Consider the following 125274-nt stretch of genomic DNA (forward strand, 5'->3'; position numbering starts at 1 on the left):
CATCTTTACTGTCTCCATCATTTTGTCTTTCCCAGAATGTCATATAACTAGAGTAATGTAGCATTTTCAGACTGACTTCTTCACTTAATACGCATTTAAATTCCCTCCATGGCCTTTCAAGGATTGATAATCCATTTATTTTTATTGCTAAAAAATATTCCATTGTTTGGATGAACCACAGTTTAACATTTCACCTACCGAAGGACATCTTGGTTGCTTCCAAGTGAGGGTCCTCTTATTACTGGGTCCCCATGGGCCTCCGGGAATTTGTCTGTTGCAGTTCAGGTTTTCCTACCCTGGCACTGGTGTCCAAGGAGGCTTCTGCTTTGGGGTTTGTGCTCCAGTAAGTTGTTATTCTCTGTATCCACTTTCTGTCTCTCCAAATTGGGAGAGAGCAGTTTGCCCTGTAACCTCACTTCTCTAATGGATTTGAGAAGAATTGTTGATTTTTCCATTTGTTCAGTGTTTTAATTCTTATTAGGATAGAGTGGCAACTTCTGAATTCCTATGTGCCAGTCCAAAAATCAGTCTCTCAGTTATTTTTCAATTAAAGCCATCTAGTAGGTATACCTACTGATTGCAGCCTTTGTTTTTAGTGGTACATATTAATGATGTAATGCTTCCCAGATAGCACTGTGGTAAAGAAACCACCTGCCAATGCAAGAAGTGCAAGAGATGCAGGTTTGATCCCTGAGTTGGGAAGATCCCCTGGAGTAGAAAATGGCAACCCACTCCAGTATTCTTGCCTGGAAAATTCCATGGACAGAGGAGCCTGGTGGGCTACATTCCATAGGATTGCAAAGAATCAGACACGACTGAGCACACACACACAGATTACAGAATATAATGGTACATCTTACAATTTATGGTGTGATCTTCATTTTATAGATGAGAAAACTGAAGTATAGGGAAGTTAAGCCCCAGACCACATAGCTAGAAAGTGGGAGGGCAATTTTATTTACTTTTCTCTATTGAATTTTTTGGGGTCACACAGCAAGCAGGATCTTAGATCCCTGACCAGGGATCAAACCTGAACCCCCTCCACATAGTCTTAACCGCTGGACCGACAAGGAAATACCAGGAGGGCTAAATTTTGACTGAACCCAGGCAGTCTAACAATAGAGCTCATACTTTTTATGTTTTGCTTTTGACCAACTGGATAACTATGTGCATATTCATGGCTCAGTCATGTCTGATTCTTAACGGCTTCATGGATGGTAGTTGGCCAGGCTCCCCTGTCCATGGAATTCTCCAGGCAAGAATACTGGAGTGGGTTGCCATTTCCTTCTGCAGGGAATCATACCAACCCGGGAATCATACCAACCCAGGCATCAAACCCAGGGTCTTCTTATACACTGCAGACAGATTCTTTACCATATGAGCCACAAGGGAAGCCCAAGATAACTTTACAACTATAATAACTATACAAATGAGTATAACTTTGACATTCTACAAAATATTTTTTATTTCCCGATGTGTATCACATAGTTTTTAACCTTACACTTGCATATGTTTCAACTTAACACATTTTTAACACTGTTTCCTCTTTCTCCATTTTCATTCTGCTGGCCATTGATAGCTTATGGTGAACAATGTCAGATTCCTGATCTCTGAAGATTTAGCTTCGGGACCAGGGACCAGGCTTGATCACTCAAGAGCTTTTGTGTAGCAGAATTTATTAAAGTGAAAAAGGGACAGAGAAAGCTTCTGACATAGACAATAGAAGGGGGACGGAGAGTGCCCCCCTAGCTAGCCTTATCAAGGCCTTATATACTTTTTTCAGACCCACTCCCACAACATACATCTTAAATTAACAAGATTAGAATGAACAATAGAAAGATCTTGCCAGACCCACTCCCACAGTATACATTTTAAGATGACAGGATTAGTCAGAAAGTTCTTGTTAAGGAGAAACGTGTCCTCGAGCAAGATACATTGTTATATTGACTAAGACAAAGCAATGTAGAAAAGAACATTTGTCCTTTTCTCCTTGAGAGCCCCAGACCCCTTTCTCCTCCTCGGGAACCCTGAACTTCTTATCAACCTATCTAGGAATTGACTCTCTCACTATGTTGAAGTAACATTGTCTGGTATAAACTGTACCATTGAGTTGGCTTTACCTGAGTGAGTGCTTGTGAGCATTCATTACTCCTTGGAGGTATACATCTATCTATTAACACTTATTTGAATTTTCTGTCTGTCTCACTAGAATATAAGCTCCAGGAGGCTTGGACCTTGGCTTTCTGAAGAGCTGTATCACTGATGCCTAGAACAGTGACATTCAAAAAATATTTGTTAAAATCAATGTTCAAATGCAAAAAAAAAAAAACTGTAAAATGGATGTTATATCATTATTAGAGACACCATGGTTTTCAAACACTGATGGTGCATTGTGGTCTTTCAATGAAGTCTGTGCAATAAAATAACAGACTATCTTCAAAACTAGCCTTCAGTCTTCTAAAAGTATAAGCTATTAATTTTTTAAAATTTCATTTTTCTCTGCTGGCAATTCTAAAAAGTTGAGCTATAATTCTCATGCCATAAAAATCCATCTTTTAAAGTATATGATTCAATAGTTTTTATTATATTCACAAAGTTGCGTGACTATCAACATTATCTAATTCCAGAATATTTTCATTATTCCACAACATAAAACCTCATACCCATTAGTAGTCACTCTCCCCTTCACCCTCCTCCTGACCCTTTACAAACAATTGATTTTCTTCTCTGTGGATTTGCTTATTCTGGACTTTTCACATAGTAGTATCACAGTATGTAGCCTTTTGTGACTGGCCTCTTTTATTTAGCATGATGTTTTCAAGGTTTACCCATGTAATAGCATATACAAGTACTTCATTCTTTTTATGGCTGAAAGATATTCCATCATATAGATGTATATAATCTATTTTGTTTATCAATTCATCGCCCATACTCAACTTCTCTGCTGCAGTTTCTGTCAAAACACGGAGGGCACAGTCGTTCTACCATCTGATATTGAGAATACAGGAAGAAGACCAGGTTTGGGACAGAAAGACAATGAGTTCAGTTTTAGACACATTAAGTATGAGGTACCTCTCTGCAGATGTCCAGTTTATAGTTAAATATGCAGAGAAGGCAATGGCACCCCACTCCAGTACTCTTGCCTGGAAAATCCCGTGGACGGAGGAGCCTGGTAGGCTGCAGTCCATGGGGTCTCGAAGAGTCGGACACGACTGAGCGACTTCACTTTCACTTTTCACTTTCATGCATTGGAGAAGGAAATGGCAACCCACTCCAGTGTTCTTTCCTGGAGAATCCCAGGGACGGGGTAGCCTAGTGGGCTGCCATCTATGGGGTCGCACAGAGTCAGACACGACTGAAGCGACTTAGCAGCAGCAGCAGCTAGGTAAATTATTTATTCCTACTAGTTTAACAAAAATTTTTTTTAATTTTTTGCTGTGGACCATTTTTAAAGTCTTTATTGAATCTGTTATAACATTAATTCTGCTTTATGTTTTGGTGTTTTGAGATCTTAGCTCCCCAACCAGGGTTCAAACCCACAACTCCTGCATTGAAAGATGAAGTCTTAAACGCTGGACCACCAGGGAAGTCCTTAGTTTAAGTCCTTAGGAGTTCATTTCTACCTTACACTTTGGTTCTCCAGAGACATTCCCTCTGAGTGATAACTCAGAGATCCAGGCTGGCTCCGTCTTGTGACCTCACCATCCTAATTCATGACCACTATGTTTGCTGGGGAGTGCTAAGAGAGAGCTGGAGCGAAGGCAGGAGCCGTAAGAGCCTAAGCTGGGAAATGAAGAGTATCATTGCTGTTTACTACCCCCTAGCCAAAATAAGTCACGTTTGGACCTAACTAAGTGCTAACAGGTTTGGAAACATAGTATTGTGGGTAACCAGAAACGGGAGAAACAGGTAACGGTGAGTGCCAGCAATGTCTACCACACTTCCAATGGGCAGTAGTCTTCAACTCTCATTCCAATTCTCATTTCCACTAACATCAAAGAGGATGGAAAATGGGAAAGACTAAGAAGCATAAGATTCACTATGCCTACTGTTTGTGTCCGTTGCTCAGTTGTGCCTGCCTCTTGGCAACCCCATGGACTGTAACCCACCAGGCTCCTCTGTCCATGGGATTTTCCAGGCAAGAATACTGGAGTGGGTTTCCATTTCCTTCTCCAGGGGATCTTCGCAAACCAGGGATCAAACCCAGGTCTCCCACATGGCAGGCAGGCTCTTTACCGCCTGAGCCACCAGGGACCCTGGTGCAGGCTGAGATCAATTAAATATTTATACCTTAGGATAAATTACTATTGAAACACAGTTACAAAGTTGAAAAGTTTTTTAAAATCCATGAAATGTGATTTTTATTATAGCTTTCTGTGTCTTGCCTCACCTACTTTACCTTCCCCTGTTACATCCTAATGTTAATCAATTCTTACTTAATTTAATCTGGATTTACAGACAGTTTATTAGGAGACACCCTATAGACAGTAAGATACATGAGTCTGATATGCAGAGAAAACTTGGGCTGGAAGGAGATTTGAGAGTCATCAGCAAAAATACTGTAGTACTTGCCCCTCCTCCTTCAGTCCCATTTCAAATGGAATAGTGGGGTTGGAAGCCAGATTGCAGTGGATTGAAAAGCGAGAGGTGCAGAAGTGGAGACACTGACTTTTTCAAGAATTTCAGTTATAAAGGAAAAGAGAAGCAGAGAGCAATAGCTAGAGGAGAGGTTGAGATTGAGGAAGGACTTTTTTTTTTAAACATTCGACAGATTTGAACATGCTGAAATGCTATTAGACATAGCCATCCATTGGCAGGCCATTAGAAAGATCAATCAGGCTTCCTGTCTGAAATGTCTACCTCATCCTTTCTAATAGTCAACAATATTCTATATCAGACTAACAATTTTCCTCTTAGCTTAGACAGCTATATTATAACTAGGGTCTTCAACAGACACAACACTTAAAAATAAAAGGGGCAACACTGTCCAGGATCTTGTTATTATAAACAGTCTTTATTCTAAGCTCCTCTCTTTAGAAGCCATATTTTTAAAGCTTTCCTGTCATTATCACCACAAGCAACAATTTTATTATTCAAAGACACATTTTACGGCCTGGTATAAGCAATTAAAAGATAGCACTCAAAGACTTAGTCACTGGATACCATAGAGGTTCATAGACCATATGAAAGTTTTGAAGGGACAAGGAAAAATGGACAACTATCTCCCTTGGCATACAGAAATCTGGAGTTTTCCTGGCTGGTTTCCAGAGACTTAATGATTAAAGCCAGTATGTTAGAAATTTTGAAGTGGAATTGAGAAAAGGTCTGTGCCCTCTTAGAGTTTATTATAGCAACTACAAAATAGCAGTTTGCAAAAGGTGAGAATAAAGTGTGGAAGACTGAGATAAAGAATGAAACTTAGCGGGAGATAGGAAATATGACATAAAAAAGAATTGTTGAAAGCTCTGAAAGAAAAGACAAGGATGAACGATAAGCAGAAGAACAGGAAAACAACTGAGTGAATCCCAAAGGCTGACCTCATCATAGAGTATTTATGTAAGAGATATTGAGCTGCAAGATAAGTTTACTAAATACTTTCAGTAAGTTCACACTGTGACACCAAAATTTATGCAGGAGATGTCACTGTTATTTACAAGCTCATTTAAAAAGGGGGGAGCACTCTTTTGGAAAAAAATAGAAGCACATACTTAAAAGGACCCAAAAGATCATCAGTTTCTTGACAAAAAGTACAGCTGTCAGCCTTCAGCTCTTAGCACCTACAGGATGCCCCTCAGATTTCAAGCCAAGGTCATCCTCTTCCAGGGCACTCCCCAGCCAATTCCGAGCATGGCAGGAGTACCAAGGCCTGGCCGTGTGTGCCTAGTGCAGGACTGCTCTGTGCCCTTTGCTCTAGCGCCCCATCATGTTGGCTAAGACTTTGCCAGATCTACATACAATCCGAAGTTCTTTCTGCCCAATCCCACTTCCTCCCCCCTTCCTATCCCATCATAGGGATCAGGTAGGTACTCCTTTACATAGGCTTTTCCTGCCTAATCAGACTTCCTCCTTTTCTTATCTTTCACAGGCATACGCTTCCTCTCCCCACAAAACTTCATGAACTCCTAACTCTATCTTTATAACCATCTGATCGATACAACTAATGCAAAGAACATAATTACAATTCACGTATCTGACAAAAGACCTACACCCAGGATATATAAAAAAAACTTTAAAATACAATAATAAGACAACCAATTTTTTAAATGGCCAAAGACTTCATTTTTACAATATGCAAATGACATATAGGCACATGAAAAGATTTTCAACATCATAAATCATCTGGAAAATGAACATTAAAACCACAGTAAGATCACTACATACGTATCAGAAGAGTCAATATTAAAGACTGAAGTGGTCTATTTAATAATGGAATATTGCTGCTGCTGCTGCTAAGTCACTTCAGTCGTGTCCGACTCTGTGCGACCCCATAGACGGCAGCCCACGTCCCAGGCTCCCCCGTCCCTGGGATTCTCCAGGCAAGAACACTGGAGTGGGTTGCCATTTCCTTCTCCAATGCAGAAAAGTGAAAAGTGAAAGTGAAGTCGCTCAGTCGTGTCCTCAGGCATAAAAAAGAATGAGATAATGTGATCTGCAGCAACATGGATGGACTAGAGATCATTATACTAAATGAAGTAAGTCAGACAAGGCAAGACAAGCATCATACAACATCACTTATAAGGGAGATTTTAAAAATGATACAAAAAAATTTATATACAAAACAGAATAGACCCACAGACATAGAAAACAAGCCTATGGTTACCAAAAGGGAAAGCAGGGAAAGGGAAAAGTTGGGAGTTTGGGATTAAAACATATATGTATACACTCTACTAAATACAAAATGGGCTTCCTAGGTGGTTTAATGGTAAAGAATCTGCCTGCCAAGCAGGAGATGTGGCTTCTATCCTTGGGTCAGGAAGGTCCCCTGGAGAAGGAAAGGGCAACTCACTCCAGTGTTCTTGCCTGGGAAATCCCATGGACAGAGGAACCTAGCAGGCTACAGCCAATGGGGTCGCAAAGACTCAGACGTGACTCAGACACTAAACAACCACAGCAAATATATAATATAGGTGAACAACAAGTACCTGCTGTATAGCACTAGGAACTCTACTCAGTATTTTATAGTGAACTATAATGGAAAAGAATCTAAAAATGAATAGATTATATACATATGTATAACTGAATTATTTGCTTTACACCTAGCAGTAATAAAACATTGTAAATCAACAATTCTTCAATTAAAAATAATTTTAAGGTTTTTAAAGTTAGTTTTTAAAAGATGTTTTTAGAAGTCTGACAGTTCCATGTGAGGAACAGGATGTGGAGCAACTGACACTCGCATACAATGCTGGTGGGAACATAAAGTGGTACAATCACTTTGGAAAACAGTTTGGCAGTTTCTTATAAAGTTAAACTTATACTTACCATATGACTCAACAATTCCACTTCTGGATATTTACCCCACAGAAAACATGTATACACAAAAAGACCTCTACAAGAATGTCCATAGCAATTTTATTCACAATAGCCAAAACCTGCAAACAATCCAAATGTCCAACAAATGGACAAACCATGCTATATCCATACAATGAAGAGAGTACTTGGCAATAACAAAGAACAACCTACTGGTGCGTGCAGGGCTCTTCAAGTGGGGCCAGTGATAAAGAACCTGCCTGCCAGTGCAGAAGACATGAGACCTGGGTTTGATCCCTGGGTAGGTGGAGAAGGGAATGGCAACCCACTTCAGTATTCTTGCCTGGAGAATCCCATTGACAGAAGAGCCAGGCGGGCTACAGTCCATGGGGTCACAAAGAGTCAGACATGATTGAAGCGACTTAGTGTGCACACTGGTACATACAACCAAATAAAGGAATCTCAAAAACATTATATTGAGTCAAAAAATCAAAATACATAAAATGTCATATGTGATTCCATTTTTGTGAAGTTTTAAAACTGGCAAAACTATTCTTGAGTAATATATATTAGATTGGAGTTGCCTCTGTGAGGCACTAATGATTGACTGCAAAGAAGTATGAGGGAATTTTCTAGGATGACGGAAATTTCTATATCATAATTTTATTTTTGTTTTTGGCTGTGCTGGGTCTTTGTTGCTTAGCAGGCTTTTCTCTAGTTTCAGAGAGCAGGGGCTACTCTCTAGTTGCCGTACTTGGTCTTCACATTGCAGTGGCTTCCCTTGTTTCTGAGCACCAGCTCTAGGGCACATGGGCTTCAGTAGCTGTGGCTCCAGGGCTCTAGAGCACAGGCTCAGTACTTGTGGCACACAGACTTAGCTGCTCCACGAAGTGTGGGATCTTCTCAGATCAAGGATTGAACCTGCATTGGCAGTCTGATACTTTACCATTGAGCCACCGAGGAAGCCTAGAAATTTCTATATCTTGATTCAGTGATGGTTACACAGATATATATGTATTTGTCAAAACTCATCAAACTGCACCCTCAAAATGTTAATTAATGTAAATAGTTAATTAAGTTCAGTTCAGTCACTCAGTCGTGTTTGACTCTCTGCAACCCCATGAACTACAGCATGCCAGGCCTCCCTGTCCATCCCCAACTCCTGGAGTTTACTCAAACTCAAGTCCACTGAATTGGTGATAATGGTGATGATCCAACCATCTCATCATCTGTCGTCCCCTTCTCCTCCTGCCTTCAATCTTTCCTAACATCAGGGGCCTTTCAAATTAGTCAGTTCTTCACATCAGGTGGCCAAAGTATTAGAGTCTCAGGTTCAACATCACTCCTTCCAATGAATATTCAGGGCTGATTTCCTTTAGGATAGACTGGTTGGATCTCCTTGCAGTCCAAGGGACTCTCAAGAGTCTTCTCCAACACCACAGTTCAAAAGCATCAATTCTACAGCTCTCAGCTTTCTTTATAGTCCAACTCTCACATCCATACATGACTACTGGAAAAACCATAGCTTTGACTAGATAGACCTTTGTTGGCAAAGTAATGTGTCTGCTTTTCAATATGCTGTCTAGGTTGGTCATGACTGTCCTTCCAAGGAGTAAGCGTCTTTTAATTTCATGGCTGCAATCACACCTGCAGTGATTTTGGAGCACCAAAAAATAGTCTGCCACTGTTTCCATTGTTTCCCTATTTATTGGCCATGAAGTGATGGAACTGGATGCCATTATCTTAGTTTTCTGAATGTTGAGCTTTAAGCCAACTTTCTCACTCTCCACTTTCACTTCCATCAAGAGGCTCTTTAATTCTTCTTCACTTTCTTCCATAAGGGTGGTTTCATCTGAATACCTGAGGTTACTGATGCTTCTCCTGGCAATCTTGATTCCAGCTTGTGCTTCATCCAGCCCAGAATTTCTCATGAGGTACTCTTCGTATGTTAAATAAACAGGGTGACAATATACAGCCTTGACATACTCCTTTTCCTATTTGGAACCAGTCTGTTGTTCCATGTTCAGTTCAAACTGTTGCTTCTTGACCTGCATACAGATTTCTCAAGAGGCAGGTCAGGTGGTCTGGTATTCCCATTTCTTTCAGAATTTTCGAGTTTGTGGTGACCCACACAGTCAAAGGCTTTGGCATAGTCAATAAAGCAGAAATAGATGTTTTCCCAGAACTCTCTTGCTTTTTCAATGATCCAACGGCAGTTTGGCAATTTGCCAAATGTTGGCAATTTGATCTCTTGCTTTTTTGATGATCCAACAGCAATTTGGCAATTTACCAAATGATGGCAATTTGATCTCTGGTTCCTCTGCCTTTTCTAAATCCAGCTTGAACACCTGGAAGTTCATGGTTCACGTATTGCCAAAGCCTAGCTTGGAGAATTTTGAGCATTACTTTAGTAGCGTGTGAGATGAGTGCAATTGTGTGGTAGTTTGAGCATTCTTTGGCATTGCCTTTCTTTGGGATTGGAATGAAAACTGACCTTTTCCAGTCCTGTGGCCACTGTTGAGTTTTCCAAATTTGCTGGCATATTGAGTGCAGCACTTTCACAGCATTATTTTTTAGGATTTGAAATAGCTCCACTGGAATTCCATCATCTCCACTAGCTTTGTTCATAGTGATGCTCCCTAAGGCCCACTTGACTTCACATTCCAGGATGTCTGGCTCTAGGTGAGTGATCACAACATCATGATTATCTGTGTCGTGAAGATCTTTTTTGTACAGTACTCCTGTGTATTTTTGCCACCTCTTCTTAATATCTTCTGCTTCTGTTAGGTCCATACTATTTCTGTCCTTTATTGTGCCCATCTTTGCATGAAATGATCCCTTGGTATCTCTAATTTTCTTGAAGAGATCTCTAGTCTTTCACATTCTATTGTTTCCCTCTATTTCTTTGCATTGGTCACTGAGGAAGGCTTTCTTGTCTCTCCTTGCTATTCTTTGGAACTCTGCATTCAAATGGTTATGTCTTTCCTTTTCTCTTTTGCTTCTCTTCTTTTCACAGCTATTTGTAAGGCCTCTTCATACAGCCACTTTGCTTTTTGCATTTCTTTTTCTTGGGGATGGTCTTGATCCCTGTCACCTGTACAAAGTCATGAACCTCCGTCCATAGTTCTTCAGATACTCTGTCTATAAGATCTAGTCCTTAATTCTCTTTCTCACTTCCAATGTATAATCGTAAGGGGTTTAGGTCATACCTGAATGGTCAGAAGAAATATCAATAACCTCGGATATGCAGATGACACCACCCTTATGGCAGAAAGTGAAGAAGAACTAAAGAGCCTCTTGATGAAAGTGAAAGAAGAGAGTGAAAAAGTTGGCTTAAAGCTCAACATTCAGAAAACTAAGATCATGGCATCCAGTTCCATTACTTCATGGCAGATAGATGTGGAAACAGTGGCTGACTTTATTTTTCTGGGCTCCAAAATCACTGCAGATGGTGATTGCAGCCATGAAGTTAAAAGACGCTTACTCCTTTGAAGGAAATTATGACCAACCTAGACAGCATTTTGAAAAGCAGAGACATTACTTTGTCAACAAAGGTCCATCTAGTCAAGGCTATTGATTTTCCAGTGGTCATGTATGGATGTGAGAGTTGGACTATAAAGAAAGCTGAGAGCTGTAGAATTGATGCTTTTGAACTGTGGTGTTGGAGAAGACTCTTGAGAGTCCCTTGGCTGGCAAGGAGTCCAACCAGTCCATCCTAAAGGAAATCAGTCCTGAATATTCATTGGAAGGACTGTTGTTGAAGCTGAAACTCCAATACTTTGGCCACCTGATGCGAAGAGCTGGCTCATTTGAAAAGACCCTGATGCTAGGAAAGATTGAGGGCAGAAGGAGAAGGGGACAACAGATGATGAGATGATTCAATGGCATCAGAGACTTAATGGACGTGGGTTTGGGTAGATTCCAGAAGTTGGTGACGGATAGGGAGGCCTAGCATGCTGAGGATCATTGGGTCACAGAGAGTCAAACATGACTGAGAAACTGAATTGAACTGAATGGTCTAGTAGTTTTCCCTACTTTCTTCAAATTAAGTCTGAGTTTGGCAATAAGGAGTTCATGATCTGAGCCAAAGTGAGCTCCTAGTCTTGTTTTCACTGACTATATAGAGTTTCTCCACCTTTGGCTGCAAAGAGTGTAATCAATCTGATTTCAGTGTTGACCATCTGGTGATGTCCATGTGTAGAGTCTTCTCTTGTGTTGCTGGAAGAGGGTGTTTGCTATGACAAGTGTGTTCTCTTGGCATTAGCCTTTGCCCTACTTCATTCTGTACTCCAAGGCCAAATTTGCCTGTTACTTCAGATGTTTCTTGACTTCCTACTTTTGCATTCCAGTCCCCTACAATGAAAAGGACATATGTTTTAGGTGTTAGTTCTATAAGCTCTTGTAGGGCTTCATAGAACCATTCAACTTCAGCTTCTTCAGCATTATTGATTTGGGCACAGACTTGGATTACCGTGACATTGAATGGTTTCCCTTGGAAATGAACAGAGATCATTCTGTTGTTTTTGAGATTGCATCCAAGTACTGTATTTTGGACTCTTGTTTACTATGATGGCTACCTCATTTCTTCTAAGGCATTCTTGCCCACAGTAGTAGATATAACAGTCATCTGAGTTAAATTCACCCATTCCAGTCCATTTTAGTTCACTGATTCCTAAAATGATGATGTTCACTCTTGCCGTCTCCTGTTTGACCACTTCCAATTTGCCTTGATTCATGGACCTAACATTCCAGGTTCCTATGCAATATTGCTCTTCACGGCATCGGACCTTGCTTCCATCACCACTCACATCCACAACTGGGTGTTGCTTTTGCTTTGGCTGTGTCTCTTCATTCCTTCTGGAGTTATTTCTCCACTGATCTCCAGTAGCATATTGGGCACCTACCAACCTGGGGAGTTCATCTTTCAGTGTCCTATCTTTTTGCCTTTTCATACTGTTCATGGTGTTCTCAAGGCAAGAATACTGAAGTGGTTTGCCATTCCCTGCTCCAGTGGACCACATTCTGTCAGAACTCTCCTCCATGACCCTATGCATAGAACTGCATGTAAATTATACTTTAATAAAATTGACTTTTTAAAATGTATTCCCAGTGTTTATAAATACTATACTAATAAACACCAAATACTGAATATATAAACACTATATCTAATAGTATTCATTGGTATTGCAACTGGAATATTTATCTAATCTATGCTTTTAGATGGTTATTGCTAAAAAGTAAAGAGGCTATTATTGATCAATTTATTTTTCCTATATCCAGAGAACTTCTCGAATTCCTTTATTCATTTTGTTTTTAACTGAAGTCTTAGTCTTGGGCTTCCTTAATAGCTCAGTTGGTAAAGAATCTGCCTGAAATGCATGAGATCCTGGTTTGATTCCTGGGTCAAGGAAGATCCACTGGAGAAGGGATAGGCTCCCCACTCCAGTATTCTTGGGCTTCCTTTGTGGCTCAGATGGAGAAGAATCCAGGAGACCTGGGTTCCTGCAATGTGGGAGACCTTGGTTTGATCCTTGGGTTGGGAAGATACCCTGGAGAAGGGAACAAGTGCCCACTCCAGTATTCTGGCCTGGAGAATCCCATGGACTGTAGAGTCCACAGGGTCGCGAAGAGTCAGACATGACTGAGCAACTTTCACTCACTTCACTTAGGCATGCTATCACATAAACAGCAAAAAATTAAAATAACTTCATTTCTTATTATCCAACATTTATACAGATTACTTTGTTTACTTCTCTTTTGCATTCACTAATCTCCAAATGAATGCTGAATAATCATGGTGATCACCAGATGTTCTCTCTTTTCCCTACTTTAAGGGAAATAGCTTAACATCTGAATGTTTAGAATAGTACTTGCTATTGGACTTTCTTATAAAATCCTTATCAGTTTGTGTTTTCTATAATATTTTGTTAAGAATGATTCTTTTTTTTAAATTTTAAGTGTATGTGTGTGTTTGTGTGTGTGTGCGTGTGTGTGTGTGTGTGCTCAGTCATGTCTGACTCTTTTCGGCCCCGTGGACTGTAGCCCACCAGGCTCCTCTGTCCATGGAATTTTCCAGGCAAGAATACTGGGGTGGGTTGCCATTTCCTACTTCAGGGAATCTCCCCAACTCAGGGACTGAACCAGTGTCTCTTGAGTCTCCCACATTGGCAGGAGAATTTTTTACCACTGAGCCACCTGGGAAGCCCAACTGACTTTTTTGCTTTTATTAGTACAATACATGGTTTCTCTTTTAAATTGTTGATGCAGTGAAATATAGGTTTCCTAATATTGCAACAATTTGCTTTCATGAAATAAAACCTCTTGAATTATTATTTTGATAAGATACTGGATTCTCTTTTAAATACATATTCATAAGCCAACTTGAACTTTGGGAGTTCTTTCATATTAACTTTAGCAGATGAGAGTAAAGCTGGTTTCGTGAAATGATTTAGGGAGTTTCTTTTTCTGTGTCCTACAAGAGTGAAAAAATGATATTTATTTATCCATCATTCTTTAAAGATTAAAAAGGATTTAAAGCATTTAACTGTAAAATTCTCATCTCTGTGCTATTTTTATAGTAGATAGTTAATCTACAATTTTTCTATGATAATTAGTTTCTTCACGTTTTCTACTTGCTTGATAAATTTTATTTGGAAGTCATTCATATCACCTGTTTTCAAATGTGTCACAAGTTTTAGTTAGTAATTTATAATATTTGATTTTTTTTCCATATCATTACCTTCCTTCTCATTTTTATCTTGTGTAATTTTTTTTTAATCAGGGTCAGAAAAGGATTGTCTGTTTTATTGGTGTTTTCAAACAACCAGTTTTTGGAATTACTCATGCAAGTTTGGGTGTTCGTATTTTATTAATTTCAATTGTTTTCTTTACTGCTTCCCTTACTATCAGTTTGTTTCTAACTAAGATACATAGTAATTCTGTCTTGTTTTTCTTTCTTCTTTAATAATAAAAACATTAAAGCCTCCAGAATTGCCTAATAAGACAGCTTTCATTTGTTCTCAAGTTTTTTTGGTACGAATTATTCTGGTTTTTATTGTTTATTATGTTGTTTTAATTTTTATTTACATTTTGATTCAAATGTTATTTAGGAAGATGCTTATGTCCTATATTATATTTAAATTAAAATTATTGGAGTAACTTTTTATTTATTATCAATTATATTGAATTATGATTAGTTTACTAAGGTTTTTTGTTACAAAGTATACAATGATTGTATACATATTCCATGGACCTACCAAGTATTGTGTATATTTTTCATATATTAAATATATACAAAAAATTTTCTCTGAACATTTAAAATGATAACATATACTACCCAACTGCCCTCACTCACACACATACCCATAGCTCTCTTTACTTTGTTTTTAAACATTTTTTCATAGCATGTATCATAATCTTGTAACAAACGGTATAATTTACTTATATTTCCTCATGAATGTCAGAGCTGGGACTTCCGTGTGTTGTTCACTGATGTATCTCAAAAGCATATAACGGTGCCTGGCACGAGGCAAATGTTCAAGAAAATTTGTTGGCTAAGTAAATCATCATTACCACATGGGCTTCCCTGGTGGCTCAAACTGTAAAGAATCCGCCTGCAATGCAGGAGACCCTGGTTCCATCCCTGGGTAGGGGAGATCCCTTGGAAGAGGGAATGGCTACCCACTCCAGAATTCTTCCCTGGAGAATTCAATGCACAGAGGAAGGAGCCTGTAGAGCTACAGTCTGTGGGGTTGCAGAGTCACACAGGACTGAACTATGAACACACACTACCACATGAGCACGCAAAGGGCCAAACAGGAATACTGATGGTATCCATTCATTCATTAACTTTTGTTTCAACACCTACTACAGTTTGGAACAGTGCTGGTGCTGAGTTCTTATATAAAGACAAGTCTCCATCTTCACCAGTCTTTTCTGGCATTTCAGAAGGAACAGGAGTCAGAGAAGGATGCTGTGAATCAATGAGAAATACATTTCGTTTTATAAACGCTCTCTATATTTACTGATCTCAAAAGGGCTGCAATATCTTAACTTCTTTAATGTCCTTTGTTCCACGCTCTTAACAATTGAAACAGTCGGGCAGTCCAAACCTTTAATTGCATTGAAAGGGATTCTAAAATAACGGAGTGCCTCAAAAGAACTACCTCGAAGGGTTTTGCCAATGCACGCGTCTTCAAAACCCAGACCCCAGCAGACACCACGGTAGAAGTGCAGTGTTTCACTGAACGCTGGCGCTGCCTTCCGCAGTCAAGGTCAGAGTGGTTCCACGTGGGAGGAACCGGCCTCGCCCACAAGTGCACGGTGACATTTCCAGCTTAGTAATGGGTACTTCCAAATATCAGGGAACAAAAGCCTCAGGGGGAAACCAGGACCTTCCTGGGACCCGCGACCACCCTGTGAACCCGTCACGACGTTCAGACACCGTGCACATCTACGCGCACGCGCAGCAGTGCCGCGAGCCCGGCTGCCTGTCTTCGTCCCGCCCCTCGGACCGGAAGGAGTTGCCGACCCTTCCGGCGTCCGGCGGCCCTGTGGTTGCCTCAGTGATGTCGTGGGTTCAAGCTGCTTCTTTGGTCCAAGGTCCTGAAGAGGAGAGGGACGTGTTTGACGAGGAAGCTGATGAGTCGCTCCTGGTGCAGCGGGAATGGCGGAGCCACATGCAGAGACGAGTCAAAGTAAATCTGCGTGGAGGGGGCGGGGGTCCATTGCTGTACCGGGTTGTTAGCACTGGAGCTGGGAGTTGTGATAAGGTGGGGTCCCTGGATGAAGGCTGGAGTGGTCGCGGCCTGGCCTGGCGCTGCCCTCCCTCTCCCTTACCATTCAGTCTGGCCCATGTTCTGTTACGGTTTCCCAGTGGGTTACTTGAAACCGTGCGACACCACAGGATGCTTTCCTCGAGCGCCCGTGGATTGTGTTGGATGGACACCGGGGACCGAACAAAATAACCTTTGTCAAAGACTTTGAAGAGATTTCAGTTTGATGGGCATCAGAAGGAAAGGGGCGGACGAGAAACATTTACACTGTTCTAATTATGTCTGTCCAAGGACATGTAGGCAGTTGACATGGGTTGCTTGAATGAGTGGGGAGCCTAAAGTTAGGAGTAGTGTTAATCAGGACAGATGGAAAAAATGAACTTAAGAATGTTGTCAGAGGGCAATAAGAGAAAGCTAATAAGGAATGGAGTCACAGAGTCAGACAAGGCTGAGCGACTGAACAAAATAAGGTATGGTGGTGGCTACGTAAGGGAGTATTAATGTGTTTTTTTAATTTGTTGGGTGTGAATTATCCATCTCTAATTTGTCTTCCTATTCATTGAGTCTCAGCTTAATACCACACACCCAGTCTCCAGGTGGAGCTTTCAGAGCTTAGTTCAGGGTGAGGACCAAATGGTGAGATCTGTGCCTGCTAGTGTCCTTGCCAACCATTAAATTGCCATTAAATCTGCCCTTGTTTAATGTCTCAGTAAAATAATATTTGCTTAGCACAACAACAATGTTGTCAACTTCAGAAATGCCTTACGTGAAGCTGAGGCTAAACCAGTAAATATTGAGCACCTTTTGAGTGTTGTGGCAGGACAAAATCCTTGCGCACAGAGGATTTTCAGTTTACTTAAATTAAGGTAAATTTCTAACTCAAGCAAAATTTCTAAAACCAGACCTCTCATCTTCCTTTTACTACACCAATTTCCTCTTTCCCTACTCCAGTTCCAAGACCTTGGTAACCCTGCCCTGCCTTACCCACCCACACCAGACCAGTGTCTAAAGGACCAGACACCTAATTCTCCATGTTTCCTTTCTGTGGAGCTATTGCTACCACGGATTTTTTTTTTTAATATGTAGATTCAGTATTTTAAAATGTGTCCAATAAATCTAGACTACAAAAATGGGATAAACCAACAATAAACTTTTATGAGAAGCATAGTCTACTTTGGTTGTGTGATTATGCCATATGTTTAATATGCCATCATGGTTCTCCATGATGTTAAATAACACAATAGAGGCCTGTTTCATCACTTTCTAAATTGGTTCTGTGACTTTCTAGAAAAACCTACACTGGTTTACTTGGTGTTAAGTTACAGCTGTAATTCTTCATTACTTATTTTTAGGAAGGCTACAGAGATGGAATAGATGCTGGCAAAGCAGTTACTCTTCAACAAGGCTTCAATCAAGGTTATAAGGAAGGTGCAGAAGTCATCATAAACTATGGACAACTTAGAGGAACATTGAGGTAATTTTTAAAACTTAAATGCTGAATTATTTTAACCTTTGTACTACTGGAGGGTTTTGATGAAAGTAATATGTAAAAATAAAGTGTAAGCTGAAGTGTTTCCCCTCGTGTTAAATCCACAAAAGGGTACTGCAGAGCATAGACTAAAATTGCCTTCAAAAAGTCAGCAGTTATCCACTTTAATATGTAAGCCAGATGTTGTCTTTTATTGCAAAGAAATGATACAAAGGTGTCTTCTTTTTTGCTACCTGAACTACCACCAATCTGTATCTCAAAGTAATTGAAAAAATCTTCAGGTTTGGGGTAACGTTTTTATTCTTGCACATGTGACAGAACACAATAAAACAGATGTCTAGACTAGAAGTACCTGATGAAGAGTATAGCCAGTAACAGAAAAATTATTCCATTTACTTTATTCCTGAACTTTGAACACCTGTCAGGATTTCATAGGAATAATGGCATGTATTAGAACCAAGTGGTCCAAAGGCACATGGAGCTAGGAGCACGACAGGCTTGTCCTCTTTGATGCTTTGTACCTTTTAAACAGTCCTCTCTAGAGAAAAACATAAATGCTTCAAAGAACCACTGATTTTTACAAGGTATAAAATAAAAGTTATCAAAACAGGACAGAGACTTCCCTGGCAGTCTAGTAGTTAAGACTCTGCACTTCCAATGCAGGGTATGCAAGTTTGATCTCTTGTCAGGAGATGAAGATCCCACATGCCATAAGGTGGCACAGCCAAGAAAAAAATAAAAATTAAAAATAAAATTAGAAAAAAGTTATCAATACAAAAGTTCATTATATTTGAGGTTTTATAAAATTCAGCTGTCAGGAATCAGCATTTATAGTATACTATAGTAAGAAAATGATCATGTGTTCATCTTCACATCAAGTTAAATTAATTTTTTATAAGCTTAGAAAGCTTATTGCAGGGTATCTGCTGGCAATTCAGTGGATTTGGACCTCATGTTTTCATTTTCACGGTCTGCGTTCAGTCCCTGGTCTGGAACTAAGTTACCACAAGCTGTGTGACATGGCCAAAAAAAAAAAAAAAAAAGTTCTTGCTAACATTATTGCTTTTCACAACAACCATTATTTCGTGACATGAATAATATGAATGTAGGAAAGTAAAAGTACTTTCTATACTAAAAAAAAAGTAAAGAAAAATAATTATTAGGACTGGAAGAATTCTAACCTTCTTCAATAAAATTGTTAGTAAAGTATCTACTCTAACAAAGTTGGAAAAGTGAGTTGTCTCAAAACATTTTTTCCCCTCACCTTCAGTTTTGATGTCAAGCAGCTATACGGTTATAACAGTGATTTTTAACCTTGGTTACACCTTGTTATCAGCTGGGAAGCTTTTAAAAAATAACACCCCCAGAGATTCTGATTTAATTGGTCTCGGGTGTGACCTGGACCTTGATAAAGTTTAAAAGTTTTGCAGGTAATTCTGATGTGCGTCCAAGATTAAGAATCACTAGTTTAGAAGCTGGCTGCTGCCTTTAAAAGAAAAACTAATTTTTCAGGTTTTTTCTTTCTCTTGAGTTGTATCCATCTTCAACAGAAGCTATAAGGGGAAAATAAAATGAGGAAAAATAGATGAGGACCTGTGAAGGAGGGGTTATGAATTATAAACAGTTTATATGATTAACTCCAGTTGTTTAATTTCTGTTGAAAGATAATGTCCTTATATTTATAATCTTATTTTACCATCATTACTTTCCTGATTTTGACTCACATTGCTATTATTATTAATTTTTGCATGATTTTATCTAGAAGAGAAACGTAAGCCTTAGCTTCAAAAATTCTAAAAGCCTTTGATTGTTTAATTTTTTCCTCTTTAACTCTTATTTATATTTTCGTTCAGTGCTTTGCTCTCCTGGTGTCACCTTCATGATAATAGTTCGGCTTTGATCAGTAAAATAAATAATCTTCTGGATGCAGTTGGCCAGTGTGAAGAGTATGTGCTCAGACATCTGAAATCAATCACTTCACAGCCACATGTTGTAGATTTATTGGACTCCCTTCAGGATATGGACCTTTGTCATGTAGCTCCAGCTGAGGAAAAGATTGATGAAGTTAAAGATGAAAGATTCTGTGAAAATAATGCTGAGTTTAACAAAAACTGTAGTAAGAATCTTAGTCAGGTAGATTGTTCATCTTTAAAATGTTGTAGAGCCCAGGAGCATGCATGCCCTGAAAACCCAAGCCTCACTTGGATTTTAGAACAGACAGCCAGTTTGGTAAAACAGCTGGGAGTATCAGTAGACATATTACAACACCTCAAACAACTGTAAAAATTACCTTCCCTTTAATAATGGAGGCAATGTTCAGAACATTCTTAGAACATTTTGTTTCTGAACAAGCTAACCAAAATTTGCACTGGTTTCTACAGTTCACTTGTAAGGGTATCCCTTCATGTAATGTTGAAACATCTTCAAAATTAATATATTAAAGGTAATATAATCCTTCTTTTTTTGTCAATGGTAATTTTTATGTGGTTTAAGATATGCTCAAAAATTCCAGTTGTCTTCATTTTCAAATTTCTGGGGACTCATTACTATCAGAAATTAACAAGAATCAGACTACAGTTGACCCTTGAACAACACAGGTTTTAAAGGTACCCATCCACCATGCAGTAAAAAAATCTGCATACTACTTATAGCTGGCCCTCCATATCTGCAGTTATGAGTTTCAGATTCAACCAGCCTCAGATCATATAGTACTGTAATATTTACTATTGAAAAAGGTCCAAGTGGAAGTGGACCCTCAGGGTTCAAACCCATGTGTTCAAGCATCAACTGTTATTTTGTAAGGACTTAGCCCTGCTTTCTGCTCCTGTCACATTGTCTTGTGATTAGGACCTCATCAACTAATCAGACCAAAGTTACAAAAAATAACCTAAAGTTGTAAATAGACACATACATATATATATATATATAGATAGATAGATAGATAGATGTAGTATATTTGAAATTAAGAGGCTAATAAGTATAAAACTGAAGACATGTTTATACTGATAATTAAAAACAATTCTAAAGTTTGCTTTAGTTTTTAAGTATTACTGATTTTTTGTTGAAGTGTAATTTTTTAATAATGTTTCAGGTGCACAGCAAAGTGATTCAGTTATATATTTTTTTCCATTATAGGGTATTACAAAATATTGAATATAGTTTTGTGTGCTATACAGTAGATTCTTTTTATCTATTTTATATATAGTAGTATGTACATGTTAATTCAAAACTCCCAATTTATCCCCACCTCCTTTCTCTTTTTAGTAACTAAGTTTGTTTTCTATGTCTGTGAGTCTGTATCTATTTGTATAATTTTTTTAGATTCCACATATAAGTGATATCATGATATTTGTTAAAGTTTGTTTCAGTTTTGTGATGATTAGAAGTAAGGACACAATTCCAAGAAAATACAGAAAATCCATTCCATGCTCAAGTACTTACCTGGCTTTTCCAAGTTGTAACCAGTTAGTAGTATTGCTTGACAGTGCGCCACATTACTCCTAAACTGCAGTTTTCCTTTTATTTATTTAGTAATAAAACATTGAAGCCACTGACTTCTTTATTGTAGCAATATTCTTAGTCTAGCATAGACAAAATTAGATTCAAATTTTTGCTCTAGGACCTAAGCATGTAAGATCAGGAAAAAGTTTTTCATCACTTTTTTGCCTGAAACACAAATTTGTATAACAAATCCGACTTCGGAGACACCCAAATGATTGCCCCTCATTGATAGCCTTAACTTATATCTATCATCTACTCTAAAAGACAGTCTTATCTGATAAAAGAGGTATTTCAGGAGATCAAGAAAATGTACTACTGCAATTTTGAACTTCCTTAAAGTTCACCAAACATTATGAAATTGAGGCAACAAATTTGAAATTAGAAAACCACAAAGTGTTTAGAATTTACTAAAACATACTGAAGATAAGTGACATTTGATAGCTGGTTTTTAAAAAGTATTTGATTACATCTCTCTAGATGTAAATATTATTATTTCAGAGATTTAGTAATTTGCCTTGTTATACAGATACTACTACCATATGTATGAATGCAGCAAAAATCTCAAATCTACCTGGAATATTATAAGCAGCCTCTTAGATATGAAATGTACCCATCTTTAATAATATATCTCAAGAAAGTCACCCTGAATAAAAATTTCATGAGTGCAGCAAATCTAGAGATCTTATCTGGGTTCACCCTGACATTCCCTGAGGATAACAACTTTGGCGCCATTGAAAATAGGGTGTTTTGTGTAGATGTTCACAGAAAAGGGAGCCAAGAGAATTAGGTGAGTTAAATGAGGCTGTTTGATTGAAAACATCTCTTTAAGTTTACATTGCCTTTTGAAAAACAGAAGTTCCTTGCCGGGGTCCAGCCCCGGCTGATCCAGGGTATTCGAAGGAGAGACGGCGTAGGCGAAGATCAGGAAACAACTGCTTAATTAAACGTTAATTAAGGATATAAAGAGTAATAGAATAAGGATAGCTCAGTAGGAAAATTCAGTGGAGAAAAGAGGCTGAGTGGCTTGGTTTACGCGGGAGACCAATAAAACTTCAAGACAAAAAGTTGGCACCACTTACGTAGGCCGCAGGCGTCCTTCCGTTCTCCCGAAGGAGAGGAGACACTGAGGCCTCCCCAGTCGGATCTTAGAAGCCCAGGCATAATTAGTAAGCATGGTGGGTTCCGCGCTCCAGATGGAGACTCAGCCAGAGTGGGAGAGAGAGCGACATGGGGAGACCAGTATTTCGAGAAACTGATCCCAATTCTTTATTTTCCATGGTCTACTTTTATACACTGAGATGTTATGCAAAAGTCACGTGGGGTCAGCAGTCCTGACTTTTATCAAAGTCAGGTGCTTCATACAAATATATACAGAGGTCTTAGGGGTGTTACATCATCTTCTGGCCAGGGGGGCCTGCTGACAATTTATGACCCTCTCCTTATGACAACGGTCAGTCAACCAGGACACTTATTTCTCCAGGGGTGATTATTCTTAAAACAGACACCACCCAGATAAAGTTACATTCCTACAGGGTGAGGGTGTAGTGGGTTTTAGTTAAGGAAAGAATTTACTTAGCCTAAGGTCTGACGTGATTAATATCAAAGGTTAATACTTATTTCTTCTATATATTCATTAATGTGTGTAAGGGCAGGGGATGTGGAGACTTAGCAACAAACATTGGCTCAACAAATGAAAAACCCTTCACCAATACAATTTCTAATCAGCCCATTATACTTATACTAATAGTTTTCTAACTTTTCTAAGGAACCTGTTTTTAGAAGGTTTAAAGCATCTCGTGCCTCTCACGGTTGGGAGGCTGTGAGCAATCACATGTGGCCGGACAAGCCTGTCAGGCAGGCTAGAGAACCTTCAGAGGAGTTTGTAGGTTAAAACACTCTTATCACGCCCAGGAATTATTAACTGGAGCTCTAGGTTAACTCCTTCTCCGAAAGAGGTGGTGGGGGACAGCCCCCCATAAAGTCAGAGGTGTAGGTAAGAGCACAAAGTAGTAAAGTAGGCAGGCTCTGGTTATGGGGGTAGATGCTCGAGGATTTCCAGGGGGACTCCTGAGGCTCGATCCCGCCTTTGCGTATGTCGAGCCTCCTTCCTCATGACCTTTGCCATGGGCGGAGTACCTCACTCTGGCCCCCAACAGTTCCTGAAATGCAGAGAAAAAGTAATGGAATGCTCAGTTTATACCTGTGTTTCCTGAGCCTCTGTACTAAAACCAGCAAGAAACCTTGCCTTGTGTCTTTTACCCTGCCTTGTATATTGTAGGCTTACCAATTCTCGCCATGAAAAGACCCTAGATAAACATAAATACAAAGCAAGATTGCCCCAGAGCAGATATAGCCAAGAGTTTCAAGACCCAGGATCCAGACATTAGGCTTGGGTGATGTGGTTTCCTTAAAAACAGAATTTTCACCTTAAATAAGTAATTTCTAGATACTGACATACCTGGAGTTTTTTATTTGTTGGGTTTTTTAAAGCCCATAATACTATTCTTCTCTGACAGAGCTGTTGAAGCCACCAAAATCTTTGTGATACACAGACAAGTGGACAGTGGGCAGCTGAATTCACCTACCTCATCCTTACCTCATTTATATCCTTAGCACTGCTCATTAACTGCTTTTGTGGTACACCAAAATAAAAGCCTTGAACCAAGTCCAAGCTGTGATTTTCACCTATCTTCAAACTAATTAAAGCTTTGTGTTCCAGTCTAAGAGAAAGAGAAATAAATATATAGAGAGATTCTTTTTTCAAATTCTTTTCCATTATGGTTTATTTCAGGATATTGAGTATAGCTCCCTGTGCTATATAGTAGGGCCTTGTTATTTATCATTCTGTATATAATAGTTTGCCTCTGCTAATCCCAAACTTCATATCCATCCCTCCCCGACATCCCCTCCCTCGGCAACCACAGGTCCATTCTCTTATGTCTGTGAGTCTGTTTCTGTTTTGTAGATAAGTTCCTTTTGTCATATTTAAGATTCCACACGTAAGTAATGTCATATGATGCTTCTCTTTCTCCTTCTGACTTCACTTAGTCTGATAACCTCTATTTCCATCTATGTTGCTGCAAGTGGCATCATTTCATTTTTTAAATGGCTGAGTAGTATTCCATTGTATATTTGTACCACATCTTCTTCATCCATTCATCTGTCCAGGGACATTTAGTTGTTTCCATGTTTTGTCTATTGTGAACAGTGCTGCTATGAACATAGGGGTGCATGTATCTTTTTTAATTATAGTTCTGTGTACATATATGCCCAGGAGTAGGGCATTTACTGGATTGCTGGATCATACGATAGCTCCATTTTTAGGAACCTCCATACTGTTCTCCATAGTGGCTGCACTAATTTACATTCCCACCAACAGTGTGGGAGGACTCCCTTTTCTCCACACTCTTTCCCGCATTTGTTATCTGTAGACTTTTTAATGATGGTCCTTCTGACCGCTATGAGTTTTCACTTGTATTTTAGAGAGAGATTCTTAATTTCCGACCAGTAGATGAAGTGAATATCATATGTCATGTTAATAAACTACCATTCAGATTTCTTGCTGTACAGAAATTCTCAAGTCTCTGTCATTAATATATCAGTACTTCACCTCCATAATTACTTTTCTTTCTTTTGCCCTCATTTACTGCCTTTTCTCAACGAACCTGGAAGAAGAGTCTGCTGTCACTGTCTCAAATTATTTTTTCCCCACCCGCTCCTTATCTTGTTGCCGAGGTCTCTGGTGGCTGCTAGGTCATACAGCTGCCCTGACTGACTGGTTTCTAGTCTTCTCCCCTGTCTCCTCCATCACTGGCATCTACCTCTACATCCCCCTACCTGCCTTCTGCAGCAGCACTTTTCCTCTTTGTCCTGCTCATTACTACTTGCTTCTACTGGGTAAATTATAAACTTGAATTTCATTTCCAGACCCAAGCAGCACTGTCTTTCTCATCCTGCATCCTGCTCCACTATGCACACAGACACTCTGCACTTCTTTATATACTGCAGTTCTATGTGGACAATTCCCAACTTCTAAATTTACTCACTCTTGACTCCTCTACCTGGAAGAGTAGAAGACCATCATTCCTTCCCAACATTCCTTCCACATCATTCTCTCCCAACAAATTCCTATTTATCTGTCAATCCTAACTCAAATTTTACCTATCTTAGGCAGAGGTGGTTGCCCTTTCCAGTGTTCCCTCTGTATCAATTTGAGTACCTCTGACTTCAGATTTACAGGGAAGTACCGTATTCATCATTATATCCCCAGCACTTAACCATCCCACCCTGTTTATAGATGTATATGTGCTGCTTGATGAGAGGAAAAAATAACTATATCTGCTAGCCACAATGAAAATGTAATCAGGAATTTAGAATTCCAAAATACATCACATATTTTATTTTTAGACGAGAAAACAAACCTTTATGTTTGCCTTTTAAATTTTTTTTTCATTTTACATGTTAATAAGAATCCACATATACAAATTCTGTCTTTATCTTGTACTAAGCTAAATAGTGGCACTAAGACAATGTTATTTACCAATTGCTAAATGAATACTACTGTTGGGGGCCAGAGTGAGGTACTCCGCCCATGGCAAAGGTCATGAGGAAGGAGGCTCGACATACGCAAAGGCGGGATCGAGCCTCAGGAGTCCCCCTGGAAATCCTCGAGCATCTACCCCCATAACCAGAGCCTGCCTACTTTACTACTTTGTGCTCTTACCTACACCTCTTTCGGAGAGGCTGTCCCCCACCACCTCTTTCGGAGAAGGAGTTAACCTAGAGCTCCAGTCAATAAAAACTCTTGGGTGTGACAAGAGTGTTTTAACCTACGAACTCCTCTGAAGGTTCTCTAGCCTGCCTGACAGGCTCGTCGGGCCACATGTGATTGCTCACAGCCTCCCAACCGTGAGAGGCACGAGATGCTTTAAACCCTCTAAAAACAGGTTCTTTAGAGAAGTTAGAAAACTATAAGTATAGTGGGCTAATTAGAAATTGTGTTGGTGAAGGGTTTTTCATTTGTTGAGCCAATGTTTGTTGCTAAGTCTCCATATCCCCTGCCCTTACACACATTAATGAATATATAGAAGGAATAAGTATTAACCTTTGATATTAATCACGTTAGACCTTGGGCTAAGTAAATTCTTTCCTTAACTAAAACCCACTACACCCTCACCCTGTAGGAATGTAACTTTATTTGGGTGGCATCTGTTTTGAGAATAATCAGCCCTGGAGAAATAAGTGTCCTGATTGACTGACCGCTGTCACAAGGAGAGGGTCGTAAATTGTCAGCAGGCCCCCCTGGCCAGAAGATGATGTAACACCCCTAAGACCTCTGTATACATTTGTATGAAGCACCTGACTTTGATAAAAGTCAGGACTGCTGACCCCGCGTGACTTTTGCATAACATCTCAGTGTATAAAAGTAGACCATGGAAAATAAAGAATTGGGATCAGTTTCTCGAAATACTGGTCTCCCCATGTCGCTCTCTCTCTCACTCTGGTTGAGTCTCCATCTGGAGCGCGGAACCCACCATGCTTACTAATTATGCCTGGGCTTCTAATTTCCGACCGGGGAGGCCTCAGTGTCTCCTCTCCTTCGGGAGAACGGAAGGACGCCTGCGGCCTTCGTAAGTGGTGCAAACTTCTTGTCTTGAAGTTTTATTGGTCTCCCGCGTAAACCAAGCTACTCAGCCTCTTTTCTCCACTGAATTTTCCTACTGAGCTATCCTCATCCTATTACTCTGTATATCTTTGATAAAATATTTAAATAAATAGGTCGCCGACGCCGTCCCCGCTTCGAATACCCTGGATCAGCCGGGGCAGGACCCCGGCATACTACAGTATAATTTTTAGTGATAAAAATTTTATTTGAACAGTTTTAGTTATTAAGGACAGAAAGATACTACAAAAGAAAAAACTAGAAGGATATATAAATAGTTTCTGGCAGACTGCCTGGTACATGGTGTCTAACGACAATAGGAAGGAATTGGAGGAAATAGAGGAGTGGAAAGTTAAGAGCTAACGTGGTATACAGGATATACAGGCAGTGTCCTGAAAATTTCGCCTGTATTGTTTAATCCTCATAATGTCCCTAAGCATCAAGACTATTCATTATCCTCATCCTAAAGATGAAGAAACCAGAGCCCAAGAAGACTGGCTTATCCAATCACAGATATTAAACGGGCCAGTTGAGATTGAAAGCAAAGCAGTTGTACCTGCAGAGTTGGTGCTCTGGGTAAATGTGTATGAAATAATAACACGGCAGTAGTGACTGTTTTTATTGAAGGGACTATGAACTGTATTTCCCCCTTGCTGTTAATTTCTATGTTTCTGCATTTTTCCAGTCTTACCTAGTCAGCAAGTATTATTTCTATAACATGTATAGTAATCAGCATTTACAAGAAGAGAAAAATTTGTTTGCTATACATCTAAAACAAGAAATTAAATGCCATTTGCTACTGGGAGAATATCTAGAAAGTGTTAATGAAAGGTGTGTTCTGCATATACAGAAACTAAAGTCTCCATGGACTCAGACTTTCTAGAGTCCTCGTGGAGAGGATAATTTGTGTCACTTGTTGCCATAATGTTTCTTTCGCTTTCATAAATTTCCTACTTAACTTTCAAATACAGAGTGTGAGTTCATCACTGGCAAGAATATGTATTGCTACAGATCTGCCAAAAAGAGCCTAGAGTCCTTACCATACACCGAACTCCGTTTTCTTGCCCTATATTCTGCTCTTTCATGAAGATTAAAGTATAATAAGAACTACGCACAATGAATTCAGATCTGCAGAAGTTGAATCCTGTTTGTTTTGTAGACAGTTCACAATTGAGAGGCCGACCCTGAACTTCTGGATCTGGTTTATTTCCAAGAGTTGTTGAATTAGTTCAAGGCCACTGGGTGGTGCTGGTGCATCCTGATACCTATTGTGCTCTCAAGACAGGAAGCCAGTGATTATTCCTGAAGCTATCTGTGCCAAACAAATTGAGTCTTTTGTAAGACTGGAAGGATAGGGAGAGGTTTCTGGAGTATGTTAAAAAAAAAAACTCAGAAAGGTAAGGTGCACTCCCCCTGCTTTTTTAAAAAAAGGGAGACCCTGGTTCTGGATACTCCACTCCAGTATTCTTTCCTGGAGAATCCAATGGACAGAGAGGAGCCTGGTGGGCTACAGTCCATGGGGTTACAAAGAGTCAGACACGACTAAACAACTCACACTTCAGGCTGAGAATTTTTCTCAATCAAAATAACCAATCATAAGAAAACCTGGTGGCAGGAAAAAAGCACCATTTATTCTCCAAATCCCTGAGACCTAAAAATAAATGCCTAGAACTCAAAGCATATAACCTTCAATCAGAAGTGATGTAAGATTACAATTTTACATGCATGAAGCATTTCTACTTTGTCAGGACTGTGCCTAAACTGTTTCAAACATTAATCTCTCTCACGTACACAGATACAGACAACTCAGGATTTAGGGATAGGAAGACAGAGACAGCAACTTACTTTTTTAGCCTATCAAATAGATCACAACCCTCCTTTTTTAAGTCAACAAATACACAACTAGGTACATTTTCCTCACATTAAACACAACTCATTCCAGCTAATATTTAAGTCTATTTCCTTATGGATTGCAGAGTCACCATAATATCATACTGCTTTGTTATTTATAAAATAAGTGTAAGGTTTTACAAAGAATTTTTAACATAAAGCTAAAGTGATTTTTCAAGTCCCTTGTAATAATAATATGAATGATTTGACAGTAATCATACTGACAGCCCTTGCCAATAAAGTAAAGCTGGACTGGAATGAGGATATAACATAAATAACCTGAGAATAAAATCTTTCTTTTTCTTATTTGGAAACTATACTATAACACACCTTCCTTCAAATATCAGATCCTACAATATCCAGAAATTCTAATTTATGATGATAAACTACAGTGAAACATCAAATCATACTTTGAGAACCTTCAATGATGAAGTCTTTACTTTGTATAAACTAACCACAAATTTTTAATCTATCTGCTATATTAAAAATCAGGGCCTTCCCAGATGGCACAGTGGTAAAGAATCCACCTGCCAATGCAGGAGACACAGAAGACATGGGTTCAGTCCCTGGCTGGGGAAGATCCCCTGGAGGAGGAATGGCAACCTACTCCTGTATTCTTGCTGGGGAAAACTCATGGACAGAGGAGCCTGGCGGGCCTCAGCCCATGGGTTCGCAAAGAGCCGGATATGACTGAGTGACTGAGCACACACATCCTAGAAATCATTGCCATAGAGTTGATTATGATCCAAAACTCATTTAATGCATTTAGACATTTAAATCCAAGGTGGGAGCCAGTTAAACTACTTTCATTTGAAGTCACTTTGTTTTGCTATTCAAGATGCCAAATAACATATTATTAGTCTGTACTTTAACCTTATAGGCCTGTATGAGGTTCATTGGATGTCTAGAATATGGCATAGTATTGTGACCCCAGCTCAGAGACTGTTTTGCTTTCTGTCTGTGTGCTAGAACAAAGGACTGCCTTCATGAAGGTAGCAGCAGAGCTGGGGTCAGGGGTGTGAGCCAGGTTCACTCAGCTGCTCACAGGCCCCACCTCTTTAGTAAACATGAGGCTCCTGACCTCATCACAGGATACTGCTGTCACCAAGGAAGTAACCAAGGGACAACTTGAGAAAGTCAGGCCACTAACCAACTGAGTGATTCGTGATAGATCCTGTTCAATTAGTGGGAAGAATGAGCAGAGAGACAGACATGGGTGCTGAAGATCAGTATAGCTTCTGGTTTGATATAGCAGAGTATGAATCAAATCAGAAACACCCGTATCTAGGAATTTGATCTAAGAAAGTAATTAAACACGTAGAAGAAACTTCAGCAAAAAGATATTTATTGCCTATGCAAAGTAGATAATGATTAAAAACAACCTAAATGACCAACAGTAAAAGAATTGCTAAGGATATTTTGATATATCCACTCAGAAATGTGAATGCACTCATTACAGATGATCACTATGAGATCTATAGAAACAGGGAAAATAATTATGGTATTTCAAAAGTAAAAGTCACTGTAAAATGTTTCTTATGTATGTGTACAAATTATGTAAAAAATGTTTTTGCAGATAAAAACTAGAATATGAGTCTCAAATATACTAAGATACTAATACGGTAGGATTAGAGGGTTTTTTTTTTTCCTTTTTCAGAACTTACTTTAATGTCACTGTGCTGTTTTACAATAAGAAAAGAAAAATATTTGTAGAGGCATTGGTTTTTAAGAAAAAGAACAATATGTACTTTATCATGAAAATCAAAATCTGGGGAAAAGGTAGATACACTTAATTCAAAACAGTAGATCAGAAGAAGATCCCCAGACAACTATCTGGTAAGGAGGGGGAATACAAGAAATCAGAAGATTTTGCTTATATTTTTTTCCAACTATGTAAAAAAGAAAAACCATTCCTATTTGCCCTTAGTACATTTTTTGAGAGTCACTGTAAGGTTTTACTTCAGCTGATGCTAACAATTACACCAAACTGTAACTGAGGTGGTGCTCTGAGAATGTGGGTACATTCTTGGTAGCATGAGCAAACTAGCTTTCTTAAAAATCTGTGGGGCTGCTACTCTCTTAACAAAATAAAACAGATAAAATGAAGTCTTTATTGAATCTGTTACTATTGCTTCTGTGTTAAAAGAGAAAGATCAATCAGTTCATAAAATTGAGACTACTATTAGCCAGCTGAGTTATTTTGCACTCATTCTTGGGGGAAACTGATATCACACATGTAAATCAATTCTACACAAAATATAATATCCAATAATAAGACACTTCAGACCTCAGAAAGCTCAATGAGAAGTGACTGACTGCTAACTTAAATAGATTTGAAAGAGAATACATATTTACATAATTTATTTGGTTCTCGATATTGATTTGATTGTGGTAATAATTTTGGTTAAGTTTGCCATTATTTTGTATATGTTAATGAATTGTATGTGTATAAGCTGTCTACTTCACCAAAGAGATTTGAGCCTCTTAGTTTCCAAGTCTGTAAAATGGAGGTGATGATAGCAATCTCATTGTTTCTGTGAAGATCACATGCTATGAAATACATAAGAACAGTGCTTACTAGGTGTCAGGCACCCAGTGAGCACTCAGTAAGGGAGGGCATGTACCCTGTGGTGGCTCAGCGTGGCAGCCCTGAAGCCAGATTGTCTGCTTCAAAGCACAGCACCATCATTTGCAAGGCACTGCACCTTTCTGCAGCCCTCTCCAGTACTCTTGCCTGGAAAATCCCATGGACGGAGGAGCCTGGTGGGCTGCAGTCCATGGAGTCGCTAAGAGTCGGACGTGACTGAGCGACTTCACTTTCACTTTTCACTTTCATGCATTGGAGAAGGAAATGGCAACCCACTCCAGTGTTCTTGCCTGGAGAATCCCAGGGACGGGGGAGCCTGGTGGGCTGCCATCTATGGGGTCGCACAGAGTCGGACACGACTGAAGCGACTTAGCAGCAGCAGCAGCAGCACCTTACTGTGCCTCTTCCTTCATCTTTCAAATATTAGTGCCTATCATAGTTTTATTGTAAAAAAAAATGAATTTTATATATAAAGCATTAAAGACAGTGTCTGGCACATATTCAGTGCTCACAACACATTGTTGTTTAGTCGCCAAGTTGTGTCCGACTCTGTGACCCCGTGAACTGCATCATGCCAAGCTTCCCTGTCCTTCACTATCTCCCTGAGTTTGTTCAAACTTACGTCCATTGAGTCAGTGATACCATCCAACTATCTCATCCTCTGTTGCCCTCTTCTCCTTAATCTTTCCCAGCATCGGGGTCCTTTGCATCGAATTGGCTCTTCACAGCAGCAGCTTCAGCACGACACATTAGCTATTATTATATTTGCTCCTGAGCATCATGCCTATAATTTAGATAAAATGCAGCAAGAGATTTAACCATCTTTGGATACCTTTAGCTATCATGGTACTCTGCCATGACTGGGACACAGCCAGGCTTCCCACTGACATAGCTAAAGGTAATTAGTGTGATTTCTCCCTATGTTATCTTAAAAGAAAGGGGGAGATGGAGAGAAAGAAGAAAACACTTCCAAACATTTGCAAATGTTAGTATAAAATTACTTAAAGTGATGATGATCAGTGAAGTTTTTGGTTGCCAAAGTGATGGTGGAAGGATGCTCCTTGGCAGTACTTTGGGGAAGAGGATGCTGTGCATCGTGCCCTGCCAGGTTGGTCCTGCAACAAAGAATTGTCCAACAGCCCTCGAATTTCACACAGCCCAGGAGACATTCATGTAAATGAAGATGCAGTTTGTAATTATCTAAGCCTAGAATACAGCTATATTTTAATTATGAACACAAAGTATTTTTGCTTTATTCTAACCACTTTTTGAAGTTATAAAATAATTAGGTTCCTTGTACAGAAACATTGTAAAACAAAAATATATCGGGAAAAGTAAATCTTCCATATTGCTACCAGTTATGGACTGAATTGTGTTCCCCCAAAATTCATGTCAAAACCTTAGCCCCAAGAACCTCAGAATGTGACTATATGTGGAGAGAGGGCCTTTGAAGAGATGATGAAGTTATGTTGATATGTGCCAGAAACAAACACAGTATTGTAAACCAATTATCCTCCAATTAAAAATAAATTAAATTAAAAAAAGGGATGATGAAGTTAAAATGAGTCTATGAGGATGGGCCCTAATCCAATCTGACCTGTACCCTTCTAAGAAGAAGAAATTTTGACACACAAAAAGACATCAGACATGAGTGCACAGAGGAAAGACCATGTGAATACACAACAAGAAGGCAGCCATCTGCACTCCATCCGAGGGGTGAGGCCTTCGAAGGAATCACACCTGTTGCCATCAGATACCTAGTCTCCAGAATTATGAGAAAATAAATTTCTGCTGTTCATCGTCCAGTCTGTGGTGTCTTATTATGGCAGCCCTAGCAAACTAATAATGGAGAAGGCAATGGCACCCCACTCCAGTACTCTTGCCTGGAAAATCCCATGGACGGAGGATCCTGGTGGGCTGCAGTCCATGGGGTCGCTAAGAGTCGGACACAACTGAGCGACTTCACTTTCACTTTTCACTTTTATGCACTGGACAAGGAAATGGCAACCCACTCCAGTGTTCTTGCCTGGAGAATCCCAGGGACGGGGGAGCCTGGTGGGCTGCCATCTATGGGGTCACACAGAGTTGGACACGACTGAAGTGACTTAGCATAGCATAGCAAACTAATAAAACACCCCTCCAGATTCTTCCAGAATCTTTCTATACACATGTTAGCAAATGGGACAGTTTTATTTTCTAGAAATTCATTGTTTCATCAGAGCTTCAGAGAGGTTTCATTGGCATGCAAAACAAATCCCTACTGAAATGAGATCATACCAGATATACAAAAAGCAGCTTTATTTTTTCACTTAAAAATGTATCTGTGTCAGTAATGATAACCATAATTTATTAAAGGCTTTATAATCTCCAGGCACTGAGGGTAAATACTTTGCTTACAGTGTGTTAAAGTGCCCCTGTCTCTCCAAGCCAAATGAGATGATAGGCTTGAAAGCCTTTGGAAACTCTGAAGCTTAAGCTACATATAAAGGATGTACCCCTGACTGCAGCCTTCAGAGATTTACTGACTGATAAACATCAAGCCTAGAAGGAACCTTAATAAGTCAGGGCTTCTAATTACTGTGTATGTCAGGAAACGTGTCAGAGGCCCCGAGAAAACAGAACCTGTTGTGACCCTTAGATGGGATCATCAAATTGGCTCTCGACAGCAGAAGCCAAAAGAATAACTTCTTGCAGGACTTCGGGAACCAAGGGAGAACCAAGCCCAGAAAGTTAAAGGAGGGGGCAGTGCTTCCCCCAGACACTTCTAGCCACTTGGACTCTCAGCAACACCACTGCCACTGTGACTCCAAGATTTTGTTGAACCTCTTCCAATTCTAAGTCCCAGGGAAGATTGTCCAATTACTTGTTCTGCCAGAGAGGGGATATCTGGTACGTCACACTAGGAGGAAAAGTCCTGTCTCCCAACAAGCTTCACCCTGCAGAGGACCCCCAGATCAAGAAAGGACACTCAGATGCTGAGTACCCAAAAGTCCTGATGTCCACTATGGAGGGGAAAATTCAGGACTTGAAGTCAGGTGTCCTAACTTTTAGTTCTATCTTTTTTCAACAATCCTTTTTTTTTTTTAACCTTCCTTGTACGTGGTTTCTTTAAAATCATGAGATATTTTTATTTGAGTGGGAGTACAATTTAATACACACTGAATTTTCAGGGGCTGTGACTACTGCATTAATAGAGAATGTTGTACTGTGTTGTGTTTGGAACTGATAACTACACTGCTCCTGGTATCAAGTCACCAGTTCAACTCACCTGCCAGACTGCCCCCTTGTCTCCATCAGACTCCTCTGTTATGCCTTAGTGGAGTTGTGCCCAAGCATTACGTGTAGAAGTACAGATTCTTTTGATGATAATATTCTTCCTTTCATTTCTCCTTTAGGTTATAATTAGGGCCCTATCATAATTTTTTAAATAGGTGAATAGGAAAAGGCTGTTGTGTCTAAAAACCACTACTTTAAGGATAACAACTTAGAATAAAATATTCTAAAAGCACAAACTTCTGTCTGTCTCTCCCTCACTTTTTAAAATCACTATTTACTTTCAGGGTTTTTTTTTGTTTGTTTGTTTGTTTTCTTGGCTAAGTGGTTCCAATTTATCTTGGTTTCTGCATGGAGAATCCCATGGACAGAGGAGCTGCAGTTCATGGGGTAGCAGAGAGTTAGACACGACTCAGTGACTAACACTTCACTGCTGATTTCCAGGACTTTTTAAATGCTCCAAACCACTATACTTGTCTTTTAGAGGTATTAAAATTTCTCCAATCTTTCTTTATTCCAGCCTAGATTTAATTACTATGTTACTGTGGACTGCTTGGTTTTGAAAAGTTAGTGTTACTTAGTCCTTTGTACATGTAAGGAGCCTGTAAGCTTGACAAAGCTTGGAAGTAGGAAAAATTATAGCTACCCCACCTATTGCACAGCAGTGGCAGAAATTTCCACAGTGTTTCTTTTCTAATAATAATAGTCTCCTCTCAAAGGAGAAGGCTTTCCCACTTTTATTAAGTATGTGGCTATTTGGTTAGAATTTGTTCACTGATTATATCCACTTACTTGGTGTTATTAACAGATTAAACAAAGCTTCCTATTTATTCCCTTGCTGGCACATTCCTTTTTTAGAATTTACTTTAGAAATTTAAACATTATACAATTTTAGTTTTAGTTTAAAAGGCTTTTTAAGGATTTGAAAGTCCCTTGGACAGCAAGGAAATCAAACCAGTCAATCTTAAGGGAGATCAACCCTGAATATTCACAGGAAGAGACTGATGCTGAAGCTGAAGCTCCAGTATTTTGGTCATCTGATGAGAAAAGATGACTAATTGGAAAAGTCCCTGATGCTGGGATAGATTGAGGGCTGAAGGAGAAAAGGGTATCAGAGGATGAGACGGCTGGATGGCATCACCGATGCAATGAACGTGAATTTGGGCAAACTCCGGGAGATAGTGAGAGACAGCAAGGCCTGGCGTACTGTAGTCCATGGGGTCGAAAAGATTAGGACATGACGTGGTGACTGAACAACAACAACAACAAGGATTTCCCTGGTTGTCCAGTAGTTAAGACTCTGCCCTTCCAATGCAGGGGCATGGGTTCAATCCCTGGTCAGGAAACTGAGATTCCACATGCCACGAGGTGTGGCCAAAAATAAAGGAATTTTATAATAAAAAATAAGTCACTTGTAATCTTAGAAGAAATGGAAACTAATTTACCTTATAAACTGATGAATGTTGAAAAGTGATAGCTATAAAGTTCCCATGTAAGTCAAAAGCTTTGCTGAGAAAATGTGTATGACTATATTTGACAACATAAAATCTATTTTTCACCAAAAATTTTCTACATAGTTTTCTGTATAGCTAGTTTAATGACCTCAAGAGCACATGTAGTTTAGAATCTGAAATCCAAAATTGAAACTGTCAGTTGTTGATTTAATGGTTTATAGAGAACTGTTGGTTGTTCCAAATCTAAAATGTGTTCTTCAGCTGGGGTGTCAGTTTTGCAGTACCTGGGTTGCTTAATTAGAATATGCAGTGTCCTAACCTTTAAAAATACTTAAAGATAAATTATCTTCTTTTACATAATTGGGGACCCCAAATCCTATTGGGTGTTAGTAAAAAAAAAAAAAATCCCTCACATTCCTCAGCATATACAGCTCAAACCCAGTTTTTAGCTGTATAAGAAATCCTATTTTCTTCTCTGTTTAACCATGTTGGTTCAAATACCCCACCCATCTCATACCCCCTACTCCACCCTCACCTCCAGAATAATCCTCATGACCCCCAAACTCCTGAGGAATCCTGTTGTCACGAAAGGTTGGTTTCATACCTACCTAGTAAGGCGATTGTTAGACCTAAATACATAATAGGTAGTATTATTACTGTGTACTCTCTTAAAATCTTGTCATTGGTTTATTTAGATTTTCTCCTGAACTCCATGAAGAGACAGAGATCTAGTGTCTAATAAGAGACAAACGTGGAGTTAATTGTCTGCTTATTGTTTGGATGGCTTTGAGAAAAAGAATCAGTGCAGATATATTTGTTGGTGTGTAGCCAACACTGTCCTGGGGAGGGCAGGGAAGTTTCCTTTAGCTGAACACTCAGCATTGCCAGAAAGATCTTTCTAAAACACAAGTTTGATCTTACTGTTCTCTTGCATGTCTCCTCATGACTGAAACAACTGGTCCCAGCCTTCATTTCCAATGTCATCATCTGTCAGGTGACCTCACACATCAGTGATAACAACAAATGCTGTTTCCTAAAGCTCCATGTGCTTGTAAATTTGTTGCTGTTGCTGGAATGAATGTTTTCCACTGTCTCCTCCTTTCAATTCAACTAAAGTATCATCACTAGGAAAACCATTACTCATTCTCCCAAGGCTGAGATAATAACTGTGTTTCCCTGGTACCTCTTACCCACCACAGAGCTTGTTACAGGTACTCCTCAGTGTTGCCTCATTAGCTTGTGAGCTCTTTGAAGGGTTGAATAGATATTACCAAAATCTGGCTCCTCAGCATTTAGTAAAGTGCTGGACACACATTGAGTAAATGCTCAGTCAGTTCAGTTCAGTCGCTCAGTCATGTCGGACTGTTTGCAACCGCATGGACTGCAGTATGCCAGGCCTCCCTGTCCATCACCAACTCCCAGAGTTTACTCAAACTCATGTCCATTAAGTCCATGATGCCCTCCAATCTCAATAGACATGTAACAACATTCCACAGGATAATTGTTTTCATTTTCCCACAGTCTTAAGGAGATTTTCTTAAATTCATTGAAGTACCTTTTGTTCTGGGAAGGGTGTCTTGAATGTCTAGGGGGATTTTGTCCTCTGTAAAGATATTAACAAATAAAGTGACGCAATCAGTCTAGCTTGTTTATGTCTCTTGAATTTATATGACTCGATTTGCCAGAGCCTGATTCCTCTGACTGAATGAAGAAATAGAATTCCTGAACACACAGTAGGGGTATAACAAGTATCCAAGGGAACCCACCGGACATGTGAGAATATTCAGTAACAGTTACATTTTTCTCTTAACTTTTATTTGGTTCTATTCCTGGAATCTTATCTTATTGGAACAGATACATAATAAATTGGGATTGCTTGTTGGCATGTGGTTTAAAAGTTTTTAAATAGACACCATTCTTTCACTATTCTGTGAATAGTGCCTTAGTGGTTTTATTAGGATTTGTAATGTGGTTGTTTCTCTTTTTATGTTTTTTGTTTTTTGGTAAATCATTTTCCAAGTTGAAAATAATTAAGCTATCACTGACTCATCATTGAGGGTTTAACTGATTGTTTCTTTGACATTTGCTAACATAAGGGATTGTTTCTTGGTCATTACTCTTTCATAATTTTTTCTGAATGTGTTGTTTATTGACATTTCTTTCAAATGTAAGGGTGGTAATTTTTTCTTTCTTTTTTAGTGTTTTTTAGTTATGATTATAATACTTAGAGTAGTGCTTGGTAGTATTTACTGTTTAATAAATATCTGTTCAGTGAATGAATGAACATAAAATCAAATGCTTTTCTTTTTTTCGGCCGTGCCATGGCATGTGATCTTAGTTCCCCATTGAACCTGTGCCTCCTACAGTGGAAGCTCAGAGTCTTAACCATTGGACTGCCAGGGAAGTCCCTCCAATCCTTCCTTTTTTAATCTTCCTATTCCTACTACCAGTTATATATATAAATTGATTTTATCTTTTTTTGAAATCAATAAAATCATTAATAAAAATAAAACTATTAAAAAATGTGCTCTCAACAGGCCCTTAATAAAATTTTGAAGTAATTTGGGTTTTTCAGTCTCAGTTATATGATCTGAGTATTTTTAATGTGAAGATAAAATTTCTGTACTTAAAATTGTATACCTCTTTACTGCTAATAAAAAATTAACCTATTTTGATCACTAATTCTGAGTCTATGTATTTTTCATAATTAAAGGTAATTTACTTGAGTACCTGACATCTGTTACAAAATATTTTCCTGTTTGCCAGGAGGTCTATCAAGGGTAATTCCAGGAATGTGGCAGCGTCTACAGCAATAACAAAACCACTGCAACCAGTCAGCATTTAGGGAACTGTAGCCTTATTTCAGGAAGCCATGCTTGGAGGCACTAGGCAGACAATAAGGTCGCCTGTCACCACAAGACACCAAGATGATGACTCACCAAGAGTCCCCTTCCAAACCTTGGCACTTAGAGGAAGAAAGACCTGACAAGCATCACTAATACAATATGTATCTATTATACTTTACAGAATATGATTGTAGCAGCAGGAAACTCAGAACACAGAGAAATATAATTTCAGTATGGCTCAGTTACACTGACATGACAATCATGCATATATAAATGAATTATTATTGAATGTAATAAAGTATTTAATATGCTGAATATTTACTAAGACACTGTACCAAACACTATAAATCACTCACAATACTGTTCAGATTCCCAACATAACTTAAATTTTAATGATTTTTAATTACTGTAAATAAATTATCACATATACTAATCTCACAGTGTTGTCATGGAATCAAATGATAAAATAATGATACTAGTTGAGCACATAAAATATGTCAAATACTGGCTAAGGGTTTTAAGTGGACTGTGTTATTCTCATTAAGTGGTGATATCCTTATTTTATAGATAAGTAAAGAAGTGAGATTGAATCTATATCTGCCAGACTCCAAAAGCTTGTCCCCTTAATTACTTTGATCTTTAGCACCATTCCCTCAGACCTTAACAAAGGAGTACCCACAGAGCTTAATAATATACCTTTTACTGGCTGCCTTTCTCTTCCATCCCCACTTCTCTACCATGTTTCCTAGTATCCCCTAATACGTTAGTTTGCTAAAGTTGCCATAATAAAATATAATACAACCATCTGGATGGCTTAAACCACATACATGTATTTTTCATGGTTCTGGAGACTAGAAACCTGAGCTGAAGGTGTCAGCAGGTTTAGTTCCTTCTAAGGCCTCTCTCCTTGGCTTGTAGATGGCCTGCTTCTTTATGTGTCCTCATGTGGTCACTCCTGTGCACACACATTCCTGCTGTCTTTCCACATGCCCAGATGTCCTCATTTTATAAGGACATCCATCATTTTGGATTAGAGCCTACCCTGAACACCTAATTTTTACTTAATCAACACTATAAAGCCCTTACCTCCAAATAGGTTACATTCTGAGGTGCTGGGGATTAGGACTTCAACATATAAATCTGGCAGGGGGCAGGAGATATGGCACGTAATTCAGCACATAATATTACCCAATAAACTACTTCAATTGAAACTTTGTTCCAGGTTTGACTTCTTGGCAAACAAACTACTACTTAAAATATGAAGGTTTCTGTTTGGTACGTAGTATTAAATATTTCTTTAGCATTCTTGGTAGTGCTAGCTTACTGGCCATTAATTCTCTTAGTTTTCTTTCATATTAAAATGCCTTTATTTCACTTTCATTCTTAAAGAGTATTTTTTCTAGGTGTAAAATTCTAGATACTTCTACTAGGTATATAATAGGTATAGAGTTCTAGTGTTTTCTTTCTTTTGGAACTTTAAATGTACCATTCAGTTACCTTCTGACTTCTGATTAAAAGTCAGCTGTGATTGGAGAAGACAATGGCACCCCACTCCAGTACTCTTGCCTGGAAAATCCCATGGACAGAGGAGCCTGGTAGGCTGCAGTCCACGGAGTCGCTAAGAGTCGGATACAACTGAGCGTCTTCCCTTTCACTTTTCACTTTCATGCATTGGAGAAAGAAATGGCAACCCACTCCAGTGTTCTTGCCTGGAGAATCCCAGGGACGGGGGAGCCTCGTGGGCTGCGGTCTATGGGGTCGCACAGAGTTGGACATGATTGAAGCAACTTAGCAGCAGCATTACATATCATTGTTGCCTTGTTCACAATGTACTGACTCTCTGGTTGCTTTAAATATGTTGTCTCATTTTTAATTTCAGTAGTTTCAGTATGATGTGCCCTCATTACCCTGGTTGGTGTTTGCCAAGAATCTTGGATATTTCACCAAATTTGGAAATTCACTTTTTTGAAATTTTGAAATTTCAAATTTTTACTTTGGCCATTGATTCTTCAAATTTTTGATCAATTATTCTCTCTTTCTCTCTCTCTCTTGCCTTACAACACTCCACTTATAGAGTCTGCTTGATGTTGTTCAAAATCTCACTGGGGCTCTGCACATTTTTTTCCCAAGCTTTCCACTGTTTTTTTCAGATTGGATAATCTCTATTGACCTGTATTTAAGGGTACTAATTCTTTCTTCTGCTATCACCATCTGCAGTTAAACCCATTCAGTCAATTTTTTATATCAGATATTTTAACACCTAATTCTAGAATTTTCATTTGGTTATTTCTTTTTACTTTCTATTTCTGCTGAGATTTCCTATATATTTGCCCATTAAAATTAAATTTTCTTTTACATCCTTAAGTGCAGTCATAATAATTGCCTTAAAATCCTTGTTAGCTAACTACAACATGTGAAGCATCCTGGGATTGATCTCTTGATTGTCTTTTCCTTTGAGCACTGGTCATATTTTCCTGTTTCTTCTTTTGTGTAGTAATTTTGGATTGTATCCAAGACATGGTGAATAATACATTGCAGAGACTGTAAACTCTGTTATGTTCTTCTCAAGAATATTGATTTTTGTTTTAGCTGACCGCTTCGCAGAACTCAAACTCTAAACTTTACCTCTCCATGTTGGGCAGCAGCTGAAAACTGTCAGTTCTTTTAGCCTTGTATAAGCTGCTTGGATTCTGTCCTGTACAGAGTTGAGCCAGGTTTTCAGCCAGAGTTTGTACTCCTAAGTGGGGGCCTTGCTGTGGCTCTCTCCTTTCTGGAATATTCTCCATAACATTTCAGCTATGGTTGCTCCAAGCATTAACTTTGAATACTCAAGATTATAAGTTTCTGAGCCTTAGCTCTCTGTATGATGCTGCCTGGAGCCTGCCCTGAGGTAAAGAGTTATGAAAAGGGGAGAATTCACCCAATGTCCTTCCTTTCTTCCAATTGTTGACTCCCCTCCAATTTCTGCCTGCTTTGGTCACTTTTCAGTGCCTTCATATAGTTGCTTTCTTCTATTTTGTCCAGACTTTATTAAATGTTACCTATGGAATGGTTGATGTGATACAAGCTACTCACCATTAACAGAAGTAGAACTTCATTTTTCTTTACTCAAGAAAAATCTGCTCCATATCTAGACATCTGTATTGTATTTATTTATACCAACCCTATTATTCCCCATCAAAACATGCTTTAAATTTTTTTTTTACCTTTTAGAGATAAACCTTTTTAGAAAAAGGACTGCCTCCTTTATCCTCTTCTGGTGTACCTGTCTCAATTCTCTGTTGTAAAGAAGCTGCCACACTACTTTTCTCCAGACCTCCCTACCAGTAGGACTTTTATATTTGTCTTGACTTACCCTTCCAATTCTGTTTCTTTGGGTTCGTGAGTAGAAACATTATAGACTGGGGATTTTTTTTCCTGATGTTGAGGAAGTACCTTGGAACATTTCCAAGCATTCCATTCAACTGTTCTCTTTTTATTGACAAGGATATTTATATGGAATGTTTCTGGAGGGTTGCACAGGAAATTTCTGAATAAAGGAGATTTAAGTTCACATCCAATGGTATAACCAGGAAAGGAGGAACATGTCACCCTGGGACATGTTCCAGAGGAGATGAAGGACACTGCAAAGGGGCAGAGTCAGGCCACACGCTGAACTCAATGCAAGAAACAGTTATGTGCCAAACTCTGCTGGTCTCTGGGGGGAAAAGACATTGGAATACACTATAAATGTCTTTTCTTTAACAGCTTTATATACCAATTTATACACCAATTTATATACAATTTATATACCAAACTATAAAATTTTAAGAATGAATAATATCTGAATAAATAACTAGTTCCCAAATAATTGGTATAATATTACAGTAACTACTAATATATTTTCTTGAAGAGATCTTTAGTCTTTTCCATTCTATTGTTTTCTTGTTTCTTTGCACTGATCACTGAGGAAGGCTCTTATCTCTCCTTGCTATTCTTTGGAACTCTGCATTCAAATGGGTATATCTTTCCTTTTCTCTTTTGCTTTTCGCTTCCCTTCTTTTCACAGCTATTTGTAAGGCCTCCTCAGACAGCCATTTTGCTTTTTTGCATTTCTTTTTCTTGGGGATGGTCTTGATCCCTTGATGGTCTTGATGCCCTGTCTCCTGTACAATGTCATGAACCTCCATACATAGTTCATCCGGCACTCTGTCTATCAGATCTTGTCCCTTAAATCTATTTCTCACTTCCACTGTATAATCATTTAGGTCATACCTGAATGGTCTAGTGGTTTTCCCTACTTTCTTCAATTTGAGTCTGAATTTGATGATCTGAGCCACAGTCAGCTTCTGGTCTTGTTTTTGCTGACTGTATAGAGCTTCTCCATCTTTGGCTGCAAAGAATATAATCAATCTGATTTCGGTGTTGACCATCTGATGATGTCCATGTGTAGAGTCTTCTCTTGTGTTGTTGGAAGAGGCTGTTTGCTATGACCAGTGTGTTCTCTTGGCAAAACTCTATTAGCCTTTACCCTGCTTCATTCTGTACTCCAAAGCCAAAGTTGCCTGTTACTCCAGGTGTTTCTTGACTTCCTACTTTTGCATTGCAGTCCCCTATGATAAAAAGGACATCTTTCTTGGGTGTTAGTTATAAAAGATCTTGTAGGTCTTCATAGAACCATTCAACTTCAGCTTCTAGTCGGGGCATAGACTTGGATTACCATGATATTGAATGGTTTGCCTTGGAAACGAACAGAGATCATTGGGTCATTTTTGAGATTGCATCCAAATACTGCATTTTGGACTCTTTTGTTGACTATGATGGATACTCCATTTCTTCTAAGGGATTCTTGCCCACAATAGTAGATATAATGGTCATCTGAGTTAAATTCACCCATTCCAGTCCATTTTTAGTTCACTGATTCCTAAAATGTCAACATTCACTCTTGCCATCTCCTGTTTGACCACTTCCAATTTGCCTTGATTCATGGACCTAACATTCCAAGTTCCTATGCAATATTGCTGTTTACAGCATCAGACCTTGCTTCTATCACCAGTCACATCCACAACTGTTGTTTTTGCTTTGGCTCCATCTCTTCATTCTATCTGGAGTTATTTCTCCACTGATTTCCAGTAGCATATTGGGGACCTACCTACCTAGGGAGTTCATCTTTCACTGTCCTATCTTTTTGCCTTTTCATACTGTTCATGGGGTTCTGAAAGCAAGAATACTGAAGTGGTTTGCCATTCCCTTCTCCAGTGGACCACATTTTGTCAGAACTCTCCACCCATGACCCCTCCATCTTGGGTGGCCCTACACGTCATGGCTTAGTTTCATTGAGTTAGACAAGGCTGTGGTCCATGTGATTAGATTGGTTAGTTTTCTGTGATTGTGGCTTCACTCTGTATGCCCTCTGATGCCCTCTCTCAGTGCCTACTGTCTTATTGAGGTTTCTCTTACCTTGAATGTAAGTATCTCCTCACAGCCACCACTACTGACCTTGGATGTGGGGTATCACCTCTAAGCTGCTCCAGCGCCTGGCATGCAGCCGCCACTTGCCGCAGCCACTGCTCACCGCATAAATGCTATTGACCTAACAGAAGCATAACATTAAGAAGAGGTGGCAAGAATACACAGAAGAACTGTACAAAAAGGATCATCATGACCCAGATAATCACAATGGTGTGATCACTCACCTAGAGCCAGACATTCTGGAATGTGAAATCAAGTGGGCCTTAGGAAGCATCACTACAAACAAAGCCAGTGGAAGTGATGGAATTCCAGTGGAGTTATTTCAAATCCGAAAAGATGATGCTGTGAAAGCGCCACACTCACTATGTCAGCAAATTTGGAAAACTCAGCAGTGTCCACAGGACTGGAAATGGTCAGTTTTCATTCCAATCCCAAAGAAAGGCAATGCCAAAGAATGCTCAAACTACTGCACAATTGCACAATTTGCACATCTCTCACACCAGTAAAGTAACGCTCAAAATTCTCCAAGCCAGGCTTCGGCAATACATGAACCGTGAACTTTCAGATGTTCAAGCTGGTTTTAGAAAAGGCAGAGGAACCAGAGATAAAATTGCCAACATCTGCTAGATCATTGAAAAAGCAAGAGAGTTCCAGAAATATATCTATTTCTGCTTTATTGACTATGCCAAAGCCTTTGACTGTGTGGGCCACCACAAACTGTGGAAAATTCTGAAAGAGATGGGAATACCAGACCACCTGACCTGCCTCTTGAGAAATCTGTATGCAGGTCAGGAAGCAATAGTTAGAACTGGACATGGAGCAACAGACTGGTTCCAAATAGGAAAAGGAATATATCAAGGCTGTATATTGTCACCCTGCTTATTTAACTTATATGCAGAGTACATCATGAGAAAGGCTGGGTTGGATGAAACAGAAGCTGGAATCAAGATTGCCAGGAAGAATATCAATAACCTCAGATATGAAGATGACACCACCCTTATGGCAGAAAGTGAAGAAGAACTAAAGAACCTCTTGATGAAAGTGAAAGAGGAGAGTGAAAAAGTTGGCTTAAAGCTCAACATTCAGAAAACTAAGATCATGGCATCCGATCCCATCACTTCATGGCAAATAGATGGGGAAACAGTGGAAACAGTGGCTGACTTTATTTTTCTGGGCTCTGTAATCACTGCAGATGGTGACTGCAGCCATGAAATTAAAAGATGCTTACTCCTTAGAAGGAAAGTTATGACCAACCTAGATAGCATATTCAAAAGCAGAGACATTACTTTGCCAACAAAGGTCTGTCTAGTCAAGGCTATGGTTTTTCCAGTAGTCTTATATGGATGTGAGAGTTGGACTATAAAGAAAGCTGAGCGCTGTAGCATTGATGCTTCTGAACTGTGGTGTTGGAGAAGACTCTTGAGAGTCCCTTGAACTGCAAGGAGATCCAGCCAGTCCGTCCTAAAGGAGATCAATCCTGAGTGTTTTTGGAAGGACTGATGTTGAAGCTGAAACTCCAGTACTTTGGCCACCTGATGTGAAGAGCTGACTCATTTGAAAAGACCCTGATGCTGGGAAAGACTGAAGGCAGGAGGAGAAGTGGATGACAGAGGATGAGATGGTTGGATGGCATCACTGACTATGGACATGATTTTGGGTAAACTCCAGGAGTTGGTGATGGACAGGGAGGCCTGGCGTGCTGCAGTCCATGGGGTCGCAAAGAGTTGGACAATACTGAGCAACTTTACTGAACTACTGTATTACAGATGATACACATCCTTGTGTATCACAGAAAAGATAATGTTATTTAAAACTCAGAGTGACTGTAGCTGCTTCTTTTGTCTAAGGTGGGGTTGTAGAATCCATATCAGAGGGAAAATTACTCACTGTATTGCTTCCTTCCTTTTGCAAATTCTAATAGAATAGGAAGAATAGAGAGACTAAAACTTTTTAAAATGCCAATTTTTCTATAACCCCCCAAAATAAGACCCAACATAGACTGATATCTCTTAATTTAGCAGTGCCTGTGCTGAGTGGAGGTGATGGAATTCCAGTTGAGCTATTTCAAATCCTGAAAGATGATGCTGTGAAAGTGCTGCACTCAATATGCCAGCAAATTTGGAAAACTCAGCAGTGGCCACAGGACTGGAAAAGGTCAGTTTTCATTCCAATCCCAAAGAAAGGCAATGCCAAAGAATGCTCAAACTACCGCACAATTGCACTCATCTCACACGCTAGTAAAGTAATGCTCAAAATTCTCCAAGCCAGGCTTCAGAAATACATGAACCGTGAAGTTCCAGTTGTTCAAGCTGGTTTTAGAAAAGGCAGAGGAACCAGAGACCAAATTGCCAACATCTGCTGGATCATCAAAAAAGCAAAAGAGTTCCAGAAAAATATCTATTTCTGCTTTATTGACTATGCCAAAGCCTTTGACTGTGTGGATCACAATAAACTGTGGAAAATTCTGAAAGAGATGGGAATACCAGACCACCTGACCTGCCTCTTGAGAAATTTGTATGCAGGTCAGGAATCAACGGTTAGAACTGGACATGGAACAACAGACTGGTTCCAAACAGGAAAAGGAGTATGTCAAGGCTGTATATTGTCACCCTGCTTATTTAACATATGCAGAGTACATCATGAGAAACACTGGGCTGGAGGAAGCACAAGCTGGAATCAAGATTGCCGGGAGAAATATCAATAACCTCAGATATGCAGATGACACCACCCTTATGGCAGAAAGTGAAGAAGAACTTAAAAGCCTCTTGATGAAGGTGAAAGGGGAGAGTGAAAAAGTTGGCTTAAAGCTCAATATTCAGAAAACAAAGATCATGGCATCTGGTCCCATCACTTCATGGGAAATAGATGGGGAAACAGTGGAAACAGTGTCAGACTTTATTTTTGGGGGCCCCAAAATCACTGCAGTGGGTGACTGCAGCCATGAAATTAAAAGACTCTTACTCCTTGGAAGAAAAGTTATGACCAACCTAGATAGCATATTCAAAAGCAGAGACATTACTTTGCCAATAATGGTCCATCTAGTCAAGGCTATGGTTTTTCCAGTGGTCATGTATGGATGTGAGAGTTGGACTGTGAAGGCTGAGCGCCAAAGAATTGATGCTTTTGATCTGTGGTGTTGTAGAAGACTCTTGAGAGTCCCTTGGACTGCAAGGAGATCCAACCAGTCCATTCTGAAGGAGATCAGCCCTGGGATTTCTTTGGAAGGAATGATGCTAAAGCTAAAACTCCAGTACTTTGGCCACTTCATGTGAAGAGTTGACTCATTGGAAAAGACTCTGATGCTGGGAGGGACTGGGGGCAAGAGGAGAAGGGGACGACAGAGAATGAGATGGCTGGATGGCATCATTGACTCGATGGACGTGAGTCTGAGTGAACTTCGGGAGTTGGTGATGGACAGGAGGCCTGGTGTGCTGGGATTCATGGGGTCGCAAAGAGTCGGACAGGACTGAGGGACTGAACTGAACTGAACTGTGCTGAATTTTGATATGCAAAAGTAAACTGGAGTCCCTAAGTAGGTGGAAAACTAAACTGATCGGAAAACAAGCTCTGAGAATTTTGATGAAGTGCTTCTTCTTGAAGAGATTAGCCTGAAGAATGAAACCAGAGACCAGTGACTATGGAAGGCAACCAGTGAAATATTCCGATAGAATTGCTGAGAATGTTTAAAACAAGAATGTCTAATAATCCACGTTAAGATGTTTTACTTGAATAATGTAAACTCTATTCCATTACCCTAAACCTTCAGTAAAGTTTGGAACATGCACACACACGTACACACAACTTTATGTGTCTTATGCGAGTGGATTTTATTTTAATATTGAAGAAAAGTCATGTTTCATGGCTGCATAAGAAAACACTTTCCCAAAGGACATAAAAAGAGATGAGATGAGACAGCAAGCATTCAATAGAATCAAAACATTGGACTTGGAGAATGTCAGCCTGAAGAAATTCAAAGAGAAACTGGGAAGATATTGGATTTCCCACCAACTGTGAGTCAACGGTTAACTCAGTTTTTGAAGTGTTCAGGGACAGAATTTGTAAATTAAGATGACTTTGGCTGCAAGTAACAAAAAAACCCTCAGAGAAGGCAATGCACCCCACTCCAGTACTCTTGCCTGGAAACTCCCATGGACGGAGGAGCCTGGTAGCTGCAGTCCATGGGGTCGTGAAGAGTCGGACACGACTGAGCGACTTCACTTTCACTTTTCACTTTCATGCATTGGAGAAGGCAATGGCAACCCACTCCAGTGTTCTTGCCTGGAGAATCCCAGGGACGGGGGAGCCTGGTGGGCTGCCGTCTATGGGGTCGCACAGAGTCGGACACGACTGAAGCGACTTAGCAGCAGCAGCAGCAGCAACAACAACAAAAACCCTGGTTTAGTTTGACTTAAACAATAAGAGAATTCATTGTCTCGTATGATTGGAAGTACAGAGGAAGGGTGGCCTTCTCTTGTGGCTCAAGTGGTAAAGAATCTGCCAGTAATGTCGGAGACCTGGGTTTGATCCCTAGGTTGGGAAGATGCCCTGGAGAAGGGAAAGGCTACCCACTCCAGTATTCAGGCGTAGAGAACTCCATGGACTGTATAGTCCATGGGGTCACAAAGAGTTGGACACAACTGAGCAACTTTCACTTTCTTTTTTCACAGATTAAGGGCAGAAAATTTTAGAGGAGGGCTTTGGTGGTCTCAAGGACTCCAGTTCCTTCGATATCTTCACTCTGACATTTTCAGCTGATAGTAAAATGGCTATAGCAGTTCCTGGTAATACATCCAGTTATAACATCCAGAGGCAGGAAAGAGGCCATTTCTTGGGATCTCCTGTTTATAAATGAGAAAATTTTTCTAAGAAGCAACTCCAGCCAACTTTCCTACATGTCTAATTGGCCAGAACTGTATCACATGCCTGCCATTAAACAAATCTCCTTGGAAGGGGGATTGCTCCCATTTGGAAACATCCTAATTGGCTTAGACCAATCAGGATTTACTCCTGTGCTAGGAATGAGTCACAAGAGATGGGTAGACACCTAAGAAAATCAGGATGATTAGGTATTCGGTGTGACATCCACTGACTCTGAGTCTCAAGAAAAGTGATACATTGCAGGAAATGTGATGTATATATATTTCAGTCAAGAGATTCACATATATATGTGTGTGTGTGTATGTGAGGCTCATTTATGTAAACTACTTGGACAGCTTGTATTAAGGCTAGTTTCATTACTAGTATTATAGTAAAAAAAATGGTTTCAGTGATCCTCTCAACAAAAAATTCCTTTTATGGGAAGAATGTTAAGTGGGGACTCAAAGTTTTATTTTTCAGTATAAAGGAGTTAGAACACATTTAGAATAATGTGTTCAGGTTAAGGCATCACATTTTGTGAAAACTGAGAAAATGGCAGTGTGTCAGAGAAATCATATAACAGATTAGAAGAATAAGCTGGGAATATTTAACTTAGAAAAAAATCACTTGGGAGAATATAACAGGGGTCTTAATTTATTTGAAAGGCTAGCATAGCCTATACTATGGAACAGAGTACAGACTTATTCTGAGTAGTTCCACAGAAGTATGACAAATTGAAATTACAGTGAGACACTCTTCAAGTCAATGTAACATGGCCATCCAGCAACGATGTTGAGATTCTTGCTTTGGTGGGAAACCGGACCAGGTGAAAGTAACTCTGTAAGCATGAGTTGCAGCCTACTGCGAGCTGTCACCCTGCTTCCTGGGTTGTGATGCTTAATTTTATATGGTATCTTGACTGGACTGTGAGGTGCCATAATACTTGGTAAAAGATTATTCTGAGTGTATCTGTGAGAGTGTTTTTGGATGAGATGAACCTTTCAATCAATAGACTGAGTAAAGCAGATTGCCCTCCCTAATGTGGATGGCTCTCATCCAATCAGATGAAGATCTAAATAGAATAAAAAGGCTGATGCTCCTGCAAATCAGAGAGAACTCCTCCTGCCTGACTGCCTTTGAGCTGAGACATCAGCCCTTTTCCTGCCTTCAGAGTCAAACTGAGACACTGGCTCTTCTTGAGTCTCTGCTCTGCTGGCTTTCAGACTTAACTTACATCATTAGCTCTTTTGGTACTTTGGACTTTGACTGGAACTGCACCATTGGCTCCCATGGGTCCCCAGAAAGCAACACCTGTCTTCAGTTCTCATAGGTGAGTGTAGATTATCTGTAGATTATCCTTTTGACTAGCTGGTTTGAGGATGACTAGAATTCTGGTTCTACTTCAGTTTCTATGGATGCATTTACCAGCCCTGATCTCTTTTCATTAGAAAATGGAAACTGGTGGGCTTCAGGACCATTGCCCTTCCTCCACAGATCATGGGCTTCCCTGATGGCTCAGTGGTAAAGAATCAGCCTGCAGTGAAGGAGACACAGGAGACACGGGTTCAATCCCTGGGTCAGGATGGTTCCCTGGAGGAGGAAATGGCAACCCACTCCCAGTATTCTTGCACTCTTGGAGACTGCCATGGGCAGCAACCCTGGTGGGCTACAGTCCATAGGGTCGCAAAGAGTCAGATGTGACTGAAGTGACTTATGACACAGCACATACACCATGGATTATAGTAAAACCATTTTTAAAGAGACTCTCTAGTTTAGACCACTTCCGAAGTCTTCTACAACTTTAAAATTCCATTATTATATTAATTTATTTCTTCCATGTTTATTTCTTTGGGACATCTAGATTTTTTGTGCTCAGAAAAAAGAAAATATAAGCACAGTGAGTCAGAAACAGAAGAGAGGAGAGCCATAGATTGTAGTTTTTAAATGGCCGTTTCAAAAATACACAGAAACTAAAGATTTAGACTTTTTCATTTAATAGGTTTTTAGCGACTAAAAGGGAGAAGGCGATGGCACCCCACTCCAGTACTCTTGCCTGGAGAATCCCATGGACAGAGGAGCCTGGTGGGCTGCAGTCCATGGGGTCGCTAAGAGTCAGACACAACTGAGCGACTTCACTTTCACTTTTCACTTTCCACTTTCATGCATTGGAGAAGGAAATGGCAACCCACTCCAGTATTCTTGCCTGGAGAATCCCAGGGACAGAGGAGCCTACTGGACTGCCGTCTATGGGGTCGCTCAGAGTCGGACACGACTGACTCGACTTAGCAGCAGCAGTGGCAGCAACTAAAAGAAGGCTAGTGTATTACATTCCACCTGTAGTTAGGTTTTTCACATTAGAAAACCTCAGGCAAATACTAAAGGAACAGATACTTTTAATCTCACTGTCTGATAATGATAATTTTGTGGCCCAGCAAGAATGAGAGGAAAAAGTGAAACTGTTATTCTGTGCTACATAAATCTACTCCACCCTCATGGCCTTTTCTGAGCATGGAGGAAGAATGGGGTAAGTGGTGGGAACAAGAACCCCCCAGTTTCTGTGTTTGTGCATACACAAAGACAGGCCCAGGGTTTTCTCTCTAGGTTTAGAAGCAGACTAGAAGATCCCAGACAGAATATCAAAATAGAACTAAAATATTAAGCTCCAAGAGTACACTATCTAGGAGTTATAAGAAGACGTATAAAATTGTTTAGCACTTTACAATACAAAATTCATCAAATTGTGTAATTGTGGAGTAAAATCCTTTTTGTAATTTTTATTAAACTTCAGAGAAACAGGCTTTGTTTGAGTGACTTGCATATAGTTGCCCAAGGTCATTATTTTTGAGTCTTTCAAGAGCTAAGTGGTACACTTTGAATTCTTTCCTGAAATTTTAATATTTTATGCCAGTACAAATTGACTTTGGTGTTATTTTCTGTGACAATTACATGACATATCCAAGTTCTTTCCTCCAATCTATGAAAATGTTATTTCCACTGTCATGAACTGTCCTGTCTTTAGCACTTCTTTGTTGCCATCTATTCCTCCAAAGTATGATGTTTACTTAAAGCCATAATTTGTCCCTTTTTTAAGGACTGCCTGGATCCTCTCCTTTGTTGTAGATGGAATAACACCCCTCTCTCTAACTCAACTGTGAAAGTGTTAGTTGCTCAGTCATGTCTGACTCTTTGGGACCCCCATGGAATGTAGCCTGCCAGGTTCTGTCCATGGATTTCTCCACGGAAGAATACTGGAGTGGGTCACCATTTTCTTCTCCAGGGCATCTTCCCTTCCCAAGGATCAAACCTGGGTTTCCTGCATTGCAGGCAGATTCTTTATTGCCTGAGGCACCAAAATAAGTAAATACATAAAAAACAATAATACCCATTTCCCCAAAGACGTCTATATTCTAATCCCTGGAATCTCTGATTAGGTTAGGTTACATAGCAAAGGCACATTAAGGTCCCAGATGGAATTAATCAGCTGATTTTAAGGTAGGGAAGCTATCCTTGATTATCCAGATGGGCTCAATGTAATCACCAGAGTCCTTAGAAGTAGAAAAAAGAATTGTGAGAAGCAGAGAGATGGCAGGCCCACGATGCTCCTGGCCTTGAGGGTGAAGGAAGCCATGAGACAAGGGAAACAAGCAGACTCTAGAATGTACCTGGCCAACAGATGGATTGTAGTCCAGTGAACACTGGGTGGAAGTGGAAGTGAGAAATAGATTTAAGGGCCTAGATCTGATAGACAGAGTGCCTGATGAACTATGGACGGAGGTTTGTGACATTGTACAGGAGACAGGGATAAAAGCAAATTGGCTGTCTGGGGAGGCCTTACAAATAGCTGTGAAAAGAAGTGAAGCGAAAAGCAAAGGAGAAAAGGAAAGATATAAGCATCTGAATGCAGAGTTCCAAAGAATAGCAAGAAGAGATAAGAAAGCCTTCCTCAGTGATCAATGCAAAGAAATAGAGGAAAACAACAGAATGGGAAAGACTAGAGATCTTTTCAAGAAAATTAGAGATACCAAGGGAACATTTCATGCAAAAATGGGCTCGATAAAGGACAGAAATGGTATGGACCTAACAGAAGCAGAAGATATTAAGAAGAGGTGGCAAGAATACACAGAAGAACTGTACAAAAAAGATCTTCACGACCCAGATAATCACGATGGTGTGATCACTGACCTAGAGCCAGACATCCTGGAATGTAAAGTCAAGTGGGCCTTAGAAAGCATCACGACGAACAAAGCTAGTGGAGGTGATAGAATTCCAGTGGAGCTATTTCAAATCCTGAAAGATGATGCTGTGAAAGTGCTGCACTCAATATGCCAGCAAATTTGGAAAACTCAGCAGTGGCCACAGGACTGGAAAAGGTCAGTTTTCATTCCAATCCCAAAGAAAGGCAATGCCAAAGAATGCTCAAACTACCGCACAATTGCACTCATCTCACACGCTAGTAAAGTAATGCTCAAAATTCTCCAAGCCAGGCTTCAGAAATACATGAACTGTGAACTTCCAGATGTTCAAGCTGGTTTTAGAAAAGGCAGAGGAATCAGAGATCAAATTGCCAACATACACTGGATCATCGAAAAAGCAAGAGAGTTCCAGAAATACATCTATTTCTGCTTTATTGACTATGCCAAAGCCTTTGACTGTGTGGATCACAATAAACTGTGGAAAATTCTGAAAGAGATGGGAATACCAGACCACCTGACCTGCCTCTTGAGAAATCTGTATGCAGATCAAGAAGCAACAGTTAGAACCGGACATGGAGCAACAGACTGGTTCCAAATAGGAAAAGGAGTATGTCAAGGCTGTATATTGTCACCCTGCTTATTTAACTTATATGCAGAGTACATCATGAGAAACGCTGGGCTGGAAGAAGCACAAGCTGGAATCAAGATTGTGGGAGAAATATCAATAACCTCAGATATGCAGATGACACCACCCTTATGGCAGAAAGTGAAGAGGAACTAAAAAGGCTCTTGATGAAAGTGAAAGTGGAGAGTGAAAAAGTTGGCTTAAAACTCAACATTCAGAAAACGAAGATCATGGCATCCAGTGCCATCACTTCATGGGAAATAGATGGGGAAACAGTGGAAACAGTGACAGACTTTATTTTTGGGGGCTCCAAAATCACTGCAGTGGGTGACTGCAGCCATGAAATTAAAAGACACTTACTCCTTGGAAGAAAAGTTATGATCAACCTAGATAGCATATTCAAAAGCAGAGACATTACTTTGCCAACAAGGTCCATCTAGTCAAGGCTATGGTTTTTCCTGTGGTCATGTATGGATGCGAGAGTTGGACTGTGAAGGCTGAGCGCCAAAGAATTGATGCTTTTGATCTGTGGTGTTGTAGAAGACTCTTGAGAGTCCCTTGGACTGCAAGGAGATCCAACCAGTCCATTCTGAAGGAGATTAGCCCTGGGATTTCTTTGGAGGGAATGATGCTAAAGCTGAAACTCCAATACTTTGGCCACCTCATGTGAAGAGCTGACTCATTGGAAAAGACTCTGATGCTGGGAGGGATTGGGGGCAGGAGGAGAAGGGGAAGACAGAGGATGAGATGGCTGGATGGCATCACCGACTCGATGGACGTGAGTCTGAGCGAATTCCGGGAGTTGGTGATGGACAGGGAGGCCTGGCGTGCTGCGATTCATGGGGTCGAAAAGAGTCGGACACGACTAAGCGACTGAGCTGAACTGAACACTGGGTAGGATTTCTGATCTGCAGAACTGTAAGATTATAAGTGTGTTTTGTTTTAAGCCACTAAGTTTATGATAACTGTCACAGCAGCATTAGAAAACTAATTCATCTGTTTTGTTTTAGGCCTTTCCTCTGCATGGATTCCATTTTCATTGAAATCCTTAATAACCTTCAGGCCAAACCCAAAGATCATAGTATCTATTCATCCTCCGTTGATTTCTTTCTGTCAGAAAATTAATGAAACTATGGAATAATCCTGAAGTCAACGAAAATGCCTATTAAGAGTATAAAGATATGCAGTTTTTCACTTGACTAAGATCCCAGGATATAAGTGAAATGCCATTTGCTTATACTTATAAAATATTTTCATAGCCAATAATCTCTTGAATGTCTATAAAATATCCAGCACAGTAGTCTAGGTAAGTTAAAAATTGGGCTGATACATGTAGCAAAGTTCTTGAGCAAATGACTTGAGAGAAGAGGTAAAGATGGAGAGACAGGAAGTGAAGAATAGATGGAATGGGAAGTAGAGGAAGTTTAATGGGTGATTTTTTAAATGGAGAAAAAGAGAAAGAAAACAAAGAAAGGATAATGTGGCAAAAATAAGAACACTCAGGCGATTTGTGTCTTGACCGTAATATGTACCCCACTAACCTTTACAGGAGGACTGACTTGTATAGTGTAATTCTTTCTCAGTGGAAAACCAGGAAAGAGATTTATGCCTCTTTCTGATTCCCCAAGACTCAAACCATCCAGATTCATGGGACATAGCCAGACATCCCTTCTTTTGTAAGGTGCCTGGTACAATGTTTCAAATATAGTAAATATTCAATAAATGGTAATCTAATTCCCTTTCCTTGGCTGACTCTGGACTCAGATAGTCAACTGCTTCCCAATGGATGGCATCTAATTCTTTCTTTTGGTTTCTTAGATCTGTATCTTCTGGTGTAATCCCTGCTACCTACCAGATTCCTCCTGATTTTATAAATACCTTTTTGTTCTAGTCTATCCCCACCTTTACTCTTTTCCAGGACAAATCAATTTGTTTATAATACAATAATTCATTTTAATGAAGTATATTAAAGACTAGATTTGTATTCTACAGGAAGATATGAAAGTATTCTGTGTATTTGTATACCCACACACTCACCCGCACACCCAAACACACACAGACACACAAGAATATATTAATAGAAGCCATTGAAGCCCAAGAATTGTGGCTCAGATGATGAAGAATCTGCCTACAATGCAGGAGACCCGGGTTTGATCCCTAGGTCAGGAAGACCCCCTAGACAAGGGAATGGCAACCCATCCCAGTATTCTTGCCTGGAGAATTCCATGGACAGAGGAGCCTGGTGGGCTACAGTTCATGGGGTCACAGAGTTGGACACAACTGAGCAACTCACACTTTCACTTTCACTAGATATTGATGACAGGTATGCAGTGATTCTTCTGAAAAATAATACAACTTATAAAACTGAACAAAACTAAAGTGGGTATTTATTTTCACAATGATAGATTCTGACCAGAGGTACATTTTCACAGACTCTGTCAAAATGTAATCAAGAGCTCTTTAAAATATCAAAATAGATTCTTCATTTACTGGTGAGAAAAATGCACAATTTTATTTATAGTTAAAAAGTATAAAAACTTATTCAAGGTTGAAAGATTATGAAAGAAACCTGAAGAGGACAGACATTAAATAGAACTAAGCATATCTATTCCCTAATTCAAGGGAAATATTTCATTTGCAAGATCAATCCAAGCAGACAATGGCTTCTAAAAAATGAATACTTGATTTCACAATAGTAAAAATCAATTTTAGAGCTAATTCAGTGATAGAAGGACAGTATAAAATACATCATGCTCTGCTGTGCTGTGCTTAGTCACTTAGTTGTGTCTGAGTCTTTGTAACCCCATGGACTGTATCCCACCAGGTTCCTCTGGCCTTGGGGATTCTCCAGGCAAGAATACTAAAGTGGGTTGCCATGCCCTGCTCCAGGGGATCTTTCCAACCCAGGTCTCCCGCATTGCAGGTAGAATCTTTACCGTCTGAGACACCAGGGAAGCCCAAAATACATCATCCAATGCACTTTAACTGTAATTACATCTTAAATGAAAGAATATAAAAATACTACACAGCTGCAAATCCCAAAGTTCATTCAATAATTACTAACATTTCTCTTAATGTGTCAGAAAAGATGAAAAGCAGCAGCATAGAGATATTTTCAGCTATACAAATTCAGGGTTTCCAAAACATACATACACAAAAGCGGAGGATGCCACTGTTATACACATTTTTTTCTACATAGAAAATGTTTATATCTAATTCAATTTTACCTTATTAACCCTGAGCAAAGTAAATGCTCTAATTAGACAACAGCATTCATTTAACATTTAACCTACTCATTTAACATTTCACCTACATGTACTAGACATGTGCCAGATACTGTTCTAAGTACTCTACAGATATTAACTCATTTAATCCAAAAACCATGGAACAGAATATGGTAGGAAAAAATTTTAAACTGAAATTGCTATTTTTTCCTTCACTTCTCCATTCCACCCCATCATACATAGTCAGTGAAAGGACAGAAAAAGTCCAGTGAAAAGTGCTTAACTCAGATTCATAAAATTTGAGTCCATTTCTAGCTCTATTTAGGGTTCTGGGTGACACTGGGTAAGTTAGTAAACCAGAACTTCCCAACCCTAACTGATTAGAATTTGAAGGAGGGTGTTATAGCTATAAACAGAACTATTTATATTTGTTATATATTTAAATTTATATAAATATACATATAAGGTTTTACCCAAGACTTACTTTGTTTAGAATGGGACTCAAGAATCTAAATTTGCTTTAAAGCTAACCATATCTTCCTCAACTTATGATGGGGTTATATCTCAATAAATCCATCATAAATTGAAAATAACATAAGTCAAAAATCTAACCTATTGAACATCATAACTGAGCTCAGTCTACTTTAAATATGCTCAGAACACTTACATTAGCCTACAGTTGGGAAAAATCAGCTAACATGAATACCTATTTTATAATAAATCTATTTTATAAATTTCATGTAATTTATTGACCACTGTAGTTAAGATGAAAAACTGAATGGTTGTCTGGGCACAGGATGGTTGGAGATAAAGCAGTTATTTACCCTCGTGTTCACGCAGCTGACTGGAAGCTGCCTCATGAGAGAGAGTATTGTACCCATATGGCTAGCCCAGGAAAAGCTCAAACTTCGAAACTCCAAGTATGGTTTCCACTGAACATGTATTGCTTCCACACCATCATAAAATCAGGGACTGTCTGTACAGGTGGTTCTGAAGGTTAGCAGTCACACTTGGGAACCATTCATCTAGTGGTCTTAGCCTTTAATCCCAACAGAACAAGTATGGAAATATGTGGTCCACAAAAGTGGAAATGAAGGGCAGGATTATAAAGTCTAAATGTCAGACCTCCATTCTTCATGCATTCTCACTAGAGTGGCCACAACATTAGGGCAGAAACATTATACAAGTGACTGTCATGGTACCTATATAAACCTACCCCTTTAGGCCTAATGTCAGCAAAAGTGAAGCAGGAAACAGAGTCTCATAAACTTATGAGTCTCATAAACTTAAGCTAAAAAACAAATCAAAACAAAATTTTACCTAAATGTGCTAAAAATCGACACACACACCTAAAAGCTTCTAAGGTGATCACATATTTTTCATATTCAACTAATCATCACAATATACTTTTTATTTTTATCCCTAAAATATTTTAATTACTTACGCCTGACACCATGAAGATGAATAAAACAAAATGTCTGTCTTCAAGGTGGTAAAGGCATTTCTATAAACATAAGAATAGCAGTTGAAGTTTTAAAAATTTAAGTTTGGCTAGATTTCTGAGATTCTAACAGGCAATCAATCATAAGCCAGAAATGCAAATAACTGCCATATCAAGCTGGTAGCAATCTATGAAGTCCTAGAAAGAAGGCTAATTTGAGAGTCTCAGGATAAGAGATTGAGTTTGACTTGGCTACATGACAATTTATGGCGAGTCTTTCAGCTCTTAGGCAAATCTTCAAACCCTTTGAGCCTATTTTTTTTTTTTAACAATGCATGTCTTACAAAGTTGTTATGAAAACAAAACGAAATACAAATGTTAATATACCACGGGTATTACAGATAATATTTAGAACTCTACTAATAATAAAACGTGTATTTTGAGTTCTTTTTCCACCAATAGGGACAAACTGCTAGTAACGAACAACTTTCTCACCTTACTCCCAATACATCTAGGCGGCTTTTGTCATTACTATATGTATAGCTATTGTACATTAATATATTTTTTATAAATTGATATATAAGCAGGTATATAAAAATAAATATGCACATTATATAGCCATGAATATATGTAAATGAATGTTTATATACACATACACCTTTCGAAAGAGAAATACTGAGGGCAGCAATCTAAGGGGCAAAATTTCATCTACTGTGGAAATAGATGCTGGACAAGACCTTCTGATTAAACAATGATGAAAATGACAGATTTATGCACTTACCTTCATACTTCAAACATGTAACTACATGTAAATTACTATTCTATGGGGATGTGAGTAATGCTTTAGTAGAAAATTCCAGTTAAACGACTGCAGTAAACTGATCATTAATTCTAAAATGTAATTCTGACAAAAGCATACATACCTTATACTTCTCCCAAAAGCATAATTAGCTACAAGCAAATGTAAGAATTATAGTTACTAAAACTTACCTTTTTTCCTCATAAATAAGGTAGGTTTATAAACAATAAAAATTAAACGAACAAGTCAAGAAGAAATCCAAGTATATTTTAAAACAGAATCCTTCCTGTTCTTTGAGTTGTTCAGGCAGCAAATTTTGAAATGCTCATGCATTCTACTGGATATTAGTGCTGATTATTAATAACATATACTTACCATTATGCCCTTTCATCCAAGTACCTCAAAGAGCTTTTAAAGCAATATATGTTATTTCTTGTAATATCTCTGAGAGGCAGACTGGTAGAAAGTTATTATTAACTCTATTTTATAGTCAAAGAAGCTAGGGCACTGAGAGGTTAAATGACTTTGCTGGGGTCATATGGTGAAAAGAACTTTGGACCTCAAGATCATTGTTCTCATTTAGAGTTAAGTATATTATCCATTACATGGTTGTTTACTACACCTAAATGTAATTCTATTCCAGGAAAATTGAGAATAATGTATTTGAATAATCTAAGAACTAAAGGTGAGAGTTTATTTTTGTGTGTATTTAAAAAATGCTGTTATACAGGAATATAGAATAACTAATAATTAGTCTTTGGTTTGTTGCTGTAGCTATTATTTATAGGGCTTTTGCTATTTGTGGCTTTCTGAAGCCTCTGCTCAAAAATGATCCATTCTATTTCTGACTGTTTTAAGCTAGGTTAGCATAGCTGTAAACAACCAAGAAGCAGCTGAGACAGGCTGACTAACTTGAAGTTGTCTTTCATTGTGTTTCCATTGCTCACTCTTCTGAAAGTCATCCTCCTTCTAGTTCTCCATTCAACAGGTATCTCTGCAGTCTACCATCCTCAATCCTCCATCTATGGCCAGTTTAACTAATGCCTTGTCAATTATTAAATTTTTAAAATTTAATTAAAGTAAGATAGGGATTTCCCTGGCAGTTCAGTGGTTAAGACTCTGCACTCCTAAAGCAGAGGACGTAGGTTTGATCCCTGGTCAGGGCACTATGATCCCCCATGGTGTACCATGAGGCCAAATAAATAAATACTCATCTGCTTTTAATAAAAATCAAAGACTCTTAAAAATACTATGCTATCCTAGTTATAATTGTCATATTCAGCTTTTGCAAACCTAACTTTTATAGGCTTCCCAGATAGCTCAGTGGTAAAGAATCTGCCTGCAATGCAGTGACACAGGAGATGTGGGTTCGATCCCGGGTCAGAAAGATCCCCTGGAGAAGGAAATGTCAACCCACTTCAGTAGTCTTGCCTTGAGACCCCCATGGACAGAGGAGCCTGGTGGACAACAGTCCATGGGATCTCAGAGTCAGACATGACTGAAGCAATTTAGCAACTGGCACAAGCCTAACTTTTATTGTCCTTAGAAGGCCATTAGGCATATATCACCACATGGGGATTTTTTAAATGTAATATTTCACCATTTTTCCCAAGAAAAAGTAGGGAGAAAGGAGAAGTGGTTTTAAATCTGTGCTCAATGAAGTGAGACTGCACAGTTGGCTTGAATGTGGTAATACAAGCCTGTGGTGTTTGTTACTTCATACCACATCCTACCCAGAGCTCTAGATATATATAGCAACTGCCATTAGACAGCACCATCCATGCTTAAAGTCCACCAGGTCCAAAATGGCACTTATTTTCTGCACCCTACCCCATCCCAATCCTTCCCTATTTGTAAAATACACCTTTATCCTTCCCCCAAAAGCAGGACAAGGCATACTTATAGTCATTTCTATTCTTTTACCCAGCAAGCACCTGCCCCCCATGAATCAATTATCATAACCAGTTCACTTGGCATCCTGTACTTTAGGAATTCATCTTTGGATTTTCACTGCCACGCACATTATGGTTCTTTTCTCTTGGTTTCTGTAATGGCCCCTGGTCTACAAGCTCTCTGCTTGCCCTGCTCCTCCCCTCAGCTAATCTATCCACCAACTTAAATTGTATTATCAATCTGTCCAAGGTCATTCCTCTATGCATTGCCTCAGCACAGCATAAGACGGTTCATGTTTGGCTCCTGTCTACTACTTCAGATTCATCTTTTTCAGCAGCCCAGGCTTGAAATCGAATTACTTCTCAGACTTTTCAATACTATTTGTTCCTTTGCTGCACGTCAGGATCTGGATTTGCCACTCCACCCCTTTTTGGTGCTGTAAAATCCCCACATTAAAAGCTTAAAGCAGTTTCAGTAAACTCACCCATTCTTTTCTCTCTACATCTTGATATACTACACTTCCAACCATAATTATTTGTTTTCATTAGACTGGGCATCCTTTGAATGGACTGTGTCAAGCGCAGAGTTGATACTCAGTTGGAGGGTGGGGAGGCTGGAGAAGGGAGTTAAGTATCAAGAGACAAGACTGTAGCTGCTAACGGATGTTAGTCTAACGATCTTATTTCGAACCTGTGGATGGATTAAATAAAACAAACGATTTAGTGGAACTACTTCCAATTTAGGTTCCCAAATTACACGATGAAGCTACGGGTTGATCTCAATGCCACACCAAGACATCAGAGCCGCAGTGTCGTAGGAGGCTCAGGAATCCTCAGGAAAGGATCCCAGGCTATCCGCCGATGAAGAGTTCTCTAGGGATCAGCAGGAGAATAGGAGGCCCAGGGCGGCCACCAGACCCTCCAGGCAGAGCAGGCGACTGACTCATCTCCCGGGATTCGGCCCGCGACGAGCCACGTCGCCGGCTCCATTCGGGAAACCCCGGTCACATTAGAGTTGCCTCCACCCTAGGACGCCCCGGGAGAAGGGGCTGCCCTCTAGAAGCAAGATGGCGGCCTCCGCTCTCCCCCTCCTTCCAAAAACCCCCTCCTGGTCCCCAGAAGACAGACAAGGACGTCGTGGCGCCGAGATCCGGGAAACTCAGCGAGGCCCGCGGCCACTCCCGGGCCCCCGGGAGGTGACTTCACCTCGCCGGCGCAGAGAGCCGGGGGTGGAGCCGCCCTAAAGGCCGTGAAGCCCGCCCTCAACACTCAGAGAGTGGACACAGGAGAGCCCGCGCCCTCCGGCCATTGTTCTCCAGCCCCGGCCCCCCACCCTCCTCTCAGCTCGCAGACAGGAAGTTGCTTCCCAGCCGGCTCCGCCCCACTCCCCAGCGCCCCGGAAGTGATCGGCGGCAGCTGCTGCAGAGCGGCCAGGAGGAGGGTGGATCTCCCGAGAGCGGAGCGCCCGGAGTCCTCCTCCACCTCCTCCTGCCGCCCAGGCTCCACCGCCGCCTGTCGGACTCTTCCTTTTGCCGCTCCCGGCGCGGAGCCTCCTAGACTACAAGAGCGGAGCACTGTCCGGCTGGAGCCAGCTCAGCCGCGGCTTCCGGAGCCCACGGGGCGGCTGACCGGCTTGCGGTGCAGGTGAGCGGTGCCCACCCGGGCCGGCCCGGGAGGGGTTGGGGCCGCCCGCCCGGGCGGCGGGGGTGTGTCTGGGCGGCGGCGATCCGAGGCCCAGGCGCAGGGCCCGGACGCCGAGATTGCACCTCCCGCGTTCTGCCCGGGAACCAGCTGCGGGACGAGCCCGAGCTGGAATCCGGGGCGCCGTGTTCGCCGCTGTGCGGACTATTGCACCTCTCGAGAGCGGGCGGTTGCGGCGGGGTCCCCCGAGCCCGGCACCCCTTTGAGTTGGCCTCGTCGGAAGGTCACCCTGCATCTCTGGCCCGCCGCGCCGAGGTCCCCGCCTGGGCGGTGCCCGCGACCTGGGGGACCCGTCGCCGCAGTCCCCGCGCCTCACTCCGCCCCTCTCCCCTCCCCTTTCTTCCACTCCTTGTCTGTTTGCGGGCAGTTGCTTTTTAAACATCTCTGGTAGGGTTTTGTGCCAGTTAAAGGAACGGGTTTTACAGGTTGAAGTCATTAGATGGTCCGCACTGAACTAAATAGCTGGTCCAGAGCTCTTGCACAGGTTTAGCCAATAGTCAGGAATCAAGCCTCTGAAGCGAGGACGCGATAAGGGTGTTTTGAGCAAGGGGGTGTTTCCTCCGTGGTTCGTTCTAAAGGTTTTCCAAAAGTGAAAGATGTGATGTGTGTGCTCCAGGCTGGGTATCTGTGTGTAAGTGGGCGGAGGTGAGGGCGCAGAGAGGTGGCAGTGTTGTTTCAAGGTTTAGGGAGAATCAGGGAGTTGACTGGCCTTTTCTTGGGAACCTGAATGTCCAGACTTGTGAGAGCTCATCCAAGTGTCATTGACGTTGTTTGAGAACTCCAGGACCACGCCCTACCTGTCAAGCTAAAAAGCACCTAATTTACGAATTGTGTCGGGAGCGGGGAGGCGGGGGGGGGGGAGGATCGTTATAAAATATGTGTCATGAGTTAATTCTTGTCCTGGAAATAAATTCCGACTTTAATCATGCTCCACATATTGAATAACACATTTCATTAGTAAACTCATTTCCACTAAAGGAAAGGTATTCCTCTTAGCTTATGTTTATTAGTGTATTTCAGTGTGTCTTATTAGCTTACGTTTTTGTCTCTATTAATGCAATATTATAAAATGACTTGTGATTCTTAAAACATTATTTTTAGTTTTTTAATTTCTTCAGGGTCAGAGTCATGTCTTTCTCATCCCTGTGCTTACATGGCATGTGCCCAGAATATAGAAGTTATTCACACAATTCTTCACCGAGTGAATGAATGTGTAGGTGATCTCACAGTTGCCTTCTAGTAGTCATTTATTTTGTTGGGCTAAGGTGTTTTTTTGTGTGTTTTTGTTTCAGTTTGGGGGCACATGCAGATTTTGCTTTGTCTTTCCGTTCTTTAGCATGGTCAAAGGACAAATCAAGAAGAATCCTTTGCCATCCTTCCAAAACTATCCTACCATGAAAGATTAAAATTATATTTGGGGTGTTGTGATTGAGTATTATAATAACTTGTATTCAGTGGGAAATGTTTACACTTGAGCTTTTTTTGCCCAGGATTATCAGGATTTCCTGGTGATAGTAAATTGCATTTGGAGTTTGTAACCATACCCTATCTTAATCAAACAGAGAGAATTGGGAGTTACCACTGTGGGATAGTGTGGTACATTGCAAAATTGCTTATAATGGCTCATTTTTTTTTTCCCCATGGGTGCATGAAGTCTGACATAACAAGTTCTCTTGTTATGACCTTGACATGACTTACCGATTAGCCACTTTCACACGATTTTTCAGCGATCCAGATGCTGTTCTCCAGTGTGTCTGCTGAGTGTGCAGTCATCTGTATCAATTATTTTGAAGTAATTCTTCATACAACACTTTCTTTGCGGGGCTTTCAGTGAAAGGGGGCTAATTATAGGAAAGAATGTTGTCTACCATTTTTGCAGGGAGATAATTTTTGCCTGTGGATGGTTGGATTATTTTCACTGTAGTGAGGTTCAGATAAAAAAGCGCTGATACCTTCTTTTCTCTCCATGTCTGGTCCTGCACTGGTTTTCCAAGCTTAGCTTCTGCAGAACAGAAATAAATATATCAGTATCACTTCTCGTATCTGTGTGTACCAGTGTAATATGCACATGTACATGGATTGCAAAGACAGTTACTTTTAAAATATTGGATTAAGAGGCTGTGAGTATTCATGGGGAAAAGATTGTGATTTTGAAGAATTAGGGAGACGGTTCATGGTTTTCATTGTTTTATGAAATTTTTCATTTTAGACACTAAGGAGACCGAAGCCTGCAGTTTCTTATCTCAGTGACATAACCACTATACAGAGGTCAGATTTCCCTTATTTTAACAACCCTAGCAGTCCTCCTACATTGATTGCCTGCCAAGCACTGTGATAAGAACTTTACTTGTATTATTTTTAATCTCTACACTACAGGAGGTAACTTTTCCATAGTTTACTAAGGCTAAATGAAGTTAATTGCTGGAAGCTGGGCCACTAGTGAGTAATATCATCTGGATTTTGAAGTAATGATTGCTGAGAGCATTGGCTATTGCAATTAATCCTAAAAGACTGGGGGAAAAAAATTCAATTTTTGATTTAGCTGAGCTTTAAGAAAGCAAAGATACTGATCTCCTCAGTATTCTTGCCCATCAGATGGGGCCTGGGGTAACCACTGACCCTGGCCAGGTGGCTTCAGACAGCAGCCAGTCATCTGTTTATGGTATTTCATATGTCATCCCCTTCTGCATGTGCCATGATGAAAAAATGGTTGGGTGTTGTTCATGTAAATGTCCTGGGAGAGTAAACTATTAGGAACTCAACTTTAGTGTTTGATGATTACTTTTTACCTTTCAAGTAGCTGAATAGTCCCTATTTGAGAAGACTATTGGAGGCTTGTTTGTGGTGACCTTTCCTGAAATCTTGTTTTTTAGCTCTTTCTTGGACCGAAGGAGATACGGGAACTTATCCTCCAGCCCCCATTAGTGACAGTTATTCGTTTTGTTTTCTTTAGCTCTGAAACATCTTTCTTACTACTTTATTGCACTCATAAGGATTTGGTTAAAATATAGAAAAAACGAAATTAAAGCTTTGAGTTCTTAAAGATGTTTGAATAAATTATAGAAAAGAATTTGCATCTTTGACTTATTACATCTGCAGGTGAAAACTTAATTTCTCAACATCAGAGGGTATTCTCTCTGACCCAAAAAGCAGGCTTCCATAAAATACATGAGTATTCTTAAATACACCACAACTAGAGTCCTGTATCAGATTGAGTAGACGGACATAATGCTTGACACACATAATCTCTTTGAAGTCTGGGATCCAGTTTCATTGCAGAATTCACTTATTGAAACTACATATCGGGGTTTGTCAATGTCATCTTGGAGAATAAAACACAGCAGGATTATGAAATGACTTCTACCCCCAAATACACTGTGAAGGTGGGGCAAAGATCCCCAGTTTCTAAATAGATCATAATTGTAGTCTTTAAACCACAGGATCTCTGCTTTCTTGTGCAGTTGAGAAGCTAGCATAGTAATCCATTGAAAATGAGGCTGCCCCACTACTGAGTGGTTGCAGATGCTTTAGTTCTGCTGCCCTATCTGGATCTATTCTGGATTCTTGTAGCAGCCTTTCAGCCTCTGATTGGGGTCTCCCCGCCCAGTCTTTTCGCCACAGTTTGGGGGTTAGAGCAGTCTTGATATTCCCATGCTTAAAACCCTTTGACACCTCCTTCTTGCTAATTAAAAAAATCCAAATTCCTTTTATCCTTAATTTCATATATAAGTTTAACTTATACCTCTCCAAAAATTGTATCTTGATTCGATTTTTTTTCTCTCAACTCCATCCCTCAAAACAACACGCAAAAAAACAGCTTTCAAGACTGGGCTAGTTACTCCCCTTGTGATCTGCCATAAAATCTACCTTATACTACTATGGACAGTGCCTTCATTAGCCTATTATAAATTTTGTTGACCACAGTCTATAGTATACCCATGCATTCTTAAAAGCCTACACAGGACTTTGTCAGAAGTTCCCACATTTCCTCAGTTCTTAATGACATCTTTATTCCTGGTGGCTCAGATGGTAAAGAATCTACTTGGAATGCAGGAGACCAGGGCTTGATCCCGGGGTTGGGAATGGCAACCCACTCCATTCTTGCCTGGAGAATTCCGAGGACAGAGGAGCCTGAGGGGCTACAGTCCATTGGGTCACAAAGATGTGAACAGGACTGAGTACTAACACACTACACTACAAGTAATATCTGAAGTGAAGTGAAGTCGCTCAGTTGTGTCCGACTCTGCGACCCTGTGGACTGTGGCCTACCAGGCTCCTCCGTCCATGGGATTCTCCAAGCAAGAATACTGGAGTGGGTTGCCATTTCCTCCTCCAGGGGATCTTCCCAACCCAGGGATAGAACCCAGGTGTCCTGTATTGGAGGCAGACGCTTTAACCTCTGAGCCACCAGGGAAACCCCAAGTAATATCTAGTATCTTTCAATTACAGATGATGTTATAATGCTAATCTTTGTTTCTTTGTACTGTGAAAGCATATCTTCAGAGTAAATGCATGTGTAAGATTTGTTAGATTTGCCAAATTTTTCTTCTATAGGATTGTAGTATTTTGAATTCCTACCTGTGGTATATGAGTACTGCAGCTTCTGCTAATCTGAAAGATGAGAAATGGTATCTCAGTGTAGTTTTAATTTGTATTTCTCATATTACAAGTGAATTGAACATTTTTTCATATGTTTAAGGGCCATTTCTTTGTATGTTTAAAGTTGTTCACGTTATTTGCTCACTTTCTAAATAAATTTTGGTCTTTTCTCCTCAGAGTTTAAAAGTTCTTTATATTTATGAATATTAGTCATTTAGCTTTGCCACATATTGCAGATACTTTACCCAGTTATCTTTTGGCATTGCTAGTGGTACGTGTGTTTGTTTTTTTTTTCTTTTGACTTGCAAAAATTTGTTTCTGTGTAATAAAATATATTAAATTTATTGCATCTAGATTTTTAGTCATAGAGAGCCTTTTTGGTACCCACAGGTTAGAGAGGAATTTAGCCATGCTTTCTTCAGTACTAAAACAGTTTTATTTATAATATAGAGAGCATTCAGTTCTGTGATCCATTTGGAGTATTTCTGTTTTGATGTAAGGAATGGATCTAATTTTATCTTTTCCACATGACTTTCTAGTTGTTCTAATGCTACTTCTAAGAAAAAACTTTGCTCCCTTTATCATGTGCTAGATTTCCATATGTAATTGGGTGTGTTTCATTCTTTTGTATGTCTGACTATTCCTGTACCAGTAAGTACTTCACTGTTTTAATCATAAAGGCTTTGTATATGATTCAGTATCTGGTAGGGCTTTACTAGTCTTGCATGTCTTATTTTTTTTATTTGAACTCTAGCATCAGTTTGTCTAGTCCATTGAAAAGCTCACTATTTTTATTGAGATCTCATTAAACTTACTATTTAACTTAGAACTGATCTCTTGATGATGTTGGAACACCTTAATCTTAAATAAGCGAAATCTTTTCATTTTCTTACATCCACTATTTTGTCTCTGCAGAATGATTTATATTTACTTTACAAAAGTTTTGAACATTTCATGTTTATTCCTACATATTTTTTATTTTGTCTTTTGTTGTTACTATTATAAACAGAATTTTCTTATCCATTGTATTTTATCATTGCTTCTCTTTGGCCCAGATATACAGTTACTTGTTGTTCAGTAACTCAGTTGTGTCTGACTCTTTGCAATATATAGTTATATCACCTATAAATAAAGGTTTTATCCTTTTCTTTTCCAGTGTTTATATTTCTGTTTGTCATATCTAATTGCATTGATTACTATCTCCAGAACTATGTTAAATAGTAGTGTTAAGAGTGTCTTTGATAGAGATGCTGATTGTTCATTGTATTATCTTCCCTGTGCATGTACAAAGATAAACATTACACTGGATATTAATTTAACTGGAAATTCCTTGCCATGACTACAGTCCTTCACTATTTCTGCGATACTAATGTCGATAGATACAAGAGGCAGGAAGCTTGACTTACCTAGTGGGCAGCAGCAAAGTGTAATGACAGTCGAGATGAGGTACTGATCCTTAGTTTCCCAGTTCATACAACCATTCCTGAGTTCTGTTCCTGCCTCTCCATATAATTCTTCCAAACCCCACTGTAATCTTCACTCAGTGAGTCATGGGTGCCACAGGTTAAAAGCAGCCATAGGTCTATGAAAATCTAAGAGCTTCCTTCTAGGCTTTCATGGTCTTTAAGTGGTTTCTGTGCCTAGCAGATGAATTAGGCTCACCTTGTATTGATGTGATTATGGCTTAAGTCCTTAGTCAATAAGGCAAGTCAGATTTGTAATTAGATGAGTAATCCATGGGGTGGCCCATGGTACACAGATACGGGGTAATTGTAGGCAAGTTTGTAGGGCCTGGGTCCATTTGGCCTCCAGAATTCATTTGTAAATGCTCTAGGCCTCTGGCTGGAGGTATATGTTGGTGTGGAATCAGATGCTGGGATCCTGGGCACATTGCATTCCCATGGCAGCGATGGACACACACCAGTGCTCAGTCTCCCATGTTCTGGAGAACACGTTCATTTCACTGCTATCTACTTCACCCAGAAAGTTCAAGTAGCATATTTTCTGTAGATTCTTATAATTTCAAGATTGTGTAGGTCCTTTTTGTGAACTTGCAGTCCACATCTCATTTTCTGTTTTAGTCATTCTATTTCCTTTCCCAGGAGTGCAGGGTGATGGGATATTTATTAATTTCTTGTCCCTTGTGCTTCCCTAGAAGTCCCCTCAAATCCCAGTCTGTGGCCTGTAAGTCCATCTTCGTTGTCCCAGAAACGCTGGTAGGTCTCTAGGTTGAGGAGCTCTCGCCCCCCAGCTGAGTACTCTTGGTCTGTGGCCAGTCATCTGTCTCCACTTTTTCCTGGGATCTATGTTGCCTTTTTATCTGTGGGTCTTGTTGCCTCCTAATCCACAGTTCTACCTTGGGCAGGTGGTGGTTGGGGGCTCTCCTGCCCCGAGGATCCTCAGGTCTCATCCTCTGCTACATGCTGCTACCCTGATATCTGGGCTTGCAGTTGGCTGATCTTTTCTGTTTTCTGTTTTCTGCCTTACTTCCCCTGCCCCCATCTTTTTAGTCTGAGGACATTTCGTCTTCCTTCATCTTTCTGCCTAAAACACTTTCCTGTGACAGAAACTCCCTGTCCTCTGAGATCCTAAGTTTCTGGGACACCAGCCCTAGTCTCTTAGCGCTTGGACTATCCGTAACTTTACTACTACCCTGTCAGTCTCTAAGCTCTCCTATTTCATGTGTCTACACTGCAACTAAAATAATTCTCTATGTCTCTTACTTCATTTATTCTTATTTGCTGAGCTTTCTTGATCCCTCAGAATAAAATAAAGCTTGACCATTTGCTCTGTCTTTTCTTGTCCTTTGCTTTGGCCAGATTATCAAACCCACCCTTGTTCTTATGTTTTGTTAAAGTTTATATATATACATATATTTGGTTACAACTGTTTGAACTTTTTGCACATTCATTAGTCATTGATTTTTTTTAATCCTGTCAACTGTCTTTTTATGTCCTTTGCTTATTGGGGTGGGGATGGGGAGGCTGGTTTGTTTTTTTTTTTTAATGAATTTGTCAATTTTATGTGGTATAATTCACATACCAATAAATTTACTTTTAAAGTGTTTAATTCAGTGCTTTTTGTTTGAACTTCCCAGGTGAACAGTCCTTTTGATTCATAACAGGATCCCTGTCTTACATTACTGTGTCTGAATTTAAGCCATTAAAACTCTAAATTGTTTAAAAGTACACTGTTAACAGATTGTGGTATAGTGAGTAGAAAGACAAAATACCCAAATTAGAGTGGTGAAAGGGAATTATTCATATTGAACACTGACAGTGCTTTGAAGAATTGTTTGTACAGTGTTGACTACAAAATTGAGGAACTCTAGTTGTAGACAGGAGTGATCAAATGTGATGCTAGATTTAATTGTGTGTTTCTGTTCTAGGAAGGCACAAAGTGTAAGTGACTAAATTTTTTAAAATTGACACTTAGCACTTTTGTGTATGTGATTTCATTTGATCTTTGTATCAGCCAAAGAGATGACAGTATACCTCATCTCTGCCTCTTTCTGAAATGCACAGTGAACTATATTGGTGAGTCCTATTACATTTGCATTTTAAAATGAGTGCTCCACGAAAAGATGTTCAGTGTCACCAGTTACTAGGGACATGCAGATCAAAACACAGTGAGATATCACCTCACACCTGCTGCTAAGTTGCTTCAGTCGTGTCCGACTCTGTGCAACCCCAGAGACGGCAGCCCACCAGGCTCCGCCATCCCTGGGATTCTCCAGGCAAGAACACTGGAGTGGGTTGCCATTGCCTTCTCCATTGCGTGAAAGTGAAGTCACTTGGTCGTGTCCGACTCTTCGCAACCCCATAGACTGCAGCCTACCAGGCTCCTCCGTCCGTTGGATTTTCCAGGCAAGAGTACTGGAGTGGGGTGCCATTGCCTTCTCCATCACACCTGCTAGAATGACTTTTATCAAAAAGGCAAGAAACCACAAGTGTTGGCAAGGATGCGGGGAAAAAAGGGGATCCTTACACATTGTTGGTTGTTGTTTAGTCACTAAGTCGAGTCTGACTCTTTGCGACCTGTGGACTGCAGCACTCCAGGCTTCTCTGTCCTTCAGCATCTCCCAGAGTTTGCCAAACTTCATGTCCATCAAGTCAGTAAGGCCATCCAACCATCTCATCCTCTTTCATCCCTTCTCCTCTTGCTTTCAATCTTTACCAGCATCAGGGTCTTTTCCAATGAGTTGACCCTTTGCATGAGGTGGCCAAAGTATTGGAGCTTCAGCATCAGTCTTTCCAAATGAGTATTCAAGGTTGATTTCTTTTAGGATTGACTGGTTTGATCTCCTTGCTGTCCAAGGGACCCTCAAGAGTCTTTTCCAGCACCACAGCTTGAAAGCATCAGTTCTTTGGCTCTCAGCCTTCTTTATGATCCAACTCTTACATCCATACTTGACTACGGGAAAAACCATAGCTTTGACTATATGGACCTTTGTTAGCAAAGGTTTGTTGGCAACAGATTTCTCTGTTTTTTAATATGCTTTCTAGGTTTGTCATAGCTTTTCTTCCAAGGAACAAGCGTCTTTTGGTGCTGCTACTGCTGCTGTTAAGTCGCTTCAGTCGGGTCCAACTCTGGGTGACCCCATAGACAGCAGCCCACTAGGCTCCTCTGTCCCTGGGATTCTCCAGGCAAGAATACTGGAGTGGGTTGCCATTTTCTTCTCCAGTGCATGAAAGTGAGAAGTCAAAGTGAAGTTGCTCAATCGTGTCTGACTCTTAGCCACCTCATGGACCGCAGCCTACCAGGCTCCTCCGTCCATGGGATTTTCCAGGCAAGAGTACTGGAATGGGGTGCCATTGCCTTCTCCGGTCTTTTGGTGCAGCCACTATCAAAAATAGTATGGACACTCCTCAAAAAGTCTAGAATAGAGCTACCATATAATCTAGGTGTTCCACTTCTGGGTATTTATCGAAACAATGTGAAAACACGAATTCAAAAACATGTATGCACTGCTAGGTTCATCACAGCCTCATTTATGATTGTCAAGATTTAGAAACAGCTTCAGTGCCTATCAGCAGATGAATGGGTAAAGAAGATGTGGTGTACACAGACACACACACACATGCAGTCACACACACATACACCACAAGATAATACTCAGCCATGAAAAAGATGAAATCTTGCCATCTGTAACAACATTAAAGTCAGAGAAAGATAAATACCTTTTGATTTTACTCTTGTGGAATATAAAAAGAAAAAAAAAGTGAAGAAACCAAACTAAAGCGAATTCAGAGAACAGAGTACTAGTTATCAGAAGGGAAGGGGCAGGGGTGAGGGCAAAATAGATAAAGGGGATAAGCTGTATGGTGACAGATGAAAAGTAAATTCTTGGTGAGCACATTGTAGGATATATAAGTAGAAACATGTTGTACAGATGAAATTTATATAATGTTGTAAACCAGTATTACCTCAATAAAAACAATGTTTAAAGAGAGAATATAAAATGAGTAATCTTTTCCCCCAACTTTGTGCTTTGAAAGATTTCTTTTTTTTAATTGAAGTGTAGTTGATTTTCAATGTTGTGTTAATTTCTGCTGTACAGCAAAATAATTCATATATATATACACACACACACAGACACTTTCTTTTTTTATATTCTTTTCCATTATGGTTTATCCCAGGACAATGACTATAGCTCCCTGGGCTATACAGTAGGTCTTTGCTGCCTTGAAAAGTTTACAAAAAAGTTAATAAGAGTACAGGGTTGAAAGCCAGTAGTTACTAATCACTTTATATTCACCAGTTATTGTTTTGCTACATTTGCTTTACCTTTTTAAGTGTAGATGGTTTTATTTTTCTGAGTTGTTTGAAAGAAGGTTGGAGACATGAAATTTCACCTCTATGTACTTGAGTTTACGTCTCCTGAAGATGAAGACATTCTCCTGTATTACCGTAATACTGTTGTAATATTTAAGAAAATTGGCAATAATTTCGTTACATCATCTAATATCTAGTCCAAGTTCAGATTTCATTAATTGTCTCCTATCATCTTAAATGGCTGTTTTTCTCCTTCTGAACCAGGACCCAGTCAAGGTTCATAATTTCTGCTTGCTTGCTTTGACTTCTCTAGCCTCTTTTCACTTTTTCTAAGTAACTTTTGAGACATAGTTTACATACCATAAATTCACCCATTTTAGATTTACAGTGATTTTTTAGTAACTTTACTGAGTTGTATAAATCATTACCATAATCCAGTTTTAAAACATATTCATCTCTTTAGTATAAAATCTCTTATACCCCTTTGTAGTTAATTCCCATTCTATGAATATACTACATTTTGCTTATCCTTTTACTGGTTGATGGACATTTGGATTGTTTACCGTTTTTGGTTATTGTGAATAATCCTGCTATGAACATTCATGTAGAAGTCTTTAATGGACATACGTTTTCATTTCTCATTGGTAATGTAGAGTGAAACCTCTAGGTTGTGTGGTAGCCATATGTTTAATACATCATTTTGCATTCCCACCAGCAGTATTTGAGAATTCTTGTTTCTCTGCATCTTCATGAACAATTGTTAATCATGTTTTAAAAAAATGTATTGCCATTCTGTTGGGTATAAATAAGTATCTTGTTGAGAATTTAATTTGCATTTCTCTAGTGAATGATAGTGTATCTTTGCATGTGCTTATTATTAGTCTTCCACCTGTTTTCTTTAGTGAAGTGTCTACTGAAATCTTTTGCCCAGTTTTTAAAAATTGGATTATTTTTCTCATTGTGTCTTAAGAGTTCTTTGTGAGTTCTGGATACAGGTCCTTAAGATCTGTGATTTTCAAAGATTTTCTCCTAGAGTGTAATGAAGTTAACCACAAGCCTTGCTTAATTTTTCTAATTTGCCATGGGGCTTTTTGGAGAGTTGGAATAAAAGCTAAATCTTCTGTTTATAATTCTTCCACATGTCTAGTACTGAAGTACTAGATTAATTAAAGACTAATCAAAGACAGCGTAGACCCCTTTATCTTCATTCTGCCATTAAGCAGTGAGAAACTCTTCCTTTCTAAGCTGTAAGAAGCAAATAGAGACCCTATAAACCGTTAGCATTCATTCAGTTGTCAGAGTCAGAAATCTGGTTTAGGCTACCTTAAGCACAACAGAAGTGTGCAGGCTTTGTCTCCTTCCCCAGCTCTGCTTCTTTCTTTTTTCGTACTGGCAGACTGTGTGGTAGCCACATTCATCTCCAGATTCATCAAAGAGCCTGTCTCTCTCACTCGTTTAAGGAGTAGAGTACTCTGGCCGGCCTGTGTCTCTTGTCCTGCTTTGTAGTCCTGCCCGTATATATAGTCCCATTGTAACTGTAATAGGAGAGAATGGTTCCCACAAGAAGAGGGCGTGCTGGCAGACAAACTGTGTTTAATGCCTCTTTAGGGGCAACGGGTCATTTTTTGCTCACTTTTATGAAATTAAACCAAAAGTAATGAATAGGATATTAATATCTGAAGTTTAAGGGGGAAATCACATTTGTTAGCTGATTAAAGTAGCCTTTACTAGTAGCACTTTTTCTTACCTAACCAAACACAGGTGATATTTGGTTTAAGCTAAAACATTCCAGGTATCTCTCCCATGGAAGTGAGGGGAGGACCTACATTAACAGTGATAACTTGATAATTGTGGCTGATTTTTCTGTACTTCTCTTGCGTGTTTTTTTATGTAGTTTTCTTTAGCTGTCTGAGTGGGGGTTATAGCCAACTCTCTTGGAGTTCCTGCATTCCTACAGATTGCTGAAACGCATTTTTATAATTAGTTTCCTTCCTCTCTTCTTTCATTTACTTGGATTCTCAAGCTCTGTCTGTGTCCATATGTTACGTGATTCATCTTCAAAGCGGTTTTTTTTTTTTTTCCCTAAAGTAAGGCTTGTTCCCAGTTCCTTTTCATGACATTGAGTGTATGGTGATGGTGACGATGCTATTGATGCAGTTGTGATTTCCCTGCTCAAAAAAGAATACTTTTCATCACTCGGAGCATTTCTAATCTAAACTCTTGAGTAGTCATACAGCTGATATGTAAGTACTATCATGAAGTCAAACAAATAATTTTGGACACTGTGGCTCTTGTGTTGCGTCTATACTTTGCCAGTATTCTTTAGGAGTTATTTTTAGTGTGAAAATAAATGCAGAAACAAGAGCTTCTGATTTTGGACTGTATAAAATGTATCATCTCTTACAGAGTTAGAACAGGTCTTCAAAGGGCAGCTAATACATTCTTCCACTGTTTACAAAAATCTCCTCAAAAACTCCTTAGCCACTAGCCATTGCTTAACCACTTGTAGTGGTATTGTGGAAATACGTGTTATTTCTGGATGTCTTAATTTAAAAATCCATCCTTGTTTTGAACTGTAGTCTATTACCTTATGGCTTCTCTTTATTCCTCTTTTCTCTGGAGAAGCACTTAGCACACAAATATGTTTTTGAGCCCCTGTTAAACAGTGCATCTGTTGACAGAATCAAGAATAGTCATTTTCACATGTACCTGTCTTCAAATAATTGAAGATGGCAGCCATGCAACTCCCTTGCCAGCTTCCCAAGCATCTGCCTGTTCAGACACATCCTTCATGTATTTAGTTAGTTCCCTAACCATCTTGGTCACACTTTTCTAAAAATAATACAGCAACATTCACTTATCTGGGGTCAAACTTTACAACTTGAAATATGAAATGTACTTAGGGAGAAGGAAGTAACTGGAATTTGTAGTTTTCCTTCCATGGCCAGGCCCTCACCCAAACACTTCAGATTCATTATTTCCATTTAATCTTCCAAACACAACCCTATGAGGTAGAAGATGCTCCCCATTGAGAATTAGAAAGTAAGGTTTCAAAACATACAGGGTGGGGGGTGGAGATACCTTTGAACATCCAAAGTAGAAAGGTAAGGTCCTAATGCTAAAGGCTATTATGTGTCCGGTGCTCAAGAGCATAGTAATAAGTCTTTCAGAACCTACTTACTCTCGTTTTATATCTAGTGCAATAAGCCTGGTAATTTACTTCCAGACAGTTTTTGGGGATGGAGAGGTGCTCTGAAGGCACGTAGGCAGTTAGTGATCAGTGAGGGACAACTGTGAAAGGATGAGGCAGAAAGACTACAGCGTGACATTAGAATTTAGAGTTCCATCTTCCAGAGCTATTGAATCTAGGGAAAACTGCCCTAAATTCGTAGTCACCTCTGAGAACAGGGTAATAGTTGATCATTATGATTCTGGGTTATCAAGAAAAAAAATTTTAACTGTTCAGTTAAGTTGAAGAATTTGTTTGACATGAAATTCTGAACTCAATTTTTGTCAAATACAACTCAGAAATTAAAATATCGTCCTATCCAAATACTGCTTCTGATGGCTCAGTTGCTTATTTTGATTACTGGCTTGTTGAGAAATTCTCATGGTTATTACTATTATTTTTTGATGTGCGTATACATATGTGTGTGTGTGCTTAGTTATGTCCGACTCTTTGCAATCCTGTGGACTGTAGCCCACCAGGCTCCTCTCTCCATGGGATTTTCCAGGCAAGAATACTGGAGTGGGTTGCCATTTTCCTACTCCAGGGGATCTTGCCAACCCAGGGACTAAACCCATGTCTCTCGCATCGCCTGCATTGGCAGACAGGTTCTTTACCACTACACCAGGTGTGTGTATATTGAGTGTTAAGTATACTTGGTAAACAGGAGATATGGCTCTTTGATGATTTGGGGAGCTGAACTTTATCTTTTATAGCTTTGATTGAATTCCCAGGGTTTTCCCATCATGGATGTGTTAAGGTTTATCACAACTTGACTGGTCCACGTCCCGTGCTGTCAGTTACTAAGTATTTAGAGAATGCTGTTACTAGACTAAGTGAAACATAACTTAAAGTTTTAAATAAAAATATATGTGAATACTTTTAAGATTATCTAGTTAACAGTTGCTTGCTTTTTTCTTAAATTAGGAAGTAAAGGAAGAAGATTGTATTACTCCAGAAATACTTTAGTTTCAGCCTTCATCTCATTTTCCTCCAAATCCTAGCTGTCCATTTGGTTGTTCTTTCAATGTAAGTAGTGAAATAACTACTCTTTGTTATTCTTATGAGTTTAAAATGTATCTAATTTTATTACATCTTTAAAGCTTTGATACAAATATCGACAATGTGTTCTTCAATCAAAAAAGACTAGTTAAAATGTACAGTCCAGAATATTTATAGGGTCTTTTTTTGGTTGTTTAAAACTCAGAAGTAATCCTTATCAGAGCATTACTGCCGTAGAGAACTGTAAGATAGTAAGCTTTTCTGTGTTCTTAGTGAAATTTTAGTAACATCTTAAGAACAGTGTTGTGCAGTGTAGAATGTATGTCATTATCTGACAGATTTGTGCAAAATGTAAGAAACTGTTTCTGCTTATGGATTGCCTTTTGCTGTTTCTTTACTGATAAATCAAGAAGTATGATATGACCAGGTTTCCTTAAATCTTAAAAACATGAAGTGCTTTTTTGATTATAATTGTAACATCATTTGGGTCAGAATTCGTTTTCAACTTAATGTCAGTATAAAGTATTATCAGTTACAATAAAGCTCTTAGGCCAAGGATAAATAGAAGATAAATTCCTTTTTGTAGGTTATTTTTGTTATATTAGTCAATAAACTTCTGTTTGAAATCTGTGTCACAGTGTCACAATCGAGGAGATGGGTTCAAAAAGAAACATTCCCTTTTAAGGCAGTCATATGAAAGTAATTTTGAGATGAAATTTGTTACTAATGTGTGTTTTCTTCATTCCAAAACTGGGACATGATGGCAAAAATGGTCTCATAAATGAAGTGAAAAAGAGAAGAAAGACAGTAATTGAGAGTTTTTTTTCTTTAGAAATTATAGTTGTTTTTTTTTTTTTTAATATTTGAAGCTCATAGACATCCATTTATTCTCACTACAGTGTAAAGTTTGGAATAGAAGTATAGAACATTTTGGGGGAGACAGGTATATTGAATATTGAACATAAGTTTTGTTTAATAAAATATTTATTGAGTGAAAAGCACTGTTGTGTGCCAGGCACTGTGCTAGACACACATGAGGGAAGGCACTTAACCCCCACTGAAGTGACAGGGAGCACTCCCCAGAAGTGACCACAGGAGGATGAACAGGACTTTGATAAAGGAGATGAATCACATTGAGTTGGACATCGAGTGTTCAGAACTAGGGAATAAAATTCATGCCGTGCACTTTAGAGCGAGTGTGGTGTATTCCTGAGGGGTGTTCCAGAAAGGGCCCAGGGCAGAGAGGACTGGGAGAGTTGTGGGCAGATCTTAAAGCCCCTCATTTCAGGCCTCTGGGGAGCCATTGGAAAAATTTAGGAAGCATCATGATCAAGTTTACCTTTTGAGTGTTCTCTGCAGCAGTGCTTCTGAAATAATCTCTGATAAAGGTCTATTTTTTAAGTTTTCTGTATACAGCAGACTGATACTTTTGTAAAATATAGTAAAAAATAAAATACTAGAAAAATGAAAATTTAAGAAGACAGAAAACAAGCCCATTTTAAAAATTAAGTTGAACAAACATAAAATTACTGTCAAGTTCCTCTTTGAGTTTCTAAATGTATACTCTAAAATTGGTTCTTTCCTATTCTTGAACTAGTTATGCTTTGAGTACCTCTCCTGCAGAGGAGTAATCTCTTTTTGATCGTGTACCTCCATCGGTACAGAGTTCTGGAAACTCTCATGTGTATATTTACTTTCAAATCATGTACATGTGTTACTGTGCAATTATATGATGTGTGCCATAAACTGTAAATACAAATTGAAAAATAACAGATTTTATTAACTATTTTAAATGAAAATGTTTTATTCTTTGTAGTTAAAAAAATACTTTGCACTAAAATATTGTTTAGTGAGAGCAGTATAATTGAATATTTCATTACAGCTTTTAAAAGACTTGGTTCATTCATAAAAGTAATCAGTGTATTAAATGATCATATTGTATACTTTGTATATAAGTCTACTGTCAATTATATTTCAATAAAGCTGGAAAAATTAAGTAAGAAATAAATTGTCTCAGCTCTCTTCCAGATGATGCCAGACCATAGTATATACAAGAACCCCTACACACATGGGGTCTTCTTTCTGGTGGAGGTTATTAACACTTCGTGATTCAAAGGCCTGGTTTTAGGGTTGAGTTTGTTTTGTATTTGTTGTAATGGCTGTCATAGTTGAAATCAATGCTTTATAAAGTATATAGATTAGAATGGGAGAACTGTGTTGTTGGATGGGTTTCCTTGGTAATGCGCCTCAGTTTTCAGTTTCATCCAGCAGTTAATGACAGATTTTTAATGAAGTTTGTCTTGCTTATTTTCTTTTCCCCTGATGTCAGTTCTTACAAACCCATCAGAATGTCTTCCCTTTGTGTGTGTGTGTGTGTGTGTGTGTGTGTGTGTGTGTGTTTAATCAGTGTATTCAAAATCCAGTGAAACTGTAGATTTAAACAGGTTAGGAATTTTCAAATTGGTATTCAGGTGAGATGTAAAGTGGGCATATTACAAGCTTATCAACTCTTCCTGTATCCATTCACTAATACCACACTGTCTTTATAGCTTTCTAATAAGTCTTCTTAGTCAATATAATAAGAGTCAGCAATATTTTCATAAGGCGCCAAGTGTTAAATGTTGTAGGCTTTGCAGGCCAAATGGTCCGTTATAGTACACACCTTAGCCACTGTAAATAGAAGGCAGCCATAGATAATACATAAATAATTTGGAATTACTATGTCCCAGTACAAGTTTATATACAAAGAAGCATTTTGCTGTGAACCTGAACTGTTCTAAAAAAATGAAACCTATTAAAAAGAAATGAAGGCAGAAAAAAAACAGCATCACTTTTTTGTTCTTCCTGCCAGAGATGCATAACCTGAATCTGATCATCATACAATTCACTTAAGGGACATTCTGTGAAAAAATTGGTCAGTAATCTTTAAAATTCCCAACTTAATGAAAGTCAGAGAAAATATTAGGAATTCTTCTAAACTGAAGGTGACCAAAGAGATATGACTATTAAATGCAGTGCATGATTCTAATCCAGTGCAGAATCTTGGGTAAGGTCTGAGGAGTCTCTGGTAGAAATGTGTTCATGCTGATTTCCCAGTTATGGTGGCTGCATTATGATTTGTAGATGCTTGTCCTCATTTATTGAAAATAAATGCAGAGGTGTTCAAGTGATATAGAGTGAGCAACTTACTATCAGATAGCACAGGGAAAAAGTCGTTTTGGGTTATAGTTGCAACTTTTCTATAAATTTGAGATTATTTTGACATCTTAAATGTATATATCATTAAAAGTAAAATAGATTTATTGGCAGGACAGTCTAGTTTGACAACCTTCTACATACTTTGGTGCTGTTTTGGATATTCTTGATGTTTCTGTTTCCATACAAATTTTAAAATCAGTTTGTTGGTTTCCACCAAAAAGAAAAACCCTGCCAGGATTTTTATTGAGATCGAGTTGAGTCTGTAGATAAATTTGGGGAGGATTGATACTTTTGCAATAATGTGGGTTCCAGTCCATAAACATGACTTAGAGCAGTATTTAGATGGTGTTTACATTTTCTTAGCAGTGTTTTATAGTTTTCTGTGTAGTTTTTTGTTGTTGCTATCCTTTAAACCACAAAAAACTTTACACTAGCTAAGCTGCTCAAACTCTAAGATAATAGGTGTTTGTTATTCTAAGCCACTAAATTTTAGATTAATTTATTATGGAGCAATAGATAACTAGTAATGTACTTGTTTTTTAATTTTTAAATTCTGTGTAATTATTTTTTTGTTTCTACCTTTTTTGTAGTAAAATACAGTAACGTAACATTTAGCATCTTAACTATTTTTAAGTGTACAGTTTCATGGTATTAATACAGTCACATTGTTCTACAGCCATCACCACCATTTATCCCCATAACTCTTTTCATTGTAAAACTGAAACTCTGCATTCATTAAACAATAACTCTCCAGTCTTCCCTCCCTGTAGCCCATGGTAGCCACTGTCTACCTTTTGTCTATGATTTTGACTACGCTAAGTACCATAGCTAAATGGCATCATACACTATTTGTCTTTTTGTGATTAGTTCATTTCACTTAGCCCAGTGTCCCAAGATTCATCCATTCTGTAGCAGACTGCAGAATTTCCTTGCTTTTCATGTTGAGTATTATTCCATTGTATGTTTATACCACATTTTGCTTATCTCTTCATCCATTGAACTTGAGTTTCTTCCATACTTTAGCTGTTATGATGAATGCTCTGTGAATGAGTGTACAGATATCTCTTTGAGACCCTACCTTGTTTTTCTTTCTTTCTTCTCTTTTCTTATGAAGGTTTCAATTATTTTGGGTATATATACTCAAGAAGTAGAATTGCTGTATCATATGGTAATTCTGTTTTTAACTTTTTGAGGAACCACCATACGGTTTTCCACAGTAGCTGTACCATTTTGTGTTCCCAATAAGAGTGCAGAAGGGTTCCAGTCTTTCCACATCCTCACCAGCACTTGTTATTTTCTGTTTTGTGTTTGTTTTGTTTTGTTTGTAGTAGCAGCCATCCTAATAGCCATGAAGTTAGTTATTCTTGAGCCCAAGTGGGTGATGATGTCATTCACTGAAATGAGGAACAGAGGAGAAAGAACAGGCTATTTTAATCATTTTCAGCTTGAGTTCTCTGAATATCCATGTCATTATAAGCAGTAACAGTTGGAAGCATCAGATGGACTCTCTTCAGTTCTCCGTTAATTAATATTGAAGATGCATAATCCCTTGTACAGTCTTGTCTTGTTTTTTATTCATCTGTTTGATGCGTATCTTATAGAATCATTTTGACAAATATCATAAAATGTTAGAATATTGTAAGCATTCATCCATAAATTTTAGCATCTTTTCCTTTAAAAATAAGCAGGAACTTATTTAAGGTTCTATTATTTAAACTAATATAAGCTATTAGTTTATATTCAGAAATATAACTGAGTATATTCCTATTAGTTTATAAGCAGGTTGTTTTTGGTACTAAATCTGCATAGCCTCTGCTCTTATGGGACTTACCCATGAATTTTGGAAATATCTTCATAGTGACCTATAACTCAGCTATAAAAATGATTTTTGTAAATATACTAGAGGTAGAATCCAACTAATTGTGTGTCTAATCAGAATTCCATCAGTGTGTGCGACTATCTCAGATATACTGTGTCCTTGAACTTAATCTTATGGTATATAGTACATTGGAAATAGTGTAGATTTGGGGTTTCATAGGCCTATATTTGAGTTCTTGCACAGCCATTTATTAGCTGTGTGACCTCACACATCTTACATAACTTTAGGGACTCATTTACATGGTTTTCTACTGAAATCTGAAAAAATGAAAATTTCTACCAACTTGCCATTGTTATTGTTGGAAACCAGAAGACAGTTTTTTCCATATCTAACCTAACACCTTGGACATTTTAAGCCCTTAAGTAAGTATTAAGTATATTCTCATTGTTGTACAACCATCACCACCATACATCCCCACTGCTCTTTTCATCTTGTAAAAGTGAAACTTGTTTCACTTCTGTGTCACCAGGTTATATCAGCTGGTATGATACTTCTCCTATATAGCATGTCATTTTTTCCAGGAAGTCAGAATTGTACTTCCCTATCAACACACCTTTATAGAAGCTGTGGTCTGCTCCCTGTGGGTTTGGAAGCATCTGTCATCACACAAGCCTAAAGTTATATGTCAACTTTTGGAAGTTTGTAGATTTTAAAGGAGTCCAAGGCTCCTGGGTTAGTCCTCATTTTACAGATCTGAAAACCATGGTCGTCAGAAGTTAGGTAAGTGTCGGAAAAACTAGTCTTTGCAGGCTAATGTGTGGCAAAATCTCAGTGTGTTGACTCATATTCCATCCTTTTTGCTATAAGTTATCAGGGGCTCTGGTTATGTTTTACAAACACTATGAGAATGTAAATTGAGGACAACGTTAATATACACAATTTATTTTGCTAATAAGTTTTCCATCAACTTTGTAAGTGATCTGGGTTTTGGTTTGGGGGATTTTTTGCAGGGGGAGTCTCTTCACAGTTAACTCATTCAACAAATATTTCTTAAGGACTTAGTATGTGTCAGGTACTGCTGAGGTAATGGAGATGCAACAATAAACAAAAACTCCCTGCGCTCATGGATCTTACATTCTACAGACCAGAATCCTGAAGGATATGAGGACGTGGGCCATATGTTTATCTTCTAGTAGAAGGAATGGCAAGAAAAGTTAGAACCATAGTAAGAAAAAAAAAAAAGAACCATAGTAAGGATTTTATTCTGAGTATCATGGGAGGTCTTCTGAGGAGTGGATATATTCTCAGGATGGAGCCTCTAAATTTGCCAGCAGATCAGGTGTGGCCTAAGAAAGAGGAGTCAAAAATGATTCCAGTAGTTTTGCTCTGAGAAAGAATGAATTGCCATTTACTGATAAAGAGATAACTAAGAGAGGTAGTTTGGGGTAGGTAAATTAGATAGGAGTAGAGTCTGGACAGTTTGGAGTTTGGGCAGTTGAGTTTGGACTACCTGTTAAGACAACCAGTTGAAGATATTGAATTGGTAGTTGAATATGAGCCAGGTGTTCAGAGGAGAAATGAAATCTGAAGATATAAATTTGTGTGTCTTTCCATGTAAAAAAGTATTCTGAGTGAGAGCATGAAAGGAAAGACTATAGCTAGCCAAAAGGGGTCCAAGATGAACCCTAAGATAACACGAGAATTTAAAATGATGGTAATGGAAGAGTAATAGCTAAAGAGATTCGAGGGGGGGAAAAAACCAATGTGATTAAGGTATCTTGGAAGTCAAAGAAAAAATGTATTTTAAGAAAGAGTGATTATCTCGGCCGCTGCTGCTAAGCAACGTGTGTTGAAGACTGAGAATTTCTGGTTGGGTTTGGGCTTCCCTGGTGGCTCAGTGAAGAATCTGCAATGTGGGATATCTGGGTTCAGTCCCTGGGTTGGGAAAAACACCTGGAGAAGGGAATGGTATCCACTCCAGTGTTCTTGCCTAGAGAATTTGTGGACAGGAGAAGCCTGGCAGGCTATAGTCCATGTGGTCACAGAGTCAAGGCATGACTGAGTGACTAACACTTTCACCTTTTCACTTGGTGATTTGAAGATCATTGATGATCTTAACAAAAGCTTGGGTAAGAGCAGGCTTAGGGAGAGGAAAGAAGCAGAATTTGATACAGTGAGTTTAAGAAATGGAAGTAGGGTTGAGAATTTTTTAAGATAGGAGAAGAACATGTTTGCATCCGGTACAGAGGGGCAAATTGGGAGGGTGGGGGATTTCTGGAACAGTATCTGTTGAATCAACAGAGGAAATGGGATGCGCTGCATGAGCAGAAGCATTAGTCTTGTAGGATCTTGATCAGTTTCATTTGTAGCAAGGGTTGACAAGCCACAATTCTGCAGCCAAATTCCATCTACTGCCTGCTTTTAACTTTTATTGGAACAAGGCCATGCCCAATTATTTAGATATTGTCCATGGTTACTTTCCAACTACAGCAGCAGGCTTGAGTAGTTGCTCCAGAGAAGCCTAAAATATTTACTATCTGGCTCTTTACAGGAGTCTGGTGACCCTAGATTTATAGTAACTAAAGGAGAAGATGGGATGAAATAGGAGTGGGGGAAGGAAGGAAGTAGAAGTCAAATCTAAGGAGCTGAACCTTTTGCAAAGGTATTCAAATATCTTTTCTGATTTGGGTCAGACCAAGAGAAAAATCAGAACCATGAATTTGAGCAAAATGAGCTATAGCCTAGGTGCTTTATCCTGAGATGAGTTCTTAGGACTCTATAGTCTCCAAAGCTGTAAGCTAACTGTATATAGTCAGCTCTCCTGCATTACAAATGACTGCAATCTTATCAGCTTAAAACAACAAACTCCTAACTATCTCACAGTTTCTGTGGGGGAAGAATCGGAAGTAGCTTTAGCTGTATAGTTCTGACTCAGGCTCGTAGGAGGCTGTAATCAAAGTGGCAGCCAGGACTGCGAGCACCTAAGCTTGTCTAAGTCCAGAGGGTCGGCTTCCTATCCTGCTCACAGGGTTGTTGGCAGGAGACCTCCGTTCCTTGCCACTTGGGCTTCTCACATATGACTGCTCACACATGGTTTCCCATGTAGAGAATTACAAGAGAGTCCAGGATGGAGGCTTCCAGTCTTTTATTACCAGTTCTAGGAAGTGACATGCCTTCATTTCTGCTGTATTACATTGATCACACAGATCAAGGCTGGTATAGTATAGGAAGAGACTACATGAGGGTGTGAATACCGGGAAGTGGGAGTTGTTGGGACTCCTCCTGGAGGCTGCCTACCACAGACCCACTTAACTGTCTACAGAGTTCAGTGCATTGTGTACTTGCAGCTTTGCTGTGTGTGTCCCTCTCCTCACAGTTGCCCAAAGCAGCCTGTGATGGTTTGAGTCTCTTAAAGCCCAATCAGACACTGTTTTAAATATTTTTTCTGTTTTTTTAATAAGCTTTTTTATTCCTGGTTGTAAAAGCAGTATTCATGGTATTAAAAAAAAAAAAAAAAACCTGGCATAGAAATAAATGAAAAGCTCTGGAAATTAAACATTTTTCATGTTCCCCTGTTTAGATTATTCTTGCATGCTTGTTCAGTCACTCAGTCATGTCTGACTCTTTACAATCCCTTGGATTGTAATCCACCAGGCTCCTCTGTCCATGGAATTTTCCTGGCAAGAAAACTGGAGCAAGTTGCCATTTCCTCCTGCAAGGGATGTTCCCAACTCAGGGATCGAACCCTCATCTTGATTGCGTTGCAGGCGGATTCTTAGCTGCTGATCCACTGGGGAAGCCCTCAGATTACTCGTACCAGATTTTCATTTTGCTATCTAATGTTTTTCCTGTCTGTACTAGTACATACCTGTTTTAAAAGTTTATACATAAATCCTATTTGTAAGCTACTTTCACATATTTTGTGAACATTTTTCAGTGTCAGTGTCACTTTTTAATAATTGTTTTATAATTCTGTTTTACAGCTATTCTTCATTTTTTGTTACGCATAATGTTACAGTAAATATCCTCTTTACCAATTCTCTATGCCAGCCATATTTCTTTAAAGCAGTTATTGCTGATAATCCACTAAAAATTCAGCAAAAGCAGTAACTAGGTATAAGCTTTATAGCATTTAGATTAATTTTTAACTAGAATCATAGTGGGTCTTCTGTGTTGAGGTTCCATGAACTTTATTGGGTTCTCAAAGGGGAATGGGATATTTACATGTCAGGTTAATTTGTGAAAATAATTCAGTTACTGTAAACATAGCTTACATAAGTAAAACTATTGGATTGGATATAGGAACAGAACACGGGTCTAATCCATATATAACCTTGTAATCCATGTATAAGGTAAGAAGCACAAAAATTTTGTAGAGATTTGCAATTTGCTATAGTGATTTTAGTAAATCACTATCGTCAGAAGACTGAATTTCTTTGTAATCAAATGTTGTATAACATTGACATGGTTGTATTTATTAAGAAAACTGCGTGACAGCTCAGCTCAGCTCAGCAGAATTATCTCTGACAGTTCCATTTTCTCTTTTTTAGGGTTTTTTTTAAACATTAGCCTCATAAAAGCTAACTTAGCCTCTGAGACCAGTGTTCAGCTTGTCCATACTGCATAATGCATTGTAATTCCAGGTAATACAACAAGGCGTTATCAGATATGGGAGCAGTCTGCCTTTCTCTGTGGCTGGTTTCTCCATCACCTCAGTCAGTTCTTAACTAGTGCCAGCCTTCCAAGGGGAATGAATGTCTCAGAATTTTACCAGTACTGATTACCTGTTCTCCAAGGTCATTTTCAAGAGTTTAATTTCTTTTTCAACTGTATATGTATATACTAGTTATTTGCTAGATACTGTGCTAAATTTGAGATTACAAAATTGGAGGTGGGGTGCTCTTTGCTATCGAAAAACTCCCAATAATTAATGTGGTGGGAAGAACTAGAAGAAGTTTTGTCCAAAATACTCTGGACTACTGAGCAGTGAGGAGTTACCCACCTAGGCCTGGAGAGAAGGCCAGGAATGCTTCACTAAGAGGTTCCGTTTAGATAGAACCTCTAAGGGATTCCCTGGTGGCTCAGATGGTAAAGAATCTTTATCTTTACTTACACATTTATTTACATCACCCTATTAGGCAAAAAATGTTCTAACTGAAAACATTTTTATCAGGTTTTATGGATCAAGAACTTCTTTCACCATTGATTTAATATGATATCAAATATGCATTAAGTTGGTCATCTTATAAATAGCTAAAATGTATATTTATAGAGTAAGAAGGAATTTAAATTTAATCAGCTCAGTCTCCTCTATTTCCCTTTCTTTCTTTGCTTGAATTCTTTGATGGTAGCTTATATACAGTTCAGTTCATTTTTGAGTTCCTGCCAGTAAGCCAAAGTCTGCCTTTCTCTTTACCCAGTAATTTTAGTTTTAAATTCTAAAAATTTTCTCCTGGTCTGTGGCTTACCTTCCCTTTTTTGTTGTTGTTGTTGGACAGGGAATTTTTTTTTAATTAGCTTAATCCATTTAATATATTTCAGAAGGTGCAGTACTGTCCTTCACTTATCAATGAAAGAAGTTAGAAATTTTAAAAAGATCGTCCAGTGGCAAACAAATTTCCTTGAAAGTCACATATATAGCGCATCCTAGAAAAGAGGCAAGTCAAGTTTCACCTACTTTCATGAAATTCATCAAATACTGGACACACTCGGGGGTGGGGGAAAGAGGCAGCTTCACAAAGGACAGAGTTACATACCGTGTCTCCTGCACTCCTTCCCAGGAGCACCAGGTGGGGAACGCATTTTCTAAACTAGATACACGAATTGGAATACAGTATCAATCTGCCTTCCTGTTAAAGATTGTTCAGTATTTTATTTTTTAATAAAAGGACTGATAACAAAAATCCTCCCTCCTCTCAAAAATAAAAGAAAAGGAGAAAAAACACCACTATTCTCGAGCGGAATCAGCTTCAGGAATCCAAATTAGTCTGTTACAGTCATTACAAGCATGCCTTGCTTCTAAACACAAGAAAAAGAATTTAAATAACAGAACAAAAGCTAGTAGTGATACAGATGACCCAGTCAGAGAAAAAAACAGAACCTCATACTTGATATAGTTTAGTTTAGTACTAGTTCTTCTGTGGGTTTTACTTTTGGTATTATATATAAGAAATTTGCCTAACTCAAGACCACATACCTATTTAACCCTATGCTTTCTTCTTGAAGTGTTGTAGTTAGTTTTAGGTTTTATATATGGGAATGGGTACATTTTGACTTAATTTCTGTGTGTGGTGGAAGATATGGATCTAAGTCCTTGTTTTGGTATATGGATATCTAATTTGTTCTGTGGTTATCATTGTTGATGCTTTTTTTTTTTTAACCACACTTCCTTTTTCACCTTTGTCAGGGGGTGTCAAAAACTAAATTCAAATGTAAATCAACAGGTGAGTGGATAAATAAATTGTGGTGTACCCATACTGGTGGCATACTGTGCAGAAATGAGTTATTGATACAGCAACAACAGGGATGCGTCTCAAAATTACACTGAGCGAAAGAAGCCAGATTGAGTACATATTACGTAATTCTAGAAATTCTAGAAAATGCTAATTTATTTATAGTTACAGAAAGCAGATTGATGTATTGGTGGGGGAGTGGGAAGGAGGGAATTATAATAAGGCAAATTTTTGAATATGTACAGTTTATTATGTTATACCTCAAAGCTGTTAAAAATAAACTTTTTAAAATGATACAGGCTAACACAGTAGTTGGATAAAGTTTTGATAGCCACAATTTTTCTACCCCTATTCCTCAATCGTTTCTTCATACTGGAACTCCAGATTATTACTGCTGTTTAAAAAACAGATATGTGAGTCTGAACATAACATCCAGAAAATGTTGTGATGATTATAAACTCACTTCAACCATGCTTTTTATTTCTTTATTCAAGACAGTAGTATGTCATGCCAGTCCCTGTAGGATCTGTTAACTTTCCTTGGTACCATGTTGTTCAACTACCTACAAATCCACTTTACTCGTTATCACTTAATTCAAACTTCCCCAAATTGTCCATACATATTTCACTCGTAGAAATTGAAAAATGCATCAGGATTCAGGTATATGAGGTTTAGTAGAGAAGAGTAGAAAAGGGACAGATAATATAGGTAAAACAGTATTAAGAAATTTAAATTTTAACCCAGAAGCAGCATGGAGTCTGGAGAATTTTAAGTAAGCCATGTCAAATTAATTTTACTTTTTATTGTGGTAGGTGGTGCTTATATAAAAGGCAGACAGTATTAATAATAAGAGTATTTGTGTCAGTCCCTTTGGTATTTTAGTATGTATATAGCTTTTGGGGGTGACAGGATCACCCTATTCTTATATCTTAAATTAATTGTTCCCGTGCTTTGTACGTTATAGTTGTAGCCCGTCAACTGAAACATAACTAGCAATTCAAAGTTCAGAACTATTTGAATTTTCTCGCTTCTGACTACTTCTTGATTTTATGAGAATGACAACTATATTTAGGCCTAAGAATTTAGTCTGCTAGAACTGGAACAAATGCAGGTCTCATCTGTTCATGCTGGCTGGTTCCCAATATGAAATCTTATAAAATAACATGTAAGAGCCTTAAAATGTTTCTCCTTTCAAACCTTTAGAGTTAAGGTTCAATAATTTGGTTAGTTATGGTTCTCTGTGAGGCCACTACTGATTCTTAACTACAGCAAGAACCCAAAAAGGAAAAAGGGTAATTTATGAGCAGCAGCCACTTTGGCAACCAGAATGCTTTGTTGTTACAGAGTCTATTGTAGTAAGTCTCTTTGTCATCATTCAACACCTGTCACAGTGTAACCAAGACCATGTTTTTGAACACCTGGCATAGCATAAAACCACTATATCACTTTGAAGCCAGTCCCTCAGGTGAGTTAAATTTCTCCATTAGTTTTAACTCAACCCTCCAGTATGGTGGATTGGTGAACGTGGAGACCTGTAAGTGGGTACCAGTTACTCAGTGGAACAAACGTGCTCAACCCACACCTTGAACTGAACCCCAGATTTGGGGATAGAGTAAAAGAATGAGAGTGGATAAGGGATATTTGCTTCAAATGTCATTTTAGAGAACACAGTGATTTCACATCTGATCTAACTACACTGGCACAGATACATAGAATCTGCTGGATCATGCCATCCTGGGTGAGTGCCATTTTTAACTCTGTCGCAGGTTTCTGCTGAGTTTCTTGCAAGTGACTTAACTCTTCTCAAGCCCTGTTTCCTCATATGAAAAAATGAGGGGATTATTTTAAGAATTCATCTGTGGTTCAGTTACATTTTATTTACCTGACTTTAAAAAATATCTTGTGGTAAAACTTTTAGGCAAAAATGAAAGTAACTTGTTAAAATCATATCACATGTAAAATTGGAAAAAGTAGATTACTATACCAAAAGATATTGTATTGAATGAGATCTCCAGGAAAAATCTCACTTTCTCTGGAGCATGGACCTTCCAAATGTTATCTCTTGGATCATTGTCCTCTGTATTAATTGAAGCCTTTTCTTGCCTAGGGAATCCCATGGACAGAGGAGCCTAACCACTGGACCACCAGGGAACTCCCACCCCAGTGTTGTTTATCCCAATCATAACAGTAATTTGCCCTGTGGCCTCATCTCTAACTCAGTTCATCTTCTGTCTCAGCTCCCCCTCTGTCCCTCTTACCTTGTCATGTGAAGTTTGGGTTTATTTTTGCTCATGTGTTGACTGGTGTTACCAGACTTTCAGCAACAAGTATAAAGAACTTTGTGCCTGGTACAAAGTCATACACTGTTGGCTGTTTTTAATCCTTGGCCACTTGACCACTTTCTATCAGATGAATCATGAAATTGCTATTTTTGTATGTAAAAAGGGAAACCTTATGTTGGCAGTGTCATGCAGTTCAACTTTATCGATAGACATAGAGAGCAATGATTCTTAGCCATCACTAGGATGCAACTGGAATTACCGAGGCAGCTTTTTACAAAATACGTATACACTGTCCCCGTCTTAGACCAGTGAATGAGAAGCTTCATGCATGAGTCCTGGGTAAATAACATTTTTATGAAGCTCCCCAGATGATTCTAATTCATATTCCATCTTAAAACCACCTATGAGAGAATGTTTCCTTCAGGTGATTTTTCTTTTAATGTAGAAGTTTCTTTTTAATACAGACCTGTATGTTTTTTATATAGTCAGTTGTCTGATCATTAACTGAAACTTTAATTTTATGGCTCTACAAATTATGGTCATTTTTTTACTTTGAGATATGATCAAACCTCAGGTTAAGATTTATCAATACTCAATCTTGGGAAGAAAAATCTAAGCGCTACAAGACACTTTCATGATTTTCAGGGAATTCCAAAATCTTTTTTTCCTCCTAGTTTGTAGCACCACATTATCTTTCATATAACTTAGAATTTTGTACTTTTCAAATGCACTTTTACCTTTTCATGGAAAAGAGCATGAACAGCAGTAAGCAGGCTACAGTTGAGTAGTAACTTATCCTGACTCACGTGACTTACAGTGTAGCATACCTACATGATTCATAATTTTAATGTAACCAAGAAAAAATGGAAGCAGCTTCATTTGAAAGTATCTGTCTTTGTTCACGGATGGTAATTTGTGTGTTGTACTCTTATGATTGACCAGCGTTTTGAAATCTGGGTAAGTGGGCTCTAGGTAAGTCCAAAATGATGAACAAAATTTTTTACTTTGTTCCTTGGTGGCTGTAGACAAGAATATTAAAACCCAGAAAAGAGAATTACGAATCATTTTTCTACCTCCCCCTATCATGTTCTCTGCACATGAGATGAGCTTGCTCTAGTGGCAAATACACTTTATATATTAAAAAAGAGAGAAGTATATTGTATAAAAATGAATTCTGTATAAAAATGGCTCTTAAAGCTGTGTATGAAGCATTTCATTAGAAATACATATGTGCACCAACAGTGGGTAACCTCTGGTGTTGAACTCATAAATATTTTATCAACAAGTCCTGAATTTTTCTGATGCCTTTTTCTTTTCTTTTTTTTTTTTTTTGGTAATTATATGGCTTTTCTCATTGGGCCTAATCATGTGACTGTTATTTTATAGCTTTCTTAGTATCAAGCTATTATTGTATTCCTAGGATAAAACACATTTGACTCAACTGAATTATTCTTTTATTTAGAGGTAAAATTCAAATGTTCATGTTTTATAAAATTTCTGTGTTCATAAATGCAATTGTAATATGGCTTTTTTGGGTACAGTTTCTGCTCTTTTGTTACTACTATTATTACCCAAATAAAATGATTTGGCTACCTTTTCTGTGCCACCCATGAAAATTATCTTTTTATGTTTAAAAGAAATTGCATCTTAACCTGTCTGTGCCCCAAACCTTGTACAAAAATCATTCTTACATTTTCTTCCATAGTGGTAGTAAACTGTAGATGGTAAACACTTAGGATCTGGATTTTTTAAAAAATCCTGGCTCCATATCAGCAATGAGATTTGGGGTTTGTTAATTTGAAACTCTATGTGTGTGGTTAGTTTGAAACTCTGTGAATTTTCTCACAGAAATAATGATTATAAAGCCTTTTGAGAGTTCCATGAGATAATCAGGTAATTGAAAAAGTGTCTCACTAAGTGAAACTATTCATTCTCCTCCAATGTTTATTGTACCATTTCCAGGTATTATGAGTCTTTTAATCTCCTTTTTTTTTTCTTCTTTTCTGTTCCTCTTAGAATATTCCTCCTAGTTTCTTGACTGGTTGAATGCTTTTTGTAAGATAGACCTGTAAGATAAAAATTGAGAAATACTAACCCTGGATGACAGGAGCACAGAAGTGACCTTTCCCCTCTTCTCTTTTCTCTCCACATTAAATATGATGACCACATGTTATTTTTATGATCGTGAGAACTTGATGAGGCAGCTTAAGTCTATTCGTCCATGCCTGTGTACTTCGTACATTCGTGGCAAGGTGATCAACACTAAGGGTAAGATGAGGAGTATTCAACAGCATTCAGGATAGATAGCCCTTGGAAGTGAACCTGTGGTAAACGAGTTTAATATTCAGGTTGTCATTAAATGAGTTCAGATAATATATTCATTGTCAAAGGAGGTTTTTATTTGAAAAAGTGGTATTTCCTGTATATTTGTTAGGCCACACTTAACAGTGAGCATCTTACAGAACATACCAAGATGTTAACCTGTCTGGAGAGGTGGGTGGTACCATGCGTAGCAAGTCAGAATTTCAAAGGTGAGTAGTTTATACTTTCTTTCTTTCTTTCTTTCTGTTTTTTCAGCAGCTCCTTGTTATTCCTTTGAAAGAATTAGCTGCTGCTGCTGCTAAGTCGCTTCAGTTGTGTCCGACTGATTGCCCACAATTCCACAAAAACAGAAACTCAGCAGGTGGTCTCTGAAAGAGCTGTTGTTGTTTTTCAGTAGCTAAGTCACGTCCAAGTCTTGGCAACCCCTGAACTGCAGCACGCCAGACCTCCCTGTCCTTCACTATCACCTGGAGTTTGTTCAAACTCCTGTCCATTGATGCCATCCAACCATCTCATCGTCTGTCACCCCCTTTTTCTCCTGCCCTCAATCTTTCCAAGCGTCAGGGTTTTTTCCAGTGGATGGGTTCTTTGCATTAGGTGGCCAAAGTATTGGAGCTTCAGCTTCAGCAACAGTTCCAGTGAACATTTTAGTGACTGGTTTGATCTCCTTGCTGTCCAGGGGACTCTCAGGAATCTTTTCTAGCACCACAGCTCAAAAGCATCTGTTCTTTGGCACTCACCCTCTTTATGGTCCAACTCTCAAATCCATACGTGACTAGTGGAAAAATCATAGTTTTGACTATATGGACTTTTGTTAGCAAAGTGATGTCTCTGCTTTTTTATACACTGCCTAGGTTTGTTATAGCTTTTCTTCTGAGAATCAAGCATCTTTTAACTTCCTGGCTACAGTTACCATCCATGGTGATTTCGGAGCTCAAGGAAATAAAGTCTGCCACTTTCGACTTTTTCCCCTTCTGTTTGCCATGAAGCGATGGGACCAGATGCCATGATCTTAGTTTTTCTTTCTGCCATTAGAGTGGTATCATCTGCATGTCTGAGGTTGTTGTTTCTCCCAGGAATCTTGATTCCAGCTTGTGAGTCATCCAGCCTGGCATTTCTCATTAGGTACTCTGCATATAAGTTAAATAAGCAGGGTGACAATGTAGTGGAGCTTTGATGTACTCCTTTCCCAATTTTGAACCAGTCTGTTGTTCCATGTCTGATTTAACTGTTACTTCTTGTCCTGCATACAGGTTTCTCAGGAGACAGATAAGGTGGTATGGTATTCCCATCTCTTTAAGAATTTTCCACAGTTTGTTGTGATCTACACAGTCAAGAATCTGCCTCCAGTGCAGGAGACCTGGGTTCGATTCCTGGGTCAGGAAGATTCCCCTGGAGAAGGAAATGGCGACCCACTCCAGTAGTCTTGCCTGTAGAATCCCATGCACAGAGCAGCCTGGCAGGCTACAGTCCATGGGGTAAAAGAGGCAGACAACTTAGTGACTAAACCACCACCACCAATCTGCAGCCTGTATCTTTGGGGTTTCCCTGGTGGCTCAGTCAGTAAAGAATCCACCTACAGGGCTGGAGACCCAGGTTCAATCCCTGGGTTGGGAAGATCCCCTGGAGGAGGGCATGGCAACCCACTACATTACTCTTGCCAGGAGAATCCCCATGGACACAGGAGCCTGGTGGGCTGCAGCCTGTGGTGTCGCAAAGAGTTGGACATGACTGAGTGACTACTACACACAGTCAAAGGCTGTAGCATAGTCAATGAAGCAAAAGTAGATATTTTTCTGGAATTCCCTTTTTCTATGATCCAATAGATGTTGACGATTTTATCTCTGATTCCTCTGCCTTTCCTAAACCCAACTAGTATGTCTAAAAGTTCTTGGTTCATGTACTTTTGAAGCCTAGCTTGAAGTACCTTGAGCATGAGCTTGCTAGTGTGTGAAATGAGCGTAATTGTAGGGTAGTATGAACATTCTTATAATTCTTATAATTAGATGTCTTTAATACAGCTTTTCATAATTTTAAAATTTGGAATATTTGAGGATTCCAAGTCAAGTCAACTCTGAGTTTTAAGTCATTTACAGGGAAGGCCAGCAGACTAAACTAATGTGTCCTACTCCACTATAGCCCTAACTCCCTATGAAATGACAGAGGGGAAAAATTTACAGGCAGAAATTTGTAAATCCATAACTGAGAGTGGGAACAGATGGAATGACCATCAGCAAAGCAGACACTTTCCAGGTTCCAGAAGACAGAAGACAGATGGTACTGGTGGATGAACCAGAGTGGAGAAAGCCCCAGTGAAGCATAGCCATGAGGGAAGCTGCCAATGCAGTCTCTCTTTCCCCACAGACTCCTGAAGAGACTTCCAACTTGAGTCTGTAGCAGCAGAGAGCAGAAGAGATGCTGGGACATGGTAGTAAGTAAAAGAGGATATATTAAGAGCTAATTGGATATGCTGCCTACTCATCCAATCCATGCAAAGATTGTGCAACATTGTTTACCACGCTGATTTTGGAAATCTGCTTTCAAAAAACCTTGTTTTTAAACTCTCAACCTGAGGAGGACTAGGAGTTCTGATGCACGAGCTAGTGCCCCAGATAATACCCTCCTTATTTTGATATCTGGAAAATGATCCTACCTGTCAACCTGTTCCTTGCCCATGAACCCTGAAGTAAGTCATTTCCACTAAAATGCCAGTGATAATAGAGTCTATTACTTCTGCTGATCTGTCATGGTAGCAGATCTACCCAGCTACAGAAGAAACCTGCTACAGTGAACTGGGAAATAAGAGGAAAGAAAGCCTAGCCAGGGGAGACGTGAAAGAATAAGAAGTGTAATATGAGATACTATTGCCTGATGAGTAAAGGATATGATTCACAGAGTTCATAAGAACATGGAAAAAATGATTACCCTCATCATGTAATCAAAGGTGTAATTAGAAACAGTGAGATCATTCCCCCATTATATAATTAGCAGATTTTTTTAAAAGAATGTTCATTCCTAATAGGAATGTTGTGAATGACTGTATAGCACTTTTGAAAAGCATTGGCCAGTATATCTAATAAACCTTAAACAATCCATTAACTCATTACAGTTCCTTAAAATATGCCTCATGGAAAGTATTTTAAATGTAGAAATAGATGGTTATCCATTTAGAAGAACTCTAAACAGCCATAATGTCTTATATAAGAGTTTTAAAGTAGACTTTCTATATCTATAGGATGATGGGATTAAATTAAATTCAAAAATAAAAATGGCAGCTATAAAGTTAACCAAAAGAACATAGAAAAAGCAGGTGGAAAGGGATGCAGAGGGCAAACTTATGTGTTGCAACTTAATAACATCCTCCCCCACATCTGTCACTTATTGTAAGATCTTGAAGTCAGGGATTCTGACTTGCTCATCTGTATAGGCACCCACCAGCACCCCCCCCCCCAATGCCTAGCACAGTATCTGGTCCTTAATAAATATATGTTGACTCAGAAAATGGACATAAGAAGAAGAGACAGAAAGAAAATCCAAAAGCAAACCAAAAGATCAGGGAAGCCACTGTACAAAGAGAGAGCTAATAACTTAATGAAACATGAATCGCAAAGTGGGCACTGACAGATGTCTTCATGTAAACCAGAGGCCATACTTAGATTCTTCTAAAGTATTTCATTTGCTAACAGCTGTTTACGGTTAAAACTTTTTGTCAGTATTTCTTCTAGTATGTAGTTTGATATGGGGCTCAGACAGTAAAGAGTCTGCCTGCAATGTAGGAGACCTCGGTTCGATCCCTGGGTTGGAAAGATCCCCTGGAGAAGGGAATGTCTGCCCACTCCAGCATTGTAGTCTGAAGAATTCCATGGACACAACAGCCTGGCAGACTACATCCATGGGGTTGCAAAGAGTCGGACATGACTGAGCAACTTACACTTTAATGTCATTCAGTTAATCAAATGCCCTATTTTTAAGTTGGATCCTTAAGACATGGGTAATTCAGTTATTTTTATCTGGTTCCACTTTTTTAATTAGAGTTTTCATAGCCAATATCAGGTTTATAAATATATCAGAGAAATTCAAAATAGCAGTAGTTATACACCTAATTTATAGCTCAGATGCAGTAGAATTTAAAGCAGGTATAAATTACATAAATCATACTTTTTTATTCTATTAAATTTAGGCTTTGACTATTCATCTAATTTTGTAGTTGTTAAGTTCAGTAAATAATATGTATTGAATTTTCAAATAGGTAAAATACTCAACCTGGTTCAGAACTCAAGATTATTGTTATGTATCTTGCCATAGTTAGCATAGGAATGCAGAAGCAAAACATATATTCTTTATAATTAATAATTATTAAATGTTTCTACATAATCTTATTTTTAAAACACATTTAGGGGTTCAAAGACAAATGTTAAAATAGCTGTAAATAATAGTTGGTCAGTGTTTCTCTTCCACCTTTCAGGTTCCACCCTGTTATTTATTTCTCAGCGTTGCTGAAATCAAGTCATAGCATGGTAGCGAAACCTCTGGGACTGGAGTGAGAAAATTGCTTATACTTAGACTATACTTAGTATAAGACTAAACTGCTTATACTATACTATACTATACTTACATTCTTCTTTTAAAATATTTTGATCTAGTAAAAGATCAGTATCGATTTCCATCATTTCCTAGCACCAACTCTTTTCACACACCCCCACTCCCCTAAAAAGGCCGCTTGTTTCTCTTCCTTTCCTTACCCCGATCAACTCTAGCCTTAAAAGGGAAGTTGGGTACTTTGGATTGAATTGTCCCTTCACCCCTCGCATTTAATCTGTCCCCAGATTTGATTGATGTTTTTTATCTTAACATCTCAAATCCATCACCCTCTTCTCCCTAGTCCACACTCAAGTCACAGTTGCTGTGGAGCCTTGCAACTGTTCTTCCTGCCTTCTGAGTCGTACTCTTAGACTTAAAAACTCCTGGTGGTTCTCTTTGAGTGCGTTCGTGCTCAGTCGCTTCAGTCGTGTCTTGACTCTCTGTGACCATATGGACTGTAGCCCACCAGGCTCCTTCGTCCATGGGATTCTCCAGGCAAGAATACTGGAGTGGGTTGCCATTTCCTTCTCCAGGGGATCTTCCCGATCCAGGGATCAAACCCTGGATTTCAGACAGATTCTTTATCACTGAGGAAAAAAACGAAATTCCTGGCATGTAAACTTCTGTTTTTAGTCAGTTTTACTTACAGCTTCATCTCTCACCACCATCCCCAAAGTTCACCTCATCTGCTGATGCTTTGTCTTTCAAATGTCAGCTTAGTCATGACTTTCTCCTGAGCTCTAGACATTTTTTGTTAGTCTTAACTGTGGTGAGGGCTTTACCTTTGTGCTGCTGGTAGTAACTTAATACTGATGGGGCCTGAATATACCTGGCATATAAAGGTAGGGCCTTCTAAAAAGATGCCTGAATGTTCACATTACCCATACTTAAATGATGTGTATTTAGACATCTTACAGGTGCCATTCATCTTAACCTTAGTTTTACAAACAAACTGAGATCGAAGGAAATAAAGCAATTTTGAGCCTTCCCTGAATGTGAGTCTATGCTTTGATGTCTGACAACGTGTCTGGCAAGTCAGATAAATAAATTTTATTGTGCAGACAAGGCAAATTGTTAAGTCATCTTAACCCTTAAAACAGAATGTAATTTTTTTTTTAGTTCAGTCTTTGTTATAATTTTGTGTTCTCCTTATTCATTGCAGTTTGGATTGTTGGAAAATACTAAGTTATTACATTTCAGAAGTAAAACATTGCCTCAGGGACTTGCTGACTTTGTTGCTTCTTTTGAGCTGATCAAATACCTTAAAATAAAGAAGGACCTTCTAAGAGTTCAGGGTATCAGTTACTACTTATATTATGTTTCACTTGGATGTGCTTCCATTTTCTCTTTTTAATAATAACTAAGTAATAAGATTTTATTTATAAATATTCAAATTATAGTAGCTTCTTTGCCATTTAAAAATTATCAAAGATTAGGACTCCCAAAATATGAAACACAGAAAATTGATAAATTGGACTTCATCAAAATTAAAAGCTTCTTACTCTCCAGAAAACATATTAAGAAAATGTAAAGATAAGCCACAGGCTGGGAGAAATACTTTCAAGATAATGTTTCTGGTAAAAGATTCGATTCCAGAATATCCAACGAACTCTTATGAATCACTTAAAAAAAAAAAGACCAATTTTAAAAAATGGGCCAAAGATTTTAACTCCAAGGACATAAAATGGCAAGTAACCACATTAAAAGATGCCAAACATGATTAGTCATTAGGAAAATGCAAATTAAAAACCACAATGTAATTATGACTACACATCCAATAGACCACTTAACATGAAAAGCCTGAGGCTGTGACTGTACCAGGACGGGGAGCAACTGGAAGTCTCATTCATTTACGTACCATACAGTTTAGCAATCCCACTCCAAGGTATTCCGAGAGAAATGAAAGCAGATAGGTATACAAAGACCGGTACACCTCTGTTTATAGCTTCTTTATTCATAAAATTTTAAAAATGGAAATGCCCTGAATAAATGTGAATAGATAAATTATGCTACTTCCAGACAATGGAATACTGTCCAACAGTTAAAAAAAAAATAGGGCACATCCTACTGATACGTATAACAATATGAATATCTCAAAAGCCTTAGCTGGGTGAAAGAAACAGGCACAAAAGGCTATGCACAGTATGGTCCATTTATATATAACATGCTGGAAAATAGGAACTAAGGTCAGTAGCTGCCACAGTGGCTGCCATGGGATGGAGTGGTCATAGGAAACTGACTGCAAAGAGGCAAGAGAAAACCTTCTGGGGTGATAGAACTGTTGTGTGGCTTAGATTGTGGTGGTGGTACATGACTGTATACATTTATCAAAGCTCAGAAAAAGGGCAATATTATTGTATGTAATCAGCTTGCTTTAAAAGAAAATGTTAAAGTCGGCTTTTAACATCAGAAATTATCTTCACCAATTTAAGGGTGAAGAAAGCTAGGAAATAGTTCAGATGACTCCTAAGTCAGGTCCTTTGTGTCTCGACTCAATGGTCAAAATTTTTTTTCATTGTGAAGTAATTTTTATATATTAGAAATTAATCATCTTTCCTATTAGAGTTTTGTCCCTTTACCAATATACAGTCTTGTCCCAAGAACAGGATCTATTTTCATTTAGTCCCCTTTTCTGTTACCTAAGTATTGTTATTAAATTGTCTTCATGAATATCTTACAGTCTGTTCATTTTATTCTTAGTTATGTGTTCTTTTGTGAGTCTTGGTGTAAATTGAGCCTTCCATTTATATTCTAACTGCTTATTTGGAAAGAAATTTATTTTTCACATAATGTATTGATTATATAACCATTTACCTTTGAAATCTCTCATTTGTAGTAATTTTTCAGTTGATTTTTTTGGCCTCACTGTGAAAGCATCATTGGTATAAGCAGTGGACTTTGAATTTTATCAGATATCATTCCAGATCGTATAATCTGTGACTTTTCTATTAATGTAAAGAATTAGATTGATTTTCTAAAATGTAAAGATATCCTGTGTATCTGGTTGAATGCGGTTGAATCCCACCTGGTTACTTTTATTCTTTTAATGTGCTGAATTCTAACATTTTTTATTTAGAATTTTTGCATCATATTTACATTATAGATCACCAGTCTGCTTTTTCTTTAGTCTCTGTTTATTAGGAACTTTACATCAATGTTTAGCTCTCAAAAAAGAATTTGGAGGCTTTCTGTATGCTGAGAAATATTAAATTGTATTATAAGAGATGTTCTTTAAATGGTTGGAAAAATGCGCCAGTGATACTATCTGTATCTGAGCCTGGTAATAAACCTGAATAGATTCAAATCCCTTTCAAATTAGAATTGTGTATCTTGCTTTCTTGGTCAAGTATATTTTAACTCAATTGTTTATTTTCTACTAAATTTCTTTATTGAGCAGGTATTCTTAATGCAGATAGGGATCGTCATTTGGGAGTTGTCTGTATGAACCAGTTTTCACTTGGAGGATGAGTCACTAACTTGGCCTCTACCTACTTGTGCTTAGTAATGGTTTGTAATGATTCGCTCGGAACTGAACTTCCATGATCATAGCCTTTTATGGGCTATTCAAATTGGAGGGGAAAGAGATGTTTCATTTAATCTCTTTTTAACAAGGAATCTCTCAGTAAGAATTTCTGCCAGCTAATGGTTTTATTAAACTAAAGTCTAATGATAAGTGTCTCTATTTTGAAAGTCTAAAAAAGGTAGTGATGAACTCTGGAAATAAAAAGATCATTGAGTTTATTGTTTTTAGTGGACAAGGAGTATTGTTTGAGACCTTACTTGGTAGAGTATTCCTTATTGGAGAACTAGATTGATCACTTCTTAGAAATTTTCATAAAGTTTAAAATAGAGACCTTAGAGTTTCGGTTGGAGATCTATGGTCTAAAGCACTGTGACCAACTTCCTACTGGTGTGGCAAGGTGAATCATGACCCAACTACAAGATATCCATGGTTCCCATAACCTTTGACTATTAACTCCTGTGGCAAAGGGTACAGGTGTGATGAAGTTAAGGATTTGGGGATGATTTTCTGGATTATCCTTGTGGGCCTTAAATGTAATCACAAGTCTCCTCATCATGAGTCTGCCTGTAAGAGGGAGGCAGAGGAAGGTTTGAGTGCAGTGAAGGAGAAGGCTGCATGACCACAGAAGCAGAGGTGGTGGTGATACAGCCAGGAGCCAAGGAAAGCCAGTCCCTAGAAGTGGAAGCGGTAGGGAACAGATTCGCCTCTGGAGGCTCCAGAAGGAACCTGCCCTACTGACACCTTGAATTTAGCCTCTGAAAATTCATTTCGGACTTCTGACAACAGGAGCTCTTAAGACGATATATTTTGTGTTGTTTTCAGTTCAGTTGTTTAGTCGTGTCTGACTCTTTGCAGTCCTTTGGACTGCAGTGTGCCAGGCTTCCCTGTCCATCACCAACTCCTGGGGCTTACTCAAACTCATGTCCATTGAGTCGGCGATGCCATCCAACTCTCTTCCTCTGTCATCCCCTTCACCTCCTGCCTTCAATCTTTCCCAGCATCAGGGTCTTCCAGTGAGTCGGTTCTTCACACCAGGTGGCCAAAGTATTGGAGTTTCAGCTTCAGCATCAGTCCTCCAAGTGAATATTCAGGACCAGTTTCCTTTAGAATTGATTGGTTGGGTCTCATTGCTCTCTGAGGGATTCTCAAGAGTCTTCTCCAACACCACAGTTCAAAAGCATCAATTCTTCAGCACTCAGCTTTCTTTATAGTCCAGCTCTCACATCCATATGACTACTGGAAAAACCATAGCCCTGACTAGACAGACCTTTGTTGGCAAAGTAATGTCTCTGCTTGTTAATATGCTGTCTCGGTTGGTCATAACTTTTCTTCCAAGGAGCAAGCGTCTTAATTTCATGGCTGCAGTCATCATCTGCAGTGATTTTGGAGCCCCCCAAAAAACCCCTATAAATTTGTGGTATTTGTTACAGTGACAGGAAACTTAATTCGGTAAATGTGTGTGCGCTCAATTGCTCAGTCCTTTCCAACTCTTTGCAACCCCATGGACTGTAGCCCACCAGGCTCCTCTGTCCATGGAATTTCCCGGGCAAGAATACTAGAGTTAGTAGCCATCTCCTATGCCAGGGGATTTTCCCGGCCCAGGGATCAAACCCACATCTCTTGTGTCTCCTTCAGTGGAAGGTGGATTCTTCACCACCACGTACCTGGGAAGTCCCTTAAGACAATATGGGTACCTGTTAACTAAACACAGGAGGGCAGGGACCTGGGCCTGTGGAATTCAGCTTCACATCCTCAGACCCTAGAACTGTGCCTTATGTATTTTAATAAGGCAAGCACTGAGTGTATTTGTTAATGGAGGATGGGAGGAAGATAGGGAGGGAAAAAATCATGTAATTGATCATTTAAATCAACATTGTGAGCATGGTGTAGGTATCTAGCTTCTGGGTGAAGCAGAGATATGCAGTAAGGTTGAGAACTTGAAGGCCACCCATAACCATAGATGTTACAGTATTGTTCTGGGACATCACTTTTTAAAAATAGAACTGCTGTCAGTTCAGTTGTTCAGTAGTGTCTGACTCTTTGTGACCCCATGGACTGCAGCACGCCAGGCTTCCCTGTCCATCACCAGCTCCCAGAGCTTGCTCAAACTCATGTCAATCAAGCTGGTGATGCCATCTGACCAACTCAAACTGCCATATGATCCAGCAATTCCACTTCTGGGTATTTCTCCAAACGAAATGAAAATACTTAGAAGATATATGCAGCCCCTCGTTCACTGCAGCATTACTGACAGTAGCCAAGACGTGGAAGCAACCTTAGCATTTATCAGCGTATTAATGGTTGAAGAAAATGTGGCATATATGTACAATGTAATCTCTTACTCAGCCATTAAAAAAAGTGAAATCTTGGCATTTGTGACATGGCTGGACCTTGAGGGCATTATGCTAATAAGTCAGAGAAAGATGAATACTATAGGATTTCACTTGTATGTGGAATCTAAAAAAAAAAACAAAACGAAGCTTATCGATACAGAGAACAGACTGGTGGTTGCCAGGCTGGGGGTGAGGGAACAAACAGTGAAGGGATTAACAGGTACACACTTGCAGGAAAAAAGTAAGTCATGGGGATGAAATGTTACCCAGAGGTGACAGGGAGGAGGCAGTTGTGTAATTAAAAAATAATTTTTCTTAAACAGTAAGAGGTAGAAAGTAATTGAGGAACCAAATCAAGCAATTTGAAGTTCAGGGATCCCTAACTCTTTAATTGCAGAGGGAAAGCACAAATGCATACACATACATGGAGAAGTCGTATTTCTCCATGAGAAGTCTAACTTCTCCAAGAAGTTAAAATTCAGGTACAGTTCTCTAATTCCTAGTTTGTTTAATGTGCCAGGAAAGTAGTTAATAATATTTTTACCAAGTGGACGTGGGAAATAAGCAGATTTACGTTATTAGTTTATTGTATGACTAATTTTGATTTTAAAAACAAGTTGTATGTTCACATTATACAAAAATCAAAATGGTGGTTAGCCAAATGCCGTTATCCTAGGTCTGTTCACCAGTGACTTAGTTTCCATTCTCACAGGCAACCCTGGGTTACCATTTTTTATATTCTTTCAGGTAGATAAACAAGTGAACTTCTAAATCCCCTTTTTCTCATCTTTTTATGCAGTTCATAGCTTACAAGGTGTATTGTTCTGTATCTTATATTTTTTCACTTTACCAGTATATTTTGGCTCCCTCTGTATCAGTGGGTAAAGAGCATCTGTTTTTCTGTGTGGGCTTCCCTGGAGACTCAGTGGTAAACAGCTTGCCTGCCAATGCAGGAGACACAGGTTCAATCCCTGGGTCAGAAAGTTCCCCTGGAGGAAGAAATGGCAGCCCACTGCAGTACTCTTGCCTGGGAAATCCCATGGACAGAGGAGCTGGCAAGCTGCAGTCCACGAGGTCACAGAAGAGTTGAACACGACTTAGCAACTAAACAACAGCAACACAAACTTTTCCTGTGGTTACTAATTAGCTCGTGTTTCCCGTTTATACTTCCACTGCAGAGAAGGAATGTGCCTGTTTGTCTGCCAGGAAGGAACAAGCTTTTTCTGTAGATGAGAGGAAAGAAGAGATTATTTAGACTTGCTGTCCACGTTCTCTGTTGCATATTCTTCTTAGTTTTCTTTTGTTTACAACCCTTTAAAAACGTAAAGCCATTCTTAGCCACAGACCATATAAAAAGTAGACCAAGGAGGCAATAGTTTACTGGTCCTTGCAAACATATTAATAGCAATCTGATGGGTAAAACAATTGAGTCTCCATTGATTAGATTATTATTAAGATTATTATTTGTATTTCTTTTATAAACAAGGTTGAACCTACTAGAGCCATTTGTATCTTACTGTTGATTTTATTTGTAGTAACTTTTTATATCGAGAAATTACCTCTTTGAAATAGATCACAAAGTATTTGCCTCCGTTTATCTTTTTATTCTGCTTATAGACGTTTTTGCCACATAGAAATTGTTCTAAGTAGTAAAACTTATCAAAGTTATTTTATGACTTGGGTTTTAGATAGTACTTTATGCCTTTCCCATTCTAAGATTATAAAACGGAAATTTTGTGGGATTTTTTTTTTTCTGGTGCTTTCGTGATTTCATTGTGTCATTTAAACCTCTGATACACTTAACAGTTTTTTTTTTTCCCCAGAGCTCACCAGTTGTCCCATTACCATGTGAATTATCCTCCATGCTTCCTTCCCCCACTCCCCCACTCTCCACTTGAAACGCCACCTTTATTACACACTAAACTGTAGTCTGTACTTGGATCTATTTCTGTATATCCTGATCAATGTTCCATTGATCTTATCTAGACAGGCTTACTTTTGAATTCCAACTCCCTCACTAAATTGCTCTGTGAGTCATATTTCATTGAGGAAATACAGATGCAGTTAAATAAATAGCCAGATCTACCTGCAGTCTGTATGTCTTGCTTTACCACCACACCTGGTACGAAGGAGGCAGTGTCCCTGCTCTTGTGTGCCCTGGGCCCCTACTCCTCTGGTCTGCAACTAATGGTCACTTTGCTCCTAGAGGCACTGTCTCTTCTTCATCATTAATTTCTGCCTCTTCTAAATGGTTGTCATATCCCTTAAGAATATTTAAGAAGCAACCTACACTAAAATGTGTTCATCTATGGCCCAGTTTCTCCATTTGTCTTCAAAGTTTGTTTCTGCACCTTCTGTTTTCTCCTCAACCCAACCCATTCAGCTGTGGTTTCTATCTCATTGATGAAATGACTTTTCCCAAGGTCACTGGCAGCCTCCATCTGCCAAACTTAGTCATGGCCTGTGGGAGAGATTCCTGTGCTTTCAGCCCTTGCACCTCTTCCATTCATTCTCTACACACCAGCCATGGTAATCTTTAAAAATAGATGAAATTATGTCACAGTCTTGCTTACACCCTCTCCAGAGGCTTCCCATTACAGTTATAATCAAACTCAAACACTTTTCCATGGCCTTCACGGCTTTTTATGAGTTAGTCTCTGCTCTCTCTCTGTCTCACCTCCTGTTTACGCTCCCTGATACTCATAGACTCCATCTACTCTGGCCTTCGTCTGGCCCCGAGAATGTGGCACACCCTCTCCTGTCTTGGACCTCTTTCCCTGTGTCTAGAGTGCTCTTCCCTCAGAGCTGGCTGGTGTCTTTATAAAATTCAGATCTCAGCTCAAATGCTGCCTCATCACAGGAGTCACCCTTGGGCGTCCTGGTTAAAGCAGCCCGTCCCCACTGTCTGTCCCGGTGCCCCTGTGTTCTCCGTTGCACGTACCACCAGTGGAAGAGTCTGTTTCTGTGTGTATTGTCTTCGGTTCCAACATCTAGACCAGGGACTGGGACCTGAGCTGTGGAAAGCCAGGTTTGTTTCATTGGGGCTGAGGAGTGTCTCCTTGGTGGGATCTTTTCCTGGATAGCCTTTTAAAAGTAAGGGATCTGCACCTCATAGTTACTGAGGAATGTTTGCACTTTGGGAAAATGTCTTTGGGAATCTCTGCATTTTTTAAGTCACAGACTGAATTGTAAATTTTTCTGAAAGGGAAAGTGTTTTAACCCAGTTGGTCTAACTGCTAACTAATTTTTTGCTTTAAAAGCATACATACTCAACTCTTAGAATATTAATTGATACAGTAACACCCTCAGCTCTTGTGGTATAACTGTTTTAAAAATAAAATGGTAGTTATGTAGCCATGAAGTGATTACAGCTTCCAGCAAGTGAAGATCATAAGAGTGAGAAGTAAGTCATTTCCTGCCTTCATTAGGAATGCCAGCAACAGCATGCTCCATAAGCTTTCTTAGATGAGGTGTCTTTTAGACTTCTACTTATCTGAAGTACACTATTAATGTTCACTGTTTCTGAGCAGTGGTAATCATTTAGAATCCAATGATTTTGTCCTCGGTGTCCAGGAAAAAGAGAGACTCAATCCTTGTTTATTGAGTTAAATTGAACTGTTAGCCTCCAAATGTGGATTCCTTATCATACGCGTCACAGTTCAGGTTGCCTCTACTAAAAAATGTTTATGACATAAGAATAATAGGATCAAAAATTGCGTATATAGTGTGATCTCAGTTATGCTCACAAGTTACAGCTTGTGAAAGGTATGCTGTGACTCAAATATGTCTCAACTTATTCCTGTTATATGGATAGCAAGATTTGGGTTTTGTTTTTTTTTTTCCTTAAGACTTTTCTATATTGGGCAGATAGGAATATGGGCATGATTTCTGGGGCGGCCTGAGCAGCACCCAGCTCTTGGGTGCCCTGCACAACCAGTGTGTGGAGCACAAACCCAAAGCAGACTGTCCTCACCTGAACTTGTGATGGAATCTCTAGTAGCAGTAACTGCTTTATACCAGTACCATCCAAAGCACTCCCCAGGTTAAGTCAGACTCCGACATTTGTTTGTTCATTTGACACACATGTACTGATGTTGCCAAGTAAACCAGCAGACATAGCGCCCATACTCAAGTTGCTTCCAATATTTTAGGAAGAAGACCTCTATTAGGAAGAGCACACTTGAGCAGTTCCAGCTCGTGGTAATGGTCATGAAGGAAAGGTATCATGTACCATGTGAGCACAGAGCAGGGAAGAGCCTAGTTTAGGTTGAGAGTTTCGGGTAAGCCAAAACCTCAAAACTGAGAGGAGTTAGCCAAGAATATGCCAAATGGAGGAAACGGCATGATGAAGGCCAGGAGGCAGAGGAGAGCACATGAAGAATCAAGGGAGACCAGTGTGGGTCTGATGCAGCCAGACTGGGCGAGATGAATGAGCATGAGATGGAGAAGTGGGCAGCGTGAGGGGTGTTCCTGCGAGTTGCAGCTTGTGAAAGGTGTGCTGTGACCGAAACAAGTCAGAGATGCTGAGAAGGTACCTCTAAAGAAGGAGCCCCCCTCCAGCCTCTAAACACAAAAAGTCTCTTTGCATGGGCCTCCACACAGACTCAGTGTTTGCTCTGACGTCACCGCCTCTTTTTCTAAGGACTGGTAACCATGACCGAAGGTAACTGGGTACCATTGGTGTGCATCACCACTCCAGCTTCTGGGGGAACCTGGTCTTTCTGCACTGAGCACACAAATGTGGTAAACAAATGCATGTGCTAAGGAAAGTGAGGGCACGCTGATTCATGTATTTAAGTTAGGTTACCCATCCCATCACAGTATATGCAAGTGTTCCAGCAACACGATCCTCAGGAATTGGGTGCACAGTGTTAGATTCTACTTATACTTCAACTTCCAAGTTGTCAGGATGTGGTTTCTTTTCTGAAGTTAGAAGAAACGTCTCTTTAGTTATTGCCAACAGAGATTAATGTGGAAACAAAGTGGTCGTTCAGCCTGCTTTGTAATCTGCGTGGCCATATTCTCGTACAGCTAATACTCCATTACTGTCAGCATGTGGTTGTCCTGGGAAGTTTTCGCTTTCGGTCAGCAAACTCATGACTGAGAACTATTATAAGAGAAATGCCCTTGAGTCATATACTTGTCTTATTGCCATGGTGTTTTCTGATAAGTGGTTCTTCCCACAAATGAGCATACTTCATTTGCCATCTGTTTAAAATCCTAGCAGAATGGGAACTAGTAACTTGAAGCCTAAGGACTTCATATCTCTTTCATACACTGGAATTCTGACAAAGAATGTATTGAGCATTACTTGTTCTTTCATTCTTTTTAGATTCTTCTTAATCCTTTGGTGAAAACTCTGTGACACAAGATGGCTGCAAATAAGCCCAAGGGTCAGAATTCTTTGGCCTTACACAAAGTCATCATGGTGGGCAGTGGTGGTGTGGGCAAGTCTGCTCTGACTCTGCAGTTCATGTATGATGAGGTAAGTGCTGATTGTATCATGGATGTCAAAGTTTGGGCTTTCAGAGAGTATTTCTCTAGCTTAGCTTTGGTTGTGTTTGAGTCTTTGAAAGCTACTGATCATTTTTTTCCTGGTTTTAAATTCAGAGCCAACATTTGTATGCAGCTTGATTTACCAAGTTGAGAATTCAAGGTCCTTAAAAACGTATGCTTTTAAAAAACAGAACAAAAGTGAAAACAGTACCTTTCTCTGAGCAATATGTGCCTTTTTTTAATTTTAATTTTTAGTGTCTTAATAGTGAGACCCACCTTGAATTAATAGAACTGGTAGATATAGTACCTAGTTGAGACTTGAGGTCAACATATATAATATATATATATATAACATATATATATCCTTTAATAACTCAATGAAAATAATCAGTAATTTATTATATATTTGGCCTGGTACTACAGTCACCACTAAGCAGGTGAAGGCTGTGTCCCTGAAATAAAATTACTTAACAGGTTATAGATTTGTGTGCATGTATTTGTATTAGACTTTATGGCCCCAAAGTTAAGGTCTCAGCGTATATACAGCAATGTATTTTTTCCATAGAGCATTGTTATTAAAGCTAAATGATTTGAGTTGCTAATCAAATTTTAGCATTTATCCTCAATTCTTCTGCCTCCCAAATAGAAGTAAGGATTTATGGTTACTCTTTCTTACCTGGTCCTCACAACAGTCTTGTGTGGTAGGTAGTGGTATCCTCATTTTACAGATGAGAAAGCAGAAGTTACCCAACCTGCCCATGTAGAGTGACCTCTGATGAGTAACTCAGTGTTAAACCTAGTCTTCTGAGAAAAATATCCTGCAGATTTTTTATCACCCAATGTCTCTTTTCATTGCCTGCTCATCAGCATTTCTTTCATACACACAGAAATTTTTTAAAAAATTTTATTGTTGATTTACAATATTGTATTAATTTCTTCTCACACAGAACACTTAAATCCTCCAGTTGTCCTGCTTAAACAATTTGGAGGGGGAAAATTGAAATGGTATTTTAAATGGAATTGCTAATTTATCTATTCAGTTCTGTTCTTCATACTAGTCACCTGAATAGCTGCTTTTCTTTAAATTAATCCTGAAGTCAGTACCCTTCTTGACAGTAAGGCAGTCAAAAGTAAGAATGTTCATATGTCTGATGTTTGATGAATGGTTAAGCTTTCATTTAATAGTCATAATATTATCAGATACAATAACTGAATATATCCATTAAATATTCATAAATGTTTATAAATATTTTATATTTGTGAAATAATAGCATGTAATTATGGTAGAATGTTCTATATCTTTTACAGTTACAAATACACTGTGTTTGATTTTTCAGTAAATATTTGTTGAGTGTCTCCATATACCAGACACTCTTCTAGGCTTTGAGGAGACATTGATGAATAGACTGGTCAAGGTCCCTGCCCCCAGGGGTTAAATTCTAGTATGGGGATTTAGACATTGAGCAAATAAATAAGATATCAGATAAATATTTATAGGAACTAATTCAAAGCCCACAAAAGTATGTGTGTATATCTATATACACACACACCAACAATGATACACTGATCAAAAATATCAAGGTGAGATTTAGAGAGTAAAAGTTAGAAGTACAATTGTAAAGTTGTTTAATTGTGCTATTTTTAAAAATGGGAAGACTGGGGGAAAATCTCAAAGTTCAAGATTTGACATTCTACAGAGTGGTATAAGGCACTTTTTTGACTCGGTTCATTTTGGAGAAAGAAAAGATTTAGCCATACTTTCAATCCTTACCTAAATATTGACTTACTTTGAAGTCATTTTCTACAATTCTGACTTGAAAATTTATATTTGGAGTCACAAAAAAGGATTCTTAAACATTTGATAAAATACCTATGTAATAGTTTTTGCAGGTATAACATTTTAAGGCAGAAAAGAGTCATGGTTTTCAAGCTGTCAATGACCTAGAGCTGTTCAACCTCCACTTTTTGTAAAAGAAAAGACCTCTGAATTGTCTATAAAGGAAATTTAAACGAATGTAGCTTTTACCACTAGGGAAAACTTAATGAAGGTTACATGTGGCTTCTCAGTACTATTTTGGCACCTTCATGTGAATCTGTCTTTCAAAATAAGAACCTTTGAAAAGTGAAGATGATTTAGAAATGGAAGTGCTTTTCCTCATTCCCAGTTTGTGGAGGACTACGAGCCGACCAAAGCCGACAGCTATCGGAAGAAGGTGGTGCTGGACGGGGAGGAAGTGCAGATTGACATCCTGGACACAGCTGGGCAAGAAGACTACGCTGCCATTAGAGATAACTACTTCCGCAGCGGCGAGGGCTTCCTCTGTGTCTTCTCCATTACAGAAATGGAATCCTTTGCAGCCACAGCCGACTTCAGGTATGTCAGGGAGTCGTGTCATGACACTGCAGAACAACTGCCTCCTCAGCAACGAGTGGACAGCTAGAGGCTCTTAACCTGGTTGTCTTTCCCTCTAACTGTGTTTAGTCCCTCTCTGACATCAGTGTGACTCTGTCCTCTGTGCGCTTGTACCCACATATTCAGTGCACTGTACCTAACCTCACAGCCAGCTCTGCCAGCGCCAGCTGCAGTGCAGCCTGAGTGTGTGACAGCCTGCATACGCAGAGTCTCCTTATGTGTTACTGAAGTATTTCCCTTTGGAGTACAGTACTACTGCTGCCGTAAAAGCAGATGCCTGGATCCCATAACGGATCTATGACCCAGATTCTGAGTCTTTCTGTGTTAGTCACGGGTGTCTCGGAACCTGTGTCGTGCCCAGCAGGCACGTCGCCATCCTCCTCACAGTGTAGACACTTTGATAACACACACTGAACTTTTAGTGGAAATAATACCACCATAGATTGACACACTGTCTTGTTATACAATCTTTTTAATATCTTATTTACTGTTTGTTTAATCGAAATCTGTCCTCCACTTGATTTGGGGCAGGGGATTGGGGAAGTGAAAAAGGGGAGAGATGTTCTCTCTATACATAAGACAAATATAGCATAAATAAGTTCTTGAGTAGTGTCATAAATACAGCAGGAATAAAAACAAATATTCTTTATGTATTTTTATTTTATTACCACATAATAAAAATAAAATTATGATTATTATTATTACCACATACACGTGGTCTGCTTTGGTGTGGGGGGGCAGGCACAAAAGAAGCATATAATATATCCTCTGTTTTCAACGTTCACACAGCCGAGTTGAATAAGGCATGAAACCCAGTGTCAGTGATAAAGAAGATATGGACAGCGATTGTTACAGGGGATCCAAGAGAGGAGAGGAGTTGGAGGCCTTCAAGAGCTAGATAACCTTGAAGGACAACAAGGATTTCCAAAGATGAGGAAAGACGTCATCCCTAGTGTTTGGGCAGGAAACTGAACCAGGGCTTACACAAAGCATTCCTCGTCATGTATACGTGAAAGTCCCAGGAACTCAAAAGATTCTAAGAGAACCTTCTTTGCAAAAGAGCATGTCACTGAGAAACCTAGGAAATGTAAAGTTATTTGTAAAATTAAGTTTGTTGGTTTCTGTAAGGAAAAGTTTTTTGTACGTGATAAAGTGCAAAGAGTGGCAGATTCTGGTAACTTGTAACCCTGGGAGACATACTGAAAGTTTCGTGTCAGTGCTTATTCATTCTTTCAAAAAATATTTGAGTGCTTATTCTGTAGCAGATTCTGTTCTAAGTAATGGAATACATTTTGTCACCATAGTCACCAAAGCCAAAGTGGTATCTCAAGGGAATGAGGTATTTTTATGCCAAGAGAAAGAGTCTTGGGCTGCTGCTATTACAGAAAATAAGTGAATCATTCATTCTGTCCTACCTCCAATGTGTTGCCCTTCCCATAAATAAAAAATGTTCCTGGTAACTGACCAGCAGTAGGAAATCCATTTTTAAGGTGGTTTGAATGGTGATAGAATAGTAGGCACTCCACATGATCTGACCTGCAAAGTGTAGCACAATGTCAGCTCCTCTTTTTAATTTTTTTATTGTAGTTGATTTTTAAAAATTTTTTATTGAAGTATGGTTGATTTACAATGACATGTTAATTTCAGCTATATAGCAAAGTGATTCAGTTTTACATACCTAATTTTTTTTTTCTTTTTCTTTTCCATTATGGTTTATCATAGGCTTTGAGTGTAGTTCTCTGTGCTATCCAGTGGGACCTTGTTGTGTATCCATTTTACATGTAATAGTTGGCATCTGCTTATCCCAAACTCCCCCAACCCATTCCTCCTTGGCAACCCTAAGCCTCTCTTCTATGTCTGTGAGTCTTTTTTCATAGATAAGTTCATTTATGTCATATTTTAGACTCCATACATAAGTGATACCATGTGGGATTTCTCTTTCTGACTTGCTTCACGTGGTATGATCGTCTCTAGTTGCATCCACGTTGCTGCAAATGGCATCATTTCATTCTTTCTTATGGCTGAGTAGTAGTCCATTTTATAGGCACCATATCTTCTTTATGCATTCACTCATCTGTTGATGGACACTTAGGCTGTTTCTGTGTCTGCTATTGCGACTAGTGCTGCTAAGAACACTGGGGCACATGTATCTTTTTGAATTAGAGTTTTGTCTGGATATATGTCTGGGAGTGGGGTTGCTGGATCATATGGTAATTCTTAGTTTTCTGAGGACCTTCCATACTGTTTTCCACAATGACTGCACAGATTTACGTTCCCACCAGCAGTGGAAGAGGACTCCTGTTTCTCCATGCCCTCTCCAGCATTTGCTATTTGTAGACTTTTTAATAATGGCCATTCTGACTGGTGTGAGGTGGTACATCAGTATAGTTTTGATTTGCATTTCTCTAATAATTGTCAGCTCCTAAATGTAGCCTTCCTGGGCCTCCTATCACGAAGGCAGAATCCACTGTTTCCTCATCGGTGTTTGTGATGTACTCTGCACAGCCCCAGTAGCACACTCACCACACTGACACTGAGATTGATTTCTGTATGCTGTGTGTTTTTCCTGACAAGGTAAAAACACTTGAGAGCAGAACCCCTTTCTTACCCATTTCAGTATCCCTGATACCCACGTTTGGCACAGTTGCTAGCATATAACTTACAGTGCTTATAAGGGTTCGATAGCAATGTTAGAAAACCCTGTTGCTTTTTGTGGTTCTCACTTTCCTCAAGATAAAAATGAAGCTTGACCAGTTTGTAAAGGTGCTTTTCTATTCTAAAATTCTATAATTGTCTCTCCAACTCCAAAGGGAGCATCACTTTAAGCAAAAATGCCGGTAATGATTATAGTCATCACAAAGGTCACTGATGACCCTAACAAATTTAATGATAATGGGAAAGTTTAACATATTGTGAGAATTACCAAAATGTGACAGAGTGACACAAAGTGAACAAATGCCGTTGGCAAAGTGGCACCGATAGACTAGCTGGACACGGGGCGACTACAGCCCTTCAGTCTGTTACAAAAGAGAAACAGTATCTGCAGAGCACAGTAAAGCTAACTGCAGTATAACAAGGTATATTTGTATCAGTAGTACTTCATAAATTGTGATCAAGTGTGTTGACAATGGAGAATCTGGGCGTGGGGACATGCAGGATCTCTGTCCTCTCTTCACACCTTCTCTGTAAATCTGAAATCATTCTAATGTAAAGAGTTTGTTTTGAAAAAGCCTCTAGAGGGACTTCCCTGACAGTCCAGTGGTTAAGATTCTGTACTTGCACTGCAGGGGGTGCAGGTTCAGCCCCGGATTGGGGAACTAAGATCCCATCTGAGATTCTCAGAACGTAAAAAAGGTTTTAAAAACAAGGCATTTAGAATGAAGTTGCATTTGATACTTTCACTTCATGCCTCTACTGCCATATTTGTACTCTTCCTTGGTGTATTTTTCCTCCATCAATGAAGTGAACGTGAAGCTCAAATGATTGAGGGTAGATAAAGGAAGACATGCTGCTTGTTTCCTCCCATGTAATAAATGAGTTCATTGCTAAGAAGCATAAATAAATGCCTGCATGCGTTATTGGTTATTTTAACACATAGAGATATTTCTTGCTCATTTCCTCTTATCCAGGGAGCAGATTTTAAGAGTAAAAGAAGATGAGAATGTTCCATTTCTGCTCGTTGGAAACAAATCAGATTTGGAAGATAAAAGGCAGGTTTCCGTAGAAGAGGCGAAAACCAGAGCCGATCAGTGGAACGTTAACTATGTGGAAACATCTGCCAAGACGCGGGCCAATGTCGACAAGGTAAAAGGGGACCCTCCTCACCACAACATCGTGTTAAAACGGGTTGATTTGCTTAACTCGGCTCCATCTGTGTCTAGAGATTCTGTTGAGACTTTCAGAGAGAAATTTAATACACGTTGATGTTTATCAGCCCTGAATGCTCAAGTACGCTGTTAGGACTTTCTTGACTTCACCTTGTCCTTAGGTTCCCAAAGGGCGCAAAAACACGAGACAGCCACAGCAAAGCACTGGCCAGATTCCTGACTTGAATCCCTCCTCTTTTTTCTTTTTTCCTTTTCTTTTCCTGTGGCTGGAGAATATTTTATTTTATTTTCTTCTTTCCTTTTCTTTTCCTGATTGGCTGGAGAATCTTTTCTTTTCTTTTTTCTTTCCTTTTCTTTTCCTGATTGGCTGGAGAATGTCTGCGCTGACACCTGCCCATCCCCACTTAAGTTCGCCCAAGTGAAGGTGGCTCCCAAGATGAAGGAGCCCGGAGGGAGAGGGTTTTGAAATCTCTGTCACCACAGCTGCACTCCCCACCCTCCACTTCTGTTCTCCACCCCCTCACCCCTCTCTCCACCCAAGGGAAAGAGAGCTCCTCTGCCCTCTTCCCCTCATCTTTGCACTTTGTGCAGCTGGGCCCTTCCTAGAGACCAGGTGAGGAACACTTTGGAGCCTTCCCAGGTGCCGTTCAGCTGCCCACCACCGCCCCCCCTCCCCCTGACACCACTGTCAGCATTCAGGAAGCCTGCTGGTGGGGCTGGAGCAGCTCTGGGGGGGGGAGCCCTTCCAGGGAGACCTTTTCAGTCCCCGAGTATCTCAGCCCTACAGGTGCCTCAGAAAAACTAACATGCAGAAGGATTGCCTATAAAGCCTGATAAACACAGGTTCCTGGGTCTTCTCCAGAGACTTGGATTCATTTGCTCTGGGGTCAGTCCTAAGAATTTGCAGGTCTCGTTAGCTCCTGGGTGTGCAGGTGGGGTGGTGGACCGCACTTGAAGTAACGCTGCCCTAGGTGTCTGCAGGTGTTTGTGGACTAGTCTGCTGTGTCTGGAGATCCATAACCCTGGTCCAGAAATCATGATGTTAAAAGTTTAGAGGTTCTTTCTGCCTGTTCACTGTAGGTTTAAAGGCATTGTCATTTTAAGCTCACTTTTTTTTTTCCAGTCACACAGTCAGATTCCTCTAAGTCCAGGATATCTTTACAACATGCTACAAAAGTTCTACTCAGTGAACCAGTTTCCGCTAGTTACAGCAAATGTTTTTCAAAATACTAATGAAATATAGTTTAAGATTCAGTGTGTATGGGGTTTTGAAAGGCACCACAGAACAGTATCATAGCATATATATACTTTGTTTCCTCCTGTTTAATATCTGGAGCAGATGGTAGAACACACACTAAAACCTATTTGAACTAAGGGGAGTGGGGAGGAGAGGTGAACAGTAACTGTCCGGCTCTGACGCTTGCAGCAGTCCTGTGGTGTCACCTGCTGGCATCAGAGGCCCGGGGGAAGTACAGTCATGCACGTTGTCAGAGTTATCACAGGACAGTGAGAAAAAGACCAGCAACCCAATGGGAAGACAGTCAAAAAATATAGACACCCTTGTAATAGAAGAGAACTACAAAGTACTTTAAAGTTTAAAAGCGGCTTAGTCTAACTTATAATAGGAAGCACAGTTTAAAAATAGGACTTTTTTCTTACCTGTTACCTTGGGGAATAAAGGAACAAGACTGATAATAATACTGTTGACAGGAGTATGGGGAGGAGGGAAAAGGAACTCTCATATGTTCGTAGAAGGGCAATTTGGTAATTATCAAAATTATGACCCCACCAATTCAAGTTCTAAAATTTATATAAAGTCATACATCCATGTAGCAGTAGTCACTGAAGCATTATCTGTAGAAACAAAAGACTGGAAATATCAAAGTGTCCAATAACAGACTATTTTAAAGGCTGGTGCATCCATATAATGAAATATTGTACAGCCATTAAAAAAAAATGAAGAGAACTTCCCTGGTGGTACAGTTGATAAGAAACTGCCTCCCAGTGCAGGGGACACAGGTCGACCCTGGTCCATGAAGATCTCACAATGCCGCGGAGCAAGTAAGCCCGTGTCCTGTAACTGCTGAGCCTGGGAGCTGCAGCTACTGAAGCCCGCACACCTGGAGCCTGTGCTCGCCAACAAGAGAACCCACTGCAGTGAGAAAAGCCTGTGCAACGCAACCAAGAGTAGTCCCCACTCACCACAGCTAGAGAAAACTTCGAGCAGCAGTGAAGACCCAGGAGGCCAAAAATAAGTATTTTTTTAAAAATGAAGGTAGAGCTAAATGTGCTGATCTTCAGCATTAAGAAATGAAATATAGAACAGTAGCAGTAACTGTAGTTTGCTGCCATCTGTGTTTGAAACACATCATGCACACAAGCACACATCTGTGTGTATCAGGGGGATATGCAAGAATCTATTACCTGTGGCTGCCACCAGGTAGATGCATTTTTCACAAGCACCTCAGTGGCTGCAGAAAAGTAACGTGCAGCAACTCTTCAGCCACAGCGTGAGTCCACATCCTTCAGGCCCTACTCAGTGTGCACTCAGACACTTGCCTGGAGAATCCCATGGACAGAGGAGCCTGGTGGGCTGCAGTCCATAGGGTTGCACAGAGTCGGACACAACTGAAGCAGCTTAGCATGCATGCATGCACAGACACTTGTTAGTGATATTGAACCTTTTAATTATTACACTAATAGCTTTTAAATTATTATGCTAATATCTCCCATTACTTGCCAATTTCTAGACAGACAAAAATTGATAAATCCTCAAATACTGTGCAACAAGCAATTGTTTTCTAGTGCCTGGTATCAAAATAATAAAGGAAGCAGTCATTTTCCACAGCTGTTTTTATTTATTTATTTATTTTAATTTTATTTTATTTTTAAACTTTACATAATTGTATTAGTTTTGCCAAATATCAAAATGAATCCACCACAGGTATACATGTGTTCCCCATCCTGAACCCTCCTCCCTCCTCCCTCCCCATACCATCCCTCTGGGTCGTCCCATTGCACTAGCCCCAAGCATCCAGTATCGTGCATCGAACCTAGACTGGCAACTCGTTTCTTATATGATATTTTACATGTTTCAATGTCATTCTCCCAAATCTTCCCACCCTCTCCCTCTCCCACAGAGTCCATAAGACTGTTCTATACATCAGTGTCTATTTTGCTGTCTCGTACACCGGGTTATTGTTACCATCTTTCTAAATTCCATTTTTAAAAGGGCTGAAGAAAGGTTAATAAGTGAAAATTTTATTAAATTACTTTAAAATTGTAATTGATAAAATATATGTGCTAATTATTAATTACTTAAATGTAATCCATTGGGTTACATCTTCGGAGCTATCACTTGCAGTGCTTCTTTATTTTTATGTTGAAAAGTCAGATGGAAGATTAGGTTATATTATGTAAGCAGATTTTACCCTAAAGTGTAATTCAGAAAATCTTCCTGTTTTCCCATTTTTTTAACGTACTTGGAAGAAGCAGACTTTAGTTCTATACTTTCCTGTCCCTGTACTCCCCAAATAAGAGCTCTTTAATATTCATATAGTACTCCCAATGTTTACTGCTGTGATTCAGAGATGTACCAGGCACAAATTATCCACTTGCTCTATTCTGTTTTCTTTGTAGGTATTTTTTGATTTAATGAGGGAAATTCGGGCCAGAAAGATGGAAGACAGCAAAGAAAAGAATGGAAAAAAGAAGAGGAAAAGTTTAGCCAAGAGAATCAGAGAAAGATGCTGCATTTTATAATCAGAGCCCAAACTCCTTTCTTATCTTGACCATACTAATAAATATAATTTATAAGCTTTGCCATTGAAGGCTCAATTGACTGAAATTACTTTAACATTTTGGAAATTGTTATGTATCTCTAAAAGCATGAATTGGAACTGCACTGAAAGTCAAATTCACTTAAAAAGAAATTAGTGTGGCTTCACCAAGAAGCAAAGTTCAACTTATTTCATAATTGCCTACATTTATCACGGTCCTGAATGTAGCGTGGGCGCTTGTGTTTTGCCGGCAGTCTTTCTTGAACTGTTCGAGAGGTGAGAATGGGGGTGGACAATGGGAGGAAAGGCTACTTCCTCTGGTTTATTATAAAGCTTAAATTTTATAATCATTTTAAAATGGCTTGGTCTTCTACTGCCTTGAAAAAGAAATGACAATTGTGAACATGATAGTTAAACTGTACCACTTTTTTTTTAACCATTGTTATGCAAAATATAGAAGAAAAAGTGACTGGCATGATTGTTACATATAGTTCAATTGAGAGTAATTCATCTGTGAACCTGCATTAATTACCTGGTGATTAACTTAGAAAAGTGGTGTAAACTTGTACATGGAAATTTTTTAATATGCCTTAATTTAGAAACTGAAAGATACCTGGTTACATCATTCTGGGTTGTATCTGGCATCCTCATGGTGCCGTGGGCCCACTGCCCACGTGTCCTGGTGAGAGAATATATGTCAGGATGGAGGACCACTTTTGTATAGAAGATGCTCAAGAAATAACTGCTAGAGTCTGTCCAAATGTAAAATGTGTGCCATACTCTGGTTCTTGAAAATGAAGTTCCAGAGCTCCTTGATTGCTTTTAATTAACTGTAAGGTAGTTTAAAAATGAAGGACCAGCATATACTTGTAAGATAATTTTAGACTATGAGGATTCAGTATGTCTCAGTGAACCCTTATTCTTTAAGATGCTGATCCCTGGAAATCCTTTTATGCAAGTGGTGAATATGTGTTAAGATTTTGATCTCTTTGGAGCAGGGCATAGGAAAAGTGTCCACGGTGCTAATGCGTTTTGCACTAGACCACTTCAGGAAAATAGTTGTGCTTGCCATCTGTTAACTTCTAAATTTGTATTCCTGAGGTTGCAGTTTGGCTGTGCGGGAGTTACTAGGAGTGTATGTAGTCTGTGTTCATAATGAAGAATACTGTAGTTACATTTTCCTAAAGTTAACATCGAACAGCCAAACCTGAGGATAGTGCAGAAAACATGTTTGCCACCAAACAGTAGGCTCTGTTCCTGTTGTACGGCATACCCACTGAAGGGACATAATTTCAATGGGAAAAATACCACTATCAGATTTTTCTTTTCTTTGGAATGGGACTAGGGCAGTTGTTTCAATAAAGTTTTGCTTTCTTTATGCTCAGTCTTAATCTCAGCAAGTCAAAGATGTGTTCAGGCATTCCAGATAACAGATGTGTCCGTAAAGTTAACACAAATAGGCTATTTAGGAACTGAACTCTTTAGATACTACATCCAGCTTGTCATGTTAAATATGTGTCCCTAAAGGGTTTGAGATGTACATCTTTCATTTCCTATTTTTCATAGGCTGTGCCATGTGCAGAATTAAAGTTCCCCATATAAGCGCTGCCCCGCGGGCCCAGCGGTCTCCATGTGTACTTGTTGCAGTCTCATTTAACCAGGGGTCCTGACCACTAATGTTGTGACTTTGCTTTGAGACCTTTCCTCTCCTGGGTACTGAGGTGCTATGAAGCCAAATGACAAAGATGCATCACATGTCTTAGGCTGATGCCACTACCCGACTGGTTTATTTGCAATTTGAGCCATTTAAAGACCAATAAACTTCCTTTTTTTAAATGTTTGTGGTGTTACTTGATGTTTACAGTAGAACATGTAAAATTCAACCTGGGCATCCTTACCAGAGACTTGAAAACACCTCAGTCTTTTGAGCTATCAGTTTAGGAACTTCTGTGTGAGAAGAGTCCTGAGCCAGATGTGCTCGGTCACAGGGCCATCATTACTCAGGTTTAAACAAGGCTCCGAAATGGCAGAGCCCCGAAATGCACAGTTGCATGGAAGGCACTCTTCTGCTGTCACGAGAGTCCTCCATTGTACGTACTTTTCGAATACTACTCGACTCCTGAGTGGGTAGGTGGCAGCTTTATCTTCGTTTTGTAAATCAGACTGATCCCCAGAGACAACTCCATTTCCAAACTGGCAGGAGGAATCCCCCCTCCCCCTGCCGTCTCATCATACTTCAGACATTCACTCACATTTGATGTCTGGAAAACAGTGGCCTACTAGCTGTCACACAGCCCCTGGGCTGGAAATGATCTGCCCCAACATTGAACACAACCCTTCAAGATCCGATTCACTTTAATTTCTTAATTCATAAGCAGTGAGCACATTTATAATTGGCATAATTTTAATCTTGCTGTATGGACCCATTCTTAACACCAATTGGGGGCATGATGTTGAACATTATATACTAAACAAAGGTTAGACTAAGTTGTCTCAAAGTGAATCAGAATGTCATTTTCAAAATTTTATAAGGGAACGTAAAATTTAAAACTATCAAAGCATTTACCAGAATTTAACAGTTTTCAAACTAATCCTTTAAAAAAAAAAATGCATCATTAAAAGTCCCCTTTAGCAAATTGCTTTGAAAGTCAAGAGTGGACAGACCAATGGAAGCCTTCATTCATGCCCTTAGTTTGTGATAGGTTCTTATGAACCACCTACTGTGGGCACTGCTGCGAATATAACAGGTGGAAGGACAGGCATGATGAGTTCAGGACAAGTATAGAGATTCACACAGGAAAGTACCTATGTGTTATAAGGAAAGCAAGTTTTAAAAAGAGATTAAGTCTAGGTCTCCTTATCCTGGGCCAGACACCCTATTTCTTATGATTGTAAACTCAGAGTAATAGCAAACAGTGCATTCTATATGCAAGATACTGTATATTTTTTAATATTAACTCTTTGAGGTACTTACTATCATTTGCCCTTATCTTCCAGATGGAAAAACTAAGTTGAATATTAAAAAATGGCAAAATTATTAGCGGATTGGAAACAAAGTAGTCCAGTCCCAAGTCCATGCTCTGAATCCCTGCAGGTGAAGGAGTAGAGGATAGAGTTAATGATAGAGGGGCCTGTACTACGGGGGGGGGAACATCCAGGATTTTCCCCAGGCTGATTTCCTTCAGAGCTTGCAGAGGTTGCTGTGAACCAAGAGGCCTCCTGGGCATACAGCCTGGTTGCTAAGAGAGAAATCAAGTGTGGAGGGAAAACCTTGTGCAGAGCTCAGCTGTGGAGTCAGCCTTACAGTGCTTTTTCCATAACATCAGTCAAGAGGCAGCATTCTTTGGCAGGCAAGAAGCCTGTATCCTACATTTCTTTAACTGCAAAAAATTTCCTAGTCATTTGCTCCAGCAGCACTGCCTGCAGCTGTTGTGGACAGCTGCCTGGAAACGCATGAAGGTAGGTGGGGAGGGACGTTCAGCCATCCGTACTCTCAATCCTTACAGAAGCACCATTTCTGGGGAGAGTGAGGGGCCCAGAGAGCATTTAACATCTGTTTAAGAAAGGCCATGACGGTCCAGTGGTTAGGACTCGGAGCTTTCACTGCTGGGGCCAAGTTCAGTCCTCAGTCAAGGAACTAAGATCCTCCAAACCATGCAGTGCAGCCAAGAAAGGAAAAAAAAAAAAAAAAGCCGTGAGAACTGTGATAACTTACACAGCTAATCTGATAGAAGAACAAGATCACTTTTATCAAAAGCCCTAAGGAAAGAAAACAGCTGAAGTTTCTCGAAAACAGCTGAAGTTTCTCGAAAACAGCTGCTTCCAAGCTCCTAGCAGCTAGAAAGTTCTCCTAAGGGCAAAGTGAAACAACCCAAAAGTAAGAGTCAAGACTTGTTGAATTAGAAGGGAAAGGAGCAGGTGTGAGAGCTAACTTCTGGGCCTTTGCCCGAGGAATTGTATGCTGGCGCCCTCAGCATTGCACCATTATATGCCAACTCTATTGTTTATGACCAACCTAGACAGCATATTAAAAAGCAGAGGCATTACTTTGCCAACAAAGGTCCGTCTAGTCAAAGCTATAGTTTTTCCAGTACTCCTGTATGGATGTGAGAGTTGGACTGTGAAGAAAGCTGAGTGCCAAAGAATTGATGCTTTTGAACTGTGGTGTTGGAAAAGACTCCTGAGAGTCCCTTGGACAGCAAGGAGATCCAACCAGTCCATCCCAAAGGAAATCAGTCCTGAATATTCATTGGAAGGATTGATGCTGAAGCTGAAATTCCAATACTTTGGCCACCTGATGCAAAGAACTGACTCATTGGAAAAGTTGAAGGCAGTAGGAGAAGGGGATGACAGAGGAGAAGATGGTTGGATGGCATCACCAACTCAATGGACATGAGTTTGGGTAAGCTCTGGGAGCTGGTGATGGACAGGAAAGCCTGGCATGCTGCAGTACATGGGGTCACAGAGTCGGACACAACTGAGCGACTGAACTGAACTGATACCAACTCTGTTGTTTACAGACTGATCTTTGCAAAGGGTGCCAATTTGGTGAAAAAGTATTTGGATGATTTTCCTGGACACCTGGAAGTTGGCTTAGAAGGAGCTTGGAATTCACTTTGAACTTAGTCTTCAGGTCTCCTTAGTCTCCAGTTCAGTTCAGTTCAGTCGCTCAGTCATGTCCGACTCTTTGCGACCCCATGAATCGCAGCACGTGAGGCCTCCCTGTCCATCACCAACTCCTGGAGTTTACCCAAACTCAAGTCCATCGAGTCGGTGATGCCATCCAGCCATCTCATCTGTCGTCCCCTTCTCCTCTTGCCCCCAATCCCTCCCAGCATCAGGGTCTTTTCCAGTGAGTCAGCTCTTCGCATCAGGTGGCCAAAGTATTGGAGTTTCAGCTTCAGCATCATTCCTTCCAATGAACACCCAGGATGGATCTCCTTTAGGATGGACTGGTTGGATCTCCTTGCAGTCCAAGGGACTCTCAAAAGTCTTCTCCAACACCATAGTTCAAAAGCATCAATTCTTTGGCACTCAGCTTTCTTCACAGTCCAACTTTCACATCCAGACGTGACCACAGGAAAAACCATAGCCTTGACTAGATGGACCTTTGTTGGCAAAGTAATTTCTCTCTGCTTTTCAATATAACTATCTAGGTTGGTCATAACTTTCCTTCCAAGGAGTAAGCGTCTTCTAATTTCATGGCTGCAATCACCATCTGCAGTGATTTCGGAGCACAGAAAAATAAAGTCTGACACTGTTTCCACTCTTCCACTGTTTCCACTTTTCCACTGTTTCCCCATCAATTTCCCATGAAGTGATGGGACCAGATACCATGATCTTAGTTTTCTGAATGTTCAGCTTTAAGCCAACTTTTTCACTCTCCTCCTTCACTTTCATCAAGAGGCTTTTTAGTTCCTCTTCACTTTCTGCCAGAAGGGTGGTGTCATCTGCATATCTGAGGCTATTGATATTTCTCCCAGCAATCTTGATTCCAGCTTGTGCTTCTTCCAGCCCA

The 125274-nt window shown here is 39.3% G+C and overlaps 2 protein-coding genes across 3 annotated transcripts; both read left to right on the top strand.

Annotated features, from left to right (window-relative positions):
- The first annotated feature begins 15979 nt into the window (after nucleotides 1-15979).
- Nucleotides 15980-21287, top strand: YAE1 (YAE1, ABCE1 maturation factor). The gene is made up of 3 exons (XM_027539164.1): nucleotides 15980-16166; nucleotides 17597-17718; nucleotides 19587-21287. The coding sequence occupies exons 1-3, from the start codon at nucleotides 16038-16040 to the stop codon at nucleotides 20014-20016; spliced, it is 681 nt and encodes a 226-aa protein (XP_027394965.1). The 5' UTR covers nucleotides 15980-16037; the 3' UTR covers nucleotides 20017-21287.
- A 41544-nt stretch (nucleotides 21288-62831) lies between these two features.
- Nucleotides 62832-121596, top strand: RALA (RAS like proto-oncogene A). 2 transcript variants are annotated; one of them, XM_027539166.1, is made up of 6 exons: nucleotides 62832-63072; nucleotides 77657-77758; nucleotides 109574-109726; nucleotides 111903-112111; nucleotides 115780-115954; nucleotides 119617-121596. In XM_027539166.1, exons 3-6 carry the CDS (start codon nucleotides 109613-109615, stop codon nucleotides 119737-119739), a joined length of 621 nt encoding a protein of 206 aa, XP_027394967.1. In that variant the 5' UTR covers nucleotides 62832-63072; nucleotides 77657-77758; nucleotides 109574-109612; the 3' UTR covers nucleotides 119740-121596. The 2 variants fall into 2 exon arrangements, with proteins under 2 accessions (XP_027394967.1, XP_027394966.1); XM_027539165.1 differs by lacking the exon at nucleotides 77657-77758 and having other exon boundaries at nucleotides 62833-63072.
- The last annotated feature ends 3678 nt before the right edge of the window (nucleotides 121597-125274 follow it).

The sequence above is a fragment of the Bos indicus x Bos taurus genome, chromosome 4, assembly GCF_003369695.1.
Source record: "Bos indicus x Bos taurus breed Angus x Brahman F1 hybrid chromosome 4, Bos_hybrid_MaternalHap_v2.0, whole genome shotgun sequence".
Classification (NCBI taxonomy): domain Eukaryota; kingdom Metazoa; phylum Chordata; class Mammalia; order Artiodactyla; family Bovidae; genus Bos; species Bos indicus x Bos taurus.

Bases quoted from the DNA above. Each gene is read 5' to 3' on its own strand.
- RALA (XM_027539166.1), top strand. From the start codon at position 109,613: ATGGCTGCAAATAAGCCCAAGGGTCAGAATTCTTTGGCCTTACACAAA. The intron at 109,727-111,902 runs GTAAGTGCTGAT...CCTCATTCCCAG, and splicing joins TGCAGTTCATGTATGATGAG to TTTGTGGAGGACTACGAGCC. The intron at 112,112-115,779 runs GTATGTCAGGGA...CCTCTTATCCAG, and splicing joins GCAGCCACAGCCGACTTCAG to GGAGCAGATTTTAAGAGTAA.
- YAE1 (XM_027539164.1), top strand. From the start codon at position 16,038: ATGTCGTGGGTTCAAGCTGCTTCTTTGGTCCAAGGTCCTGAAGAGGAG. The intron at 16,167-17,596 runs GTAAATCTGCGT...ACTTATTTTTAG, and splicing joins ACATGCAGAGACGAGTCAAA to GAAGGCTACAGAGATGGAAT. The intron at 17,719-19,586 runs GTAATTTTTAAA...ATTTTCGTTCAG, and splicing joins CAACTTAGAGGAACATTGAG to TGCTTTGCTCTCCTGGTGTC.